General features: G+C 49.2%; 6 protein-coding genes and 1 long non-coding RNA gene across 14 annotated transcripts; 4 read left to right on the forward strand and 3 right to left on the reverse strand.

Annotated features, from left to right (window-relative positions):
• The first annotated feature begins 18383 nt into the window (after positions 1-18383).
• Positions 18384-21769, forward strand: ARSA (arylsulfatase A). 6 transcript variants are annotated; one of them, XM_058740866.1, is made up of 9 exons: positions 18384-18508; positions 19014-19251; positions 19446-19686; positions 19804-20022; positions 20100-20269; positions 20576-20700; positions 20788-20915; positions 21122-21224; positions 21326-21769. In XM_058740866.1, the coding sequence occupies exons 2-9, from the start codon at positions 19034-19036 to the stop codon at positions 21643-21645; spliced, it is 1524 nt and encodes a 507-aa protein (XP_058596849.1). In that variant the 5' UTR covers positions 18384-18508; positions 19014-19033; the 3' UTR covers positions 21646-21769. The 6 variants fall into 6 exon arrangements, with proteins under 6 accessions (XP_058596849.1, XP_058596852.1, XP_058596854.1 ...); XM_058740869.1 differs by having other exon boundaries at positions 18390-18508; positions 18999-19251; XM_058740867.1 differs by having other exon boundaries at positions 18396-18633; positions 18999-19251.
• Positions 21770-31181: 9412 nt separating this feature from the next.
• Positions 31182-40820, reverse strand: MAPK8IP2 (mitogen-activated protein kinase 8 interacting protein 2). The gene is made up of 12 exons (XM_058740872.1): positions 40528-40820; positions 39451-39556; positions 37874-38158; positions 37622-37715; positions 36263-37516; positions 35926-36001; positions 35621-35793; positions 35380-35489; positions 34617-34721; positions 34403-34473; positions 32356-32454; positions 31182-31930 (listed from the first exon to the last, which is right to left on the reverse strand). The coding sequence occupies exons 1-12, from the start codon at positions 40590-40592 to the stop codon at positions 31858-31860; spliced, it is 2511 nt and encodes an 836-aa protein (XP_058596855.1). The 5' UTR covers positions 40593-40820; the 3' UTR covers positions 31182-31857.
• A 3345-nt stretch (positions 40821-44165) lies between these two features.
• On the reverse strand, positions 44166-61081 carry LOC131518635 (uncharacterized). The gene is made up of 2 exons (XR_009265218.1): positions 60982-61081; positions 44166-44758 (listed from the first exon to the last, which is right to left on the reverse strand). It is a non-coding gene; the product is annotated as an uncharacterized LOC131518635 (long non-coding RNA).
• Positions 61082-61253: 172 nt separating this feature from the next.
• Positions 61254-64651, forward strand: CHKB (choline kinase beta). 2 transcript variants are annotated; one of them, XM_058740875.1, is made up of 11 exons: positions 61254-61591; positions 61809-61917; positions 62137-62250; positions 62456-62589; positions 62877-62972; positions 63142-63200; positions 63287-63368; positions 63496-63604; positions 63743-63846; positions 64130-64211; positions 64363-64651. In XM_058740875.1, exons 1-11 carry the CDS (start codon positions 61254-61256, stop codon positions 64435-64437), a joined length of 1302 nt encoding a protein of 433 aa, XP_058596858.1. In that variant the 3' UTR covers positions 64438-64651. The 2 variants fall into 2 exon arrangements, with proteins under 2 accessions (XP_058596858.1, XP_058596859.1); XM_058740876.1 differs by lacking the exon at positions 62877-62972.
• Positions 64652-64902: 251 nt separating this feature from the next.
• CPT1B (carnitine palmitoyltransferase 1B) lies at positions 64903-73269 on the forward strand. 2 transcript variants are annotated; one of them, XM_058740874.1, is made up of 19 exons: positions 64903-65538; positions 65706-65865; positions 66239-66378; positions 66676-66853; positions 67078-67179; positions 67366-67503; positions 67602-67679; positions 68498-68605; positions 68679-68763; positions 69310-69505; positions 69839-70024; positions 70111-70216; positions 70305-70421; positions 70786-70950; positions 71030-71164; positions 71264-71416; positions 71988-72101; positions 72695-72787; positions 72934-73269. In XM_058740874.1, exons 2-19 carry the CDS (start codon positions 65725-65727, stop codon positions 73015-73017), a joined length of 2319 nt encoding a protein of 772 aa, XP_058596857.1. In that variant the 5' UTR covers positions 64903-65538; positions 65706-65724; the 3' UTR covers positions 73018-73269. The 2 variants fall into 2 exon arrangements, with proteins under 2 accessions (XP_058596857.1, XP_058596856.1); XM_058740873.1 differs by having other exon boundaries at positions 64903-65288.
• A 5114-nt stretch (positions 73270-78383) lies between these two features.
• Positions 78384-107435, forward strand: SYCE3 (synaptonemal complex central element protein 3). The gene is made up of 3 exons (XM_058740877.1): positions 78384-78518; positions 89735-89843; positions 107123-107435. The coding sequence occupies exons 2-3, from the start codon at positions 89735-89737 to the stop codon at positions 107278-107280; spliced, it is 267 nt and encodes an 88-aa protein (XP_058596860.1). The 5' UTR covers positions 78384-78518; the 3' UTR covers positions 107281-107435.
• A 1278-nt stretch (positions 107436-108713) lies between these two features.
• On the reverse strand, positions 108714-112311 carry KLHDC7B (kelch domain containing 7B). The gene has a single exon (XM_058740878.1). The coding sequence runs from the start codon at positions 112282-112284 to the stop codon at positions 108745-108747; it is 3540 nt and encodes a 1179-aa protein (XP_058596861.1). The 5' UTR covers positions 112285-112311; the 3' UTR covers positions 108714-108744.
• Between the last annotated feature and the right edge of the window lie 3678 nt (positions 112312-115989).

Genomic DNA, 115989 nt, shown 5'->3' on the forward strand with positions numbered 1-115989 from the left:
TGCTCACTTACATTTTCTTTTTTTTACTGTTTATTTATTTATTTTGAGAAAGAGAGAGACGGAGGGAGGGGCAGAGAAAGGGTAAGAGAATCCCAAGCAGGCTCTGCACTGTCAGCACAGAGGCTCAAACCCACAAACTGTGGTATCATAACCTGAGCTGAAATCGAGAGCTGGATGCTCAACCAACTGAGCCACCCAGGCACCCCAAGATTTTTTTTACTTTTTAAGTAATCTCTGCACCCAACATGGGGCTTGGACTCACAACTCTGAGATGAAGAGTTGCATGCTCCACTGATCCGAGCCAGCTAGATGCCCCCCAGTTTTTATTTTATTTATTTATTTACTTACTTACTTACTTACTTACTTAAAATTGCATTTTTATTGATTTTAAAGAGAAAGATCATAAATTGGGGAAGAACAGGAAGAAAGAGAGAATCCCAAGCAGGAGCCACCCTATCAGTGCAGAGCCCAACTTGGGGCTAAAACTTATGAACCCTAGATCATGACCTGAGCTGAAATCAAGAGTCAGACACTTCACCCAGGCGCCCCTACATTTTCAAATGTATACTAGGTTTTTTGGAGGGAAGACTAAACTTTGGTTGCTGATTTCTTATTTTATTGCATTATGGTGGGAGAAGGAGGAGGTCTGCATAATACCGATCTTTGGGGATTTTGTGAAGACTTTCTTTATAGTGGTATACATGCCCTGAAAGTTTCCTGTTTAATAGGAATTGTTGGATGCATGGGGACATATAATCTCCATTATATCAAGCTTGTTAATTGCATTATTACAGTAGTCTATGCCTTTTCTAATTTTGCATCTACTTGATTTATAAATTACCAAGAGAAGTGGGTTAAAATCTCACTGCTATGATAGTGGTTTTAGCGGTCTCTCCGTGAAATTTGCCAGTTTGGGTTTTAAATGTTTTGAGACTATTTTTAACTGTTAACAGCTTTAGAGTTGTTATAGCCTCCTGATAAATTATTCTTTTTGTCATTATACAGTACCCCTCATTATCCCTAATCACGCTTTTGGCCTTAATTTTGTTTTTTCCACCAATTAGTATACTACAGTCCTTTTTGTGTGTGAGTGTTGACCTCATATATCTTTTTCCATTATGTTCCTTATATCTTAGGCATGAATTTGATGTACAGTCTGTGTAGCTAGATTTTTTAAATCAATTTTACCGTTTTAAACCTTTAATGGTGTGTTTATTATGTTTGATGATATGCTTTAATTCATTTTTACCGTCTTACTTTGTATTGTCTACCTTTTCTCTCTATGCTTCTTTTTTCTCCCTTTCTGTCCTGAATTGGATGGATCGAGTATTCTATAATTCCCTTTCCCTCAACTTCCATTGGTTTGGAAATTATGCATTGCCTATCACTTTCATAAATACACTTAAATTTTCAACATGCATAATTAACAAGTTCTAAAGTCATTTACTGTCTCTGTCTCTTTTCTGTGTAATGATAAGACTAGAACGCTTTAGCTGCAATCATTTCTCTCATCCTCTAGGTTCCCGTCCCTGCCATTTCACCTCCAAATTAATGTTTTTCATTGTTATTCTCACTGTGGAGCTGTCAGCACTGGTTTAGATTTGGCCATATGTGAACCTGTTTCTTCACTCACTCTTCCTTCTAGGTTGAAGTTTCTTTTTCCTGAAAGCACACACTTCAGATATTTTTAATGAATGTCTGGTAGTGATAAATTCTTTCAGTCTCTGAAATGTCTTATTTTGCCCTCTTTCTTGAATGAAAATTTAGCAATGTAGAAGTTGAAATTGACAATTATTTTCCTCTCAGTACTTTTTTTCCTCTGTGTGTGCTATATTCTGGATAATTTCCCAATTCTGACTTCCACCTCATTAATATTCTCTTTGACTGTGTTTAATCTGCTGTTAATTCTATCCATATAATTGGGGGTTTTTTCCATATAGTTTTCTATTTCAATGACTATTGATTTTATTTCTAGAAGTTCAGTTTGGTACATTATCAAATCTGCTTTCTCTTTCTTTATATGGGCTTTTCTTTTTTATTTAATGCAACTTAAAAATGTCTTCTCTTGTCTTTAATCATTTAAAAATATTTATTTTTAAATTTCTAGGCAATAGTTCCATTGTATGACTTTTTTGGGGGGGTCTAATCTTGCTCTTTGTCGTGTCTACTGACTGTCACTCATGGTAGATTATTTCTGTGACAATTTTGTAATTTGGGGCCATGAACTCAATTGGGCCTGTATTTATGTGGGAATCCTAAGCCGCCTAAATGTGTCCCTTCAGAGAAGTGCCACTGTCCCAGGACTCCTTTTTTTTTTTAACTTTTTTCTTTTATTGAGAGAGAGGGAGCATGTGCACGTGTGCATGCTTGAGTGGGGAAAAGGGGGAGAAGGGGAGAGAGAGAATCCCAAGCAAGCTCAAGGATCAGTGCGGAGCCCAGAGCAGGGCTTGACCTTATGACTGTGAGACCATGACCTGAGCTAAAATCAAAAGTCAGACACCCAACTGACTGAGCCATCCAGGTGCCCCTATCCCAGGACTACTTTTACTTTTTTTTTAACTTATTTTTTTAAATGTTTATTTATTTTTACAGGAGGGAGAGACAGAGCATGAGTGGGGGAGGGGCAGAGAGAGCAAGGGAGACACAGAATCTGGAGCAGGCTCCAGCTCTGAGCTGTCAGCACAGAGCCCAACACGGGGCTCGAACTCACAGACAGCGAGATCATGACCTGTGCCGAAGTCAGACGCTCAACTGACTGAGCCACCCAGGTGCCCCTTTTTTTAATTTTTTTTATTATTATTTTTTTAATGTTCCAGGACTACTTTCATGGTAATTTCTTAGCTTGGTGGTCCTGGGGACTACAAAGAATGAAATAACCCAAACTCCAAAGCTTATGGGGTCAGGCAATAGTTACAACTTCACAGTGAGACTTTTCTACAGAGAGACCACCACAAGGCTTTATGAAAATTGCTTAAATAAAAAGGAAATATGTAACAAGAATTATGAAAATAAATGACTTACTAAGGTGTTTGAGCACTACATGTGCTTCACTAGCAAGCCCCTATTATTGTTCTCATTTAGCAGATGAGGAAACAAAAGCCATCAAGACTAAGTAACTTAACTTGTCCAAAGTCATGTATGGCTAGACAGTAGAAAGCAGGACCTGAACCATGGCAGTGTACTTGTGATCCACCAGGGCAAGTGACAATCCTGCCCTGGGATTTTACCTCTTATAACTGTTTCTCCACTCTTGAGATACATAAGAGAGATCTGAACTCAGTAGCTACCGGTGACCAAGATTCCAGCCTTGAGAAGACAACAACACTGACAGAAATATAGATATGGGAGACAAGGAAGGCTCTGAAGGGTAAGTCCCTAAACAGTGCCTGAAATCTGAAAGCACTTCTGCTTCTCTTGAAGACCCAATACACTTCCCTTCTGGGTTGAGAGTCCACATAATGGACGGGTTGAAGGGCTGTCCTTATAGCAGGTGCCTGGATTAAAGTCCCAGTTCTGCCTCCAAACACCTGGGTGGCCTAGCTGGGTAGGCCTAGCTTTCCTATGTCTTTCCTATGTCTCCAGAGCACAGCTCCATGCTCTGGTAAGTTGAGGACAATGGTAGGAATTATTTCATTCCTTCATTCATTCTGACTACATGCCAGGTCCTGTTTCAAGTTGCTGAGTGTGAGGCAAGGGTCACAGGTTGGCTTCTGGCCTCCTGGGCCATTGTGTGGACTAGATGGGATAAAAGGACGTGAAATGCTGACCATGGGCGTGGTGCAACATAAACACTCGAGTTTTTATTAACATCATAAAGCTAGTTCAGATCTGGTTTCTGTCATTTCAACCCAAGGAATGCATCCTTGAACATTTTCACACATAGTGGCAAAACAGAGTGATGTGTGGGGATGACTGACCTTTGTTGTATAATCTTAGAAACAGCATTAGATTTTAAATATTCTTTTAATAGTGAAATTAAAAGTTAGAAATATCTGCCTATATAATTTTACAATTAGGGTTCCAATGACATTTTCTTACAAGACTGACTTTTGCTCACATGTTGACCCATTCCCCCTAACCAAAGATCACTGACAAATCAAGAACTATGTAGGTTTTTTTTATTATTATGGTGAAAAATACATAACATCAAAGTTACCATCTTAATCATTTTTAGGTATACAATACAGTAGTGTTAAAAAGAACGATGTATATTTTTAAATTATAAATCCATCCCAGTATTGGAAGACAGGCACATGAATTGTAAATGGAATAGTAGTTTAAAGGAGTCTCTAGGGGTCCCTGGGTAGCTCAGTCGGTTAAGCATCTGAATTCAGCTCAGGTCATGATCTCACGATTTGTGGGAGTGAACCACGTCAGGCTTCGTGCTGACAGCTCAGAGCCTGGAGCCTGCTTCAGATTCTGTGTCTCCCTCTTTCTCTGCCCCTCTCCTGCTCATTCTCTCTCTCTCTCTCTCTCTCTCTCTCTCTCTCTCTCTCTCTCTCTTAAAAATAAAATAAACATTAAAAATTTTTAATTAATTTTTTAATTAACAGAAATTAATTTTAATTTAATTTAATTTAATTTAATTTAATTTAATTTAATTTAAAAAGTGATTCCCAGCCCCCCCTTCTGGATTTCCTCAATGACAGGGCAGCCCTGGCCTACTTTCTGCCAGAGTAGCCTTCCACCTGCTCATCCCTGCCCTCTGTCCTGAAGGGAAGCCCTTCTAGGGATGAACTTCACTCAGGTCATCCTTTTCTATGGAATATTCCATTTTATGAAAATACCACATTTTGTTTGTCAATTCATCTGTTGAAATGTATATTTGGGTTGTTTCCAGTTTGGGACGATTATGAATAAAACTGCTGTGAACATTTGTGTAGAAGTTTTTGTGTGGACTTTTGCTTTCATTTCTCTTGGGTAAATATGTAGGGTTAGAATGGCCATGTCTTATGGTAGATGTATGTATGCTAACTTTTTAAGACATTGGCAAGCCGTTTTTCCAGAATGGTAGTATCGTTTTAAATTCCAACTTTTTCCTTTCCTCCACATCCTTGCCAATACTTGGCATTGACTTTTTTTTTTTAATCCTACCCATTTTAATAGATGTGCAGCGGTATCTCCTTGTGTGTTTAAATATACATTTCCCTGATGATACTGACCCTCTTTTCATATGCTTATAGACCATTCATGTGTCTTCTTTTGTGACATGCCTGTTCAAGTCTATTGCTCATTTTTTTAAAACTGGGTAGTTAGAATTACTGAAATTTAGTATCTTTTCATATATCCTGGACACAAAAATATTCTTTTGTCCTAAGAAATCTTTGCCTACCACAAGATCACAAAAATTTTCCTGTTTCTTTCTTTTTAATTTTTTAAAATATTTATTTATTTTTGAGAGAGAGTACAAGTGGGGGAGGGGCAAAGAGCGAGGGAGACACAGAATCCGAAGCAGGCTCCAGGCTCCTCTGCACTGTCAGCACAGAGCCTGACATGGGGCTCGAACTCCTGAACTGTGAGATCATGACCTGAGCTAAGTTCAGATGCTTAAGGGACTGAGCCACCCAGGTGCCCCCCACCTCTATGTTTTCATCTAGAAGTTTTAGTTGTAACGTTTAGGTCTACGATTAATTTCAAGTTAGATTTTGTTTGTGTTTTCCATTTTGGGATGTCCAATTGCTTCGGACCACTTTTTTTTTCTTTTTTATATTTATTTATTTTTGAGAGAGAGAGTGAGACAGAGCACAAGCAGGGGAGGGGCAGAGAGAGAAGGAGACACCGAATCCAAAGCAGGCTCCAGGCTCTGAGCAAGCGTTCAGCACAGAGCCTGACGCGGGCTCAAACCCATGAACCTTGAGATCATGACCTAAGCCGAAGTCAGTCACTTAACCGGCTGAGCCACCCAGGTACCCCTCGGGCCACGTTTTAAATTATTTCAAAGAGCGCCTACATGGCTCAGTCAGTTAAGCCTCCAACTCTTGACTTCAGCTCAAGTCATGATCTCACGGTTCATGAGTTCCAGCCCCACATTGTGCTCTGTGCTGGCAGTATGGAGCCAACTTGGGATTCTGTCTTCATTTCTCTCTGTCCCTTCCCCGCTTGCTCTCTATCTCTCTCTCAAAATAAATAAAAATAAGCTTTAAAAAATTTTTCCAAATATTTTTATTGTGGTAAAAAAAAAAAAAAAAATATATATATATATATATATATATATATATATATATATATATAATAAAACTTACCATTTTAACCATTTTTAAGTGTGCAGTTCAGTGGCATTAAGTACATTTGCAGTGTTGTGCACTCATCACCACTATTTATCTCCAGAACTTTTTTCATTATCCCGCATGGAAACTGTGCCTTTACACATTAACTCTCCATTCCTCTCTCCCCAGCCCCACTATTGTCTTCTGCCTCTGTAGATTTTGCTGCTTTAGAGGCATCCCAGCACCATTTTGAAAAGGCTTTCCTTTTCCACTGAATTGTCTTTACACCTTTGTTGAAAATTAGTTGATCACATATATGCATATCTATTCCTGATTTTCTGTTCTTTTCCTTCCATCTATATTTATACTTTCTTCAATACCAGATTGTCTTAATTTCTATAAAGTCTTGAAATCAAGTAGTATAAACCCTACAACTTTGTTCTGTTTTAATCTTGTTGGCTATTCCAGGTCATTTTCATTTCTATATAAATTTTAGAATCAACTTGTCAATGTCTACAAAAATTTTTTTAAAACCTGATAGGAATTTGACTGATATTGCATTACATCTATAAATATATCTAGAAAAGGGGCACCCAGGTGGCTCAATCAGTTAGGCGTCTGATTTCAGCTCAGGTCATGATCTCATGGTTCATGAGTTGGAACCCCACTTCAGGCTCTCTCTGCTGTCAGCACAGAGCCCGCTTCAGATCTTCTCTCTGCCCCCTCTTCAAAAATAAATAAACATTTAAAATATATATCTAGAAAGAATGGATTCTTAACAATATTGAATATTCCAATGTTTAAGCACAGTAAATCCCCTCATTTATTTTGGTCTTCCTTAATTTATCTCAGCAATTCTCAGCAAAGCTTTGTAGTTTTCAGTGTAAAGTTCTTACACATTTTTGTCACATTTATTCCTAAGAATTTTGTTATTTCACATTATTGCAAATGAAAATTTAATTTCACTTCTTTATTTTTAGAATTCATTATTATTATTTTTAGCATGTAGTGTTATATTAATTTCATGTGTATAATATAGTGATTCACTAATTCTATACATTACTCAGTGCTCATTGTGATAAGTGTACTCTTAATCCCTGTCACCTATTTCACCCATCCCCCTACAGTCTTCCCTTCTGGTATCCATCAATTTGCTCTCTATAGTTAGGACTCTTGTTTTTTGTTGGTCTCTTTTTTCCTTTGTTTATTTGCTTTGTTTCTAGTTTTATTTTATAATTGTTTATTGCTAGTATACACAAATACAACTGATTTTTTTATATAAACTTTGTAGTTTGTAAAATTGTTAAATTCACTTAGTTCTAATAGCATCTTTATTTTTTTTAATATTTATTTATTTATTTATTTATTTATTTATTTATTTATTTATTTATTTTTGAGAGAGAGAGGCGGGGAGGGGCAGAGAGAGAGGGAGACAGAGAATCTGAAGCTGTCTCTAAGCTATTAGTGCAAAGCCCGACATGGGGCTCAGACTCACAAACTGTGAGATCATGACCTGAACCGAAGCTGGATACTTAACCAACTGAGCCACCCGGTTTCTCCTAATAGCATTTTTATGGGTTCCTTAGGATTTTCTACATAAAGAATCAGGTCAACAGCAAATAGCAAAATATTTTCTCCTTTTGAGTTGTCAGGCCTTTTATTTCTTTTTCTTGCCTTGTTGCAATGGCTAGGACCACCAGTACAGTGTTATATAAAAGTGGTAAGAGCAAGCACCCTGGCTTTTCTCTCAATCATAGGAGGAAAATGTTTGATATTTCACCATTAAGTACGATGTTACCTGAACGTTTTTTTGGAGGTGGCCTTTATCAGATTTAGAAGGTCCTCTTCTAGCCATCATTTGCAGAGTTTTCACCATGAACAGATGTCTGACCTTGTTAAGGAACTTTTTTGAAATCTTGCTTGATGATGCTGCTTCATCTCATTGGCTAGAACTAAGTCTGGCTGCAAGTGAGCCTAGGAAATGAAGTTCTTTCTTAGGTGAACACATTGTTGATCCCCTACAAAATCAGGGCTCTGTTAATAAGGAAGAAAACATGATGGATATTAGAATAGGCAGCTAGCAATCTGTCACCCTGCGTATACAATTCTAGGTTAACAGTTATGTACACTCCGCGTTTTAAACTTACTATGCTGTTGTCATCTGGGTTCTATGTTGACATTGAAATATATGCTGTTTTAAGTTATTTATTCTGTAGATTATTCTTTCTGGATGCTTTTAAGAACCTATTGTCTTTAATATTATTCAATTTCAATATATGTGTAGGTGTTATTTTAGTTTTAGTTGTCCTATTTGGGATTTGTTATGATTCCCGAATTTAGGGGTTATATCTTTCATCAAATCTGGAAATTCACTACTTTTATCTTTTCTAATGTTGTGTCTCCTCGGTATCCTCTATTAAAAATATGTTAGATCTCATGGATGAACCTTGAAAACATGAAGTGAAATAAGCCATTCATAAAAGGACAACGATTATATGATCACTTGTATGAGGTATCTCAAATAGGAAAATTCATAGAAACAGATGGCAGACTAGAGGTTACCAGTGGCTGGGGAAGGAGAGACTAGGTTGTTGTTATTTAAAGAGTACAGAGTTTCTGTTTTGTATGATAAAAAAGTTCTGGAAATGGACAATGGTAATGATTCCCACAAGATTGTGAATATATCTAATGAAACTGTAAAGTGTGAAATTTTTTTAAAGATTAAAAATTTTTAAATATGTTAGACCCTCTTGTTCTGAAATATTCTCATCTCCTAATCTATTTTGCATTCTGGGTAATTTCTGTAGGCCCATCTTCTAGTTCAATAATTCTCAGCTGTGTCTAGTTTGCTATTTAATCTGCCCACTGAAATTTCAATTATATTTTTCTTTTCTAAAGTTATATTCTGTTCATTTTCAGATCTATCAGATTCTTTCCCTTTCCCTGTTTTTTTCTGATCTTTTCTGATTGTTTCTCATCTCTTACTTAGGTTTTCAACTGCTTTTTCTCTGTGAACATTTTTAGCATACTTATATGGTTTGTGATTTTAGATTGTGATCTCATGTTTGGCTAATCCAACCTGTGGGAAGCTGGAGAAATTGAGTTCAGACTGATGATTTGCATTTGCTCCTGCTAGGTGCCCCAATGCTGCCAAACTATAACCACTTCAACTCAATCCCAAACCACCCAGGTAGTCTAGATTTAAAACGCACACTCATTTGTTTTTTTCAACTTTTTTTTTTTTTTTTTTTTTTTTTTTTGGGACAGAGAGAGACCTAGCATGAACGGGGGAGGGGCAGAGAGAGAGGGAGACACAGAACCGGAAACAGGCTCCAGGCTCCGAGCCATCAACCCAGAGCCTGACGCGGGGCTCGAACTCACGGACCGCGAGATCGTGACCTGGCTGAAGTCGGACGCTTAACCGACTGCGCCACCCAGGCGCCCCAAAACGCACACTCATTTGAAGGTAGTCTATACTTCATGAATTCTGAGGAAAGATTTTATTTCCATCCTGTGGTAAAATTGTTACAAAATCTTTTATTTCTCTTTTTTGAAAAGTAGCCTTTCACTTAAGTTACCTCTCATCTCACTGACTGTAAAAGCTAGAGTTTGGATGTAGATTATAGACTTGTGTACAGCTAATTAGAGCAGAGAAGGGTTTAATACTGGAATTAGTGCCTACAAAGTCATTGGAAGGACTGAAAGAGAAGCATCTAGTCTGAACTTCTAGAGATATACTCTCCCCCAGCAGCACCATAGAACTGGTCTCCTAAGGAGTTACTCTTTTTTTTGCCACAGTTGGCAAACTGAGGTGTCAGAAAGCTGGTGCCCCAACACCAATAGTCCACACCTCTCGGCCTCTTTTGTATCTAGGTCGGGCCACGTCACAGAGTTCTGGAACTGATCTGGGTAGAAATGATATGTGCTGCTCTAGGCCTGACATGTAAATACCTCCTGCTCAAGCCTGCATGCTTTCTCTTCACCCTTCTGCTTGCTGGGTGTAGGCATCCAGGATCCAGGCATTAAAGATGACCTTAAGGGGCGCCTGGGTGGCTTGGTCGGTTATGCGTCCAACTTCAGCCCAGGTCATGATCTCACGGTCCGTGAGTTCGAGCCCCACGTCGGGCTCTGTGCTGACAGCTCAGAGCCTGGAGCCTGTTTCAGATTCTGTGTCTCCCTCTCTCTCTGCCCCTCCCCTGTTCATGCTCTGTCTCTCTCTGTCTCAAAAATAAATAAACGTTAAAAAAATTAAAAAAAAAAAAAGATGACCTTAAATCCACATTTTGAGAATGGCAGCCTTTCATTTGCCCTGGTCCCTAAATGACTGTATGGAGCAGAGACTCCCCAGTCCCTGCCAATATTGTAAACTTGACTTTCTGTGAACAAGAAATAAACATCTGTTGCATTAAGTCTCTGAGATTTGGAGATTTAGTTATCAATGTGGCTGGTGTTTCCTCAACTAATATAAGAGGGGAGCTCTAGAGGCCTCCCAATGGCCCATATGGGCTTCCTGCCTTGGAAGTCCTTGCCTGGACCAGCAAATAGTGTTACATTGGCTGCTCAATATATTTTGAGAACTGAGGAAATTAATACAAGATAAAGTCACATATTCACTGTGTCCATTGTGAGAAGGACTGGTCCAGAATGCATATCTCACCTGACCTCCAAAGCACCTGGCTGATCAGTAGACTTGGGAGGCATCAGAGTGTCTGGGAAGTGGCATTAGCTCAGAATCAGTACCTAACAATCCCTGAAAACCTCAAGTGTCCCTCCCCAGCCCACCCCCTGCCCCACTCACCAGTGCATGGCAATCTGGGCAAAAGTTTGCACCTCCCTGCAGGGGAGGCCACAGGGAAGACTTTGCATGGCCTCGGGTGTTTCCGCCAGGTCTTTCCCTCTGGCAGAAGGCTCAAGGTCTCTGAATGAGTCATGTCCAGGAATTGGAAGAGGAGCTGGAGGGACTTTCCTGCATTGTGAGTCAATACAGGCCAGTTCCTGAGACCCAGGGTCTTTCCACCACCGCCCAAGCCTCCACTGGCACTGCCCTCTGTTTGTGTCCTGGAGGGTGACTCCAAGGCAATGAGGCAATGGTCTCTGAGTCCACACCATTTTGTTTGATCATCATGATAACCACATCTGCCTGGCCATGTAGCCTCTGTCACCCCAATATCTCTTCACCTTGTTCCTTTTCCTCCCTACAGCAGCCGACTTTCCCAGTACCTTTCAAGGGTGTTGCTGTTCCCCTGTCTACTCCAAACTATACTCCTTAATGTCTTGTTGACAGGGTGTCCTCCAGGCCCCCTCAGAGGACACTTAGGGGACAACTGAGCAATTCAAGCACAATACCTTCCTGTCTCAGTCTTTGGATGCCTTTTTCTCCATTGCTCAAAAGAAACAGCAGGCCCCAAGATGGAGTCACTTTTGCTAAGCCCCAGCAAGACTTATCACCTAACCTAAAGGCAGTTTCAGCCTCTCCCAGGAGTGGAATTTCAAACCAATGAATCTGCAATTTCCTAGTCAGCACAGTGAGGTCATCTGCATAAGACCCCTTGCCTTCCCTAAGGAAAGGTAACCTTACCTAAAGCATTCCACTCTTTTAACTTCCTTGTCCCCCTTCCTTCTGCCTATAAAATCCTTCCATTTTGTACAGTTCCTTGGAGCTCCTTTCTACTTACTGGATGGGATACTGCCCCATCCAAGAATCACTGAATAAGATCATTAGATCTTTAAATTTATTCTGTTGAATTTTGTTTTTCAACACCATTAAACCAAGGAGTTGGCAGCATCTCAACTCCATCACATGGGCTGGTGTGAGGCCTGGTTTTAATTACTAGTTCATAGTCAACACCATCCCAGCCCCTCAGATCTAGAACCGATGCTCACTGTCAGTCCCACCGGATTTAGGGTCATCTTCCTCCAATATCCATCCATCAGAACTTTGCAGAAGATATGCAAAATGGTGCAATTATCTTGGTGCCTAAGTCTTCTGTTCCTGTATTTACATTAAATTGCCCCTGTCTTGCTCTGAAAGGCTACACTATGACCAACTGAGAAGTTCACACCTCAACCTTATCCCCCTCAAGCCCTTGGACCCGTGCAGGAGCAGCTGCCTCCCAGCCCCACAGCCAGACCTGCACCAGGCAGTGGGTGTCCCGGCTGCCATACACGTGGGGTCTAGGGTCTGCTGCTAAGTATTGGATCTGCTCTGGAAGATGTTCATTCTGAGCTTCATCTAGTTCCTCGGAAGCACTGGCAAGGAAAAGTTGTCCCCCACCTGGTCTGTGCAGAACTTCCTTCTGGGAAGAAATTATCATTCCTGATGAAATATGCACATGCAATGATCTGATGAACTTTACTGATGGCATAATTTGTTCTGAAACCAGTCACTAGCCCAGCTGAGTGTCATTCACGGATAAGTGATCTGTAACCAGAGGTTGTTTTGTATCTAGTGTGACTAGTGTATCTAGTGATTCTCCTTCCTGCCCTGAGTGGATCTTTGAAGTGGTCTCAGGCATTAAGGATGCAAGGGTTTTCCCTTGCACGCAAGATTGAATAAAACTTGACCAACTTGACCCCTGTTTGTAACTCAACTGACAAGTTGTCTTCGTCTCTCCACCTTGTTGTCACCCAGATAAGCCTTATCTTCCCTAGCCCCCTGTGGCCCCTGTGAAAGACCCTCCCTGCCAAAGTCCTCATGGTCCTGGCCAGGCACCACTGCATAAGGACAATAATGGTAAGAATAATAATACAGATTTGCTACATGCCAGCTGAGGCTAAGCCTTGCCTGTGTCAATTAGCTTATTCCCCCACCAACAGAGGCCAAGGGCAGCAGCTCACAACTAGACAGAGGGGTGGGAGAGGGAGCTCAGACACCAGGGAAAGCCTCACTGAAAGAGACATCCCAATGGACCTGAAGGACGTGGGAGCCAGCCATGCTGATACAAGGTCAAGAATTTCAGATAGGGAGGAGCAAGGTCAGAGGTGCAAGACTAGAAGATGCCAAGGGCAGGGGGCCGAGGGACAGCGCCATCCAAAGCTATACAACTTCATGCCAGCCACAGTACTCCTGGGCACCCCTCACCTATCTGCTCAGAACAGCACCCCCTTCCTGGGAGCCCTCCTGCCTCCCGCTCCATTCCAGTGGATGCCATGAGAACCTCTCAGTCAGCACCTTGTTAGAGAATTATTTGGGGGCACCTGGATGGCGCAGTTGGTTAAACATCCAACTTCAGCTCAAGTCATGATCTCATGGTTCGTGGGTTCAGGCCCTGTGTCGGGCTCTGTGCTGACAGCTCAGAGCCTGGAGCCTGCTTCAGATTCTGTGTCTCCCTGTCTCTCTCTGCCCCTCCCCTGCTCACACTCTGTCTCTCTGTCCCTCTCAAAAATAAATAAAAACAGTGAAAAAAAGAAAGAATTATTCATGACACTTGTTAAAATGGTAAGCAGTTGGTGGGTAAGCAGTTGGTGGGGTGCAGCCACCATGGAAAATAGGATGAGGTTCCTCGAAAAGTTAAAAGTAGAAACACCATATGATCCAGTAATTCCCCTACTCAAAGAATAAGAAAACACCAATTCAAAAAGATATATGTACATTTTTGTTTATGGCAACATTATTCACAATGCCAAATTATGGAAGTAACCTATGTCCACTGACAGATAAAGAAGATGTGGGATATATATACATATAGATATAGATATTTAGATATTATATATTATATAGTTGGTGGGATATATATAATGGAATATTACTCAGCCATAAAAAAAGAATGAAATCGGGGCGCCTGGGTGGCGCAGTCGGTTAAGCGTCCGACTTCAGCCAGGTCACGATCTCGCGGTCCGTGAGTTCGAGCCCCGCGTCGGGCTCTGGGCTGATGGCTCGGAGCCTGGAGCCTGTTTCCGATTCTGTGTCTCCCTCTCTCTCTGCCCCTCCCCCGTTCATGCTCTGTCTCTCTCTGTCCCAAAAATAAATTTAAAACGTTGAAAAAAAAATTAAAAAAAAAAAAGAATGAAATCTTGCTTTTTGCAACAACATGGACGGAGCTAGAGGGTATAATGCTGAGTGAAATGAGTCAGTCAGAGGGGCGCCTGGGTGGCTCAGTCTGTTGAGCATCCAACTTTGCCTCAGGTCATGATCTCGTGGTTTGTAAGTTTGAGCCCCACATCGGGCTCACTGCTGTCAGTGCAGAGCCTGCTTTGGATCCTCTGTCCTCCCCTCTCTGCCCCTGCCCGCCCCCTCATAAATAAAGAAAGAAAAACAAAAAAAGAAATGAGTCAGACAAAGACAAATACCATATGATGTCACTCAGGTGTAGAATTTAAGAAACAAAACAAATAAAAAAGAGACAAACCAAGAAATAGTCTTTTAACTATAGAAAACACACTGATAGTTACCAGAGGGGAGGTAGGTGGGATGGGTGGAATTAAGAATGCACTTATAATGATGAGCACTGGGTGATGTATAGATTTGTTGGGTCACTGGGGTGCCAGGGTGGCTCGGTCAGTTAAGCATCTGACTCTTGATTTCAGCTCAGGTCATAATCCCAAGGTTGTGAGATTGAGCCCCACATCAGGCTCCACACTCAGCATAGAGATTCTCTCTCTCTCTCTCTCTCTCTCTCTCTCTCTCTCTCTCTCTGCCCTTCTCCCCTGCTCACACTCTGTCTCTCTAAAATTAAAAAAAAAATTAAGCTTATTCATTTATGTTGAGAGAGGGGAGGGGCAGAGAGAGAGAGAGAAGGAATCCCAAGCAGACTCCACACTGTCAGCACAGAGCCCGATGTGGGACTCGAACCCACAAAATGTGAGATCATGACCTGAGCCTAAATCAAGAGTCAGACGCTCAACTGACTGAGCCACCAGGACGTCCCTAAAAACATTTTTTAAAGAATTGTTAGGGGTTCTGGGTGTCTCAGTCGCTTAAGCAACCAACTCTTGATTTAGCCTCAGGTCATGATGAGCCCGAGTCAGGCTCTGTGCTGACAGCGTGAAGCCTGCTTGGGATTCTGTCTCCCTCTCTCTCTGCCCCTCCCCTGCTCACACTTTCTCTTCCTGTCTAAATACATAAATAAACAAAAAAAAATAAAAAATAAAAATAAATACATAAATAAACACTAAAAAAAGAATTGTTAGATCACTATCTTGTATATCTGAGGCTAATATAACACTGTATGGTAACTAACTACAGTTTGTTTGTGTTTTTTTTAAAGAATACATTTAACCAATTAAAGAAAGTGGCAAAGCAGACTTCATTTATTCAGGACCATCTCAGTAGGTACCCAGACCACTGTGATAAAATTATGTGGTAGGGGCTCAACTCTAATTACAGCATGGGCAAGTGGGACCTGATAGTGATGGGGTTCAGAACATGCTACCCCAAAGTACGACACTTTAGCATACTGAATATTTGAAGCTGAAGGTATTTGAGAAAACAGCAGAACTGAGACGGTCACTCTGACCTCTCTCTCCCTTCCCCCCTGAAACAGGCCATCAAACCTTCCTGTGAGAGGTACCCTCCCTATGCCAGGAGAAAAGGAGCATCCTTATGCCACATACAAAGGAAAGAATCCCAACAAACTGGCCTTGCTGAGTTTCCTCAGTTTACTATACTAACCTCATACTCCTTAACCTGTCATATTCCTCCACAGCTGTCCAGTCTTCATCAAACGTAGCAGAAAATACTCAAGTTTAACTGTTTCTTTGGATCGTTTCCGTATGAAGTCTCCCATGTCAGGTAAAACTTATAAAATTAAACAAATGTGTGGGCTTCTCCAGTTAATCTGTCTTTGTCAGTTTAATTTTCAGACCCAGCCAGGGACCCTATGAGGGTCAAGGAAAATTTGGCCTACAATAGCCAAAGGGTAGGAGGGGGCCAGTAGACAGAAAGTCACTAAGAAGAAACAATCAGGGGTGAGAGGGGTTCTGGCTAAACCAATCTACCAGGATTCTTGCCAGACAGGCCAGGTGATCAGACATCAGCTGGGGGTGGTGGGGGAGGGTTCTTGCTAAAACTGGGTTTAGCAGATGGGCCTAGGAGAAGGTCCAGGAGCCTGACTAAAGTCTGGTCAAGCAAACCAAAGCTCAGTCCCTTGGTTGAGACATGCACCTACCAGCAGTGCCCTTCTGGAACTAGGACCAATCACACTACCTCAGGGTGGCTGGGGCAAGGAGGAAGCAAACAGGGGAAGCAAACAGGAACGGCGATAGCTGAGGGCAAGGAGCCTGCACAGATGGCCTCCGGTGTCCGGGGCCCGACAGTCAGCCAGTCCCAGAAACCACCACAAAATTCCTTCATACAAGCTTGGGTGTTCGCACTTGAAGCCGCTCCCCCACCCCACCCACCCCACGCAGGCCCAGGAGACGGAGGCCTCTTATCCCTAGGTACAGAAAGACGAGACCAGCACCACTCACTGCAAGGCCCCTCTCCTAACTGTGGGCGTCAGTTCCAAATTAGCAATGTCCCAGGCGTCCAGAGCCACTTCCTGCGCGCTGGCAGGCTGCCCCCCATCAGGGCTCTATCCCAAGCTGACCCTCCTGCCAGCTCCTGCAGCAATGCCAAAAAAGAACTCACATCTCCAAAAGACTCAGACGCCTGCAGAGGCTTGGCTTTGAACAAACATAGCTGGTAGCACACAGACCTTCCCCCTACCTAGAGGTCAGGGCTGGGCTGGCTCAGCGGTCCCGTGTGCGCACACCTGAGCAGCCTCCGGAAACCACAGGGAAAGTGCCAGTCATTTGCATAACATTACAACCACAGGCAGGCTCTTCCCAAGAATAAGGGCAGGTCCTCAGCTGCCTGGGGTAGTTCCCAGCTTGCAGTTAAAAGGGAAGAAAGTGCTTTTGGTCGACTCCTTTTAAACTCCAATTCACAGCGCCGACCAGCTGTGATAGCTCCAATTACAGGTTCAAAGATTTCTGGGCCATGGAAAAACTTTCTGTCCTGGCCACCCGACCCCATACCGCTCCCACGCAAAGGCCCAGAAACCACCCTGGAATGTGCCACCAAGGGGATGGGTGGCCAGAGACTGGCCCCTTCCTTTCCCCACAACGTCAGCAGAGCCATGACCCCAACCCAGTGTCCAGCTGCATCTCTGAGAGTTCTTACCCTTTCAGTTTTGCTCCCCCACACCCTCCCCGGTCTTGAGCTTTCATGTTTCATGGCGGCTGGGCTCCAGTGGAAGCTGTGTCCTGGTCCCCCACCCCAGTCCCCAGAGGCCGAGCCAGGGCCCTATCCACTGTCCCGCTGGCTCCAGGGTCAGGAAGCACAGAAAGCCTCCCCAACCAGAAACCCAGGTCCTAGTCTTCCTTAGGCCAGAGGTCCCACAAGGATGACATGAGTTTGTGGGGGAACCTGAGGCTGGAAGGCTGCCCTTGGCAGTCGGGGGGCAACTGCTGGCTGGGGGCCCCCCATTACTACACCCAGTGACACCCGCCTAGCCTTCTTCGGACGCTCCCTCTCACTGAGACAGCTAAACCAACTGGGGAGCAAAAAGGTGAAGTCATCTGTCCAAGGTGATCCAGTGATGGAGCTTAGTCATCTCCGCAGGCAGGTTCTTCCCAGTGTGTAAGCCGGAGGCAGGCCAGACCCGACACCCAGACATGCACACACACCACACGGGGTGCACAACAGTACACACACACCACACACATGCCGCACACACACATACACACACACACACACACACACTGACACGCAGACACATGCACGGAGGGGAAAGGGTCTGAAAGAATTTGCAATCTCGTGTTTCGAAAAAGCACCAAAAGTAACGTTGAAGGAAAAGTCAGCAGCAGACGGTTGACTCCGCGACTTTCATTTCGCTTTGCTCATCCAGCGATGCCCACAACACCCAGGTGCTCAGGTCCTTTCAAAAAGGACCCCGAGTCTCCCAGTCCCGGAGTTTGGGGGCCTCGCCCCGCCCGTACCCGCGCGCCGCCCCAGACTGACCCGCGCCAACCCCGCCAACGGCCTCGGGGTGCAGAGGGGGACCGAGTACGCGCCCCACGCCCCAGACGCGGACCCCGACCCCGACCCGAAGCCGAACCCGGAGCGCGTCTTAGCGTGAACAGGCCCCGCCCCGCCCCGCCCCGCCCCGCCCCCGCGAAGCCCCGCCCCGTCCCCGCCCCGCGAGGTCCCCGGACGCCGCACGCAGAGGGTCACGGGACGCGGGGCGGGGGGCGGGGGGCGGGGACCGGGGGCGGGGCGGGGCCGAGGCGGAAGCGCCCGCGGAGGGCACTGCTGCCAGCTGTCCCGACCCGCCCCTCCTCCGCCGGGTACTGCCTTCGTCCAGCCGCGCCAGATCCCGCGGGTCAGTGTCATGTGACTTCTGTCTCTGACCACGAGCCTGAGCCTGCGACCTCTGGTGAAGAGGGTCAGGTCGCCTGAGAATCAGGTGTCCTGGTCCCCGAGGGTCTCCAGGGAGTTATATCCCAGGTTACGGTCTCCTGGGTTCTGTTGGGGTCACGGGTCTCCGGAAAGTCCGGAAGTCCTCTGGGACTTCAGGAAGGGAGTTATCTGGGTCCGGGAGTATTTGGGTCTGGGGTCTCAAGAGGGGGATAGTGCCTGGGTCTGGAGTCTCAGGGGAGAGGTAGTGCCTGGGGTCTCAGAGGAGCATAGTACCTGTATCTGAGGTCTCAGGGGAAAGATAGCGCCTGGATTTGGGGTCTCAGGAGAGACATAGTGCCTGGAGTCTCAGGGGAGGTTAGTACCGAGATCTGGGTTCTCAGGGGAAGATAGTCCTTGGATCTAGGGGTCACTGGGTTAGAGCTCTCTGGAGCCAGTTTGCTTTCCTTCCCAAGGGTCTCTTGTGATAGGCCCATCTGTGCTGTGTGCCATGGTGGTACTGTGGGCCCTCGCTCTGGCCTTCGCCATAGGCCTGGCCACTGCCGGCCCACCTAACATCATGCTGATCTTTGCTGATGACCTGGGATATGGGGACCTGGGCTCCTACGGGCATCCTAGCTCCACCACCCCCAACCTGGACCAGCTGGCCGCGGGGGGGCTGCGCTTCACCGACTTCTATGTGCCCGTATCTCTATGCACACCCTCCCGGTAAGTGAGGGGGCCAGGGGAGCCCATACGGCATCTCCCAAATTCACTCTGGGCTCCTGTGGGGGAGGCAAAAAGCTCTGTCTCTTTGGAGAAGCTCACGTTTCTCGATCTTTCTCCCCTATCTTTCCTCCTCCACATGTCCACTTCAGCCTTAGTTTCTCTCTGTCTCACGGACTCTGTGACTTGTCCTATAGGGCTGCCCTCCTGACCGGCCGACTCCCAGTTCGGATGGGCCTGTACCCTGGAGTTCTGGAGCCCAGCTCCCGAGGGGGTCTGCCCCTGGAGGAGGTGACCCTGGCTGAGGTCCTGGCTGCCCGGGGCTACCTCACAGGGATAGCTGGCAAGTGGCACCTTGGGGTGGGGCCTGAGGGGGCCTTTCTGCCCCCCCACCAGGGCTTCCATCGATTCCTGGGCATCCCATACTCCCATGATCAGGTAGGAACCTCCAGGGCCCTCAGACACCCTCCTACCTACCTCCTAACAATCCCCTTCCCCTTGACCCCTTGAGCCCCACCCCACAGCCCAGACTCCTCAATGGAACTGCTCCGCCAGGGCCCTTGCCAGAACCTGACCTGCTTTCCGCCATCCACCCCCTGTGATGGCAGCTGTGACCAGGGCCTGGTCCCTATCCCGCTGTTGGCCAACCTGTCCGTAGAGGCACAGCCCCCCTGGCTGCCTGGACTTGAGGCCCGCTATGTGGCTTTCGCCCGTGACCTCATGGCTGATGCCCAGCGCCAGGGCCGGCCATTTTTCCTGTACTACGCCTCTCACGTGAGTGACCTTGACCCACCCCCCCCCGGGGCTGCCCCTGACTCCTACCCAGTGCTAACTCCTGTCTCTGCCCACAGCACACCCACTACCCCCAGTTCAGCGGGCAGAGCTTCTCGGGGCGCTCAGGCCGAGGGCCGTTCGGGGACTCCCTGATGGAACTGGATGCAGCGGTGGGGGCTCTGATGACAGCGGTGGGAGACCTGGGGCTGCTCGGAGAGACACTGGTCATCTTCACTGCAGACAATGGGTTTGCTGACAGGGGGCAGGGGGTGGGGAAATGCTGGTTGGTCCCTCACCGCGGGTCACTGGGGTCTTCCCATCCTGACTACTGGCTGAGGACGTGGTAGGATAAGGGTGTCTGGGGAGATGCTGGCTGTATCGCGGTGACCTACAGGGCACGTGGGAGGCTAGGGGCCACGTGCTGGTCTTGGCAGGACACAGAGGGGACGGGCACATGCTGGCCGTTTTTATGCATAGCATGTAACTCTGGGGCTGGGGTCACCAGGGGTCACCCTGAGCTCCCCATCACTGACGACCTCCTTGTGTGTCCCAGGCCTGAGACCATGAGAATGTCCCATGGCGGCTGCTCTGGCCTTCTTCGCTGCGGGAAGGGGACCACCTTTGAGGGGGGTGTCCGAGAGCCTGCCTTGGCCTTCTGGCCAGGCCACATCGCTCCCGGTCAGTCTTAGGCACCCCCCCTCACGAACCCCTGGCCCCACTTCCCCCACCCTGGTGGCACATGGAGTGGTCGTCCTCTGCCTCCAGGTGTGACCCATGAGCTGGCCAGCTCCTTGGACCTGCTACCAACCCTGGCAGCCCTGACCGGGGCCCCTCTGCCCAACGTCACCTTGGACGGTGTTGACCTCAGCCCCCTGCTGCTGGGTACAGGCAAGGTAGGGCCAGCAAGGCTGAGACCCCGGCCCCCCCGCTCCGCCCCGCAGACCCTCTGGCGAGTGGCCTCCAAGTGGTGCTGCCAGTGGTGTCCCCGGGTGGGCCAGGGGGCAGCAACGCATCCGGGGCCCAGGCTGATGGCTCTGGGTACGTGCACACCAGTGCTGGAGGGCCCTGCCCACCCTGTGATCCCTGACTTTGCCCCCAGAGCCCCCGGCAGTCTCTCTTCTTCTACTCGGCCTACCCAGACGAGGTCCACGGGGTCTTTGCTGTGCGGAGTGGGAAGTACAAAGCGCACTTCTTCACCCAGGGTAATTTCCTCTCCCCCAACCCTGCCAACCCTGTTGTTGCCCCACAGCCTGGTCCCTCCTCTCGCCCTTGCCCTTTGCACAGACACGTCCCCCCTCCCCAGGCTCTGCCCACAGTGACACCACTGCGGACCCTGCCTGCCACGCCTCTAGTCCTCTGACTGCCCACGAGCCCCCGCTGCTCTTCGACCTGTCTGAGGACCCTGGTGAGAACTACAACCTTCTGGGAGGCGTGGCTGAGGTCACGCCCGAGGCGCTGCAGGCACTAAAGCAGCTTCAGCTGCTTAAGGCCCAGTTTGATGCTGCCTTGACCTTCAGCCCCAGCCAGATGGCCCGGGGCGAGGACCCTGCCCTGCAGATCTGCTGTCAGCCCAGCTGCACCCCCCGGCCATCCTGCTGCCACTGCCCAGAGCCCCAGCCCTGACAGCACTGGTGCAGGCCAGCCGGGGGCCCTCGCCTGACCCGGGCACGTGATGGTTCACTGCTGTGGTGCGGGTGTGTGGAGGCAGTTTGTACCTGATAATGCTAATAACACCAGCTGGTACTTACAGGTGTGATAATTCCTCTAATCCTCGTGATAACCCCGAGGTAGGTGCTGTTGTGCCCGTGTTACAAATGAGGAAACTGAGGCATGGAGCGATCCAGCGACTTGTCTGAGGTCACCCAGCCAGCAAGAGGTTGCGCTGGGATCTGAACCCAAACATCCTGGCTCCGGGAGCTGCCCCACAACCTTTGTGATTGTATGTGTCAGTGCATGCAAGCTTGGGTCCTGAGTGTGAGCATATCCCTTCATGCAGAGCTGTGCTGAGTGCTTTTGTGTGCCAGGAACAGGGTGGGGTGGGTGTGAGGTGTGGTGGGCAGAAGACCCTGAAGTTGCCAAGCCCCTGTGAGCACGAGGTGTCCCCTGGAGGAAGCATACCTGGAGGCTCAATAACCGGACTGTGGGCTCTTAGGAGAAGCCTGTCTGAAGGCAGGTGATGAGGTGCACATTCCAGGTGCAGATCAGGGGAGATAAGCTCTTGAGATGGACCCCGGGCCCTGCCTCTGCCCCTTCCAGAGCTCTGCATTTTCCGCTTTCCCACACACTTCCTGTCTCCCTCCTCCTCCTTTGACTTCAGACAAGCGTTCTCCACCCAGAAAAGACAGACATCAGGTTTGGTTCCTGCTCAAAACTCTGCAGACTTCCCATCGTGCTCAGAATTAAATTCAAACTCACTCCCTTAGAGTGGTCCTGTCCCCTCTGAGGTCTGCCCTTCTCCCCACCCAGTACCCCTCATCCCTCGGGCCTGGCATGCTGGCCTGGCTGTGCCCCTGTGAGGCCAGGAGAGAGGACTCACACAGCAGCGTGGGGCCCGTGCAGAATCACCCTGTGTGTTGCCGACGTCAGGTCCCGTGTGCCTCCAGAGCCGCACCGTAGCCTATATGCTCCCTCAGTGTTGCCTCAAAGAGAAGAGCGTTGTCTGGGTGGCCAAGGCCCAGAAGACAGCCGTCCCCTTCCCTAACAGACCCCCACCGTTCCAGTGGTGGTCAGAGGCCCATTGAGTAGGAGGTACGTACGGGCTCTCCCTGACCCAGTCTGAGCCAGTCACAATCCAATGCAGTGAGTGGTCCAGGAATGGCATGTAACTAAGAGTCCTGGTCGGTGAAAGGTCAGGGCCAGTCTGTCAGGATCCTTGGGTCCCCTCCGGCATTCTCACTCTGGGGCAGTGAGGGTGGAGCAGTGCTATCGCTGCCCCTGACCAGACATCATGCAGCTGCCAAACCAGTGTCCCCAGCCACCTACCTGCTAGAGCTCACAGTATAATAAACCCTACCTGTTAAAGCCAGTGCTTGTGGGTCATGTTACTTTCAGCCAAAAGAGGTCCTGCTGGAATGAGACGAGTGAGTGGGATGTATGGCAGCCACGTGTATGAGTGCACGTGACCTGGAGAGTGAGCCTGTTGTGTCAGCTGGAGAGTGCTGAGGCCCACTCTGTGTTCTCCATGTGGCCCTCCCATCACTTCTGGTCTGGTTTGGTGCTGCACTGACCGTGCCCCAGATCCCACGGTGTCTTAGGGCGGCCCCCTCAGGGCAATGGTTTCCTTGGGGGCCCTTGCAGCCGCTGACGCCGGCATAAGGAGGGCCCAGGTGCACGTGTGGTCGGAGTGGAAGCACTGGCCCCAGATGGGCGAGGCGTGCCGCACCCCTGCAGCCTGCAGCTTCTCCTCCAGCGGGACACACGGTCACCTCCAGGTGCCTTGGTTTCAGAGTGAGGACTGAGAACTGAAGCAGGCACCGTCTGTGCGTGGCATCCGAAGACCAAACACTCAACAAGAACCACAGAAATGCTAATACCCAGGCACGACACCAGGCCTGCCGCCCACCTGGGTGAGGAGCACACTTTGTAGTTTATCCGCCACCCAGTGCTGTGCATAGTGCTGGGGTGCAGATTGCCAGAGGGGACCCACCCCTCTTCCCAAGGGACATGAGTATCGACCCTGAGATCTCAGGCTGGATTTCCAGCATGAGAGGATCCCTCCTCCTGTGGGGAGGGTGGGTATGTGGGTTACCGCCTGGGAAAGGACACTAGGGAAATTTCAGGAGCTACGGGTGTTCTCTAACTTGAGGGTGGAAACATGGTGCACACTTACGTTGTCACATGTTTTTTATACTTTGAGAGAAATGAGAATTTAGCTGGTAAATAGCACAGTGGAAGAGTACTTGGTCCTATAAGAGCATAATCATGAGAGGATGCAAAGATAATTGAATACATCAGGGACGCTTCTCTGTTGGCGGAGATCTGAGGAGGGTGCTGAAACCCACCCTCCGCACCCAAGTCTCGAGAGAGAAGCAGATTCACTCACTTGGTCACTACTTGTGATTTTGCTCTGATGCTTTTGCAGAAATGCTTGTTTGGCATCGTTTCCGCTGCCTTAGTGGGAGGCACCCTCCTCATACAGTCTTTGTGCACACACATGCCCATGTTTGTACACACACTTGCAAACATGCACACATGCACAGAGATGCACACATACTAGCACATACATGTGAGCACACAGCACACACAGGCACGCACACATATTTGTGCACACACCTGTCGTGGCCCCAAATGCTGTCTGCAACATCCCTGCATTTCCCATTCTTCTCTGCTATTGTTAATTAAAAAAACAGCTCCTTTTCCTGTGAGCTGAAGATTCATCCGTTCACCAGGCTGGCGGCTTTCCATTCCCACAGAGTGACTTCCTCAGGCAACCCAGTCTCTTCTGGAAGGAGCTGTGTGTGTTTGGAACCAACAGAACAAACACATTGGTGCTGCAGTTTCCCGTCAGGTGCGTTAGGAAGGAAGAGGAGGTGTCTGGAGCAGAGGAGCGCCTTCAGGGAGACCACCCCTCCCCTCCATCACCCACTCCTTACTCACCTGTCCCCCAAGTGACCGGAAGGGGGAGCAAAAGTGACAGTTCGTGGACTAATATTTAAATTTGCCTCTTCCCTGAATGTTTTTAATCACAAAAGGACTGTGCACTGGTTAGAGCTCCCCAGGCAATGCCTGCAGCCACAGTCCAAGGTAAGAAACGCTATCAGGCTCTCTGTGCTCACACAAATCATGTTCTAACCATAACACTAAGTGTAACCTCACTTTGCTGCACCCTGACAGTGCCTGTCCACTGTCCAGTGTGTCCTGTCCTTGACCCCAGGGCTGGTTAGCAATAACAGAGGGAGGGGTGCATTTATTGATGCCTCCCCTCAGCCTCCTTGGTTCCTCCTCTGAGTGGTCACAGCCACAGGGGTGAGGTCTGACCTCTCCCTGCCCCAGCACAACACACCCCACAGCAAGGAGGGAGGACGGAGTCTCTCTCCTCAGGTGGTCTCAGAAGAAAGGGACCCAAGGTAGAAAGAGGGGTCTAGGGTGCCATCTGAGCTGACAGGCAACCAGGGCCCTGGAGGGAACAGGTGGGGGGTGGCCTGGCCCAGGATTCCACAGCAAGAATGGAAAGACTTTCTCATCACTTTGCAAACCCTGTAACGTGATGCCCAGAGTCTGCCCTCCCCAGGGAATACCCAATGCCCTACTGGGACTGCAGCCCCCTCTAACCCCAAGGGAAGGACAGTCAGTCCAATGACCCTGCCCCACTCAGACATGGGTCTCCAGGTGGGGGGAACCCACAGAACACGAGAAAGGGGTCGGTCCATCTGCCCACAGCAGAGCCGCTGCCCATCCATTCCCGAGGTAGCCCCTGACCCTCTGGGGCACCCCTTGTCTTGCCTTCCTTTCTCCCCTGGGAGTCTCCAGCACCCCCCCCAATAAATTTCCTTTTGGTTAAGTTATCAAGAGTCAGTTTTTATAGTTTGGTTGTGACCACAAAATGCTAACTGATACAGAAGGAAATTAAATACTAACCCCCATTCCCATAATCCCAGCCAATGTGGGCTGGCGGAGAGAGGACTGGTCCCTGCCATCCAGGTCCCTGCCAGAGATTCAGTATAATGTGCTGTGTTTGAGGTAGCAGATGGGGCACTGCTTCCTGGAGACATGAGGCACAGCCCTGGGGGCCCACCTGTGCCCACCCTGCCACCCCTGGGTGGGGGGCCTGCCTGGGAGACGAGCTGTGTCTGAACAGCATGACCTCCTCTGTCTCCTTTGCCACCCTGACTGGACAGGTCACCTCCCCTGAGATGCCACCCCCCATGTGGGCTGCACAGTCCAGTCCCTACCTGGAGGTCCCTGGGGAAGAACGGGGCACATCCTGGTGGCTGGTGGTGCTGAGCCCGCTCAGGCTGGCCCCCTTCCCAGGAGCTTCCTCCATGCCCCTCTGCTGCCCACAAGTGCAGGGTGGTCAGCCTCCTCTGCGTGTAAGCCTCATGCAGGATGCCCCAAAGGAGCGCAGGTCGTGCCCTCCAGGGTCAGCATGTTCTGTCTAGATGAAGGCGAGGAGTCCTGGGCCCACCGGGTGGTGAGTGGGGTTCTGCAGGGGTGGGGCCTTGCACAGGGCAGGGGCCAGGAGCCAGCTGCTCCTGTCTGCTCCAAATCTCATGAAGAAATAAAAAATAAAATCAAAGTTCTCCTTTTTGCCACCAACTCAAACGAAGGCTGAGACAGCTTTGGGTAGACCGTTTTATCCTCCTCGCTGCAAAGTTCTGCGCATAAAAGGACTTCATTCACAGGTGTGAGGGAGCAGTAGCAGTGCAGCTGACCTTGGATTTGGTGGGTGTGACCTCGGGAGTGGAAGTTAGACATGTGCCAGGTCCTGTCTTCTGGGTTATGTGCCAGTCCCACAGGACATGATCCATGCAGGGTGGGGGGCATGTTCGGGGAGAGATTCCATGCTATGCGCCAATTCCCACCCCCACACACCTCACACTCGTGCAGGTCCCGCCACACCTGTGTCCACACCTGCAAGCCAGGCAAGGCCAGCTCACGGCAGCGGTTTTGGGGATAAGGAGCCCGGTGCCCTGGCTCTGCTCAGCACCAAGGCGGTGTTCCTTAACATCACCTCTGCAGAGAGAGTGCCATTCACGTCCCATCACCCTCATCCTCGGGGGTGGTCTTGGATCCCCACTTGGCACTTGGAGGAGGGTCTTCCGCCAGGCTCCCTGGTCATGGGGTTTGCCCTCTGTGCCTCTTTTGAGGAACTCAGAAACACTGCTCAGCTTGAGAGGCTCAGAAGTTGGGGGCAGGCCTTCTGACCTCAGCTGTGGCTGGCTGGGCCATCCTAAAAGGACTTGCTTCTTCACTCTGCTCTCAGCCTGCCTGTGGGCTGCACACTCCTGGGGCAGCTCTCAACTGGTGGGGGCCAGGAGCCAGCAGGTAAATGTTCCTGTTCCCCATCCTTCAGGTGATGGCTCAGGGAGGCCTGGAGTTTGGGTCTCCACCAGCTTCTCCTCCCCCCAGTGCCTCTCCCCTTCCCACTCCTCACCAGGGCACTCAGTGGGGCTCTTGCAAGACCAGCTGCCTGCCCCTTTGTCCATGCTCTTCTTCTGGCATGAAATTGAGCACAGTGCCAGGAGGTACAGCAGCCTTCAGGCAGTCATGAGGACAAAGACCAAGCACCCAAGACCAGGACCAAGGGAAGGAGCCTGCTATGTTCCAAGTAGCCTTCTTCTAGTAGCCAAGCCAGCCTCCACACCTCGTACCCTAATTGATCAGATCGGTCTCCCTGGTGTTTTCTCTTAGAGCTGAATGCTTTGCATCACACCTATTATATGATCTATTGTTGAAATATTTTCATTGACATCCCAAAATAACTGTGTTCTCTATATGCAGAATGTAAAATCCAGGGTGGATGTATGTTTGTTGTACTTCATTAATTATATATATATAAATCTATATATATATATATATATAGAGAGAGAGAGAGAGAGAGAGAGAGAAAGGAGACTAGAAAAAATACACCAGAATATTAGCAATAGTTGTCTTTGAGTTGATATGAGAATTTTTTTTTATCTTCCTTCTATTTTCTGCAGTGTCCAAAATTCCCATAATGACCGTGTGCTCTTTATAATGGAAAAATAACACTTTAAAAAATAGACAAATTCTATTTTGAATAGTGTTTATAAAAATGATAATGAGCACTATGTGATGAAGTGCTGTTCTTGGCCTTGTCTGCAGGGCAAGTTCATGGAAGCCTCATCAACATCCAGAGATGCGTACTTTTATTGTGGTCCAATAACCTTTTTTGTTTGCGTTTAATTAATATACCTTTACTTTTGTATTTTTAGTTTTTCTGTGGATGTTTCTATTGCACTTGGGAGTCTCTAATAAGCACATATAATACTTGAAACAATTAAGTTCATACAGGAAAAAAGGAAGAGAAGCAGTGAAACCGCCCTTCTTCACGTTCACTCTTTTTTCTAACACAGGTTCTGCACACTTTTTGTCCTACCATAGCATAACAAATGTTTTCTGGGTTATTACTTTTTTCATACCTGTCCGATATTTCAATTAGGTAAGTATACCTTAAATTTAGCTGGTCAAAATTTAGATTTTTATGCTTTCAACATTTTAAACAAGAATGAATACAAAGCTTTTCGTTTAGAATCTTATCCTTAGCCTGGTTTCCAGAAGTCAGAGCCATGGCATTAGAGTCTTACTCAGCACACAGGGCTCCAAGGACTTCAGCATGTGTGCACTGGGCTCCCAGAGGACAGGGGGCATCAGCCACACCCCTGCTCTCTTGGACTCATATTCCACAGCCTCTGCCAGGGGAGCAAGCAGGAGAGACCCCTAATCCAACTCCAAGGCTCAGGGTCCCCCAGCACCCAGGAGGACAGGTCACCCAGCAACATACAGAGGACAACAGATGACCACAGGAAGCTCAGAGGTTCCAAGGGCAGAAATGGGGTGGAGGGACTGGGGCCGCGAGAGGGGCAGGAACAGGGCAGTTTTGATAGGGAGCCACTGCAGTTTAGGAGGGATAGTGGTCTGCTGAGGTTTCTGTTTAAAAGCGTGGGGTTAAAAGTGCCAGTGGATTCACAGATGCCGGTTGAGGCAGGAAGCCCGGAGGAGGCCTTTGACGCACAGAGATACATAGGTGGACGTCAAGGTGGCTTGATCCAGGCAGAGGTGGGGGGATGAAGGGGCAGACTTAGGGGTGACGGGGTGGAGGTGAAGGCAGCTGCAATGGGGTCTCTAGGGCAACTCTAGTTCAGGTGCCCGAGAAAAAGCGTAAAACCCAGAACACAGTTAAACAAGAGCAGGTGGGGAGATGCTTATGTGAGTTCTAAGTGTCCACAGCCCCTACTGAGCTGTCTGGGCCCTCTGCGCCTCAGTGCTCTCATTGGGGTCATTGCATTTACGGTACTCTGCAAAGCCCCAGCCCACTGACCCGCTGAAGGAGTGGCTTCCAGTGTCAGCTGGGATTGGGGAGTTAATGTGTAGCACACGACTGAGCCAAGTGGTCTGCTCAGAGGCAGAATGTTGGAGCTCTGTACAGGGAAGGCATTGAGTCCAAGGGAAGAAGCCAGTGAGAGAACCCAGGACGCAGCCAGGGATGGGGTCTGCAGCACAGCTGAACTAGAGGAAACCCTGAGATTCAAGGAGCAGCTGGAAAGGGGAAGAAAGACAGGCAGGTGCAGGAAAGGAGGTCAAAGAGACGGAAGAAAGATGGGCAGGTATGGGAAGGGTCCTGCTAAGAGGGAGCCGTTCCAGATAAAGGACACCCAAACGTGGCCAAGCTGGAGGGAAAGGTTAATGCTACAGAAAAATGGGGAGATGATTTGGAGGAACTGAGGTGGAGGTGTGGGTGGGCATGTGGTGCCTTTCCTGAGATGAATGAGGACAGTGAGCACAGGTGGGCAGTGAGGACAAGAGGGCAGTGAGGACAGGAGGGCAGTGAGGACAGGAGGGCAGGAGGACAGAAGGGCAGGAGGGCAGGAAGACAGAGGGCAGTGAGGACAGAAGGGCAGGAGGACAGGAGGGCAGCGAGGGCAGGAGGACAGTGAGAGCAGTGAGGACAGGAGGGCAGGAGGGCAGTGAGGACAGTGAAGACAGTGAGGGCAGTGAGGGCAGTACGACAGAAGGGCAGGAGGGCAGGAAGACAGGAGGGCAGTGAGGGCAGTGAGGACAGAAGGGCAGGAGGACAGAAGGGCAGGAGGACAGGAGGGCAGGAGGACAGGAGGGCAGGAGGACAGGAGGGCAGTGAGGGCAGGAGGACAGTGAGGACAGTGAAGACAGAAAGGCAGTGAGGACAGGAGGGCAGGGCATGGAGAATTCCCACCTGAGTGAAGGAAGAGCAGAGTGCAGGTGGGTTGGCGGGGGGGGGGGGGGGGTCCTTTTGGTGATGCAGCCAGAGGATCTGTGGGTCATGCTTCCGTGCCCAGGTACATTAGGGTGCAAGTTTCAAACATACACAGCCAGGGCTCTCTGCCTCATCACAACTTAGTGGGAAAGTCTCCTCACAGACATTCTACTTGAACTCTCGACAGTAGAGCTGGAACGTTCCCGTGTCCTGGTTTGTAAGCTGCGTGTCCACTGCGCAGCTAGTCCCTGCTCTGTTGGTGGGGCTGTCTACATACCAAAGGTCCGGACCATTTATTAACTCTTATTTTGAGTAGAGGCATGTGATTTTTTTAAGTTTGTTTATTTATTTACTTATTTATTTACAGCACGCGAGTGGGGAGAGAGAGAATCACAAGCAGGCTCTGCACCGTCAGCACAGAGCCCCATGCAGGGCTCAAACTCATGACCGTGAGATCATGACCTGAGCCAAAATCGAGTCAGATGCTCAACCAGCTGAGCCATCCGGGCATCCCCACAGCGTGTGGTTTTCATAGACACTAGTTTTAAATTTATATGCAGTGAATCTGTCTAACCCTCCCATCACTCACTCTCATTTCATAACTTGCCCTGTAATCTTCCTAGTGTTGGTTGCACTGGTCTGGCTCTGGGGGAAGGACCCAGACCCACCCTCATGAAGGCCCTGCCTGTCACGCTGACCTCAGCACCCAAGATCTGGGGCTCACCTGGGGACCGGGGACAGGAAACCCATTCTCCGGCAGATAGTATCTGCAACCAGCTAGAGGCCTAGTGACAAATAGCCACATTTCTTCTTCTGGATTTCTGTGAAAAATTTTTCAACACCAATTTTAAGATTGAAACAGACTGACCCCCTGCTCTCCCTCTCACACAGTCACAAGCGTGCATATACACCCATGGGCGCACGCGCGCGCGCGCACACACACACACACACACACACACACACTGATCTGAGCCATACCAGCTCCCCCATGTGACCACCACCCCCAGCCTGGAGCTCTGGTGTGGACAGAGGAACACACAGGTGTGACCAGTGCCCCCTCTCTTTCTCTGGGCCCAGCTTCCTCCCTGGCCAATCCAGCACATTTGGGGAGAATCCCCAGGAAGGTCCACGGCATGATTTTGGAGAGTACTTCTCACGACTCCATCAACGTGGAGTCTTGGTCCCCACTGCCAGGGGCAGCTCCCAGTCCCTTATCTGTGCCACCGTCCCCCAGAAACAGCCAGTGTCACACCAAGCAGAGAGTTTATTGAGGCGCTAGACTGCGGGGAGTGTGCAGCGGCGAAGCGGACGCTGGTGCGACCAGGGCCAGGGCGGGCGCCCTCCTTCTAGCGTCTGGGGGCTTGGGGTAAGCGTCCAGAGCTACTCCTAATCTCCCCCAAGCCCCTTCTGGGGAACCCCTCCCTGCTTCCCCCTGAGCTCCACGGAGGGCAGTATGGGGGTCCCTCTCTTTGTCCCTGTGGTCAAGGATGGGATAATCCCTTGAGATTCACTATAAAAATTAAAATTCCTTTATAAATCACAGGGGAGGGGCAGGAGGGGATCACCTGGGAGCTTGGTGCCACTGGCCACCTAGAGCCTCTCCTTCCTCTACAACCCTCCCAGTTCTGACCCCAAGTAAAGAGCAGAGGGTGAGGGTTTGCAGGCACAGAGAGGGGCAGAGACAGAAACAAGGAGATAGGAGGAGGTCAAGGGGCAGGTGAGGGCGACACAGAGAGAAAGAACGGATCGGAGGGAAAGTGGAGAGGTGCGGACTCCTCTCTCCCGAAGCCCCTGGGGAGCACGGAGGAAACTCCCTGGACGCCAGTTCCCACGTGCCCCCAGTCCAGTTCTTGCCAAAGCCGCAGTGGCTTCTTGAGACACGCCCAGCCCCAGCTGCACCCGCAGCAGGAGACCGGGGGCGGCTACTCCAGGTAGATGTCCTCTGTGGGGCAGGCGTACTCCAGGTGCTCCTGGTAGTACTCCAGGAAGGCGCGGCTGGGGGGGAGAGCGTCATCTACCAGCCACTCGGGGCCACCTGAGTCACCCGCACCCCCACGCCCCACCTTCTCCCTCCTCACCCAGCTGGGCCTGCCCACGTCACCCCTGGACCCCATTCCTCAGCTCTCCAGGCCCGTGGGGCAACATGCCCCTTCCACCCCCAGCACCCTCCCCCTAGGCTCCTGCCCCACGTCTGCAAACTTGCTTTCCATCAACTTCTTCCAACTCTCCAGCTCTATGGCTCCTCATCTGGCCTTCCCCTCCCTCCCGTACAAACTCCCCACCCCATGCCAGGCCTTCCCCACAAACCTCACCTCCCTGCCTGTCTTCCCAGCCCTACTCTCCCCACCCCCCGCCGGGCACTCACGCACCAGTTCTGCGTCCCACACGCCCCCCAGCCAACCCTCCCCACCCCAGCTCACCCCACGCTCTGGGCCACGGGCCTCATGGACTCCTGGGACACAAAGACGTGGCAGGCAAAACGGCTCAGCAGAGGGTGTTTGGTGATGAAGCCGAAATAGCTGAAGGGGAGTTGGTGCAGAAGAACGTGAGAGCACACACACCTCAGGCCCCCCTTAAGATCTGCAGAGGAGTCAGGGACAGAGGGCTCCGGAAGAGAGTAAGGGGGGGGGGGGGGGACAGTGTGTGGGTCACAGGACTTCCAGATTTCAAGGTGACTTTTTGGGCTCTAGCGCAAGCACAGTGCTCGGCACCTAAGAGGAGTGAGTGGCCCGTGTTACTTTCTCCACGACAGGGGTGCCCCGCCGGGGCCACCCGCCTCCGTGGCTCCCCACCCAGAGCACACAGCAGGGCCTCCCTCCTGCCCTCTAGATGTGAGTCACGTGAGCCTGCTCAGTCCCATCTCTGGTCCTGCCAACCCTTGCAGCTCTTATCTGAGCTCTGATTCGGGGCATGGCGTTGGCCCTCAACCCGCAAAACCCTCTTCATGGAGAGACACCTCCCACTCTGGTTCTGTCACAACCTTTCAGTCACCGCCCCAACTCTTCCCTGAATCTGCCCTGTTCTCTTCACGAAGACATTAACGAAAGTTACCGTCCGGAGGGAGAGCCTGTCAGAGCCCCGCGGCATGAGTCTGGAGTCTCCCCCACTGTGGCCCATCCAACCCACATCACACTGGATTGGGCTCCTGTGGTTCTGCCACATGGGAATCCACATGACAGTGTCACGGCCAAAACAACATGCTCGTGCTGTCGGTGAAGAGCCGCATCTCAAACGCCGCGTTCAGTCACATTTATAGTCACCGGCGCTTCGATGGGGCTACCGAGTCCTGGGCACCGCCCTCAGCCCTTCCTGCTCTCGCCTCACATAAACTTCACGACAGCTCCGTGAGGTCAGTGTCCTGTTTACTGTCTCTAGATGATGGAAAGGAGGCGCCGAGGCAGTCAGAAACCTGCCCGAGGACGCACGGCCAGTCTGTGGCAGCGCAGGAGTACTTGTGGCAATCTGTGACCTAACAAGCCACGTACCCCAGTTTCATCCGGCACATTCCGGACCTGCTGCCTCCTTCACAAGGAAATGAGCTACCCCTTCGCCTAACGCTGTTTCATTAGCGCCTCCTTACCATGAAGGACTGCGCCGAGTTCTAGAGCAATGCATATTAGGAAGGTCTGGGCCAGGAGAGCAGCTCCTGTGTCCCCTCCCCTCCCCCCACCACCTCCACTGCTTGAATCCTAAACCACTGGTCTGACCATCCTTCTCTCATGCGCTTGCGCTTGGGTCGTGTTTAGGTGTCCAGACCTGAGCTTGTGGCACATGCAGTTTCCCTCCCGGTAACTCAGCCCCCCCTCAGCCCGCCGCCCGTGCAGGTGTGGCCTCCATGCAGACCAGTCCTGTGGTGCCCGAGCGCCCTGCTGTTTGGTCTGAGCCCTGGCACTCTACTCCAGCTCTGCATCCTGACAAGCCAGCTGGTCAACCCGACTGAGTCACACTCAGTGACACCGCTGCAGATGGGATGAAATACAAGCTCTTTGACAGAGCCAAAGGCCACCGGTACTCCTAGTGTCCCTCCAGCCTCATTCCAGCTGTTCCCCAAGACACCTAGTACCCCCCACCCACAGCCTTGGCTCACCTGGCTCCCTACCAAGACCTGCCCCGTTACTTACTTGTCTTCCAAGGCTCACAGAATGCCTTCCAGTCCCCACCCGAGTCCCAAGAGAACTCACCCACCTCTCTACAGGTCTGCTCACTGGAGCCCCACAGCGACATCTGCCAGGCCCCGACAGATGCTTCTAGTGCTGACTTGTCTATGTGTCTGTCTCCCCACCCGGACCAGATGGGAGCTTGTTTTATCCGTGTCTCCTGAGCCCAGCGCAGAGCGGGCGCCATGTAAGGGCTCAACTCACAGAGCCCCGTGGCTGCAGGCGGGGCAGTCAGGGCGGTGGAGGACGGGAATCATAGAGGGGCGGCCCTGGGGTTTTATGGGGGCTCTGAGGAAGAGAAGGCTCTCACCAGCTGTTGCGGGGATGGCAGCCACAGAAGGAGATGTTCTTCATCTGGAAGAAGTGGCTGCAATGCTGGAACTAGAGCAGAGGCGGCAGGTGTCTGCCAAGTTAGACGGAGGGCCTGGAGCCACTCCTGGCACCCCTGCCACCCTGCCTCCGTCGGACCCTCTTGCCTTAGCCTGTCCCCGCCTCCCCTGTGCCCCAGACCCCTACACCCCCACCTCAGGTCCTCCGCTTAGACTCAGCTTGACCCCCCGAAGGGAAATCTCAAGGTCACAGGAGGCAGGAGGACGCAGGTGGACCGTCAGCTTCCGGGCAGTAGCAATCTGGGGAAGAAGTTAGGGGAGAGAGGGTCTCAAGGGCCTACAAGGGTGTCTTCGTCTCCCCTTGGTGCAACATTTGCATTATGGATGAACGCTCTTGGCACTGACTCTCGAACGTGTGAGCCAGGGGTCTTGGCCACTCCTTAGGCTCAGGACCACCTGGTCACCTCTCTGCACAAAGCCTGCCATTTCCTTCTGTTCCTCCAGACAGGACCACAGCTCCCACCACCCCCGGCCTCCTCACTGCCCACCCCACGAGCTGGATGGGAGTTCTCAGGCACAGGGCCGTCCTGCTCTTCCGCTGCTTTTCTACTCAGTCACAGGACCAGTAGAGGGCAGGTGCTCATTAAATGTTGACTAAGAACAAATGAGGGAGCAAATGACGGAGGAAAGGACGTATGAGAGTTGGTCTTGATTTGCAGGCAAAAAGAAGATGGACTGCAGGAAAGTAGAGGTCCCACTGAGCCCGCCAAGAGACCCCGAGGTGCTGGGAGGCAGCTGCCAAGCTCTGCCCTCTGACCAGGCCTCTGAATCAGAGCTGGGATCCCTGCCCCCTGAGGCTCCCAAGGCCCCACCTGAACCCTCTGTGGTCAGAGGCCTGGGGCCTCCAGAGGCTGTGCAAGCCTACCGGACTGAGGTGGAGCCCTGCCTCCAGACTGACCTTCTGCATGGCTGCACACAGGATGCCATTGCCCTGGTGACAGGGCACCTCTACAGAGCCCAGGAACTGCACGTCGAACCGCTCCACCCAGCAGGGACTCCGCTTGCTCCCTGGAGGGGTGGAGAGGGGAGGGGAGTATCATAGGGGGTCTAGATCAGGCCAGTGGCGGGGGGTGGGGGGGGTGGGGGGAGGGGAGGAAGGCGGCTGGGTAGCAAACTACACCTCGGGGATGGGACCTCACCCAGCAGGTCCTTGGCAGGGCCGGGCACCGCGTGGGCGTAGAAGGCAGGGAAGACCCCACGCTCCCCCGTGCGCATGTTGAAGCCACGGAACCAGAAGTCGTCCTCCTCGGCCTCCACCAGCACCGGGTCATCCACATCCAGCTCCAGTTCATCCGGATGGCGGGGGATGAACCTGAGATGAGGTCAGAGGTGGGAAATCACTGGAGGAGGGGCAGCACTGGCTGGGATGCGTCCCCCCCCTCGGGCCCAACGATGTCTGCAGACCAAGGTTGGGGATCACTGCCGGCACGTGAGGAGGCAGTACCTGAAGACGGCCCGATGGGTTTGCTCTCGCTCCTCCCCGTTGACCAAGCAGGAAAAAAGGCCAAAGGACTCGGTGCCTGAGAGACAGAGGCAGGGAAAGACAGACTCAGAGGTGGGAAAGGAAAGTACTTGAAGGCCTGGCCAACTTCCTCCCCCCAACAGTCTGCTGTAGGTCGTCCTGAGTCAGGGAGGGAAAGGGAACCAGCCCATCGGGGCGAGGAGGAGCACCGATCCCTGCAGGCGTCCCCGCCCCGTGAGGGACCTCAGGCTGCCCTGGGCGCACTCTGGGGACCTGCCTGCTCCCCGGGACCATCCCCCTTCCCCCACTTCCCACTCACTGGAAGAACGAGATGTGCTGTTGACAAAGACATTGAGGAACTTCTTGGAGAAGGTGAGGTCAGGGCTGTCTGGGGAGGCGTCCTCCGGGCCCTGACCGCCACTCAGAAGTGCAGCCGCTGTCTCTTCCTCGCTGGCCTCCCCGCCGCTGTCCTCCTCGCTGGCCTCCCCGCCGCTGTCCTCCTCGCTGGCCTCCCCGAGGCCAGCGCAGCGCCGAAGGCTCACCAGCTCTAGCTGCGTGTGCTCGTCCACCACCAGCGTGTACTTGACCGCATCGTACACCAGCGAGGCGTCCAGCGGCGCCGCGGGGCCCGCGCTCCGGCCCCCAGGGGGCCCCGCCTTGTCTTCAGTGTCATCCTCTTCCTCTTCCTCCTCGTCGTCCTCCTCCTCCGAGCAGGCGGCGGAGCAGGCGCGGCCGGGACGGGCGCCGCGGCCCGGAGCGGCCCACAGCGGCGTGATCGTGTCGCGTGTGGGGTTGCTGAGGAAGAGGCAGGGCCCGGGCTGCGCAGGGCCAGGCCGGGGTGCCGAGGGCACGGGCGGCGGCGGCCCGCACAGCGTCTCTATGTCCACCAGCTCCACGCCGCCCGGCCCCGCAGCCGCCTCAGGGGCCTGTGTGGCCCCGCCAGCCGGCGATACGGGCTCCCCCGAGGGACGCGACGCGGGGGACAGACACTGGCCAGGACAGCGGATGGGCGAGGAGCCCTCGGAGATCATGCGGCTCACGAGGTTGCTGAGCAGCCAGGGCGAGTCGGCGTCCTCGCTGAGGTCTGGCTCGGACTCGGACCCTGACTCGTACTCGCTGTTGGTGTCGTCGTGGCCCACCGGCAGGAAGGCGGGGCGGCGCGGGGGCTCGCACGGGGCCTCGGGCTCGGGCTCGGGCTCGGAGGCAGGCGACGAGGCCTCCTCGATGGAGTTGGTGAGGTGCGAGGAGCGGCCGCTGCTGCTACTGCCGCCGTCGCTGCTCAGCTCCAGCTCCGTCTCGGAGATGGAGGAAATCATGCGCCCCAGGCGTGCGGCCCCAGCGTCCTCCGAGTCGGAGCCTGGCGACGACAGCTCCTGGCTGCTGCGCCGGCCTCCGCGGCCCCCGCTGGAGCGGCTGCCCAGGTCGGCCTCGATGCCAGGATCTGACGAGGGCGAGGCCCCACAGGGCGCGGGGGGGTCCGCCGGCCGGTTCCCTTCGCAATCGCAGCCTGGGCGCACAGGCGACTGTGCCCTGCAGGGGCTCGCGTCTGTGGGCTGGAGGGGGGCGGGTGACTCTGCCGAGCAGGGGTATATGTCAGCAAGCCCACCAGGTTCCCTTCCTCCCTTCCTCCCCCCCTCACCTCCTGTGACCCCACCACCAGCACCACCACCCTGCTAACCTCTGAGGGGCTCCTGGGGAGGTGAGCACAGGACTGTTTCCTGCCAGGAAGCTGGAGGCGCTGGGGCAAAGCCTCCATTGTTGTTCAGAGAGTCCTGGGGGGGGGGGGGAGGGGGGAACAGCAGTAAGACAGTGGTGCCGAGGAGGGTCTCCAGCTCTCAGGGGTAGGACAGGCTGTCGTGGGGAGCAGAGTTCCAGATGGTGGAAACCCAGGTTTAGTTCCAGGGTGCTGTAGGTGGGTCTGGGTGCTCACCTGGGCTCCCAGTGTAGTCAGGTGGAGCGTGGTGGGCCGATTCTTGTGGGGCTCCTCCATGGAGGGGGAGGGGATCAGGGCCCCCTCTGGGGCAGGGGCCTCTAAGCCAGGGCCTCCTCCCTCCTTGCCCTCCCCTTCTCCTTCCTCCTCTTCTTCCTCCTCCTCCTCCTCCTCTTCTTCCTCCTCCTCCTCTTCATTGTCATCGATCATCTCAAACTCCTGGAAGTCATCCTGGAAGGAGCAGATGGGGTGCGGCTGCTCCGAACGTCCCAGGGAGAGACTGTCCTGCAAGAAGGAGGGACAGGCGGAGCTGGGCCAGAGCTCAATAGTGACTGGGGGTTCCAGGTGTCAGGAAAGGGGAAAGCAGGAAACTGTAAGTTAAGGGAGAGAAGACTCCAGTTCACTCTGCTCCCCATCAACTGATCAGTTGTTTATTTGTTTGTTTTTCAACCCGCATAAGATACAAAAGGATCCCTTCAGTTCTTGCTAAGAGCCCAGACTCTTAAGCTTAAGTGACAGAAATTCTCAGAGCGGCCGCAACCCACCTGCCACCCTCAAGTTGCTCCCAAACCTCGTCACATTTGACACCAACACTCCTGCCTTCATAGCACTTTGACACAACTCACAATTACTCTACACCCCCAGCAAGCTGCAAGCCTCACCAGAGCAGGGCCATGTCCATATTGTGTACCCTACACCGAAAACAAGACTTAGCCTGTGGATGCTAAGTGGAATGCATGAAGACAGCCCAGGATAAGCCAAGCTTGCACCCACCTCAGGGCCTTTGACACAGTTAATCACTTTCCTCCACTCCCTACTTCCCTCACCTGCCCAACCCCAGCTAGTTGTCCCTAAGGGCAAGGTTGTGTGCCATTTCCACCAGAAAGTCTCCCTAATGGCTTCAGTCTCTGTTGAGTTCCCTTCCCCCTCAGTGCACCTAGGAGCCCAGTCCTTGATACTCAGGCAGCCAGCCATTGCCTCTTATGACTTTCTCCCCTACTGAGTTAGAAGCTCCCAAGGGCAAGGGCCACACTGGTCCCATTCTCCTTCCACACACCTGGAAGCCCCCAGCACTTGCCACATGGCAGTTCCTCAGAAATGTTCTAGAGTGAGTAAAAACAAAAACGTGGGGAAAGGGAGGGAGAAGAGAAGAAGGAGATGGGGAGGAGAAAAGATTAGGGGTGGAGACGTAGGGCAGAGAGATGGAAGCTTGAGAGATGGGGATAGGGTTAGGAAGGAGATGGCAGCTGGAAGGGGTTAGATCTTCCTAGAAAGTAGTCTGAAGACAGAAGGCACCCAAACCATAGGCACACCTCCCCTCCCCCAAGCTAGCCCAGTGACAGGGCCAGGGGAGGAATGCTAGGGACAGCCCTCTGTGGAGGGCATAGAGTCTGAGAAAAGAGAGGTTTGATAACAAGGAAGACCCTGGACCAGGAGGCCAAAAGGGAGGGGGGAGTCAAAGGATTTCTATTTCAAGGCTGAGCGCAGACCCACCCTAAAACTCCAAGTGAGCATTAAACAGATCCGAAGTGACGTTCTCCCTTAACAGGGTTCCATGACCCCAGCCCATTTCCCACCTTCTCGCAGTGGTCCGAGTCATAGCTGAGGCCCAGGCCACAGTCATCGGTGATCTCAGACAGGTCCTCGTCGTCAAATTCTTCCAGGCTTATGTCCTGGGGGGGCCTGGGGAGGGGACCAGGGTCAGAGAGCAAGGACAGGGCTCCTGAGGGGGCCGCCACCCCTGGACTCCCTCCCTGTCTGGAGGCTGGTCCTAAGGAGGAACCCCCAGCTGCTGGGCCCCATGGTCTCCAGAAACCCCAATTCTCAGATCCACATCCTGCCATCACCTTGAACCCCAAGCTCTGCTCTTCAGTGGATCCCCCACAATCTGAGCGATGGCCAGTCCAGAAGAGCCATCTGTCCCCCCAATCCTCCCCACCCCCTCCTCCTCTCTCCTCCAGGCTACAGGCCCCTCTGGGTCACAGCTTCAGCCCCAGGGGAGTCAGTCTGAGCAGAGTGGGGGAAGGGGGGGAAGGGGGAGCTGAAGCTGCAGCAGCAGAAGGGGGGGTGCGTTCAGGTGGGCCTGCTCTGAGAGCAGAGTCTAGCCACTTTGTCTCGCATTCTGTCTAAGGCAGGTCTACACCCAAAGGTCCAACCTTCTCCCCACCTCAGTCCCTTCCCCCAGGGCTCCAGGCTTGATTTCAACTCTCTCCCTCCCGGAGCTTTACAGGCCAAGACAGGCCTTCAGCAAAGAGAAAAGGCCCAGCAAGGCCAAAAGGACACTGCCAAGCACAGAGGGCGGCTCAGCATCCTGCCCAGACAGGCTGCCCCTCAAAGGCTCAACCCAGGTCCTCCACCCTTGAGGGGTCAGCTGCCCCAGCTGGGTGCGGCACAGGGTCCTAGCGGGATATGGGGGTAGGGGCATTAGGCCTGGAGAAGGGGGAGAAGGGGAGGACAAAAATAGACCCTGAAGGGAAGGAGGAGGATGTACAGGAGTCAGAGGCCTTAGGACCAGACAGGGGACTGGGGCTTGGGTCCCCAAAGGCGATGGGGGTGGGGTGGCAGGCCCGGGTCGGAGGAGGCTGGGGATGGGTCGGGGCGGGGGCTGTAGGAAGATAAGGGCCTGCCGAGGCCCGGGGCGCCAGAGTGCGTACCTGCAGCCTGGCGGCGACAGCGAGTGAAAGGTGGAAAGAGAAAACATCTCCGCCCGATCCGCCATCTTCTCCGGGGAAAGGCCTGCCGACTGCGGCGGGGGGAGGGGTGCGCGGAGCGACGGCCCCGCACGCCCTTCGTCGCTCCCTCCCTCGGTCCTCAGCCCTCCCCGAGTCACCTCGTGACACGCCCTGCGACACCCCGCCCGCCGACACACCTCGACACCCTGCCAGGACACCGCGGCAGGCGAGCGGCAACGCCGCAGGGGGAGGGGAGGAGGGGAGGGAGGATCCGGGAGAGGAGGGAGGGGACAGGGGAGGGAGGGAGGGGGACGGCGGGGAAGCTGGTTGGAGGAGAGAAGATGGTTTGACTGAGAGGCTCTGGTTCGGGAGCGATCGGGTTTGGGGGTTTTTTCGGGGTGGGGGGAGCAGGTGAGAAGCGGATTGGCGGGGATGAGGGTTAGGTATATGTACAGGAGGGTCTGCGGGTGGGGAGAGACAGAGTGAGACCCTTAAATGAGAACCCTACGGTGGGAAAGTGGAGGAAGGCAGCTGTCTAGGTCCACAGACCTCTGGTTAACCGTGGGATTGGATTGTGGGGGCTCGTGGAGGGGCGGGTGCCGCCCCGGAGCTGAGCTGACGTCCCGAGGAATCAGAAGAGTTGGGGTCCCAAGCCTGGGTCTGAGGGGATGGAGACCGAGGCTGGGCTGGCTGCGGGTCCTAAGGGGCTGAGGGAGCTGTCCGCCTCTGGGTGCTGATCAGGGCTGGTTGGAGCTGTCCCACAAAGGGTGCTGATTGGGCCGCCGGAGATTTCTCCCTAAAACGTGCTGACTGGGCTGGAGGAGCTATTTCCCTGACGGGAGCTGATCACAGCTGAAGGAGCTGCTCTCCCAAATCTTGCTGATCGGTGCTGGACAGATACATCTAACCCGGGGATGCTGAGCTGGCTGGATTGGAAGTTAATCACACAGGATGCTTGATTGAGACTAACACGGAACTTTCAGGACACAGTACAGACTACGCAGACTGGACCGAGGTACTGTTGGGAATTGGGTGATAACCCTGATGCTATGTTCATTCAACTAGAAAAACTATTTCTTGAGAGCACCAACTATGTGATTGGCATTGTTCAGGATACTGACGTGTTCTGGCTTGTTACGGAGCTGTGTGGGGAGAGCGATGGTTGAAATGGAGCTCAAAGAGTTAGATTAGGTCAGTGTCAGCAGGTATTGGGGCAGGGGGAGGGCAGATCAGTGTGTTATGAGTACAGGTGACACAGACAGGTTGGAGGGGCAGTTTAGGGAGACATTGTGGAGAAGACTTGGCTAAAGAAGGAAGCTGGAGTTTCAACAAGAGTGCCATGAAAGTATCCTTTTCCCCCCTTGATGGAAATTATGTGCGCTGACATTTCTTTGTCTAAATTATTTCTGTGGGAAGGATGTGGCTCTTGAATGATTAATGCCTGGAAACCACAAGGCAGAAGGAGCTCTTGCAAGTTGGGAAGGGCAACATCATTCTTTGGGAAAGAAGACCTATAGCCAAGGGCAGACTGTGCCTGCTTTTGTGCCTAATCACAATTTACATTTCATCTCAATTATGGTATTTTTCTAAGAATGGTACTTAATAGTTTATGTTATCCTCCCTAATGAATGAGAACTACAGGAGAGCAGAGACACTATCTTATCTCTCTTTGAACCTCCAAAGAGGTTCTTCTTTGAACCTCCAGTGCCTGGAACACAGCACATGCTCAGGAAATGTGTGAGTAAGCAAATGAATGAATGAGAGGGCTTATGGACTTCACCAGTCCATAAATGGGGCATTAAGTCCTTGTCTCCATGCTGTCTTTTCAATTTTAGGAGCACTAAGTACATTCCTTATTTCTGAGGTTCAAGGAGTCTGGACATATTAACAACTCCATGACTTTCCCTCACAAAACTCCAGATCACTCCCTATAATTCACAGTTTTTACCCCAACTTCCCAGACTTCCTTTCAATCCTGTCTTGTCGTGAAACTAGACATCCACATAAATGGTCCATCCAACAACACCATGGTAAGACAGTTCCTTGACTTCTGATCAGTCAACAGTCTTCAACTCTTTCAACTCTAGCAACCTCTCCCATAAAGAGCCTCAGGATTTACTTCTGCCTGGAATTGCACCAACTTTGAATCCTTATATGTCTAAATTCCATCTCAAATTATCACTCCTACAATCCTCTTCAAGCCTCTCCACTTACTTCCCTCCCTCTTATCAGATGATACACCTGCGGATTCCAGGAGTATAAAGGTCACGAAGTTGGGGCTCCCACTCCTAATTTTACCTGTGAAGTCTTCCATTTGCCCCCAGAGCACAAATGGAAGGTCACCAGCCTTAGAGTCTGAGAGATTGTGGTACTAATCTTTATCTTGCCATCAATTCTCTGAACATGGGAAAGTTACTCAATCCTACGGACCCCAGTTTCTTCATCTATACACTGATGCTATGAGGATCATGTGAGATAACACATGTAAAGCTCTAGACATGGACCCAGATCCCAATCATGATCATTCAATATTCCTTCTCTCCCTGCTCCTCACCCTGGGACCCGTTTCCTCCCAAACCCTCAGGACTCTGCTCTTTCCATCTCAGAGATACATTGATATGAAAAGGCAAAGTCTCCTGAAGGGGTTTATGCTCCTTACATCGCCTACATTTCTTCAAATCTACACGTCACCTCATGTGATCCTCATAGCATCCTTGTATGGATGAAATAACAGATCCAGAGAGAGAGCTGATCAATCCCTCCTTGAAGTTCTTTCTTCCCTCAGCCTGTGGGCCCCATGCACTATTGGTTTTCCTCTTGCCTTCCTAACCACCCATTGTCAGTGTCCTTCCAGACTCCTTTTCCTTCCTTTAAACAACTCCACCACTTTAATAATTTGGTTTGCTCTATGGTCCACTAATGGTATGGACAGTTACTACAAAACACAAAATTGACTGGACTTATGTGGGAAAATTGAAATAGCAACACAGTTTCAGCAATCCTCAGCACAGATCAATTCTAAAAAATCAGAGGATGTTTTCTGACAATTTTCTCATAGATTAGAAAATAAGTGCAAACTAATCTGCTTTTATTCTGTTCATATACCATAGAAGTCCCACACACAAAAAAAGCAAAAATGCCAATGGCTGAAACTATGAACAGAAATCTATAAAAAGGATGAAAAGCTTAAGAGCCACACTTTATGGGGAATGCTGTCATAACCAATAACTTCACCACCTCCTGAATTTTTTTAATGTTTATTTATTTTTGAGAGAGAGAGAGAGACAGAGTGTGAGTGGGGGAGGGGCAGAGAGAGAGGGAGACACAGAATCCAAAGCAGGCTGCAGGCTCTGAGCTGTCAGCACAGAGCCCAGCGTGGGGCCCGAACCCACAGACCGTGAGATCATGACCTGAGCCGAAGTCAGACGCTTAACCGACTGAGCCACCAGGCGCCCCACCACCTCCTGAATTTTGATTTTAGGCATCCAGTTCTCTGACCAACACCTCCTACTTTTCTTGCTTTCTTACTATTATCACAATGACACCCACAATTCTTTGACCCAATAAGAAGCCTGTTCCAATTACTATTGCTGTGTAGAAAATTATCACTAAGTTTAGTGGATTTTTTAAAAAGCATTTTATTCTGCTTACAGTTTTGCAGTCATAAATTTGGGATTTAAAAGTCCTTGTCTGGGGCTTTTGGTGTGGTGTGGTTACTGTCAGAGATCAGCTGGCCTGGATGTCCAAGATGGCTCACTCACAAGGCTGGCAGTTGATACTGACTATTGACTGAGAGCTCAGCTGGGGCTGTCAACCAGCACCTACACCTGGCCTCTCTGGCATGGTATAGTCTCAGGGTAACTGGACTTTTTACAAGATGGCTGGCTTCCTCCAGAGTGAGTATCCTAGGAGGGCCAGGCAGAAGCTGCATGGCCTTTTATGATATAGCTTTGAAAGTCATATGGCATCACTTCTGCTATATGACCTTCATACCTATTGGTCAAAGTAGTCCCAAGACCCTCCAGATTCAAGAGAGAGGTCATAGACCCACCTCTCAGTAGGAGTGTCAAGGAATTGGGGGCCATGTTCTAAAGCCACAGATCTCCAGTATGGTGACCCTCTCATTGTTCTCATTGCCATTCAAGTTCTTCTCTCTTGCATCATCAATGTCTCCTTCTCTTCTGGATCATTGCCATCAGCAAACAAGCGAAATCTAGGAATAAACAAGGAATCCAAAGTCATGGGGTTTACAGATATTGTTATGCCTTCAAGAAAAAGACAGTAAAAGAATATCCTTTATGGTTTAAGAAAGGAATCTCACAAACAGTTATGGCTTTCAGAAAACAGATTTCTACCAATAAGGAAAATGGTTATGACAATAAATCAGAGTTGAAGTTTTGTGTTTTTTTTTTAATTTATTTTTGGGACAGAGACAGAGCATGAACGGGGGAGGGGCAGAGAGAGAGGGAGACACAGAATCGGAAACAGGCTCCAGGCTCCAAGCCATCAGCCCAGAGCCTGACGCGGGGCTCGAACTCACGGACCGCGAGATCGTGACCTGGCTGAAGTCGGACGCTTAACCGACTGCGCCACCCAGGCGCCCCAGAGTTGAAGTTTTTTAAGGGATTGTTACTCTTAGGAAATAGCAACAATCTCTGAAATCTCAATGTCTTAAAACATTTCTTCATACAGAGTAGGACACCCAAAGACAGTTACATAAAAATTGAATACAGAAGAGGACTGTACGTTTTCACGAGTCTTCACACTTGACCAGTATCATTGTCCCACATGGGACTATACTGGAGCCTTGACAACATGAATCTCAGAGACCTTCCCATTTGTTGTGATGAGTGCAAAGGGACTACCCCAGCAAAGCACTCCAGGAAATATCAGGCTGGGGAATATTTGGTGAGAATGGCTTCTCAAGTTTCCCCTGTCCTTCCCAAAGACACACTAGACAGTGGTCAGCCTGACCAGGGAGAGGTCCTGAAAGGTTGTGGGAGGCCCAGAGTGGAGATGTACAAGGCCTCTTCCACTCACAAACTTGCTACCCTAGAAATTCCAGCATAATTACCTTATTTGGTTGACAAAAATTGCCTTTATCAATCTTGCAGCACAGACTACAGGTTAGATAACAAGGACCAGGCCACTGGCATGATGCCCCTTTTTCTCTTCCCTGCCTCCTCCTCCCACCCTGTCACCTTCATTTCCTGTACCTCCAAATAAGCTACACGCCCCTGAACCCTTGTCCCAGCCCCTATTTTTGAAAGAATCTGATCTAAGGCACCCTTTTACTTATGACACCCAGTTTACTCTTAACAAAGCCTAAAGCTAATGGATGTTTCTATCCTCTTCCTGAATAGCATCAAGATCCTAGAAGACTCTAACTGGATTCACTGCAGTCCCAATTAAATTTCATTGTACATTTTAATTTTCCTTTTAGAGACACACAAGGAATTGTTATTTTTGCTTTAAAAAGGTTTTTTTTTTTCTTTTTAGTGTTTTTACTTATTTTTGAGACAGAGAAAAACAGAGCATGAGCAGGGGAGGGGCAGATAGAGAGGGAGACACAGAATCCGAAGCAGGCTCCAGGCTCTGAACTGTCAGCACAGAGCCCGACACGGGGCTGGAACTCACAGACCATGAGATCATGACCTGAGCCGAAGTCGGACGCTTAACAGACTGAGCCACCCAGGTACCCCTAAAAAGTTTTTTTAATGTTTATTTATTTTTGAGAAAGACAGAGACAGAGACAGAGCACAAGCAGGGGAGAGGCAGAGAGAGAGGGAGACACAGATCTGAAGCAGACTCCAGGCTCTGAGCTGTCAGCACAGAGCCTGATGAGGGTCTCAAACCCACAAGCTGTGAGGTCATGACCTGAGCCGAAGTCAGATGCTTAACTGACTGAGCCACCCACGTGCCCTGGAATTGTTATTTTTGCTTTAAAGAGTCAATGTTTACTTAGATTTACCCAAATGTTTAACTCTTTATGTATTCTTCCTTACTTGCACCTCAGACCTTCCTGTGATACCCTTTCCTTTTGCCTGACATACAATATTTAGCATTTTTTTAATTGGGAGCTCTGTGCAGTAAACTCTCCATTTGTCTAGGAAATTCTTTATTTTGCCCTAACTCCCCAAAAATCATTTTACTGGATACAGAAATCTAGGTCAGGTAATTTGTTGCCACCAACATCTCAAAGGTATCATTCTGCTGTCTTCTGAATTGCCTTGTTGCTGCAAGAAGTCATTTCTCAGTCCCCCATTCTCTTGAAGACCATTTCTCTTTCCTCTCCAGCTTCATTTAGGACTTTCTCCTTTGTCTTTGGGTTTCTGAAGTTTCAATACAGTGGATCTAGGTGTCCATTTGTTTTTCTGTTTTTTTCTGCCTGAGGTTTACTAACCTTTTTTTTTTTATGTTTATTTATTTTTGAGAGAGAGAGAGAGAGAGAAGCAGAGAGAGTTAGAGGGGGAGGGGCAGAGAGAGGGAGACAGAGAATCCTAAGCAGGCTCCAGGCTGTCAGCTCAGAGCCCAACATGGGGCTCGAACTCATGAACCGTGAGATCATCACCTGAGCCAAGATCAACAGTCGGACGCTTAACCAACTGAGCCACCCAGGCTCCCACTGAGCCTCTTAACCATATGGATTTCTCCATATAGTTTCCTCAGTTTAGAAATTTCACAGCCAATGTGTCCTTGAATATCGCCTCCCCCATTTCCTCTTTCTCACGGGGGGCCCCACTCAGACCCCATGGACCTACTTCTCATTCTAGCCTCTGTGGCTCTTAATGCCTGTACATCTTCCAGGCAATATCCAGGATAATTGATTCTCATTTATCTCTTAGTTCATGCGTTCACTCTTCAGTTGTTTATTATTTGCTGTTATTCAAGCTGCGCACTGAGTTTTACATTTATTTGAAATTAAAATTCAAGTGAAACATAAACTAAATTAAAACTTTCATTTTAGAACTTCCGTCTGGAACTTCTTTTCAGAAAGTTTGATTATTCTTCATAGTTTCTCAGTTTCCACACATATTTTCAGCCTTACCATTTATTACTTAAATGATATTGAACATAGGCCTTTTGTAACACATTTGATAATTCCATTACCTGAAGCGTACTGTCTGTGGTTACTGCTGGTTTGTTCTCATGATCCCTCATTATCATTCATCACCTTTTTTTTTTTTTTAACTTAGGGATGCCCATTAGCCTTGGGATTGCATTCGTGGGAAACTCTGTGGCCTAGAAGGAGGTAGAAACCACCAGGGAGAGTTTGTATTTTGTCTACCAGGCACCTATAAGCATTAGCAACCTGAGGTCACTCTATATTCAACGTCCCATCGAAGGGTTCTTGGAGCACCCTGACCATATGAACTTGAACTGCCAACCTACATGAGGGCCAGCTTCCTCTTCTAAGTTTTCAGCATCTCTGTCTCTCTCTTGCACACACACACACACACACACACTCACGCACACACACACACACACACACTTCACCCCAAATTTGAAATAATTTTCTTTGCACTCCCCGAAGGACAGAGTATTTCTCTAATTCACCCTAATACTGAGGGTTTAACTCTTTGAAGTCCAAGGTTTGCAGAGGATTGGTTTCTTATTAAATTCTCCTCCTTAACAGACTCTGATTTGTCTCTGTCTTCTGCGTTTCAAAGGGTACATATTCATTTTCTAGGGCTGCCATTAAAAAGTATCACAAAGTTGGTGGCTTCAACAACAAAAATTTGTTCTCTCGTATTTCTGGAGGCTAGAAGCCCCAAGTCAACATGTCAGCAGGGCGATACTCTCTCCAAAGGCTCTAGGAAAGGGTTCTCCCTTGCCTCTTCCCAGCTTCTGGTGGTTTCCAGCTCCTTGGTTCATAAATGCATCCCTCCAGTCTCTGCCTACATTGTCCCATGAGCTTCTCTCCTAGGTTTTTGTGTCTGTGTCCAAATATCCCTATTTTTAAAATTAGTCTCTATTTAAAAAAAAAAATTGTTGATTGAGGGGGGGGACACAAGTGAGCATGGACAGAGAGACAGAGGGAGAGAAAGAGAGAGAGAAACAGGGCTCACCAGAAGTGCAGCCCGAACTCACCTGAAGCAGAGCACGAGCTCACAAACTGTGAGATCATGACCTGAGCCAAAGTCAGATACCTAATGACTTGAGCCACCCAGGTGCCCAAAATTCTCTCTTATTATAAGGATACCAGTAATCTGATTAGGACCCACCCTAATCCAGTGTGACTTTATTTTAACTAATTTTATCTGCAAAGACACTATTTCTAAATAAGGGCACTTTTTTTTTAGGTAGGCTCCATGCCCAAGGTGAGGCTTGAACTCATGACCTTAAGATCAAGAGTTGCACACTCCACTGACTGAGCCAACCAGGTACCCCAATACGGTCACATTCTGAGGTTCTGGGTGGGTATGCACTGTGGGGGAGGACACTATTTAACTATTTATTCATAGCATAGGCTATAAAACCCCAATCCAAGTTCTCTCTGTTCATCAAATGGCTCTGATCAAACACAGTATGCTGTGCTTCACTGCCCCTCTGGCCTCCCTTCTTACTTCGTCCCTTATTTTCTTATTAGATCATCAATGACTTTTGAAAACACTTTTTAAGAAAACAGTTTGTCCTACATTCTTTTTTTTTTTTTTTTTTAACGTTTATTTATTTTTGAGACAGAGAGAGAGAGACAGAGCATGAACGGGGGAGGAGCAGAGAGAGAGGGAGACACAGAATCGGAAGCAGGCTCCAGGCTCTGGGCCATCAGCCCAGAGCCCGACGCGGGGCTCGAACTCACGGACCGCGAGATCGTGACCTGGCTGAAGTCGGACGCTTAACCGACTGCGCCACCCAGGCGCCCCTGTCCTACATTCTTTTACTGAAGTATAGTTGACACATAATGTTACATTAGTTTCAGGTGTACAACATAGAGATTGGACAAGTCTATGCATTATGCTGTGCTCACCATCTGTCATCACACGATGCTGTTACAAGACCACTGACTGTATTCCCTATGCTCTACCTTGTATTCCCTTACATTCCCATTTATCCCATAACTGGAAGCCTGTGTCTCTCACTCCCCTTCACCCATTCTGCCCACCCCCCACCCCATCAGTTTGTTCTCTGTATTTATGGGTCTGTTTCTGCTTTTTGTTTGTTTTGTTTTTTAGATTCCACATATAAGTGAAATCATATGGTATGTGTCTTTCTCTGTTTGACTTACTTGACTTAGAGTAATACCCTCTAAAGTCCATCCATGTAGTCGCAAATGGCAAGATCTCATTCTTTTTCATTGCTGAGTAATAATCCATTATATGTGTATGTGTATGTGTGTATATATATTTTACATGTATGTGTGTATAAAATATATGTGTGTATATATCCATTCTTCTATCATTGGGCATTGGCTGCTTCCATATCTTGGCTATTCTAGATAATGCTGCAATAAACATATGGGTGCATATATCTTTTTGAAATGGTGTTTTTGTTTTCTTTGGGTAAATACCCAGTATTAATTACTGGATCATACGGTATTTCTATTTTTAATTTTTTGAGGAACCTCCATACTGTTTTCACAGTGGCTGTACCAGTTTGCATTCTTACCAATAATGCATGAGGATTCCTTTTTCTCCACATCCTTGCCGACACTTGTTATTTTTCGGTTTGTCCTTCATTTTATGGGGCACCTGGGTGGCTCAGTTGGTTAAGTATCTGACTCTTGATTTCAGGTCCAGTCACAATCTCATGGTTGTGAAACTGAGCCCTGCGTTGGGCTCCACACTGGGCATGGAGGCTGCTTAAGATTCTCTCTTTGTCTCCCTCTGCCCCTCTCCTGTTTTCGCATGCTCTCTCTTTCTCTCTATATCTCAAAAAAAAAAAAAAAAAAAAAAAAAAAAAAAAAAAAAGCCCAAAACATTTTCATCAGGAAGTTCTATTTAGGAATCTAGCTTGCCATATTACATTTGCATTCATTTTATGAAAAGAAACTATAGGGGTGCCTGAGTGGCTCAGTTGGTTGAGCGTCTGACTTTGGCTCAGGTCATGATCTCACAGCTCGTGAGTTCAAGACCCACGTTGGGCTCTGTGCTGACAGCTCGGAGCCTGGAGCCTGCTTCGGATTCTGTGCCTCCCTCTCTCTCTGCCCCAACCCACTCGCATTCTGTCTCTGTCTCTCTCAAAAATAAAAAAACATTAAAAAAAAATTTTTTTTAGGGGCGCCTGGGTGGCTCAGTTGGTTAAGCGGCCGACTTCGGCCCAGGTCATGATCTTGCAGTCCGTGATTTCGAGCCCCACGTCGGGCTCTGTGCTGACAGCTCAGAGCCTGGAGCCTGTTTCAGATTCTGTGTCTCCCTCTCTCTGACCCTCCCCCGTTCATGCTTTGTCTCTCTCTGTCTCAAAAATAAATAAACGTTAAAAAAATTTTTTTTAATTTTTTTTAAAGAAAAGAAACTACAACATGTAAGACTAGCTCAAGAAAATTAATGAATTATATGTCTATTTCACTTACAAACATATATACAAAATTCCCAATAAAATACTAGATAATGAAACTCAACAGTTTATATTTGTAAATGCATTCTGATCCCAGAAATCCAAGGATGGTTCAATATCTCACTTTCACTTCCAGTGGTAACCCACCACATTCGTGGACTAAGAGGAAATTTGCATAAGCATCTCAATAGATGTGAATTTTATAACATTCAACAATTATTTATGATTTTTAAAGAATCATTTATTATTTTTTAAATGGCTTCCAGCCATTATGGAATAACTGCTATCAGACTTTCCTTCCTTCCAAAGGGGGTGTGTAGGAAACCCCAGAAAACTGAACAAAATATAGGGAGCAACGACTTTCAGACATTGGACAAAGGACAGCACAGGACTGTGTTCCCTAAGGGAATCAATGACATAAAGCCTATGATTGCCCTAATTTTCCACATAGAGGAACTTCTGGACTGCAGGAACTTCCAGAAATCAGAGTGTGGCAGTCATGATGAGTTTAAAAGACAGAGTTAGAGCTTGCAGAGGCCAAGGTATTTGCAATTTTCAGACAGAGAGAGGATCAACTCAGAGAAAGAGTTCCAGAAATCTTCGATAGGGTCCCTCCCCCAAGTTATTCTACACAAGCAGCCTGCTGTGTAGTATACAAGAGAATACTCTTCAGTGCCCTCTCCAGATGTGAACATGAAGCATAAAACAAGGAAGAACCCCAAAGGACAGAGCTGGGAGCTTTCAAAACAAGTAACTTTCTCTTCTTCCAGGGTAGAGGTCTTCATTATTCATGCTTAATAGGATTTGGAAATTGCCACGGACCATAGACTGATATATTTCCCATGTTGCCTTTTCTAAATAGAGGTTTTATCCTTTTATCCTATTCTTACTCTCTCATTGCATATTTGGGACACACAAAATATTTTTCAGTTTATAAATCACTAAATTTATAAACTACTGTACAGTGATTATGTTGGGAGAACAAATAACATATCATTTCATTTTTAAATCACTGGACCACAAGAATCTACATCAGACCCTTTTGAACAAACAGTACATAACTCAGAGAACCTAAACTGTGAGCTGGATGCTGCAACTGTTGGAACTGTTACAAATGGTCTCCCTTAGGGATGAAGTGAGCTTGTTCCAGATACAGGAGAGTGCACAGATAACAAGAACGGCCAAAAGAGAGTACTGCAGCCGAAACTGCCAATTGTCCCCCAATATCTCTTCTCCTGTTCCTCTATGATTTTAGAATCCCTGATTTTCAGTCAGCCATTTAGCCTTCCAAAATAAATATGTATTTCAGTCCCCCTTGCACTAGTGGCACAGGGCAGCATCCAGGTACTTCCCTTAGGAGATCACTGGCATGAGGCATTTGTGCCCATCCTTATCCTTGCTGGCTAAAAATGGAAGCACTTGTTGGAGCAGTCATCTTGGATCATGAAGTAACCTTGGGAATGGAGGACATAAAGGCAGAAGAAAATAAAAGAAACCTAGATCTTTACAGACTTCATGGAATAGAGCCACCATTCAAGCCCAGGGATGGCTACCTCTAAACTCTTACATGAGATAAATAAAATTATCTTATGTAAACTGCATAAAATTGTACATGTTGTGTACTGTGTGATTCCAGGGACCCCACTTAGTGTATTCTGTGTGTTCAACCACACACAGCAACACTAAAATTTCCCTTTTACTTAAGACACTGTTATCCTGGGTCTTTGTGATTCATGGCCAAACAGTCTTTTAATTGCTAAAGAGCATAAAGTGGGATAATCAATTTGGGGAGAAGTTTAGCAATACTTAGTAAAACTGAAAATACACATATCCTATGGTCCCTATGATATACTATTACAGTGCTTCTCAAAATACGGTCCGTGGACCCTGGAGTTTCTAAAGGTCAACAAGGCCCAAATTATCTTTGTAACACTAAGACGTGACGTGTCTTTCCACTGTGCTGGCATTCGCATTTATTATGCAAAAGCAATGGTTAAGTAGCATAAATCAAAGCTGGGGTACCAAACTGTAACAGTAATCATTGAATTCTTCACTATGGTCAGAGGTCGAAGGGAGAAAAAGCAGTTTCATTTAGGAATTTTGTTGATTAATGGGGCACCTGGGTGGCTCAGTCGGTTAAGCGTCTGACTCTTGGTTTTGGCTCGGGTCATGATCTCATGGTTCCTGAGTTCGAGCCCCACAGTGTGGAGCCTGCTTGGGATTTTCTGTCTCCTTCTCTCTCTCCGCTCCTCCCCCACTCACTCTCTCAAAATTAATAAACTTCAAAAAAAAATTGTTGATTAAGCAATAAAAATTTTTAATTTTATTGTCTTGACACTTACCAATTCTTAATATTCAGGGTGATGGCATAAAGGACTACATACTAAAGTACAATCGTGTCATAGCTACTTTACATCATTGTTTATCTGGGCTGCTGAACGCATCACGTTTTTCATGAAACACCATTTTTACTTAAAAGAAAATGGACAAATGGGGCACCTGGATGGCCCAGTTGGTTAAGCATCTGACGCTTCATCTCACTCAGCTCAGGTCATGATCTCATGGTTGTGAGTTCGAGCCCCACATCGTGTCGAGCCCCTAAACTGTGTTTATTCTCACTTGGGTATCTGGAAGACACTTTCTCACAAATGAATAATGTAGCATGTCACTTCAAGGAAAAGAACTGATAGTATTTGATAAAATTTGAGTTTTTATGGGGCACCTGGCTGGTTCGGTACATTAAGCATCTGATCTCAATTTTGGCTCAGGTCATGATCTCACAGTTTGTGACATACAGAGACACATTAGCATCTGCACTGACAGTGCAGAACCTGCTTGGGATTCTCTCTCTCTCTCTCTCTCTCTCTCTCTCTCTCTCTCTCTCTCCCCCATCCCTGCTCACACATGTTCTCTCCCTCTCTCAGAATAAATAAATAAACTTAAAAAATTTTTGAGCTTTTAAGCACAAATTAGAATTTTGGAAAACCTGTGTCTGTCACCATGAGCTTACAGTTTCCCAATGCTTAAATATTTTTTGATAATATATAATAAAATGTGTCCAAATTTGGAAGATCTATGTAGCTTAGTGAGCCAATATTTTCCAAATAACCAATGGATGAATGATGTTTCAAAAGTATACGTAAGTAAAAGATCCATTCAGCGTGAACATAACATACTTCAAGTACACAGGCAAAAAAGAAAAATGAAACCGTGTTCAAGGGAGAAAAACTATTGCCCTTTTCAACTGTAATAGCACGAAGCAAAGAGCTGGGAGCTCTGAGGGAAAGTACTGTGGGGGCCGAGAAAACCATGTCCCAATGGACATCCACACCCTAACCCAGAACCTGTCAATGTGACCTTATTTGGAAAAGGGATCTTCACAGAAGTGATCAAATTAAAGACTTTGAGATGAGGCGATGACCCCGAACTACCCAGTTGGCCCTAATGTGATCGTAAGTTTCCTTATAAGAAAAACAGAAGGAGATCACGTAGTCAGAAGAGGAGGAAGCGATGTTGACCCTGGAGGCAGAGCCTGGAGTGGGGCAGCCACACGCTGAGGAACATCTGTGGCCACCAGAGGCCACCAGAGGCCAGAAGAGGCAAGGAATGGACTCTCCCTCAGAGCAGCCCTGCTGCCACCTTGATCTCAGTCCAGTGACCCTGATTTCAAACTTCTGGCCTCCAGGACTGTGAGAGAGTACAGTTCTGTTGTTTTAAATCGCCAAGGTTGTGGCAATTTGTTACAGTGGCAATAGGAAACTAACGGTGACCCGAGAAGATTAAGCTGAGGCCAGCTGCTATTGAAGCACAAGCATATAGATGCCAATTGAGTCGTGGGCACAAATGAGACCAGTCAGGGTTCACAGACCCAACAGACCCGACACATATCAAGTATTTTACAGCCCTTCACCATCTTGAAAAGAAATTCATGACATAATCTAACATATTTTCAAATCAACATAATGGATTAATGAAGAGAAACAGAGACGGGAGACTGGCGGCCATTAGATACATAACGAGTCTGTTCCAGCACATTCTCACCTTCTCACAGTGCAGGCTGCCAATGAGTCCAGGCTCCATTCAGCCAACTAAGCACAGCTACAACTTATCCCAGGGCTTTAGCCCAAACACTGAATCCAGAATCTGTTTGGAGTAAGTACACCCATGTCGATAAATTTGAACTAATCTACAATTCGTTCTTGGCTTTGTATCCTTGTAATCCATTCCCACACACATTCTCCAGTATTTTTTTGTGGATATAAATTGGCAAAAATCTCTGTTCTTTTATTGTGTGTCTTTGTTTGGGTTCTTCCGAAAGCAGAGCCTAAGGCGGAGACTTGGGTATAAGTGGTTTGCTCAGGAAGTGATGCCATGAAATGAAAGTGAGGGAGGGGGTGAGTGAGACAGGAAAGGAGGAATCAAAACATAGTGTTCCTGAGGTCACTGCTCTGGCTAACAACCTTGGCTTCACCAGGACCTCCTGAGAAGTGTCCAGAATGTCTCCTAGGATTCTCCAATTATTCACCCACTGCCTTCTGTCCCCAGTCCTTGGGGTTACCTCTAGAGACTGGGCTGTGCTGCTAAGCAGGTCAGGTGGGCTCCTGTGGTGTCAGAGAAGGGCTCGGGCAGAAAGTGTAGATATACAGCAGGTGCCAGGGAGGCATCTCTGTAAACCCACTGTAATTAAAGGTGTGCTGAGGGCATTAGTCAAGACACCAGCCCTTACAGCCCTCAGATCTACTCACACGCCACATTAAGTCCAATCTGTCATGATTCTTTGAGGTGAAGGCTGGTCGCAACCTCTACAAAAGCCTTAACAGAACAAAAATAGTCCACACTATTGCAGCTGCTCCTGAGGCTGTAACTCATACTCATTATTATCTCCCTTCTCTGCCTATTCTAGACTTCCCTCACCCTCAGCCAGCATTTGATGAAGTTACCCAGTCGTTCATTCCTGGGGGTTCTGAGCCTTTGGTTCCCTTGCCCTTGGCAGGCTGAGGCTGCTGAAAATGTCTTTTCACTGTTATCACTTGGCATGGAAGCAACCAGACCCCAAAGTAAATCCTCAAAGTACCAGACAAACTCTTGAAGGCCCCCTAAAGTAGCAGTAACCCTATCTCCTCATAATCATCAGGATCAATTATCCACTCCTTCTTTGCCTGCTGGTTCACAAGCATGAGGAGCTCAAAATGACCCTATAGGATTTTCAGACTGAGGCTCTGTGTGGGTGTCCTTCCCTGGAACCAATGGAGTCCCCTCATGGAAATAACTGTTCTCTACCTGGGAACAGCAGAGTTTAATTTTGCAGAGACAGAATGTGCAAATTCTACAAACTGAGCTTTGGATGATGAAAGGATCATCTTTGGATGATGAAAGGATCCCGATGCTCTGGATCACTGAGCATGATGATGAAAGATATCCCAACCCATGGGTTCTTAGACCTGTGTCTTTGTTCCTGGATCCCTATATTGCATCTACTGGGGGATAGCACCATATACTAGGCTGTGCTTCAGTGTATGTATCTGAACTCCTTAAGGTACTGTCCTAGAGCTAGGACCTTTGCTAGAAAGATGTCATTCTATCTCTCTATTAGATGGGCTGCTTGTGGACAATGCAGGATATTAGAGAAACAGTGGCTCCCATGGCCATTCATACATCATTGTATCTCTTTCACTGCAAAATGAGTTTCTTGGCCCAAGATAATGTTATACATGACCCTATGTTAGTAAATCCAGTATTCTCTAAGCTCCTGGATAGAGACGTTACTCTGAGATACTGTGGATGTGTGGATGTGTGGGTGTGTGGATATGCGGATACATGGCTGTGTGGCTATGTGGCTACGTGGATATGTGGATATGTGGATATGTGGATATGTGGATATAGGGAAGCAAACCCACAGCCAGAGCAGGTGTCAGTTCCAATAAGGATGAATCAATGCCGTCTCCTGGGTGGCAAGGATCTGCCAAAACCAATTTGTCACTGAGTCATCTAGGGATGGTGCCATATTGGGGCTCAGCACTGATACTGGCTGCTAAGAGGTCAGAAATTCAGTGACCATTAGTAATAATAATTCAGTAATAATTAAATAAGCCTCGATAAGAGAGAGCCCATGTTAGTGGACATAACTTGCACTCCTGCCAACATAGCAACTTCATTCACAGGCCCACCATTTAAGCACAAGGGTAGCCAAGAACACAGGCTGGATGACATCTATCCATCCACTTTGTCATTCAGTGACCCCTCTGCAGTGAGTATTAATATGAGGCACAAAGATGCACACATTTGTGACAACTTCATAGGCTCGTCTTCTTTTCCAGAATTCCTTGTCTCCAACATTCCCCTCTTGCTCTTTCCAACCAGCAAGACATCTGTCACCACTCAGAACTTCATGTGCATTCTTTCTTTAGGCCACTACTCTGTCCACCCCACTCCCTCCCTACAAAGTAGATATCCAAGTGTACTGCTCGAAGCTCTGCCCTCTAGAGGATTTCCCCCCATTACTTTCCTTTAGAGCCACTTTGAATGGGGCCGTAGTGCAGCAGTGATTCAGATCTGAATTTTTCTTCCTGTCTTCTAAGATAGAGGCATCAGTGCCACAGAGACATGGGGGCCACGGCCATCTCTTCCTGTAAATGACTGGTGCTCTCTGAACAAGCTTGGATCCAATTCTTTTTGTGCAATGAATTGCTGCTGAACCTACCCAACCCATTGGCTTCACGGATCTGTCAAGATCTAGCTCAGGACAGGCAGTTTTGGTCACATGGTCATTTGGTGCCCCACAATCAGGCGCTAAGTCTCTACTTGGGTCCAGCAGTGTGCCAGAAGCTTCTTTCAAGTGGTGAGTAGTTCTCTACTGCAGCAGGCACGGTGCGTATGCACTACAAATCTGTGGGAGCGTGCCAAAGGTGCCATATAGGGTCGCTACTCACCACAAATAAGCCCAACACTAACGCACTGGTTCTGCTAAGTGGCAGGGGAACCCATCCTCCAATCTGGATCAGCAGAGCCCTCCTTTGTTCTGGACTCCACTCTAAACTGACAGTTTTTCAAGTCACCCAACAAATGGGTCAGAATAGTATTCCCAGGTATGGTACACGCCAGCTCCAAAACCCAGAGGTGCACCAAGTACTATGCGTCCTTCTTTGTGACAGGGTTGCAAGATACAACTTCTCCTCATCTTAGAGGTGATACCCTGGCTCGCCCTACAACAGTGCACCCTGAAAACTTCACTGACGACAGGCTCCACAACTTCTTTTAAGTTTTTATTTATTTATTTACTTCAGAGACACAGAGAGTGAGTGGGGGGAGGGGCGGAGAGAGGGGGAAAGAGAGAATCCCAAGCAGGCTCTGTGCTGTCAGCACAGGAGACCGAGGCGGGGCTCGAACTCACAAATCTGTCAGATCATGACCTGAGCCGAAACCTAGAGTCAGATGCTTAACAAACTGAGCCACCCAGGCGCCCCAGCCTCACAACTTCTGAGGGTTTCTCTCTCATCCTCTGCCATGCATTGTTTTATCAAGGACAGAATACTTGTCACCTCCTTCTTCACCGTGTCCACTTAGCACGATGTCACCAGTGTTATGTGGAATGTCTGGATGATCGAGAGCTCAATGGATTAATTGTGACGGAGAGCAGGAAAGTTAAAACCAGCTTGAAGTAAGACAATGAATATGTTCAGCTGTTCCTCCTATAAAAACATGAGATGCTTTTGGGAATCTACTCTTTACTACTGGAAATTGAAAAGAATGTTCACCAAATTGAGAATTGCATCACTAAGTGCCAGCGGTGCATGAATTGGTTCCAGTAAAAATATCTCACCTGACACAGCTGCTGTGATTGGGGATACTACTTGGTTAAGTTTGTGGTGGCTCACCACCATTTCCTTGAATCCACCTGGATTCTGCAGGGGCCATTCAGGTGAACTTAAGATGTAACGGGCAGGGGCGCCTGGGTGGCGCAGTCGGTTAAGCGTCCGACTTCAGCCAGGTCACGATCTCGCGGTCCGTGAGTTCGAGCCCCGCGTCGGGCTCTGGGCTGATGGCTCGGAGCCTGGAGCCTGTTTCCGATTCTGTGTCTCCCTCTCTCTCTGCCCCTCCCCCGTTCATGCTCTGTCTCTCTCTGTCCCAAAAATAAAAATAAAATTTATAAAAAAAAAAAAAAAAAAAAAAAAAAAGATGTAACGGGCATTACCACTTTATGTCTTTGAGAGTGACCAATCTCTGCAGTCCCACCAGGAATGCAGCACGTTTCTGCTTTAGTACTGTGGTAGGGTCCCCTCCCTAAGGAAAGAAAAAAAACCTCAAGGCAACCTGGCTATACGCATACGTGACAACATCCGTTGTGATCTTGTAACATGAGACCACTTAATCAGACTACACGTTTGTGTGTTACCATATACGGGACACCAAGAGGTAAAAAATATATATATTTAAAAAACTACACCACGAGGCATTCAGGGCTCAGTTCTTTGGGTACGAACCCAACTGAGCGGTGCCAGCAGGAATAAAGTTGCTTCCTGGAAAGAAAAGCCTCGGTGTCACGACTCTTCGTGCAAGAATCTTGCTACAGTGTTCTAGAGGACGTGAGAGTCAGTGTGGGGGGTAGTTTCAGGGGCTTCGCTTTGCTCATCCTCCCACGATTCTGATTCCACAGGTCAGGGATCAATGTATAGGCTCTGCCCACTGCTAGGTATAATTATCCCAAGATGTACTGGGACCAAAAAAGTAACCACAGGACTTGGGTCAGGATTCCATTTATTATGTGGCTTCCACAGTCCCTACTCTAACCAATGTTTCATGATGCTTCAGGTACCTTGGCACAAGTGTCTCAGATCCTGTATCTAACAGCTCTTGAAAGGTCTGGATAGTCCCTTTCCCAAAGTAAATTATTTGTTAAGTGGCTCTAGGTTCCTCTGGGGAAGGATTAGAGGACTTTTTTTTTTTTTTTTTTCATATGCTTTCAGTGGCATCACAGGATCCTTCCTTGAAGGACCAAGCCTCCCTTTCAACCAGTGGACTCCAGGTCTCAGAACTGGCTCAGATTTAAACGGAGTGAGGGATCGTGATTTCCACAGCAGCAACTGACATCTGCCTTCTGGTCACAAATTCTTTGTTTCTTTCTGGTTATTCAAATCAATTAACACTCTAGTCAGCTGCCTATCTATTTTATCCCAAAGAACACTATGGTCCAACATGCATGGCCACAGATCCCTAGGGTCAAGTCATTCTGGTTGCCACTCCAGTCTGCAGCAGAAGCAGAAATGCAGGAGGTTGCGTATTTTAGGTGGGACCCCACCAAGGTGGGGTGAGTCTGATCGGTCCTCAAACTGCCAAGGTGGGCCAAGGAGACGTTATACAGCACCAGGTGTTTGCTCCAAGGTGTGCCTTCTCCTGGATTTGATGTTCTAACTGGCCTAGGTCTGGAGGCAAGGGTAGTGGAGTCGGGCATGAAGACATTGGTTTCAAGCACGACAACAAGAGCTTCCTCTCAGAGGTGCGCTTCAACTTACAGGACAGCCTTAGCGGTGATTAGGGATGGAAGGCACCTGGAGTCATCAGAATTGTCCCAAGGGTCCCAAACTCTCACTCAACAAATGTTTATTCGGCACCTACCACGTGCCCCACACTCTCTGCTCCATGGAGGGGAGTCACACACACCGTCTCCTCCTCCAGGTGGGACCCACACTCAGGATCTGGCGCTCAGTGGCTGTCCTGCTTGCTCGCTTCCCCGGGGGAGGGGTTGGGGCGCAAACCTATCCAGCGAGTGGCCGCCGCCGCCTGCGCTGCCCCGTCCGCTCCCCGAGGCTGGCGAAGGCACATCTCCGTTCACCGGCACCTCCCTGGGTACACCTGCCCTTTAGCACCCGGCCCACCCCGCTCCCGCCAGCGGAATAGCTCGCGCGCTGCCTGAGGACACACCGCCCCGCCCACGTGACCCACCTTCGCGACGCGCCACAGGGCAGCGCACCCAGCTGCTCAAGACACTTCTGGTCGGCCCACGTCGTTTCCTCGGCTCCGGCCGCAGGCCAAACAGCTGCCTGTCTTTTCAGCGGCCCCGCCCAGCGAGCGAGGTCATTGGTCTTCGCCCGGAGCAGGGGCGGGACGCTCCCTGAGCACGCAGGATTTGGCTTTCGGAATAGGTACGCGACCAGGGTCACGGAGAGAGCCGAGCGCCGCCGCAGAGAGCCGAAAAGGGCCGGAGAGACCCGAGTATGACCGGAGAAGAACAGGCTAGCCGGAAGCAGACCCGAGCGCAGCCGGAAGGAGCCGAGTCTGCCCGAAGGGGGCTGAGCGCGACTGGACTTTGGGCTTGGCCCAGGCGCGCCATGGCTGCCGAGGGGACAGCTGTGGTCGGAGGCGGGGCTGTCGGCGGCAGCCTGGCCAAGGACGGCTTGCTGCAGTCTCAGTGCCTGGACGCGGCCCCGAACCGGCGGCGCAGCTCGTCGCTATCGCGTGACGCCGAGCGCCGAGCCTACCAGTGCTGCCGGGAGTACTTGGGCGGGGCCTGGCGCCTAGTGCGGCCCGAACAGCTGAGGGTTGACCCTGTGAGGTGGGAGGTCAGGGGTCGAGCTCGGGCCCTCAGGACACCGCGTTTCGGAGGCCTCGCGCGCGCGGGGACGGGGGCGGGGCCGGCCTGGCCGGGGGGCGGACGCGGGGGGAAGCCCGTCTGGAGGGGGGAGGGGGGAGGGGGGAGAGGGTGGGGGGGTGGGGGCCCGGGACGGGGGCGGCCGACCGCGGGCTGAGCGCACCCCGGTGTGGGTCTGCAGCGGAGGCCTCAGTAACCTGCTCTTCCGCTGCTCGCTGCCGGACCACCTGCCCAGCGTCGGCAAGGAGCCCCGCGAGGTGCTGCTGCGACTGTACGGGGCCATCCTGCAGGTGAGGAGGGAGTGTGGGCCGCAGTGGCCAGTGGCATTAGGACCTCCCACCAAGCGGGGGAGGGGGGGGGGGGGCTAAGCAGCTTGTAAATTACCGTAGCGACGCCGGGCTCTGGAGCCTGCGGGCTGTAGAGCGTAAAGTGAAGCGGTGATGGGAGGGGAAAGCAGACCCTCCGGTGTTAGCACCGCTCTGCCCCCTTTGTTGTCCGTCTTCCTTCAGGGCGTGGATTCCTTGGTCCTTGAAAGTGTGATGTTCGCCATCCTGGCGGAGCGGTCGCTGGGGCCCCAGCTCTATGGAGTCTTTCCAGAGGGCCGGCTGGAACAGTACATCCCAGTATGAGCCCAGCCCGGCCCTGACCTCCCTGAGGCACCTCCTTACCCCCAGCCCCTGTTCCCCTTTCCAGTGCGTGCCTTCACACCCCTTACCCCAGGTAGGGCATTTTCCCCAAGACCCTGACTTCCCCCCCCCCACCCATTCCCCTACCCCTTCCCCCTCCTGCCCCAGCCCCCTCACCACCCTGATAGGTTCCTGGGTGCAGAGCCGGCCACTGAAAACGTGTGAGCTTCGAGAGCCCGTGTTGTCAGCAGAAATAGCCACGAAGATGGCCCGGTTCCATGGCATGGAGATGCCGTTCACTAAGGAGCCCCACTGGCTGTTTGGGACCATGGAACGGTGAGTCAGGAGCCTCCTCGGGGCTCCTGCACACCTGGTCTGAACCCTACTGCTGGCAGGTACTACCCCGGGCTGCAACTGAATGTGTCCATGACTGTCCAGTCCTCCAGCTGAGCGGATTACGCATCCCAGTGTCATCTAGTATGGTCTCTCCCAGAACAGGCTTCCAAATAATGCAGACAAGTCAGAAAAATCCATCAGACAAGTCATACAGTGACAGGAAAAAGGTAGATAGGAGGGAGGTAGGGAGGGATCACAGCGAGCATATCTTATTCTTTGGGCTTCAGGTACCTAAAGCAGATCCAGGACCTGCCCCACACTGGCCTCCCACAGGTGAACCTGCTGGAGATGTACAGCCTGAAGGATGAGATGGGTAACCTCAGGTGAGGGAAGGCAGGGCAGGAGAACAGAATAGCACAGGAGGCAGTTCCAGGTACCGAATGGGGTCCTTCCCAGGATTTACTGAGGGCTGGGTCAGGGCCTGGCCCACGAGGGTGACTCACCCTCCTCTGGCCACTCCTACTCAGGACCCATGCCCCTGTTTCCCTGCAGGAAATTGCTAGACTCTACCCCATCACCAGTGGTCTTCTGTCACAATGACATCCAGGAAGGTAGGAGAAAGCATCGGAGTCTCCTAACCTAAGGTGAGGGGGGCCAGAGGACCCTGGAATGACCGGAACTGCACCCCTTCTCCCAGGGAACATCTTGTTGCTCTCAGAGCCGGAAGACAGCGACAGACTGATGCTGGTCGACTTTGAGTACAGTAGTTACAACTACAGGTGAGGGTTAAGAGAATGGTCTCCATGGGTCTGCTTCCAGGCACTCTGGAAAACAGACTAGCCCTTCCTCTCTGTATCCCAGCCACCCAGGGTACTCGGGGACTGAGTGTCTACCTTATTCCCCCAGGGGCTTTGACATTGGGAACCATTTTTGTGAGTGGGTTTATGATTATACTCACGACGAGTGGCCTTTCTACAAAGCACGGCCTGCAGACTACCCCACCCGGGGGCAGCAGGTATGTGGACCAGAGGCTGGGGAGCGGGACCTGGCCTATGAGGGACGAGGAAGGTGATGTCTGAAAAGAATATCAAGAAAGGATGTTCGCTGGGAAATGCTCCAGTCTCACTTCCTGACTCCTGTCTGTTGATCTCAGCTCCATTTTATTCGCCATTACCTAGCAGAGGTCAAGAAAGGTGAGACCATCTCCCAAGAGGAGCAGAGGAAACTGGAAGAAGATTTGCTGGTGGAGGCTAATCGGTGAGGAAGGATGGGTGGGGGCAGGGGTAGAGCAGGGTGCAGGGGAAGGGGGGCTGAGGAAGGAGGCAGGCAGGCCGACTCACAGGATTGCACGTAAGGGGCCAGTGCCTGGTGGGGGCAGAGAGCGCGGGTGAGGCTGATGGAGAGTGGTGACAGTCAGGACAGGGTTGGGGTTAGGGCAGTGGGGGAGAAGTTGGAGTTCTGGGGCTTGACCAACCTCAGGGACAGGATCCAGGTAATACCAAGTATGCTCTGAACCCCTGTTTCTCCTGCCCCCCCTTAGGTATGCTCTGGCATCCCATTTCTTTTGGGGTCTCTGGTCTATCCTCCAGGCATCTATGTCCACCATAGCATTTGGTTACCTGGTGAGTAAGCCGGGTGGGCAGGTTAGGAGTGACGGGAGGTGGGGTGCGTCAGGGGCCATGTGCTCTCCGGGAAGTCTGTGGGCAGACTTGGTGGGGGCTGGGTGTGCCTGACCCACCCTGTCACAAGTCTGTGGGGTGGGTTCTCCCCCAGGAGTACGCCCAGTCTCGGTTCCAGTTCTACTTCCAGCAGAAGGGACAGCTGAGCAGCTTCCAGCCCTCATCCTGACTCTCCACAGCCCCCAACCGCCAGATTGCTCCTGGAGTCTCCAGGGCAGGACCTTGGAGGGAGGGGCAGAGGTGGGGGAGGGGCTCTGGGAACTGGGCTGAGCCCTGGAGTGAGATTGGGGCTGAGGAGGCTGACCTCTCCCCACGGCCCGAAGATGGTGGGAGGGAACCCCTGGGCTGTGCACCTTAAGACAATAAACAAGCTTCTTCCTTCACACCCCGTCCCGGCTCTGCAGCACCCAGTACCAACCAAGGAGTGCACACAGGGTGACAAAGTGACCGTGGCTCTGAACCTCACTTTCCCTTTCTGAAAAGCATGGCTGTTCGGTGCTCTGGGCTTGAGCGTAGTTAAGGGTCCACTCTGCCAAATGGAGCCCCTGGCCCTGTGTCTCCCTGGCTCCAGCTTAGAAGTGATGCACACTAGAGGGACTGGGGCGGGGGACTGGGGAGCAATGGGGGTACAAAGAGGGCCCTGGGGTGGGGCTGCCCAACCCTGAGCGCTGGAGAGCAGGGGACCGGCAGCACAGCTGACACACGGATGACCTTTTCCCCACATTCAGCTATTTTTAGCTCTAATGCCACCACCCTCACGTGAGACCCTTTAGGCCCCCCCAGGTTCCCAGACCTCTGAGCAATCTCAGCTTGCAGAAACCGGGACCGCCCCCACTCCTGATTCCCACCACAGAGGGAAGGGGACTCTGGTTGCCGCCCCACATCTGTTTTCTCAACCCAAATTTGGGAGTGGGTGTCAGGTTCCCGGTGAGGGCGGGGCGGGGATGGCCAGGCCTGAAGGACGTGGGGACACGGGCCAGAGCTACTGGCCCCACACGCTGACAGGAGCGAACCCAACCCGTGAGTGGAGTGGGGGGCGACACAGGGCCACCGGTCCGGCTCAGAGTCCTAGACCAGAGCAGGGGACCGGGACGGCGCCGGGGTCCCTCCCAGGCGGGGCTGGGAGTGCCCAGACCCGGCCTTGCCCCAGACCAACTCTGCGTCTCGCCCCCACCCCGAGGCAGCCATTCTGCAGATTTTACGGCTCGACCCCTGCACCACCGTGACGGACCCTGCCCGGAACGCGGGCGCGAGGGTTCCGCGGCCGTTGGTCCGGCTGCGCGGCCGTGCGAAGCGGGAGGGCGGGGGACGGCCGCTGGCGCGGTGCGGGCGGGGGCGCGGCCCGGCCGGGGGCGGAGGGAGGGGGCCTCCGCGCGGAGGGCGGCCGGGGGCGGGGTCAGCCTGAGCCCGCCCGCGGACCCTCCTGCCCCCTCCCAGGTGACGGCCAACCTCCAGGATGGCGGAAGCGCACCAGGCCGTGGCCTTCCAGTTCACGGTGACCCCAGATGGGGTCGACTTCCGGCTCAGTCGGGAGGCCCTGAAACACGTCTACTTGTCTGGGATCAACTCCTGGAAGAAACGCCTGATTCGCATCAAGGTGGGCGCAGGTGGTTCTCGCTTCTTCCAGCAAGTGCAGAATAGAGTCCTCCCGGAGACAGAGGCCAGGTGTCAGCTGCTGCCCCTTTGTTAAGATCCTCCACCCCCACCTTGGCTGGCAGTCCTGCTGGGTGACAGGCTCTAGCAGCGCAGAAACCAGAGCGGCGCTCAAGGTGTGGCGGGGAGATGGGCATACAAGGAGTGGCAGAGGGACACAGTGAGCAATCGGGTGCTGCAGGTGTGGGAGTGTGGAGAAGGGGAAGACCAGACATGAGAGAGGAAGAAGAACACAACAGGTGAGAGACCCGGGACCCCACAGGTGCCTGCTCACCGCCCTCACTCCTGCTGTAAGTGTGCTTGTTTCTGCCCCACAGAATGGTATCCTTAGGGGTGTGTACCCTGGCAGCCCCACCAGCTGGCTGGTCGTCGTCATGGCAACCGTGGGTTCTTCCTACTGCAAAGTGGACATCTCCATGGGACTCATCTGCTGTATCCAGAGATGCCTCCCTGAGGGGTGAGAAGCAGGGCTATGAGAGAGGGCCGGGCAGGCTCTAAGGCCAGGGTTCCTGAGCTGGGCAGATGCAGGACAGTAGCCATTGGAGGTCCTAGGGCAGCCCTCCCTGGGGGCTGCCATCACCAGAGTCCCACATTCGTAAGTTTGTATGTTATGCATTCAGACACGAGTGTGCCCAGGAATGTTATTCTTCAGCACCTCCCCCAAGATGGTTTGTACCATCAAAACTTCAGAGTCAGAATTTCCCCAAGGCTGGCCTCAAGTGGACCCTCTGCAGCCCTCTCCCTTCTCTGACAGATGTGGCCCCTACCGGACCCCACAGACCCGGGCACTTCTCAGCATGGCTATCTTCTCCACGGGGGTCTGGATGATGGGCATCTTCTTCTTCCGCCAAACCCTGAAAATGCTTCTTTCCTACCATGGCTGGATGTTTGAGATGCACGGCCAGACCAGCCACTTCACCAAAGTCTGGGCTGTGAGCAGAAGCCAGGGGAGGGGTTCAGGCATCTGGTTTGAGACCGTGGGGGCCTCATTTGGGGTTCTAACTTGGAGGGGAGAGGCAGACAGGGCACTGGTGCCTGGTGCATAGGTTTGTCCTGGTTCTGAGGGTCGGGAGCCCAAGTCCTCAAGTGTTTGCTAGTTTGTTTCCGTTATTTCCCCTGGTTCTCACCAGAAACACTCTGTGCTCTGTACGCCCAGTTCTGTGTCCGCCTTCTGTCCAGCCGGCGGCCCATGCTCTACAGCTTCCAGACATCCCTGCCCAAGCTTCCTGTGCCCAGTGTGCCAGCCACAATTCACCGGGTGAGGGCCTGAATCAGACATCCCAATGTGCAGGCTAGGCTGGACCCAGAGGACTTCTGCAAACATAAGGAACTGTCCCCCTGCAAACAGCGCGGTTTAGAGCAATGGGGCTGGGTTGGAAGAGGGTCGGGACAGAGGTGGTTGTTGCTGTTTGGCCCCCACACTGACAACAACTTGGCTGGACAGTACCTGGAGTCTGTGCGGCCCTTGCTGGATGATGAGGAATATTACCGAATGGAGACGCTGGCCAAAGAATTCCAGGACAAGACTGCTCCCAGGCTGCAGAAGTACCTGGTCCTCAAGTCATGGTGGGCAACTAACTATGTGAGTCCCCTCCTGGGCTTACCCTCACCTCCGCTTGTGTCAGGGGGATCTGTCCCCTGCCCTCTGCCCCAGCCCTCACTGCTCCCTCCCTCCCGCAGGTGAGTGACTGGTGGGAAGAGTACGTGTATCTGCGCAGCAGGGCCCCCCTCGTGGTGAACAGCAACTACTATGTCATGGTGCGAGAGAATTCGGGGACAGGGAAGATGAGGGAGGTCCTGGAGGAACAGTCAGGAAGCAGCTTCAGGGCCGCAGAGATACCGAGGATCTAGAGAATTGGATAGCCACACAGCCTGACGCTGTCAGTCTCAGAGTCCCCAGGCTCCGTCACTTCCTGCCTTGGTTCCCTTGCTGGCCTCCCAGCCACATGTTCCCAGCTCTCCTAACACCATCCCCAGGGAATCTCCTTCATCATGCCTCCCTTTTGTGTCACGATGTGGACCCAGAGCAGCTTCTCTGAGAGCTCAGAAGGTCACTGTTGGTCTCTAACCCTCCCATGACCAGCCCCCCACCCCCAGCACGTGCTTGTGCTGCAGCCACCAGGATCCCCCCACCAGCACATGCAGCCACCAGGGTCCCCCCACCGCCCAGCCACAGGTCCATGCAGCATGCCTCTCTCTCCTCTCCCACTGTCCAAAACACACTGTGAATCCTGTGCTGAATTCCCCTCCTCCACAAAACTGTCCTCCTCACAGCTTATATATGGCTTGTCCACACCAGAGGTTTTAAACTGTTTTTTAGTGGTGGGAACTTCTTTTTCAATGCAAAATAAACAAAATACGAACAAAAATAGATTATGGAAAAGCAGATCAAAGATTCAGGCTGGGCAGAGGGGTTACGTGATCAGTTACGCATTTCATCTCTGGCAGTGCACCCTGACCGAATGTGCAGGATGGACCGGGGGAAGGGGTCAAGACACCCTGTCCTTAGGCAGGGAGACCCAGGTGACCTGTGCACATTTGTCACACCACCTGCAAGCTCTGTCCTCTCTCTGTAGGACTTTGTGCTCATCAAGAACACAGATATACAGGCAGCCCGCCTGGGAAACATCGTCCACGCTATGATCATGTATCGCCGTAAACTGGACCGTGAAGAGATCAAGCCTGTGAGTTGTGTTGGGTTGAGGGCATGACAGGGAAAGGAGGCCTGAGTCTGACCATGCTGGGCCTTCCTCCCAGGTGATGGCACTGGGCATCGTGCCCATGTGCTCCTACCAGATGGAGAGGATGTTCAACACCACCCGGATCCCAGGCAAGGAGACAGGTACTGGCCACAACCAGGAGCCCGTGGTGGCACCATCCAGACGGAGTTCCCGCCCGCCCAGCTCTGGGCCTGCCATGGCTGGTCACCCTACCACCTGCTCATCCATCACCAAGCATCCTGGGTGTCTCAGGGTCATGTAATTGTGACCCTACTGTTCACAGGCACGACGCTAGTGCTGGGACCCTGCGGGCCCAAAACAGAGCCCCTCCTGTCCTGTCTGGGCTTCACAGGCCGGGGGAAGGTAGTCTGAGGAAGGAGCAGCAGGGGCGCGGAGCTTTCCGTGAGCCCTTCATGGAGCCTGTAGGACCAGAAGGCTGCTCGCAGACCCTGGGGCAGTGTGTGGGCTTCCTGCCCTGTGAAGTGCTTCACAGGGTGTTGGCCTTAAACAAGGTGTGGAGGCAACCAGCACAGGGCCTGGTTCAGTGCAGGCCCCCTGCACCCCAGCCCCCCCCCCCCAGGGAAGCTGGCAGCCTACAGAGCAGGTGAAGTGGGAGCAAGGCACGCCATGCCACACTGCCTCAGCCTTCCTGCCCGCTTCCGCTGCAGACCTGCTGCAGCACCTCTCCGACAGCAGGCACGTGGCCGTCTACCACAAGGGCCGCTTCTTCAAGGTGTGGCTCTACGAGGGCTCGCACCTGCTCAAGCCTCGCGACCTGGAGATGCAGTTCCAGAGGATCCTGGATGACCCCTCCCCGCCTCAGCCTGGGGAGGAGAAGCTGGCAGCCCTCACTGCGGGGGGAAGGTATCAGGGCCCCACGAGGGGAGGGGCTTGGCCCCGAGTGCCGCCCTGGAACGCGGGGCCAGAGGCATGACTGAGGGAGGGAAGTGCTGGCATGGCATCCTCTGTCCACAGCAGGACCCTCTGTGGCGAGGGGCACTGCTGGTCAGTGGCTGTAACCCACTGCATCTCCAGCCACATCCAGCTCGGTGATGGCCAGGTGGGAGTGTGTGGAGGACAAGGACACCTTCCAGGAGAGGCTGGTACCCCCAGCTCTGGGCCCTGCTGGGTCCTGGGAGGTGCCCTTCTCTGCCACCCACAGTGTCTCCAGCTCTCACCCTGCCCTTATGCCCCCAGAGTGGAGTGGGCACAGGCACGCCAGGCTTTCTTCAGCTCCGGCAAGAACAAGACTGCTCTAGACGCCATCGAGCGCGCTGCTTTCTTTGTGGCCCTGGACGAGGAGTCTCCCCACTACGACCCTGAAGATGAGGCCAGCCTCAGCCTCTATGGCAAGGCCCTACTTCATGGCAACTGCTACAACAGGTGCGGCACCCCAGCCCCGGTGCAGGCCCCCCGCCTCTCCGTCCATCTCGGTGTGCTCCGCTCATCGCCTGCCTCCTTTCCTGCAGGTGGTTCGACAAGTCTTTTACTCTCATTGCCTTCAAGAATGGCCAGCTGGGCCTCAACACGGAACACGCGTGGGCAGACGCCCCTATCATAGGGCACCTCTGGGAGGTAACGGGCCCTGACAGGCAGGCATCCTGCAGGGCAGGCTGGGTGCGGGACACGTGGGTGGTCTCTCAGCCTGACCTTCTCCCTGCAGTTTGTCCTGGGCACTGACACCTTCCACCTGGGCTACACGGAGACTGGGCACTGCCTGGGCAAACCGAACCCCATGCTTGCAGCTCCCCAGCGGCTGCAGTGGGACATTCCTGAGCAGGTGTGCCGTCTGCGAAGGAACAGGGATGGGCTTGTGAGAGTGACAAGTATGACAAGTACCGGGGATGCTCTCGGGGGAGGGACAGGAGCTTCTCAGAGTCCATTTGGTGGTTAGAGAAAGATGTGAGGTGTGAGAGTCATCCATGGGGCACCTGTTAGTGCCTCCCTCTTCCCACAAAGCCCTACCTGACCTCTGGTGGCTGCTGCCCCCAGGTTGCCCTTTGTGTCTGAAGATGGAGAAGGTGCACCGAGACCTGCCCAGCCCCGCTTTTCATCTATCACCTAAACTTCAGGCCTCCCAGATGTGACCCTGGAGTCCTGCTTGGAGAGCTCTGCCCCCAGCTGACCCTTCCATGTCTTGGCAGTGCCAGGCGGTCATCGAGAGCTCCTACCAGGTGGCCACAGCGCTGGCAGACGACGTGGAGCTGTACTGCTTCCAGTTCTTGCCATTTGGCAAAGGCCTCATCAAGAAGTGTCGGACCAGCCCTGACGCCTTTGTGCAGATTGCCCTGCAGCTGGCCCACTTCCGGGTAGGAGCCCCGCAGGGCCGCTGAGGGGGCAGGGTGGCACCAGACTCACCTGCCAGATTCACCCCTCTCTGCTCCTCAGGACAGGGGCAAGTTCTGCCTGACCTATGAAGCCTCCATGACTAGAATGTTCCGGGAGGGACGGACCGAGACTGTACGTTCCTGTACCAGCGAGTCCACAGCCTTTGTTCAGGCTATGGTGAAGGGGTCCCACATGGTGAGCCTCCCCGACCAGCCACACTGTGAGGTGACCCCTCTACCTTCTGCCCACCTTGGGGTCAGGGCTACTCTTCACTGCTCCACTTCTGCTCCCCAGAAAGCAGACCTCCAAGATCTCTTCCGGAAAGCTTCCAAGAAACACCAGAATATGTACCGCCTGGCCATGACAGGGGCTGGGATAGACAGGCACCTCTTCTGCCTTTACGTGGTCTCCAAGTACCTGGGGGTCAGCTCCCCTTTCCTGGCTGAGGTCAGCATTGTTGGTGGGTGTGTCCTCTGTCCCCATGCCCTCTCCTGGGGGGGGCTTGGCCTGTTTTCTTTCTGGCCAGCTCCCCAGAAGCTGCCCTCGAGGGCTGGGGCCGGCTTTCCCACTCTACAGCCCATCCAGGCTCGTGGTCCTGGCTCTGAGTGGGAACCTCCCCTCACGGAGCTGGTGTTCTCATGAGAGTGTCAGGTGGTGACAGCACTTGTGAGGAAAGCGTAGAGGCTGCAGTATCAGGGTGGGCAGAATACCCAGGCAGGGGAACCTCCGGTGCCCAGACACTGAGGCAGGGGTGTGGGTGCGCAAGGAACAGCAGGAGGGGAGGGAGCAGAACCAAGGAAGGGATAGGCTGGTAGGAGAGGAGGCCCAGGGGACAGTTAGGTCACATGGGGCCTTGAGGGTTTTGTGCAGTTGCTGACATGGCTGAGAACACACTGGCAGGGCGGGCGAGGGGCAGCGTCACTCGTACTGGTGCTGAGGCACCACCTGTCAGCAGGTGCATGCTCGGTGCATGGCGCTCCGTGCATGGTGTCTCACTGCTGGGGCCCCCTTGTTGCAGGTGCTCTCAGAACCCTGGCGCCTCTCCACCAGCCAGATCGCTCAATTCCAGATCCGTATGTTTGACCCAGAGCAGTACCCGAATCACTTGGGCGCCGGTGGTGGCTTTGGCCCTGTAAGTGCCCTTGAAAGGGGACAGATGAGCAGGACTGGGCCCCAGGGGTTTCAGTGGAGAGTGCAGTCTTGAAGTCAGACCAGAGGTGGGAGCATGGCCCCGGGGCTTGCCCTGCGTGGAAACAGCATGAGTAGCTATGGGCCTGACCTGAAGACAGAAGACAGAAGACGGGTGCCTGGGGCCCACCCAGGCCAACACTCCTCAATACTCCCAGCTGCAGCATGACCACACCCAGGGCTGGTTTCCTCCTCTGAAGTGTGTGCTTCCCAGAGACAGCCCAGGCCTCCCACTGAGAAGTTCAAGTGGGCTAGTTTGTCACCCCCCCACCCCCACCCTGGAGAGAAGCAGTGATATTGAGCCTCCTGAAAGAAACACAAGGTCCTGGCTTCCTGGTAGCGTCTGGAGCTGCATCGGGCAGAACCCCTCGGTTTTCACGCTGTTTCCTGGGGGTGTTCCTGACCTCAGGAAAAACGCAGCATCTGGGGTGGGGCCCCTTCCTGGGAATATTGTGGGGAGAACAAGCATGAAGTCAGCTTGGCTTTCAGATCCACAAAGTTTGGTTTACTTGTTCTTCACTCTCGTGCTGCCCTCAGGTGGCAGATGACGGCTATGGGGTTTCCTACATGATTGCGGGTGAAAACACCATCTTCTTCCACATCTCCAGCAAGTTTTCAAGCTCAGAGACAGTGAGTCTCCCCTGTTCCTGCACAGGCCTGAGGAGGGGATGCCACCTGGGGCCCTGTCTGGGCAGGGTGGGGGAAGAGTCCTCAGTTTTAGGGGCAATGGGACAGGGGTTCACCTGAAGGTTGGTCTGAGCTCTTGGCTCCCACAGAATGCCCAGCGCTTTGGGAACCACATCCGCCAGGCTCTGCTGGACATCGCTGATCTTTTCCAAGTTCCCAAGGCTGACAGCTGAGAGCTGGAGAAATGCCAGCTGCCCTTTCATCCCCACGTTGTGGAGGGAGGGGCCTGTGGTCGGCTCACAGGCACAGGGTGGCCTTGCACAGGTGTCCAGGCTCCAAGGACAGCTCTGGCAGCCGGCACTTTCCAGGCAGATAGATGCTGCTGGCTGAGGGCCCAGGTGGTGGAGGTGGGGTTGGAGCAGGGAGGGGATTTCGATTTTCTTTTTCTTGCTAGATACTAATAAAGATAAGGCTGTGTAATTTTCTCTTGGCTCTCAGGTACCTTTGTTTTGCTGGGGACTATGAGGCCCTCCCCTGCCCAAGTCCAGACCAGAGAAGTGGCAGGGTGGGGAGCTGGGGCTGGGAGACTGAGAGGCATATGACCTACTTTGAAATGCGTATCTCGGGGCGCCTGGGTGGCGCAGTCGGTTAAGCGTCCGACTTCAGCCAGGTCACGATCTCGCGGTCCGTGAGTTCGAGCCCCGCGTCAGGCTCTGGGCTGATGGCTCGGAGCCTGGAGCCTGTTTCCGATTCTGTGTCTCCCTCTCTCTCTGCCCCTCCCCCGTTCATGCTCTGTCTCTGTCCCAAAAATTAAAAAAAAAAAAAAAAAAAAACAAAAACAAAAACAAAAATAAATAAAAAACGTTGAAAAAAAAAAATTAAAAAAAAAAAAAAAAAAAAAGAAATGCGTATCTCTCCCGGGGTCACCGCTGTCCACACTCACATGTGCACTTGGAATAAATTCTTGCTTTAGAACCTTCACCTGGTCCCTGGGGCCACTTCTGTTTGTCAGCCAGAGAGTGGGGCCCACCTGCCTCCTCCATGAATAGTCATGCCCTCTGCACCCCTGCACAGCCCTGTGGAGACCCTTGGCCTCCTCCTGGCCAAAGGGAGGGGCTGTAACCTCAGGCCCGAGGTCAAGGTGCCAAGTGGCCATGTCTGTGAGACGGCACACACTATAATCTGGAGCAACACACGCTCCTCCCCTCAGGTTGGCTTTTACATTAAATTAACATCAGGAGTAAACAAAAAATAATTTGTTTGGAAAGTATAAGTAGACAGCACTATCACTGCATGCTAGAATGAATCTGGATCTCAGCCCTATGCTTGGTGCTAAGAACCCAGAAACGAAGGGGCGCCTGGGAGGCTCAGTTGGTTAAGCATCCGACTTTGGCTCAGGTCACGACCTCACGGTTCGTGGGTTTGAGCCCCACGTCGGGCTCTGTGCTGACGGCTCAGAGCCTGGAGCCTGCTTTGGATTTTGTGTCTCCCTCTCTCTGCCCCTCCCCTGCTCATGCTCTGTCTGTCTCTGTCTCAAAAAAATAAATAAATAAACATTTTAAAAAATGTTAAAAAAAAAAAAAAAAAAGAGAGCCCAGAAATGAATTAGACATAATCCTGGGCCTTCTCTCATGAAGCTCTGTTTGTCAAGCTCTGTGCTGGAGGTTCAGTGGTGAACAAGGCACCGACCTATGTGGAATTCACTATTAGGTGAAACAGGCATGGATCAGGGGACGGAGTGGCTGGCAGGGAAACCAGGAGGCTTTTGGAATAATTCACTTAGTAAGTACTTATTGAGTGCTACTGTGAGCTAGGCACTGGGATACAGCTGTGAATAAAACTGGCCAAAAGAGTCCCTCCCTCTGGGGCTTAGAGTCTAGTGGGGAGGCAGGCATTAACGAAGAAGAATGAGTAAATTATATAGTAAGTCAGATAGTAATAAGTGCTAAGGAGAAAAGTAAGGGGAGGGAGCGCGGAGGGGTGGGTGGCAATTTCAGATGGGGTTGCGCAGGCAGGCCTTCCGGAGCGGGGCCATTGGACTCAGACCTGGAGGAAATGAGCATGCAAGGCCAGCAGATACCTGGCACAGTGGACAGCAAGAGCCAAAGCTTCAAGGTGGAAGCATTGCCTGCTGCAATGCAGGAACAGTACTGGACGGTCTGTGGCTGGCACAGAATTAGTGGGGGGCATGGAGCCGGGGGGGGGGGGGAACAGGTGGACTGTGCCAGACTCTGGTTTCCCTGAATGATGGGGGAGACATTGAGGTTTGAGCAGAGGGTGATATAACCTGCCCTAAATTTTAACGGGATCATCATGGCCAACCTAAATGACATTAGAACCAACGGCGGGGGGCGGGGGGCGGGGGGTTGTGCACCTGACTCTGGTCAGTTGAGCATCTGACTCTTGATTTCAACTCAGATCATGATCTCATGGTTCATGGGTTCGAGCCACATGTCAGGTTCTGTGCTGACAGCATGGAGTCAGCTTGGGATTCCCTCTCTGCCCCTCCCATACTCATGCTCTGTCTTTCAAAATAAATAAATATGGGTGCCTGGGTGGCTCAGTCAGTTAAGCATTTAACTATTGGTTTCAGCTCAGGTCATGATCTCATGGTTTGTGAGCTTGAGCCCCACATCGGGCTCCTTGCTGACACTGTGGAGACTGCTTGGGATTCTCTCTCTCTCTCTCTCTCTCTCTCTCTCTCTCTCCCTCCCTCCCTCCCTCGCTCTCTCTCTGCCCCTCTCCCCGCCTCTCTCAAAAATAAATAAATAAACAAATTCAATAAATAAACTTTTTTTTTAATTCTTAAAAAAAAATAACAAAGTAGGGGCTGGTAAGGACAGAAAAGAGACCTGTCATTACTGCTCTTGGTGGGGGTGGGGGGGGGGGGGAGGTTGGGAGAAATGGCAGGACTTAGACTAAGAAAGGGAGTCTCAGGAAACTGAGAATGTTGAAGGTCTGAAAAACCTGATAGGGAGGCACCAAAGATATTCATATTTTCTGCTTTGGGTGATTGGGATATTGGATGAGAATTTTAAATGTTGAGTTTGATGTGCCTATAGGGAGTATTCGTGAAAATGTCTCAGACTCTTCAAAATATAACTTGAAAGCTAAGGAGATGTAGGCTCCTGAGAACCACTTTGAAGATCATTAAAGCCCTAAGAGCACATGAGAGGATTCCCAGGGCAGAGACTCCTAACCTCCTTTGAGTCTCAGTGAGAAGCTTATAAAACTAAATCTAAGCTCACAAAATGTTACGTTCCATTTCAGAGCTTTCTTGGTCTTCCAAAAATATCTTCACAGACCTCTGCCACTCTGGGTGTCTGTGTAACCTACCTTGGGTAGGTGTCTGGGTTTTGGTAGGTGTCTGGGCTCATCAGTTCACCCAGCTCTGGGAGATCAGTAAGCAGGGTCTCCAAAAAGCTGGCTTTTAATTAATGTTGAAATCCAAAGTTTTTTTTTATCTGATTTGCTCTTGGTTAAAATAAGTAAGAGGAGAAACCATAGTGCTAAACCAAGATATAAACCTCTGGTGACAACCCATCAAACCTGAACAAGCTACTTGTCTCTCATAGGTTTACAGATCTGCACTAGTAAAGGCTAGCAGCCATAACAGATAAATCCTGACATCTTCATGGTTTAACCCAAGGGAAATTTAGTTCTTGTTCAGTTGGCTGAGATGGAGACTCAGCTCCATACCATTATTCAAAGGCATGTTGACAGAAGCCCTGCCTTCCTCAAGTAGGTCCCAAGTTGCCTTGGACATCAACATCCAGCAGGTACATGGGGAAGAGAGAGAAAGTATCACTCGTGGGAAGCTTTTACGGATCTGGCCTGGTAATGATACAGGGCACTTACTGCCACATTCACTGGCCAGGGCTCATAATGCAAGGAAGGCTGGAAAATACAGTCTGGCTATATGACAAGGATATAAAGAAAACATTTGGTGAATAGTTAGCTGGTTTTGGATGCACAGGGGCATGGGAAGACCAGACTGACATCTCTGGGCTTACCGAGAGCCCATCCTTCTTGGCCTGAGCTCTGCAGGGTTCTTCAGATAGCCCACCTCATCCACTAGGCAGGGTACCCAAGGCCCTCACATTCCAGCCCAAAGGATCTTCTGCCTCAACTCAAGAATGCTGAGCCCCAACCAGACTCTCTATTCCCTAAATGAAGAAAGCTTTTTCACATCCTTGCCTTTGCCTTTGATAGAACTTTTGCCTGAAATCCTGTGTTGTTCTCATCTTGGTAAACTCCTACTCTTTCCTGAAGCTGTCTTCATCACCCATCAGAGTTATTGCTGATTAGTATTTTTCTGAGATGCTGTAACAGGAATCAGCTCTGGGAAGTCTAAGCAAAGGTGGAAGGAATAGAAGTATGCAGGGTGGCTCACAGGTGGGAAGGGACAGCAAGGGAACCAGGTTCCGAAGGGGCAGGAACCTGCCAGCTTGGGGAGGGGGTATGGCCTCAATAGATGGGCAAATACTCTGTGCCCAGAACTGTCTGGCTCAGTTATAGCTCTGTCTCCTATTCTGCAATCAGTCCACTAAAAATCAGAATCCTTGAAAGAAAATTCAGTGGGTCCCAGGTTTATCTGGAATCTCAAAGTGTTCAAAACCGGTTAACAGCCTTCCAAGTCAGCTTCTCCCCCACTACTCCCCAACTCAGCCAGTGATCACCCTCCAGACAGCCACCAACCCATTCCTTCTTTCTTCTTCACTTCCCACATTACCGAGCCCTGTCAAGTCTACCTTCTAAAAGGCTTCTACTCTGTGTACTTCCCTCCACCCCGTCCACATCTCCAACATCATTCACCCACACAGCAACAGTCTGCTTCATCTCTCCCTCCAGCAGCCAGAGAGACCGCTTCACCATGTCACTCCTCTGCCTCCCACCCTTCCGAAGTGCCCTCTAAGTAAAGACTGAGCTCCTTAGACTGGCCTGTTGAGGTGTGAGCATCTCTCCGGCCTCCTCTGGACCACAGCTTAACGTGCAGCCCCACAGCTTAACGTGCAGAACCGTGAGCGGTTCTCTTGCCTGTCCTGACTTGGGGCTATGTGCTTCCACCGCCTGGAGGCCAGTGATGCCTGGCAGGCCTGGACTGGAGCCAGAGCTCACACTCTCCCCAGTTGCATGTACTTTTTCTGCTTCCTGCTCTGTAAGACAGATGCAACAATGTCCGCCAGCACTGTAGTTGTCAAGACTGAATATATTTGGGCGTCGAACTAATTGAACCAATATTTACTAGCACCTGCTGTGCCAAGTGCTGTCCTGAACATTGGGGGCACAGTGGTCAAGCAGACAGGGCCCTGAGTGCATACCTTACACTCATGAGCCACAGACAGGAACACAATGATCAGGACCACCAGTGGACCCTCGCTGCAATTCTGCTCTCCCGAGATCTCGGCCGGTCCTCAGTCTGGGAACTCGGCCCATCTGCGACCCAGAGCCCCACGTGCGAGACCAGCCGGAGACGACTCCGCCCCTTCCGCTCTACAGAGTAGCCAATGAGACCTGGAGGCTGACACTTGGGACCAGCCAGAAGTGGGCGCATTCACGTGTTTGTGACCCCGCCCCTTCCGCTCCGGGAGACTGGCCAATGAGGGCGAGAAGCCACTTCTGGGGGCGGATCTGGTAACGGAAAGGGGCGGGGTGCCTTTCCGAGCTTGGACCTCGTGCCCCAGGCTGCGTAGGTGGACGGCGGATCCTGACGCGAGCGCAGGCGGTGCGGGAGGTGAGCCACGCCCTCGCTGCGCGCCCTGACCGCAGCGTCCCCACTCCTTCTCACGACGTAACCCGTGACCTCGCCCCAGTCTCCTCGCCCCCACACCCCCACCCTTCACGTGTCTTCTCCCCCCACAAACCCCCACCCCTCACGTGTCTTCTCCCCCCACCCCCACGTGTCCCCTCACCCTGCACCCCCCCCACCTCAGTCTCCTCCCCCCACCCCCCCACGTGTCCCCTCCCCCCACACACACCCCACGCCCACGGGTCTCCTCACCTCGCACCTCCCTCACCCACCCCCCCACCCCCGTCTCCTCACCCCGACCCCCCACGTGTCTCCTCACTCCGCACCCCCCCTCACCCCAGTCTCGTCGCCCCGCCCCCCCCCCCCGCCTCCTGCAGACGCCACACACTGCACATCCCAGACCCCGGACCTTCCCGCCCAACCTGACCCTCTCACCTGTTGCCGCCACAGCTGGAGCACCTGCGCTCGCTAGACCACACTCTCCAGTTCCTGACGTCCGCTCACCGGGAGCGGCCCCAGAGCCTCTCGCCCCGTCGCTCCGGGACTCCCACCGCGCGCGCGCCCCTCGCCCTCACACAGCCTCCGTGACCCGAGCGCCCCTCTTGTCTCAGCCGAGGGGGGCCCAGACTCCACCGGACTCTTCGGACTCCAGGCCTTGGAGTTCTGCACACCTCTGCGCTCTGCGGCGCCCAGGACCCCTGCGACCCCGAGCCTTTCACGCCCGGAGTGATCCCCAAGCCTCCTGCTCTCCTCCCCCCCCCCTCCCCCACTGCTCGCCCAGCCCCCTTAGTGTCCTGTTCCCCGCGTTCCCTTGGCTTTGGCACCGCTCTGGCCCTCCGTTCCGCCCTAGGCTTGCTCACCCCCTTTCCCCGTCTAGCCATCCCTCCCCTGAGATCCAGCATCACCCTGGCCCCAGCCCCCAGCCCCAGGCCACCTGGGCCTCGACCTCATGTCCCCACTGGGCCTCCGCTGGCTCCCCCCGCATCCTCTTACCCCTAAGTCCGCTGCCTTACGTGTGTCCTCACCCTGCCCGTCCGCCCCACACGTTTCAAAATCCCCGGCCAGCCACGTCCATCCCCTCTCTCTGTGCCACCCCGGAGTCCTGCGTTTGCTGTGCAGCCGTGTGGCCTCGGCACGCTACCCCTGCTTCTCTGCTGCACGTCTGGGTGCCTGCAGGGGGCACACAGCTTTAACCCTTATTATTGTCCTCAAACCGAGAATGCCTGTTAGGAGAAGAACCTTTTCATTGCCATTTGCGGGCGAGCTAGAGACCTCAGCTGAGCCTGGACCACCTGGCCCCTTAACCTGCCTTAGCCTTCCCTTCCCTTCTCAGGGTCGTGTGACCACTTTCCTACCGGAAACCAGTCCCTGCGCCTTCGGTTACCCTTTCTCCGCATTCTTCAGCCTTTTCCGTTCAACTAGCTCTTCCCACACAGCCTAAACACAGGCAGGTTTCTGCCTTTGTGAATTAAAAAACAGAAAACGTTCCCTCTCTCACCTTCTTACTCTCTCCTATTTGTCCTGTCTCATGAAATCTGCATGTCCTATCTCTTTTGTCTAATGCTTCATTAATTGTTGATTCGTGGAAATCTTGTTGTTACGGTTACTCACTTAGGCCTGACACCCAAATAAGATGTCCTAAATTCATTTGGTCCTTTCGTAATATTTGGCGTTGGTGTAACATCTCCCAACACAAAAGACACCTGTGACTGCACGTTACATCCCAGCTACTGACCCTTTCTCTGCTTCTCTTTGAACCAGAACACGCAAGTTTCTACTTCTCTTCTTACCCTCTCTGTAAGCACATTGCAATCAGGCTTTTGTCCATGCCACCTCATGAAAACAGCTTCTGTCAAGATTGCCAGTGACCTTCAGATTGTCAAATCCATGGTCACTTTTTATTCCTTATGCTACTTTTTTTTTAATGTTTATTTATTTTGAGAGAGAGAGCATGTGTGAGCCGGAGAGGGAGAGAGGAGAGGAGAGAGAGAGAGAGAGAGAGAGAGAGAGAGAGAGAGAGAGAGAGAGAGAGAGAGAGAATGAATGCCAAGCAGGCTCCATTCATACTCTCTCCACAGAGCACTGGGCTCAATCCCACCAACGGTGAGATCATGATCTGAGCCGAAATCAGGAGTCAGATGCTTAATCGACTGAACCACCCAGGTGCCCCTGCTTATGCTACTTTATATGAGACACAATGGATCACTCTTTGTTTACGTTCTTTGCTGGTTTTTCTTCTACCTTTGCTGGTCCTCTTCTTCCCAGATTCTAAATATTGAAGAGGTCAGACCTCTCTTCCATCTACTCTCACTTCCTAGGAGATCTCAACTAGTCCCATGGCTTTAAGTGTCATCTGTACCCCAGTGACTCCCAAATAAGGATGTTCAGCCAGACTTTTCACCACACTCCAGATTTATATTTCTACTTGGATGCCAGGACGTGCTGTTGGCTCAATGTTTACAACATATTTAGAATCCAGTCACTTCTCACTATTTCCACTATTTTTTTTTTTTTTTGAGAGAGAGAGAGCACGTGCATGTGCACACACGTGAGCGGGGGGAAGGGGTAGAAGGAGAGGGTGAAAGAAATCTTAAGCAGGCTCCACACCCAGCACGGAGCTCTGTCTTGGGACCATGAGATCACGACCCGAGCCAAAGTCAAGAGTCAGGGGTTTAACTGCAACTGAGCCATCCAAGCACCCCTCGCTCCTCCCACTTCTAACACTCTGGTCCAAGCCTTGTCATCCCTTAGCTGGAGTTTTGCGGCAGTTTCCTCCCTGCTCTACCACCTCCACCATTGCAGCCAGAGTGATCCTTTTAAGTCATAACGCAAATCCCATCACCTCTGTCGAATTTTTCTAACGTCTCCTCATATGACTCAGAATAAAAGCCAAAGTCTTATATAAACTGCAGCATCCTCTCCCGTCTTTCAGCCGCATCTAACAGCCTACCCTCCTTCACTCCACTCCAGCATTTCCAGCCTTCTTGACCTTCTTCAACCACACCCAGGCACACGTACCCTCGAGGCTTTTTCTTTCCTGTTCCCTCTGCACAGTACTCTTCCCCAAGGTAGCCACCGGACTCCCGTGCTCACTTTCTTGAGGCTATTTGAAGATTCACCTCAGAGCAGATTTCCATAGTGGTTCCTCCCACGCCCGTTATTTTTTAGCCTACCTTACTTTGCTATATTTTCTTCATAGTGCTTATTTCCACCTGACATTTTATATGTTTATATATTCCTATACATATATATTTTATAGATTTATATATTATGTATTTATACACATAAATTATGTATTTATGTATCTGTCTCCCTTGACTAGAATGTAAACTCCACAAGGGCAAGGATTATTGTCTTTTGTTTGCTAATATACCCCTAGCACCTAAAACAGTTCCTGACATTTAATAAATATTTGTTGACTAAATGAATTAATTGGCCAGTCCCTCCTCTCTTCTGTGGTCTCGACTACACACCCCCCAGTTCTCTACATTTCTGACTGTTTATCAGTACCTTTCATGGGCTTGTTTGCAACCGCTCTTAAGAGCTGGTTTTTAAGGACTTTTCCAAATCCATTTTCCCTTCTCCTTTTATACATTCACCGTGAATGATTTTATCTTTTCCCATAATCTAAACTACCGTCAAACATTTATTTTCAGTTTACCCTCTCTCTTGGGCTCCAATCCTGTATTTCAACTGTTTGTTAAAGAACTTTACCTGGGTACACCATAGGCACCACACACTCAAGCTGCCCCAGATTGAACTCCTAGAGCCTCTTCATTCCATTCCTCTACCCCCATTCTTTCTCCCCCTTTGTTCCATCTGTCAAGCTCAAAACTACCCACTGTATTGTCTGAGGCAATTGTGAGAAAATGTAATGCTAATGAGCTCCATCTCTAGAATCAGGACTGGGTTTGACTCCAGGCCTACTACTATTTAGCTGTGTGTCTTTGGATAGGTCCTTCCACAGTCCTCTGTTTCCTTATCTGTACAACAGGGAGAATAATAGCACTTAATTTTGTCACGTTGTTGTGAAATCAGTCAATGTTTGTTGAGAAGTTACGCAGTTCCTGGCACATATTAAGCATGAAACAAATGTTATCTTTTATATTATTAGATTCACATCTCTTTCTCACCTAATTATAGTAAAATGTTTTCTGAGCAACTACTCTGTGTGTACCTCGTGTTACACATACAGTCACGCCTACTATTTAATTTGTTAATTTGGGTGCCTACTCTATCCATAGCTGTGTACATCTTCACAATAACCTACAAAGGAGCTATCATTTCCATTTTACAGAAGGGGAAACTAAGACTTCAACTTTCCAGTATCTCACAGTCAGTAAATGGCAGAGCCTGGATTCTAGTCCAGGATTTCAGGGTACACAGAAGTTTTTCTTTAGTTGCTTACTACATTTCATTGGTTGTGTTCACTCACATATTTATCAAGAATTTATTGCATACCAGTAGTATAATGTGTGAGCACGCAGACTGCAGCCAGATTGTCAGGACGCAATTCTCAGATCTGTGTCTTTGCTGTCTGACCTTGGGCAATTTAGTTAATTTCTCTGAGCCTTGTTTTCCTCATCTGTAAGTTGGAATAATAATAGTACTTACCTTATATGGTTTTGATAAAGATGCAAATGCTTACAACAATATCTGGCTAGAAGGAGGTGTAGAACTTGCGGGAACATAAGAGAGGTGAAATCTTCAGGGTTGGCTGATTAGAAATGTAAGGAGAGATTTCTAGAAGTGGCCCTTGAACTAAGTCTTTAAAAACAGAGAGAGTGAGGCAAGGGTATTTCAGGCAGTAGCATAATATATATAAACACATAGAGGCAAGAGAGAACATGGTGTTCTCAGAGTCCTCAATGACATGGCTATAAAGGCTATTTAAATGAGCAGGATTTGGTTTGAAACTGAGCAAGGACATTTGGACGACTGGCTATTGCTCTTCAGAGAATCTTGCGGGACAACAGGTCTCTTTTTACCAGACTTATTTCCTTGTTGGCATGACTATGTACCTATTTATTTATTTACTTTAATGTTTACTTTTTTGAGAGAGAGAGAATCTGTGTGTGTGCATGGCGGGGAGGGGCAGAGAGAGGGAAACGGAGGATCCAAAGCACTCCGCTAAGAGTGGAGAGCCCAATGCAGGGCTCGAACTCACAAACCTGTGAGATCATGACTTAAGCCAAAATAAGACATTTAATTGACTGAGCCACCCAGGTGCTCCATACCTATTTATTTTTTAATCTCCAATTTCTGTAGTGGTTGGCATATGGAAGACACCCCAATTTACAAAATCTTTGATATGACTGAAGCTTAGGGTATATATGAGGACATGGCTAGATATTGATAAATATGAGCTTTGGTGCCTTTAAAGGCATTATTTAGACAGAGAAAAGAGTATTTGAATGTTTGATTTTAAAAATTAATATTTTATTAAAGTTACTAATATTAAAAATCCATCTTTCCTTGAGCATTTAAGTTTAGTTTATAAATGTTATTCTAAATCAGATTATTAGATTACTTATCCTCAATATGATTATCTCATTCTAAAGTTTTTTTTTTTAAATGTTTATTTATTTTTGAGAGAGCACAAGTCGGGGAAGGGGCAGAGAGAGGGGGACAGAAGATCCAAAGCGGGCTGTGTGCTGACAGGCTGACAGAAGCAACGGATGTGGGGTTGGAACTCATTAACCACAAGATCATGACCTGAGCTGAAGTCAGACGCTCAGCCCCTCAGCCAACTAAGCCACCCAGGTGCCCTCATTCTAAACTTTTAATCTTGTTGTAGGCTAGCAAATTTAATAATTATTTAAATAACATTATTGTTATGTTTTCTATTTATAAATTTAAACTCATTTAATTATAAACTTAATATATTTCATTTCTTTAAGTATCTCAATTGTCTTAATAAGAAACCTTCCCACTTTTTTTTTAATGTTTATTTTTGAGAAAGAGAGAGAGAGAGAGAGAGCATGAGAGGGGGAGGAGAAGAGAGAGAGGGAGACACAGAATCTGAAGCAGGCTCCAGGCTCTGAGCTGTCAGCACAGAGCCCGACGCGGGGCTCAAACTCATGAACCGTGAGATCATGACCTGAGCCGAAGTCGGACGCTTAACTGACTGAGCCACCCAGGCTCCCCAAAACCTTCCCACTCTCTTAAATAATTCTTATAAATATTGGGGCGCCTGGGTGGCTCAGTCGGTTGAGCGGCCGGCTTCGGCTCAGGTCATGATCTGGCGGTCCGTGAGTTTAAGCCCCGCGTCGGGCTCTGTGCTGACAGCTCAGAGCCTGGAGCCTGTTTCAGATTCTGTGTCTCCCTCTCTCTGACCCTCCCCACTTCATGCTCTGTCTCTCTCTGTCTCAAAAATAAATAAACGTTGAAAAAAATTAAAAAATAAAATAAAATAAATATCATAAGTCAAACTAATAAATATAATGAACCTCAGATTCCCTAAAAATGTCCTAAATCTCTTTATAAACTTAGTAAGATTTTGACTTAAAATTATAAGCCATAATCAATTTCACATCACATTTTAAGCTAGAATGACAAAGTTGACCTGTTACTCTAATAAGCCAAATTCTCTTAAACATAGAAATGCATAAAATACCAAATACTCGCAGTAATTCTAGCTTTTTATGGTCTTGAACATGTCCTATCTTTCTTTGTTCCTTACCTTCTCAACATTGTAAGTTATTCACTCACTAAGGAAGCATCTATTTTATCCCATGCAATTTTTAAAGTTCCCTTCTCTTGTACTTTTCAGAGTTGTCTTCTCAGTTTCCTGAGATGTCATATGATCAGAGGACACTGGCTGGGGTCCAGGGATTCTCTGAGAGTCTGGACTTTACTTAAGACTCCGACTGGTTCTCCTTCTACCTCTCTGGCCCCTCTTCTTCAGTTGCTTTGGCTAGATTCTTCACATCTCCCCAAACTTGATGATGGACTCATCTCCCTTGATCTCACCCATTGTCATGTCTTTAAATAGCATCTATATGGTGATGACTCCCAAGTTGCTATCTTTAGCCTACTCTCTCTGAATTCCTTTATCCAGTTGCCTACTCATCATACCCACTCAGATGCCTTATAGGCATCTTAATATGTTCAAAACTGAGTTCTTTCTTCTCCCCACACAACCCAGTGTCTTCCAGTTTCCCCCCATCTCAGTTAATGGTATCTCCATTTCTGGTTACCCTGTCAAAAATTTTAGTGTCCTCCCTGACTCCACACTGACTCATCAGCAAATCCTGTTGGCCCTGCCCTCAAAATATACCCTGAACTATTCTATTCTCCTTCATACTACTTACATCATTCCTATGTTGATTCAAGCTATTATCTCTTGCCTGCATTATTCCAGTGGCCTCCTAGTCACCCCGCTTCTGCCCATGTCCAGACAAGCTACTCTCAATCCAGTGATTTATTAACACATAAATCAGCTTATCATCCTCCCAGCTCCCATCTCACTCAAAGAAAAAGCCAGAGTCTTTTTGTGGACTACAAGGCCCACCATAATTCTGCACCCCGCAATTTTGACATCATCTTCTACTGCTCCCCCCTTCACTCTCTCTGTACCAACTATATTGCCTTTGCTGCTCTTCCTTCAGCTCATCCAGCTGACTCCTAGCTCAGGGCCTTTGTTCTTACTCTCTTCTCTGCCTGGGATGCACTTTTCCCAGATATCTGCATGGCTCATTCTCTCACTTCCTGCAAGTCTCTAGTGAAAATCTAGTCAAAAGACCTTCCCTGTACACTTATTTATGTTTAAGTTTTTATTTAAATTATACTTAATTGGGTACCTGGGTGGCTTAGTCATTAAGCATCTAACTTCGGCTCAGGTCATAATCTCACGATTCATGAGATCAAGCCCCACATTTGGTGAGCATGAGCCCAGCTTAGGGTAAAACATGAGCCCCTGCTTCGGATGAGCCCTGCTTCTCTCTCAAAATATAATATAATATAATATAATATAATATAATATAATATAATATAATATAATATAATATAATATAATATAATAAATATTCCATTTTGTTAGCATACAGTGCAATATTAATTTCAGGTGTACAATATAGTGAGCAACTCAACACTTTCAATAAGACTTGGTACTCACACAAGTGCACTCCTTAATCCCTATCACCAATTTAACCCATCTCCCCACCCACCTCCCTATTAGTAACCCTCAGTTCTCTATGGTTAAGTCTGTTTCTTGGTTTGCCTCCTTCTTTCTTTTTTTTCCCCCCCTTTACTCCTTTGTTTTGTTTCTTTTTAAGTTTTTATTTAAATTCTATTTAGTTAGCATACAGCATAATATTAATCAGCACTTCCATACATCACCTGGTGCTCATCACAAGACTGTACACTTGTTTAAATTTCAGCCATCACCTTACACACACTTCCTCCCACACTCCATCTCTGGTTGACTTTTTTCCTTGGTACTTATCCCCTCCTTATGTTTATTTCACTTATTAATCTTGTTTATTGTCTCCTCTTACCATGGAGTATGAATTCCATGAAACCAAGGATTTTAACCTGTTTTGTTCACTGCTGTATTTTCAGAATCTAGAGTAGTGCTCAATAAATATGTGTTAAATGTATGGGTAAAAGAATATAACTGCAATCTTATAAATTAGTGAATTGAGCAAGTACCCCACACAACATAGATATGAGTTGTGTATCTACTTTGCCTTCACAGAGATTTTTGCAACCACCTAATGATAGAATTATTTTATTACATTTTTTATTTATTTAGCTCTTTTGTAGGAAAACTGTAGATTGTTTAACCTTACAGAGTTTTGTGGTTTTTTCATGGATATTTTTTATCACATCTCATGGAAATACACAACTCTTACAGACTTTAAATATCTCAATAAATTCTAGATCTCTCTTTTTAAAATTTATTTATTTTGAGAGAGAGAGGGAATGCAAGTGGGGAAGGGGCGAAGAGAGAGAGGGAGAAAGAGAAAATCCCAAGCAAGCTCCACACTGTCAGTGCAGAGCCTGATGCGGGGCTCAGACTCACAAACTGTGAGATCATGACCTGAGCTGAAGTTGGACACAACCAACTGAGCCACCCAGGAGCCCAAATTCTAGATCTCTTAAGGCTTTCTTCAATTATTTGGTCACAACTCAGAACTGGATGAGAATGGGAACAGTCAGGAGCTAGATATTAAGGGATCTTATATCTATAGTAAAGAGATTATATTTTATCCTGAAAGAAGATGGGAGCTATTGAAAGGTTGCAAAGAGAGTGACATGGTCAGATTTGCATGTTAGGTAAGGTCATTCTGGAGGTGAACTGGAAAATGGATTTGACAAGAGGAAGCTAAAAGCAGAAAAATCAGTCAAGAGTTTATGAAAATAGTCCAAATGAAAGGTGAAGAGAGCCTGCACCATCAGTTCCAAACTCTGTATTTTCAACTCCACCCTTTCTCCTGAGCTCCAGGCCTATATATTCGACTGCCTATTTGAATCTCCACTTGGAGGCCTAATAGGCATCTCACATTAACATTCAAAATAGAGCATTTGGTTTCCCTTCTAATCTTCTCCTCTCTTAGTCTTCCCCTTTTTGGCTAATAATACCACCATGTATCAAATTGTTCTCATAAAAATTAGGAATCATTTTGATATCTCTCTCCCTACCATTTACCCCTGCAAATATAGACACATCAGATCCTCTTCCAAATTCTTTTGGCTCATCTTCCAAACTATAGCATGAACCCTTCCACTTTTCACCATTGATATCATTACCTACCACCCTAGTCCAAGCTGCATCCATCTCTAGATCATTCTAATGCTCTCTTAACTAACTGGTTCTCCCACTTTTGCCTCCTCTCAACCTTCTGCTATAGTCCAGTTTCCAAACAGCAGCTGAAGTCATTATCTTTTTTTAATGTTTATTTATTACTTTTTTTGAAAGAGAGAGCATGTGAGCAGGGGAGGGGGAAAGGGGGGCAGTATATAGAGGATCTGAAGCAGGCCCCGCACTGACAGCAGAGAGCCTGATGCAGGGCTCAAACCCATGAACCATGAGATCATGACCTGAGCTGAAGTTGACCACTAACCGACTGAGCCACCCAAGCACCCCTGAAGTCATTATCTTAAAATATATCCCCTGCTCTCAACCTCCAGTGGCTTTCCCTCACACTCAAAATAAAACCAAAATTCTGGAGGCACCTGGGTGGCCCAGTTGGTTGAGCATCAGACTCTTGATTTCGGCTCAGACCATGATCCCAGGGTTGTGAGATCAAGCTCTGCCTTGAGCTCCTTGCTGAGCATGGAGCATGCTTGGGATTCTCCCTCTCGCTCTCTGTCTCTGTCTCTCTCTCCCCTGCTCACATGTGCGTGTGCTTGCTCACTCGCTCTCTCTCAAATTAAAAAAAAAAAAATTCTTGCCTACCTAGCTGATCTTGTCTCATACCACTTTTCTCCCAAACCCCATTCTTTACTTTCTTTTCACGCCTTAAAGCAGAACATATCAGGGCCACTCCCACCTTTTCTTGAGCCGTTCCCTCTATCTAGAACTCTTCCCCTAGCTCTTTATATGCCAACTCCTTTTTATCATTCAAGTGTCAATTCAAATGTCACTTCATTAGAAAGGACTAATAAGCAAAAGCACCCCTCCCCATGAAATATCCTCTTTATTAAACCACCCTGTCTTGTTTTCTTTGTGCAGTGAACCACAAACTGAAGGTATGCTTACCATTCCGTTGTTTATTATTCGTCTCCTCCATGGAATGGAAGCTCTGTGAGAGCATGGGTTTTTCTGTCTGGATCTACAAATACACTGAAATATCCACATCCATAGTAGACATCTGACATATAGTAGATGCTCAGTAAATCTATTCAATGCTGGTTAATGGAATGGACCCGAATTAAAGCTGCAACCTTGGAGAGAGAAAGGAAGGGACTGAGAGATTTTAAAGAGCTGGGCCAGGCTATGAGTTCCAAAAGGCAGTGTTCAGTTCACTGGTGACTCCCAAGCAGCAGACCTTCTTGACCCATAGATGATTAAATATTTATTCCATGAACAAATAAAATTGGTGAGTTTCAGTGACCCATTTGGTCAGGAAAAGAAGATAAGGAGGTAATTAAAGATGGCCTTGGGTTTCTGGCTTGGGCTACCCAGGTATAAGTAATAGAGCTGGAATTGAAACGTCAGTCTGTCTCACTGCATCTTCTTTTTGTGCACTGCCTAGATGGCTGATTCTGATCCTGGAGAAAGAAACTATGACAACATGCTGAAAATGCTGTCAGACCTGAATAAAGACTTGGAAAAGCTACTAGAAGAGATGGAGAAAATCTCAGGTACAATGTCTTCCCCCTTACGTCCAGTAGCTCAGATTCTTCCTACACTGCTGAGCTCAAATCAAGTGCCTTAACAGGCCTTCCCTGACCACTTCTCAGCTTCTATACCATGTAACTACTATGCCACAAAATTTGACAATACCACTAAATATTGCCTTGAATTATTTTCTGATTACTTTATGTGTGTTTCCATGTTACTTCTTCAACTGGACTATTATCCTCCTGTGGGCAGAAATAGTGATTTCTTTTTTGTAACTGGGCACAGTACCAAACCCAAGCTCAAGTATTCAGAAAATGACAATGTTAATATAACACCTATGAACAGAATTGGAACATTCTTCCTGTGAGTCGTTTAAATACAAAGAATTCAGAGTAATAGCGCTAAGACTGATGAGGTGCTGAAATGGGAGGTACAGTTAGTTCAGTGGAATAGAACAAGAATAGAGTTGAACAAATTTCTCCATTTTTGAATAAGAATGTTAGTCTGTTAGTCCACATGTTTCCACTAAGTGATAACCAGCAGTAGTGGAGATACTATTATAATTTCTTTGTTTTTTTAAGACTTTATTTTGGGGACACCTGGGTGGCTCAGTCAGTTAAGCATCCAACTCTTGGGTTTGGCTCAGAACATGATCTCACAGTTCGTTAGATCAAGCCCCCAGTCGGGCTCTGTGATGACAGTGTGGAACCTACTTCAGATTCTCTCTCTTACCTCTCTCTGCCCCTCCCATGTGCTCTTTCTCTCTCTCTCTCTCTAAATAAATAAATAAATAAATAAACCTAAACAAAAAAGGCTTTATTTTTAAGTGATCTCTACACCCAGTGTGGGGTTTGAACTCACAGCCCTGAGATCAAGAGTCACGTGGGCTACTGACTGAGTCAGCCAGGCATCCCCCCACCATTATAATTTCTTTAATTTGTTCTTTACTAATTCAGAATATGTATAATTCTTTAATTTATAAGCCTAAGTTTTATTAGAGAAAATAATAATGTAAAACAAATTTTAGAAAGTGTGCATACTCTACTCAAAATGAGAAACAACCTTTTTTTAGGGACATTTTTAGTTTGCAAACAATCTCCATTTATTACAACAGGCTTTAGAAAATTTCTATTTGAGTGGTGCCTGGGTGGCGTCCGACTTCAGCTCAGGTCATGATCTCACGGTTTGTGAGTTCAAGCCCCACGTCAGGCTCTGTGCTGACAGCTTGGAGCCTGGAGCCTGCTTGGGATTCTGTGTCTCCCCCTCTCTCTGCCCCTCCCCCGCTCATGCTCTGTCTCTCTCTATCTCTCAATAATGAATAAACTTTAAAAAAAAATTAGAAAATTTCTACTTGAAATGTTGGCAATTTTTTTGCCTGTGTACTTGAAAGTTTTTTATATTTTGTAAACTGTTTAAAAATGTTCTAGGGGGCACCTGGATGACTCAGTCAGTTCAGCGTCCAACTCCTGATTTCAGCCCAGGTCATAATCTCATGGTCCATGGGTTCAAGCCCCGCTTGGGGTTCTGTCTCCCTCTCTCTCTGCCCTTCCCCTGCTTATGCAGTCTCTCACTTTCTCTATCTCTCTCAAAATAAATAAACTTTAAAAATAAATAAATAAACAAATGAATAAGTAATTAATTAATTAAAAAGTCCTATAATTTGTTTTCTACCAAAAGTTATATAATTCCTTCAATCTAATAAAATATTCTCCTATCTAACAGTATTCACTTAGTGCCTACTATATGCTATTGTAGGATTAGGATTGAATAGAGATATCAAATAGAGATGCTCCTTCATTAAAAGAAGTAGGTAGGGGGCCAGAAACAGACATCAAGATGACTAATTATAATTTAAATATATAAATTAAAACCTTTTAATTTTCTATTAAAACTGTAATCTAGTAAATGCTGATAATGGTGTATACCAACTACTGGGGAGGGAGCAGAGAAGAAAGAGAGGCTGACTGCTTGGGGAGGCAAGTGAGGCTCTGAACAGCGCATTAGGGAAGGAATTCAGATTGGACAGATGAGGTAGGGATGCTGGAGGTAGAGAGGAGGGGCTGTCCTGTAGAAGAAATAGCCAAATGTGTGTGTGCCAGTGAGGGAAAGCTGGGCATAGGGAGCAAGATTAGCGCATGAGAACCACAAGAGGGCAGGCCAAAGAAGAGGCTGAAAAGGTGAGAAGAAGGGTCTTCAACATCAGCCTAAGGAATTTGACCTTTCTTTTCTTTTCTTTTGTTTCTTTTCTCATTTAGGTAATAGATAGCCATTGGGATTTCAAGGAAGACACTTGTGTTTTAGAAAGATACCTCTGGTAACCAAGGAGGGATGGTTTGGAGAGGGATGACTAGTGGAAGGATCAATTATGAAGCTTTGCAAAACTAAAAGCTAAAAAGGAACTAGCCTTAACTCTGGCTTGGCACTGAGAACAAGACGGAAATAGCAGACTTCTGTGATAGAATCTCTTGGTTTGTAAGAGGTCTTTATTATTAAGACTATAAAGTCTGGGGCACCTGGGTGGCTCAGTTGGTTGAGCCTCTGACTTCAGCTCAGGTCATGATCTCTCAGGTTTGTGACTTCAAGTCCCAAGTTGGCCTACTGCTGTCAGCGCAGAGCCCACTTTTGAATCCTCTGCTCCCCTCTCTCTCTGCCCCTCCCCGCTTTCAGATGCTTGCTCAGTCTCTCAAAATAAATAAATAAACTTTAAAAAAAACTTTAAAAAAAGGATTTAAAAAAAAAAGAAAATCTTTCCCTAATCTGAGATTATGAAATATTTACTTATATTTTCTCCTACTTTTTTGTGTTCCTCTTTTTAAAATTTTTAAAATTTTTATTTATTCATTTTGAGAGAGACAGAGACAGTGTGAGTGGGGGAGGGGCAGAGAGAGAGAGAGAGAGAGAGAGAGAGAGAATCCCAAGCAGACTCTACACTGCCAGCACAGAGCCCAGTGCAGGGCTCGAACCCACAAACCGTGAGATCATGACCTGAGCTGAAACCAAGAATTGGACCGACTGAGCTACCCAGGCACCCCTCTTTGTGTTCCTTTTTAACATTTACTTCCAAACCACCTGGTGTGCCAAAGGAACCAAACAGCATATTGCATTTTTATTTAGATCTGCTAGCGACTCTTTTTCCAGCAACTATTCCAATAATAATTAAGGTAGTAGCTAAGTAAGTTATTAAGTAACAATAGTTAAGTCAGTTAATGTTGCTAAGGTAATAGTGTTATTAAAAATACTCTCTCCTTTCAAGATAAGGTTGACAGGTATTTATATTGAAATAAGTCACATAAAACACTCAGCTTTGACAATTTTTTAAATGTGAGTAAAATTAAAGTTGTCTGATACTTGCAACTATTATATTTAAGCAGCTACACTTCTTGAAAGGCTTGTGCATTTCTTTTCTCACAGGAATGAAAAAGGTTTAGCCTATGTACACTTGGCATAAATGAGGCTTTTATCATGCACAATTCCACACCCTCTCTGCTTGGTGCTTTTTCCACATCACACCCCTTGAATTGATATAAGGTCCATTATTTGTTCTTTAGCTGATTCTTTCCTTAGTTTTAGTTTCACATATTTTCCTCTTTTTTATAATTCTATTTTTATATAAATGTTCTGCACAGTAGTCTGATTTGGGGGTAATATAAGTCTTTGTAGAAATTTCTTGAGGCGCCTGAATGCCTCAGTTGGTTAAGTGTCCAACTTAATTTCAGCTCAGGTCATGATCTTACAATTTGTGGGTTCAAGCCCCGTGTCAGGCTCTGTGCTGACAGAGTGGAGCCTGCTTGGGATTCTCTCTCTCCCTCTTTCTGCCCCTTCCCTGCTTGCATGCATGCTCTCCCCCTCTCTCCGAAAAAAATAAATGTACTTAGTATATAGATCTTAAGTGTTCTCACCACACAAAATAAATAATAACTGTGAGGTGATAGAAATGTTAATTACCTTGTCTGTGGTTATCATTTCATAATGTATACAAATATCAAAACATCACATTGTACGCCTTAAATACATACAATTTTTGTCTCAGTTATACTTTTAAAAAGCTGGAAAAATATAATCTCAGAGCCAAAGAAATATCATGACTTGGGGGCAGGGTTAAAGCACCATTCATTCATTCATTCAACAAGTACTTCCTGAATGAACACATGCCAAGCCCTGCACTTTAATTGCTTATAATCTAATGGGGGAAATAAATGTATAGACATATAAATGCAGTATACAGGGGTGCCTGGATGGCTCAGTCGACTAAGCATCTGATTCTTGATTTCCGGTCAGGTCATGATCTCATAGTCATGATGAGCCCTGTGTCGGGATCTGTGTTGAGCATGGAGCCTGCTTGGGATTCTCTCTCTCTCCTTCTCTCTCTGCCCCTCCCCACCACCCTCTCTCTCTCTCAAAATAAAATAAACATTTAATAAATAAATAAACAATTAAGAAATGCAGTATAGTATGTTAATTGGTATAATAAAAGGATTGTAAAGTTCCAGTGAGATTTGGAATCGATGGCTGAAATCTGTCTGGTAAATTATGGAAATTTTTTTTGAGAGAGAGACAGAGTGTGAGTGGGGGAGGAGCAGAGAGAGAAGGAGACACAGAATCCAAAGCGGGCTCCAGGCTCTGAGCTGTGAGCACAGAGCCCGATGCAGGGCTCGAACTCACAAACCACGAGATCATGACCCGAGCTGAAGTCGGACGCTTACCGACTGAGCCACTCAGGTGCCCCTAAATTATGGAAATTTTTAAGAGGAGGCATGAAGCATTTCTCTGAAGTAGGAGTTGTTGGGAATTTCTCAAATAGACAAGTGATGGGCAAGGCTTTCAAATAGAAAGAACAATTTGTGCCAAGGAACAAAAGTATAAGAAAGTTGGTTGGATTTAATGTTAAACTTCTATAGAATAAACTACAAGTGGAAGTGGTAGAGAATAAATCTAAGTGAATCATTTGGGGTCAAATCATGAAAGACTTTGTGTACCACACTAAGAAGTCATTCTGTAGTCAACAGGGAAATAACTGAAGAAAGCTAAGCAGAGGGAAAACATAAAGATTTATAGAAAGGTTTTAGAAAGATTATATAGTGGTGTGGAAGAGATTGGAAGCTACCTCAGCAGTGACCTCACAGATAAATATTACCAGATACAGCATTGGTGGTATAGTGGCGAGCAAAGCTGCCTTCCAAATACATGAAATGATAAGCCACTGTGAGTGAAAGTCCACAGAAGCAAGAGTCAACATATTTAGATCTCCAAGGACTATAGGTGATGTCAGATGCAGAATGCAAATAGCTGTGTATAAAGTGGTTACAGAAGTAATGGATGCAGTTACAAAGATGAGTATAAAAGAATCTCAAGGATAGACATTTTTGAAAAGAACAAATGGAGCCTCTTAAAAAGAAAAATATAATTGTGAGATAAAAATGAAATCAACAACAGTTGAAGAGATGATTAATTGCAGGCTAATGCATCAAAAAGAGATAATGAAAGTAAAAGTATGAAGAGATTAAGAGACTTGTGATATAGACCAAGAAGTTCTAATATATACCTAATTAGCATCTCAGGAAAAAAAGACATTAGAGACAATGGAATAATGGCAATACCTACTAATATAATGTCTGTGAATTTTCCAGAACTAATGAAAAATTGAATCATAGATCCAAGAAACAAAATACATTAAGTAAAATAAAATTATACCCATACCTAGACACATAATAGTGAAACTTCAGAACACCAAAGACAAAGAGAAAAACTACAGGAAACCAGAGAGAGAGAGATCAAAGGAGTAACAATTGGAGTGAACTTTGATAAATGGACTAAATGCGCCAACCAAAAGACATAGGGTATCAGAATGGAGTGAACTTTGAACAATAATTGTGAGAACCAGAACTTAGTGGAATAATACCTAAATGTCATAAAAACACTATTGACGCAGAATTATGCATCCAACAAAATTATCTTTCAGTAATGAGGAAAAAATAAAGACATTTGCAAATGAATAAAAACTTACAATATTTGTCACAAAGAGACCTGCTTTAAAGGAACTACTAAAAGTTTTGCTTAAGTAAAGGGAATATGATCTCAGAAGGAAGGTCTGAAATGCACAGGGCAATGGAAAACAAATAAAATATTAAACATGAAGGTCAATCCTATGAATAGTTCATTAAGTACATTTTCTCCCTTCCACATTACTTCCTGTGACAGTGTTGCTAAATTTTCTGCCACCACATAGCAAGTATCTCCTCTCCCCTAGTTTCCAATAAGAGTTTCCTCACTTTTCTGTAAATCCTCATTGGCAGCCTCCTCAAACTCCAAATCCTATGAACAGTGTGTTCAAGGTACTTTAATCTTTCACTAATGCTTTCCTCAAAATCCTTACAGCTTTTCCAGCTCCCATCCCCTGAAACACTCCAAAGCCACTCCTACATTTCACAGTTTTGTTACAGGAGCACTTACTCAAGTACCAAAATCTGTATTAGTTATCTATTGCTTCATAACAAGTTAACCCAAATTTAGCAACTGAAAACAAAAAATATTTATTATCACACAGTTTCTGAACATCAGGAATCTAGGAGTAGCTAAGCTGGGCTCTGGATATGTATTTTATGAGTTTGCAGTCAAACTGTTGGCTGTGGTTTCAATCTCCAGATGTTTGACCAGAGGCTGGAGAATCTCCTTCTGAGCTCACATAGCTGTTGGCAGGCCACTTTCTATGTGGCCTCACCAGAAGGCTGTTCATGACATAACTTACCCCAGAGCAATTACATGTAATATAATATAGTGTAATACTACATACACACATGAAAGAGCCAGAGACAGAAGGCACAGTCTTTTATAAGCTCATCCCAGAAGTGACATACCATCACTTCTGTCATATTTTACTTGTCAAATGGATCTACTCTAGTACAGTGTGAGAGAGAACTACATAAAGGTGTGATTACCAGAAGGCCGGGACTACTACAGGGCTCAACTTGGAAGCTGGCTACCACACTTATGCAGAACATCTAAAACACATGTAATTGGAGATAATATGTCACATGAAAGAGAAGTGTACAAAAGTTAATTGCATTTATATATACCAGCAACAAGGAATTAGAACACATTTTTTTTAATTTTTTTTTAATGTTTATTTATTTTTGAGACAGAGAGAGACAGAGCGTGAACAGGGGAGGGTCAGAGAGAGAGGGAGACACAGAATCTGAAACAGGCTCCAGGCTCCGAGCTGTCAGCACAGAGCCCAATGCGGGGCTCGAACCCATGGACCGCGAGATCATGACCTGGGCCGAAGTCGGACGCTCAACCGACTGAGCCACCCAGGTGCCCCTAGAACACATTTTTTAAAGGCATTTACAACAGTAACACACAAACATACACATGCACGTAGACACATCTACGTAGACACATGGACATATCTATTAATTCCCCTGGAAGAAATGTAACAAGAAATGTGCAAGGCCTATATGTAGAAAATTATAAAACTTGACTAACAGATACTAAAGATCAAAATAAATGGAGCTGTAGCTACATTTATGAATAGAAAGACTTAAAGTAATATGTCTGTTCTCCCCAGAGTTCATCATTTGCTTTAAAGTAGTTTTAGTGAAAATCCTAATAGGGTTTATCATGGAACTTGACAAGTTTATTCTAAAACATTTATGAGAGACTTACAACCCAAAAATAGCTAAGATATTTCTGAGAAAGACAAGGACAGAGGATTCACCCTACCATTACCAGGACTTATTATAAAACTATATAGTTAATATAGTGTCATATTCACTTAGAAATAGACAAGTTGAGCAACAGAATGCAACAGAGAGCCCAGAAACAGACACACACACACACACACACACACACACACACACATCACACACACACGCTCACACACTCACACATAAACACACACACATGGATATGTGCACACATAACACACTCTCATACACACACATACACACGTAAACACACACACTCTCACACACATGTACACACATAACATGCTCATATACACAAACATGCACATGTGTACATACATACACACTCACAGGAATTTTTATATATAATAGGTGAAATGACAGATCAGTGAAGGAAAGAATAAACCATTTATTTTTATTTTTTAAAAGAAGGAACTATTTAATAAGTAAGCTGGAGAAATTGGTTATCCATAAGAATAAAAATTACAAATGCATCCCTACCCACACATACACACGATAGCTTCAGAACAATAAGGGCTTAGGTATCAAAAATGTTTAAAACTTGGAAAGAAAATAGGGGAGAATATCTTGTGACTTTGGGGGTGGAGTAGAATTTCCTAAACAAGAGGCAAAAATGCTAAACACAGAATAAAAGATTGATACGTTGAACTACATTAACGTTAAGAACTTCTATTCATCAAAAAGTAATTTAAATGTCACCTTCTTGGGGCACCTGGGTGGCTCAGTCAGTTGAGCATGCAACTTTAGCTCAGATCATGATCTTGAGGTTCGTGGGTTCTTGCCCCATGTTGGGCTTTCTGCTGACAGCCCAGCGCCTGCTTCAGATTCTCTGTCTCCTTCTCTCTCTACCCCTCCCCCACTCACTCTCTCTCAAAAATAAATAAACATTAAAAATTTAATAAATAAATAAATAAAAATGTCACCTTCTCCGTGAAGTGTTTCCCAAGTGCTCTTCTTGAAATTGCAAATCCTTTTTCCCTGGCACTCTCAACCCTCCTTCATGGATTTATTTTTCTCCTCAGCACTTATTACTTTCTTTTTTTTTTTAACGTTTTTATTCATCTTTTGAGAGACAAAGAGAGAGAACAAGCAGGGGAGGAGCAGAGAGAGAGGGCTGAAGCAGGCTCCAAGCTCTGAGCTTTCAGGACAGAGCCCAGTGCAAGGCTCGAACCCACAAACCTCAAGATCATGACCTGAGCCAAAATGAGCTGTTTAACCTACTGAGCCACCCAGGCGCCCCAGCACTTACTACTTTCTAACATACTATATGTTTACTTATTGTTATTTTTTTAATGTTTATTTATTTTGAGAGAGAGAGTGCACATGTGCACAAGCATGAAAGTAGAGGAGGGGCAGAGAGAGAGGGAGAGAGGGAATCCCAGCTCCATGTTGTCAGTGCAGAGCCCGACTGGGGGCTCTGTCTCACGAACTGGGAGATCTTACGACCCGGGAGATCATGATCTGAGCTGATCAAGAGTTGGAAGCTTAATAAACTGAGTCACCCAGCCGCCCCTACTTACTGTTATTTATTATATAATGGTCATGAGGCCAAGACTTTTTGACATTCTTTCTCATTACTCTGTCCCCAGAATAGATGCTGACCCATAATAGATGTTTAATAGATATATTTTTTTTAATTTTTTTAACATTTATTTGTTATTGATAGATACAGAGTGTGAGCAGAGGAGGGGGAGAGACAGGGGAGACACAGAATCCAAAGTAGGCTCCAGGCTCTGGGCTGTCAGCACAGAGCCCAACGCAGGGCTCGAATTCACGAACTCTGAGATCTTGACCTGAGCCGAAGTCGATCGCCTAACCAACTGAGCCACCCAGGAGCCCCTAATAGATATTTTTTAAGTGAATGAATGTGTCTTAGCTCCCTGATTTTTTATGCATTTTAATAAAGCTGTATCTTAAGCTTCCTGACATCATCCTTTCCTAGTACAGTGCTAACAGTGAAATAGATATTGGAATATGATAATTTCCATGGTACCTACTTGCATGGCAAAATGAGGACAGTGTGGTATGTTTTTAATTTGTAATTGATAATAGATAATACCCTTTCTACCATAGTGGGTCCTTCATTTGTTGTTTTCTAATTATTTTGGTTTTGTTGGTTTGTTTTTCTTTAGAGTTCTCTGGCAGAGAGTTGGCATACTTTTCAGCTCACAGCATGTTATCATCATTAATCCATATAAGAATCTTCCCTTTTTTGTTTACATTCTTTTATTCCCATTTCTTTTTTTTTTGTATGTCACTTTTTTTATATTATGTATAAAGTTTCTGCTTTTATTTTTTTAAGTTTATTTATTTTGAGAGAAAGAGAGAGAAGAGGGAGTGGGGGAGGGGCAGAGAGAGAGGGAGAAATTCTCAAGCAGGCTGTGAGTGTCAGCAGGGCTTGAACTCAAGAACCATGAGATTATGACCTGAGCTGAAACCAAGAGTCAGATGCTTAACCAACTGAGCCACCCAGGTGTCCCCCTACATCTTAAATAGAAAAATTTTAGGTGAGGGGCACCTGGGTGGCTCAATCAGTTGACTGACCGGCTCTTGATTTCAAATCAGCTCATGATCCCAGGGTTGTGGGATCGAGCCCCATGTCGGGCTCCACGCTGAGTGTGGAGCCTGCTTCAGATTCTCCTCTCTCTCTCTCCCTTTGCCCCTCTCCCGGACTCATTCTCTCTCTTTTAGAGAAAAGTTTAAATTTGAATATAAAAGATAGAAACATCTTAAATTTAAATAGAAAAGTTTAGGTGAGGGGTTCCTAGGTAGCTCTGTTGGTTAAGCATCCAACTCTTGGTTTAGGCTCAAGTCATGATCTCACAGTTTTGTGAGTTTGAGCCCCGCATGGGGCTCTATTCTGACAGTGCAGAGCCTGCTTGGGATTCTCTCTCTCACCCTCTCTCTCTCTCTCTCTCTCTCTGCCTCTGCCCCACTCACGCTGTCTCTGTGTCTCTCAAAAATAAATAAGCTTTAAAAAAACAACTTAGGTGAAATCCACATACCATATAGTTAACCATTTTAAAGTATACATTCAGTAGCATTTAATGCATTCACAATGTCATACAGCCACCAAATCTATCCAGTTCAAAATGTTTTCATCATTCAAAAAAGACACTATGTGGGGGCGCCTGGGTGGCTCAGTTAGTTAAGTTTCTGACTCTTGGTTTTAGCTCAGGTCATGATCTCAGGTTTCATGAGTTCAAGCCCTGAATCGGGCTCTGCGCTGACAGCATGGAGGCTGGTTGGGATTCTCTCTTTCCCTCTTTCTCTGCCCCTCCCACCTGTGGGCTCATGCTCTCTCTCTCACAAAGTAAATAAGTAAACTTTTTAAAAAAGACACTTTGTACCCCTAAGCAGTCACCCCCATATGCCTCTATCCTCAGCCTTTGGCAACCACCAATCTGTTTTCAGTCTCTATGGATTTACCCATTCTGGATATTTCATATAAATGAATCATATGGTATGTGAATACAATTTGTTTCTGGATTCTTTTACTTAGCATATTTTCAAGGTTCATCAATATTATAGAATATGTTAGTACTTTATTCCTCTCTAGGGTTGAATAATTATCCCATTGTATGGATATATCACATTTTCTTTATTCATTCATCCTTTGATTGATATTTGGGTTGTGTCCACCTTTTAGCTATTGTGAATAGCACTGTTGTGAACATCTATATGCAAGTATGTGCTTGAGTACCTGTTCTCAATTGTTTGGAGAATTACCTAGAAGTGGAATTTATGTCTAGCTTTCTGAAGAAGGCCAGACTGTTTTACACAACGATGCACCATTTTACAATCCTACCAACAGTATACCAGGGTATACTGGTCTCACAGTCTGTGAGTTTGAGCGCTGCGTCGGGCTCTGTGCTGACAGCTCGGAGCCTGGAGCCTGTTTCAGATTCTGTGTCTCCCTCCTTCTGTGACCCTCCCCTGTTCATGCTGTCTCTCTCTCTCTCTGTCTCAAAAATAAATAAACGTTAAAAAAAAATTTTAAATAAAAATGAATAAATAAATAAATAAAAAGGGAATATATACATAGCTTCTCCATTAAGTAAAGTGTTGTAAGTTTTGGCATATCACTTTTAGTAAGCTTAAGATGTCTCCCATTATTTCTAATTTGTTAGAGTTGATTTTTTTTTTTTTTTTATTTTTGGGACAGAGAGAGACAGAGCATGAACGGGGGAGGGGCAGAGAGAGAGGGAGACACAGAATCGGAAACAGGCTCCAGGCTCTGAGCCATCAGCCCAGAGCCTGACGCGGGGCTCGAACTCACGGACCGCGAGATCGTGACCTGGCTGAAGTCGGACGCTTAACCGACTGCGCCACCCAGGCGCCCCAGAGTTGATTTTTTTAAACCACAAATAGGTATTAAATTTTGTTAACTGCCCTTTTTTGGGGCATTAATTGAGCTATTCCTATGATTTCCCCCTTTTTATTTATTTTTATTTTTTTAACGAAGTTGAATGTATTATTATTAAACTATTTATCTTCCTGCAAGGCTTTTGCTTCACCATATTAAAAATAGCACCAGCTATTTTGAAAGCACAGTATATTGCAAAATTAAAGTAGTATTCTTTTTTTTTTTTTTATTTAAATTTTTTTTTTCAACGTTTTTTATTTATTTTTGGGACAGAGAGAGACAGAGCATGAACGGGGGAGGGGCAGAGAGAGAGGGAGACACAGAATCGGAAACAGGCTCCAGGCTCCGAGCCATCAGCCCAGAGCCTGACGCGGGGCTCGAACTCACGGACCGCGAGATCGTGACCTGGCTGAAGTCGGATGCTCAACCGACTGCGCCACCCAGGCGCCCCAAAGTAGTATTCTTTATCTGACACTACAGAACTAACAAACCTTTCTCCACTGCCAGTTATTTCCAATGGATAGATCATTTAAGTATTTTGACTCCAATCCAGGGAGAGATGCAAACAAGTTACGATATTCCCTAAGACTTAAGATGACAGTGTTATCCTTGAATTACATAATTTTTATAACTAGTTTTTAACCACAAATAATTACAGGATTCTGAATATTATAACTAGAGCCTAGCCTAAAAATCATAAGGTATGGCAAAAAGATACATGCTATGTTTATCTGCAATCATTAGAAAGTTAAGGGGTGTTTTCTTTCATTAATGTTGTTGCGAGTGATTTCTTTTTGCACTAGTATTGCTAAAAGTTGCTATTTTATGTATTTATTCATTTTCAATTTTTTAATGTTTATTTATTTTTGAGAGAAAGAGAGAGCATGAGCGGGGGAGGGGCAGAGAGAGAGGAGGACATAGAATCCGAAACAGGCTCCAGGCTCTGAGCTGTCAGCACAGAGCCCAATGCGGGGCTCCAACCCACAAACCGGAGATCATGACCTGAGCCAAAGTCCCAGGCTCAAGGACTGAGCCACCCAGGTGCCCCAAAAGTTGCTATTTTAAATCCTCCATGCACCACTAATTTAAGACAATTATGCTAGATTAAATTGTTTCATACTAGTTTATTTAGGGGTTCCATTTTCACTCAATAGGTTTTATGTATTTCTCATATGCTTCTTCACACATTAATTCATCCAGTTCTGAAGGGTTACTGAGTGTTATCTTGATCAGCCAACCATCTTCATAACAAGATTTGTTGACAAGTCCTGGATTTTCACAAGAGCTTCATTAATTTCAGTTACTTCTCCTGATAGAGGAGACTAGAGTTCACTAGCAGCTTTCACACTTTCTAAAGCACCAAACTCCTCTTGTTTGTTCAATTTTGTCCCAACTTCAGGCAGACTACAGTAAATATCATCTCCCAAAGCTTCCTGTGCAAAATTGCTGATTCCCACTGTTCCAATACCATTTTCTGTTGTTATCCATTCATGTGTGTCTGTGAATTTACGCACAGAGAGCAGAACAGAGCCTGTGCGCAGCATCCTGATGGCACCCGCGCTCAGCCCCCAGGGCTGAATTTCTGTTACAAATTCTACATCATAACATGCTATTTTAACACATTGTTAGGTTTGGTTAGTTCATGTTGTGTTTAGAGTTTTACATCTATATTGATATAAAATAGAACTATATTTTTTCATATAATCTTTGATTTTGGAACAAACTAACTTAGGGAAAATTATGTATTTATTTTTGTTTATCTCTGTTCTCAAATTTTCTATAACATAAATGGAATGCTCCTATATCCATACAGTGAGGATATCACTCTTCTTTTTCTAATTTCTGGAATCGTATTATGTAAGAATTAACTGTTCTTTCAAATTTTGGTAGAATTCATCTGTAAGACCATCTGGGGCCTGAGATTTGGGAGATATAACTTCACCAATTACATTTAAAATGTTGACTGGTCTGTTTTGCCAAAGGTGGGAATTAGCCCGTGGCTATAAAGTCCAGGCCCATCTTTGTCCCTTTATCACATGGCTGAGCCCACCCTTTGTCATCATTCCTGTACTCCCTGTCTACCTTCTAGGCCCTCAAAGCAAATTCACTTACTACATCCCTAAGTGATATCCTCCCCTCTCCTACAACAGAATTTTGGACCCCTTTATCTTCATCCTTTGAACACTGCATTTAAGTGTACAGCTTGACTGGTTATTTATTTACTTATTTACTCATTTATTTTGAGAGAGAGAGAGTGCGTGCATGTATGAACAGGGAAGGGGAGGCGGGGAGGGGATCCCAGGCAGGCTCCACACCAGCATCACAGAGCCCGAAGCAGGGCTCAAACCCATGAACCCTGAGATCATGACCTAAATTGAAATCGAGAGTCAGGCACTTGACCGACTGAGCCACCCAGGTGCCCCACATCTTGGCTGTTTTTTCTTGATTTCTGTATGAGGATTTTAGTCCTACCCGGCAGGTAGTGTATCAGGTGAGCCCTAGTTGGCTTCTTAGAATATCTGCTGTTCGGGCTTTTCCAGAGATTATGACCTTGGCTTTGCTAAAGTGCAGGCCTTAGCAAAAGCTCTCAGAGAGAGCCTGCCCTTACCATCTGGTTTAAAGACTCCTCCTACTCCATTTCTCTGTCCCAACACATGCTGCTTATTGCCGTACAGCACCCTTCCCAACCTGTGATTGTCTTGTGTGTTTATTCTATCTCCCATGGCCCCTACAGACACTTCCTGAAGGTGGGGTGTGTCTATCTTGCATACTGCTATATTGCCAGGACACTGGGAGTGCCTTAGCAAGATGCCAACACAAAGGTGCTCAACAAATATTGAATGAATGAAAAACTCAAGAGACGTGAATTTCTGGAGGATCTTCTGATGATCATGAGTTCTTTCTTTTCTGTGCATTCTGAATTTTCTTCCTTGGATCAAATTAAAAAGGGCTTTGCTCTTGATACAGTGTTTTGGTGTCTCATTGAATTGCCTTTTCTGGACTGTGCTTTGGCAATATGCCAACAGCTTTCTTTTACCAGTGATTACAAAAATAGACATAGAAGAATCACTTTGTATTTCAAGTAGAGATGTTGTCAAGGACATTCTCAACTATATTATATGCTTCTCATAGAATATACCTATAGGAAAATTTTTTCTTAGGATAAAAGCATCTAATGGTTGTTTTTATTTATTTTTGAGAGAGAGAAAAAGCACAAGTGAGGGAGGGGCAGAGAGAGAGGGAGACACAGAAGCAGGCTCCAGGCTCTGAGCTGTCAGCACAGAGCCTGATGTGGGGCTTGAACCCATGAACCACAAGATCATGACCTGAGTGGAAGTCAGACGCTGAGCTGAGTTAACCGACTGAGCCACCCAGGTGCCCGTTTTTGTTGTTGTTGTTTATTTATTTATGAGAGAGAGAGAGAGAGAGAGAGAGAGAGAGAGAGAGAGTGTGTGAGCAAGGGAGGGGCAGAGGGAGAGGGAGACACAGGATCCAAAGCGGGCTCCATGCTGACAGCAGCGAGCCCAATGTGGGGCTTGAACTCAGGAACCGTGAGGTCATGACCTGAGCCGCAGTTGAACGCTCAACTGCTCAACTGACTGAGCCACCCAGGTGTCCTTTATGGGTTTGTTTTTATTTTATGGCCACCGAGTTTCAAACCTGAGCATGTTTCCTCTGCTTTTGCCTTAGGAAATTCAGAGCTAGAATTCCAACTGCTGTGTGGAACCGTATGAGACTCATTTCTGCAAGCTCTTTTTTCCTTCTGAATTTTTATTTCTTACCCACTCTCTTTGCCCTGAATACCTCTTATTTATTTTATGGTAAGAGTTTCTCCTGTCTTGAACACCATAATATGTGCTAGGCATTTTACATATCATCCATTTAATCATAGCCAGCTGTGAGACTGGGATGTTGTCTCTCCTTTACAAATGAGGTTGGTGAACTTAAGTCACTTGTTTGTGGGCACACAGGTAGCAAGTAGAGAGAGAGCCAGAAAGCAAACTGTTCTGACTCCCAGGTACATGCTGCACCTGCTGTCCAGGCAGTCTATAAGGTGGTCTCCTTGTTAAAATTCAGGTTCCTGGGCACCATTCACAACACGTTAGACAAGACCCTCTTTGAGTTGTGGGAGCGGCCAGTGATCTACATTAAAAGGTGTCCCAAGTGACTCTCATACATCCAAAAGTTCAAGAATTCCTGTACACACGCCATATAACTATATGCCCTCTGTTAAGATACTGCACATAGCTTTTCTAACAATTTTTCCTTAACCAAACGTGTTACTTTCTGTAAAATATCAAGTCTGTCATTGCTGCTGACCTTGGTCGTATGTAGATATTCATGTGTTATTGTTATTTGCTTATCTCCTTTTTGGTTAATTTCCTTGAGGACATAGTTCCCCAAAGTGTCCAGTATGTTTTAGCCCAGCAAAGAGCAGTTTTAAGGGGGAGATATATGTACTGTGGTTGGCTGTCATGTGGAAGGGAGATGACCTTTGTTCTCTGTAACTATAGAGGGTAGAACCACACCAGCGCGGTGGGTGCTGCAGAGAGATGAGGTTTCTGCAGACTTCCGCTGAATTTGTATAAGAAGCATGTGTTCACCTATAAGCCCTCGAGTAGCTCTCGATGGGAAACAGCAAGAAAAACTCAGTGCAGTGGTGAGCACCAAAGGACACCTAACATGGGATGCAGCAAACCTTTCCAGAAGGAGGAGTCCCTGGGCTGGCCTTAATGAAAGCACAGAGGTACCCAGACAGAAGTGGGCAGGCATCCCAGGCCACTGTGCGTAAGGTAACATGAGGCTCAGGGCTTTGCAGGAGTAGGAATAATCAGTCCTACTTGAGCATGTGAGCTTGGATGGGTGTTACGACCCCTCAGGGTTCACCCTGCAACCACTAGCTGTAAACTGCAGATAGGTAAGGACACCTGAGTTTGCTCTAAATTGTCCTAATATTTTATATCAGACAGGCCTCCAGTCTTAGCATCACGGGCTGATGTATCCAGAAGTTAAGACCTGTGTGAGACCAGGGAAGTGTCAGTAGTGCTCTGTGTAGGAAGAAGTTTTAATAGTGGCTTTTAGGAACCCTGTAACGTGCAGCCTACCAGCAACTCAGCAGGATCTGGCCCCGGGGATGCTTAGCATGGCTGGAGGCATCTGGCCCTCCCTGGAGTGCTCAGAGCCACAGCCCCATTCTGTAGCCTGACCGGGGCCCATCTGGTTGTTGCAGTGCAAGCCACATGGATGGCCTACGACATGGTGGTGATGCGCACCGACCCCACACTGGCGGAGTCCATGCGCCGGCTGGAGGATGCCTTCCTCAACTGCAAGGAGGAGATGGAGAAGAACTGGCAAGAGCTGCTCACTGAGACCAAGCACAAGCAGTAGGCCCCCCGCCCACCCGTGGCCACCATGCTTCTGCCTGCCAGTGTGGAGAAGCCCCGGGGACACAGGGCCCTCTCTGCTTGGCAGAGTAACAGCAACCGTAACACATAGCTGTATGAACTGTACTTGTTTTTCAATAAACTTATTTTTAAGAACAACCTGAGGACCCCTTTCTGTCCTACCCGGCAGCATAGCGAGCCTTGTGAGCAAAAAATGAGAATCATAAGATGTAGATGCTTTCAATGAATCAAACACATTTAGTGCCAGTAGTACCGAGAATGGAATAAAAAGCAAAAGAAAAAGGGCCAGATGGGCCAAACCCGGGCACACGGTGGGACAGGCAGCAGTGTTCAGTCAGGTTTATTTACCTTCCTGTGATGGATTCCAAAACGAGTAAAGGGGAACATTATCTATTCATCCTGGGCACTGCGCTAGGCGCTCGCATGTGTCCTTATGCCCTCACAGCTCTCCTGAGTAGCGCGTGCATTTTCCCCACTACACAGATGAGAAGAATGGAATCAGATGTCTCGGCTAAGTCCGCAGCTAACAAGGGAAAGAGCTCAGGTGAAACCTGGGTCTCACGTAAGAACAGGGGGGTGGTGGGAAGTGAGGCTGCTTCTGGAGGGGCAAAACGGGGGGGAGAGACCCCACAGGCTGCAGAGGGGCATGAGCCCAAGTGGTTTCAGGCAGGGGCTACAGTCAGCAGAACAGTTTCACAGGCAAGGGTTCCAGGCCTCTGGGAACCAATCGGACAAAGGAGGGCTACAGAGTTTTTCCCAGGAAGACCCAAACCAGGCTCCCAAGGCCTGAGGCAAGAACATTTTTCTGGGGACTCTCTGTTCCTTGTTCCCCTGTCCCATTCCCTTACAGACCTCTTGCCCGGCTTGGAGCCCTAGGGACAGAACGGAGAAGTGTGACTATCTCTCTAGCCACCTCCTTCCTTGGCTCAGCAGTCACTCAGCCCCTCTGCAGGCCAAATCCCGGTCCTCAAGGACACATCGGTCCCTGGCTCTCAGAGCACCAGAGAGACCCCCACACAGATTTTTCCAGGCAGTGCAGTGCTGCAAGAGGGAACCTGGCTCCTGGGAGCCCAGAGAAGGGGAGGAGGGGGAGGAGGAGGAGGAGGAGGAGGGAGAGGAGGAGGAGGAGGAGGAGCCCCCTGGAGGACGGACTGGGCTGTGTGAGCCAGCTGAGGCGTCAGGGCAAGAACTAAGTGGAAAAGGCAGTAAACAGCATGCTGTGGTGGGAAGGTTAGAAGCCGGCTTCTAACCAGATGCAAGGAGCCTGAGCTCCGGGGGGAGAGGGCTCTTTCAGGGAAGGGGGTAGGGAAGGGGGAGATCATGAGCCTTATTAGAACAGAAAAACAAAGCTGTCCCAGAAACAACAGCAGAAGGTTCTGCCAGCCACCTCCTGCGCTCCACTTGCCCTCAGACCCCCAGGCCCAGGGTCGCCCTAGAGAGCAGCAGCTCAGAGGGCTGTTTGCAGCCGGTCGCTGGCAGGCAGAGTCAAGATGAATGGACAGAGGACCCCCTTACTCCCCAGAGGAAAGGGCTGCAACTCCCTGGCCTGGAACTGGGCAGTCCCCTCAGAGACCGTAAAGGTGGCGGTGACCTGGTGGTTGAGGCAGTAAATGGTGTTGCCCAGTGCGGTGCAGTGCAGGGGGGCCGGGTCGGGCAGGGGCAGGGAGGCAGCCCGGCTCCAGGAGCCCGTTACAGTGTTGTAGCGCATCACCGCAGCGCCCACACCCCGCAGCAGGTCGAAGCGGTACAGGAAACCTCCCAATGCCACCATGTCGCTGGGACGCCGGTGGCTGGCACTGTAGGGGCACTCATCCCACGCATCCTTCACAGGGCTGTACCTGAGCAAGCGGTAGAAGAGGTGGCCCCCAGTGACGTAGATGTCCCCACGGCAGGCCACAGCCTCGTGTGCCACAGGGAAGGTGCCCGCAGGGAGGGGCGCGCGCGAGGTCCAGGCATCCGTGCGCGGGTCATAGCGCTCCATGCTGTACAGGCACTCTCCACCGATGGCGTAAAGAAGCCCATCCAGGGCCACCAGCTTGAGCTGGGCACGGGCCTGCTGCATGGGCCGCACCTGGCTCCAGATGTTGGTCAGTGGGTTGTAGCAGAAGACCTCGTTGGAGCAGACAGCCTTGGCTCCGGAGCCGCGGATGCCCCCCGCCAGGAACAGGTAGTTGTGCATGGTGCAGAGTCCACAGCCCCGCAGCGGGGCCTCCTCCGGCACCTGTGTCAGGGGCCGCCATGTGTTTTCTTGGGGGTTGAACACGTGCAGGTGCGTGCGAGGAGGCAGGGGTGCGGGTCCCGCCGTAGGGGCCTCCTCCCCACAAGGGCCCCTTGTGAGCCCCGAGCGGCTCAGCGGGTAGAGGCTGGGCAGCACAAGGACCCCCACCACCGCCTGGCCCCGGCCCGTCCGAAGGCTCAGGATGCGCTCCCGCTCAGCCCCGCTCAGCTGCCGGTAGAGGCCCGGGTCTCCTAGCACGTGCAGCAGATTGTCGCTCATCAACGCATAGGTCTCCTGCACCAGGCCGGGCTGCCCGTGCTGCTGGGCAAAGGCCAGTACATCCAGGCAGCTGCCCAGGTCCAGCCGCTGTCGTCGAGCCGCGGCCAGAGTGGGCTCCCGGGCTAGGGAGCCGGGCTTCCGAGGCCCCTCCGCCACCCCCCGGCTCCCGGGCCTCTGCAGAAGCACCTTGAGTTTTCGGGCCTCCCGCTTTTCCGTGAGGACTGCCCCGCTGCCTGCAGGGCGGGGCCTCTCCCCTGGAGCCTCTCCCTCCTGCCTCAGTGGTACCATCTGGCTGACCTCCCGCTCAGAGCTCTCTGCTATTTCACACATGCTGCGTTTCCGAGGCCGTGGGACAGGCTGTGAGACCCCCCTCGTGGTGGGGGAGGGTACAGGGCCAGGTTGCCTCTGCCCAGGGGACCGTGATGGGGCCCCGGGCATTGCGGCTCCAGGCAGTGGGGAGTCTGGATGTTTCTCATCCACTGCATCTGGCCTTGGGCCTGAGGGAGGGTCTGGAGTAGGAGCCTCCCTGGTATCCAAGCTTCTCTGCTGTTGCGGACACCCAGCCTCAGGCAGGCCCCCTGTGCCAGCTTCTGTGACCATTCCAACGGCGGAGCCATTCCTGACCTCCAGGCTGGTGGCGGCCCCTTCAGGGGGAGAACCAGACTCTCTGTTCTCAGAGGGTGCATCAGTGCTGGGATCTCTAGGGCTCCTGGGAGCTGCCCTTGGGGCTCTCCCTTGGCGTCTCTCTTGCCTGGGGAAAGGGTGACTCCTAAGAACCATCGAAATAAGGTTTTCCCAGCTAGATGAGATCTGCCCTTCCTGGCTGTCCTTGCAGAGAGCCACACTGGGCTCCTGGGACATAGGCCTTGACTCACTACTCGGGGCAGGGGTCGGAACTGGGGCTGGGGCTGGGGCAGGGGCTGGGGAGGAGGACGGAGTTGGAGCAGGGGCAGGGGCAGGGGCTGGGGCTGACACTGCCCTGAGAGTTTCATCCTCGGCAGAACCCTGACTAACTCTGAGGGACAAAGAGTCTGAAGGAGAGGAGGTCGGAAGGGTTGAGCCTGCAGGTAAGAGACCTCCGTGGGGATGTGCTGTGGGCGGGGAAGCCAAGGGTGGGAGGGGCTTAGGGATGCGCGGGGAGAGCGTGGCTGAGCCGGGGGGGTCTGGGGGGCGCCTCCCTGTGTCCAGACTGCCTGCCTCCTGCCCGCTGCTCTGCCCGCGCTGGCCTTGCCAAGATGGTCTCCCTTCTAGAAGGCCATGGCCCCGTTGCTGCTCTGCCCCGCCCGGCCCTGAGCTGAAGAAAGAGCGGTCTCCAGAGCCTTGAGCCCCAGCCTTTACCGCATTGCTGACGTCTGCGGTCCCCCGTCCTTGAGACAAGAGTGGATGTCCGCATTGCGACCCCTCTGGCCGTGGGCCCATGGAGTCTGGGGTCTGGACGAAGCTCCTCTCCCACGGCCAGCCTTCCACAGAGGCTGGGGGTCCTTGAGACTCCCTGGGAGCCTGGGGCCCAGCCTCCCTGCTCTCCAGAGCTAGGACTGAGGCTGGATGGAGGCTGCTCTCCCCGTGCCCCTTCACTGTGCCCTCTGTCAAGGGCCCAGTCTGCGTGGCACGTGGTGGAGGCAGCTCCAAGGGGAGAGGAGGCCTCTGGGAGCCTGTGGAGAGGCTGCTGGCTGCATCCACAGCATCCCACACACTCACCACAGAGCCCAGGCGGAGGGGGTCCAGCTTTGGGAGGCGGCGGTGTCTATCTTCTGGGCCTTGGTCCACCTGCCACCGCCGGCTTCTTCGACCCCTCTCTAGCGAGCCAGGTGGCCCTACACCTTGTTGCCAGGGGCTGGCGTCCTGTTCTGCTGTGTGGACCAGGGCCTGGTGAGCTGGCACCTTGGGTTGAACACCTCCTGCCTCCACTTGCCCTTCAGTCTCTCTGCCAGGACTCCGAGGGGTGAAGTGTATCAGGAGGGGGCCGGATGTCCCCCCTACTTTGCTCCGACCCAGGAAGGCAGTATCTGGCCTGAGAGGCTCCCTTCCTTTACCTCGCAGGGCTTCTGGAGTGGCACTGTCGTGCTGCCGTCCCAAGGCCCCTCCACTGGCCACCTCGCCGGGTGTCTTGAGTGGAGGTGCCGCTGTGGCAGCCAGACCACCTCCCCGGAGCTCCTGATCTTGGGCCCCGGCTGCAGCTGGACTCCCCTGGCCACGTCCTGGAGGGTCTGGCTGCCCCTGCCCTGAGCTGTGTCCCTCGACACCACCACTGACCTTGGGCTGCAGGGGCAGGGCTCGGCTGGCTCCTCCAACCTGAGAAGGCTGGGCCCCGGGGGTTGTGGATGCAGGTCCTGCCGCCTCCTGGTCCTGGCCAGAGCCAAACCAGTGCAAAGCCAGTGCCGTGGCAGCCACCACAGCCAGCGCCAGCAGGGTGAGGACAGCGCTGTCCCAGTCATCCTCCCCATCCCAGCCCCAGCCGGGGCCATCAGGCTCCAAGGCCCCCTGGACCATGGTGCTGGGCTGCAGACTCAGCGTGAGGAGCTGGGTCGCAGGCTGGAAGCTTGGAGTGCTGCCTGCAAGTCTGTCCCACACTCGGGCCTGGACTGCTGTCTGCACAGGCATCAACAATGCGCCCCGCCCACAGGGCTGCCCAGTTAAGGTGGACCTGTGCTGGGGGACAGTCTCTCTGCCTGGCCTGGGGGGGAGGTGTCTCTTCGCCCACACCTGGATTGGGGGTTTGTCTGGGTGGAGCTGTCAGGAGACAACATAATGCACAAGAGCTCCAGGAGCTCAGGGGCCTCTGCAGGCAAACCCACCCCTTCTCCTTTTTCCACAGGTTCCAGTGGCGAGTGACCTTGTTCCTCAAAGCTGTTCCGGTATCCCAGACCCTCACAGACCCTCACAGCCCCCAGATCTCCACCCCATTGTTCCAACTCTCAGCCTGTGTCCAGCCTCAGAGGCTCTGTTAGGGAAGAGCATAGTGAGATGCTATCTGTAGCTTTAGCAACATGATGCAGCCCTGATGAAATTACCAGAAACCCAAGAAGACAATCCCACTGTGGGCCAGTGGGGGAGGGGTGGGCGGGCACATACTCCATGGTGCCAACCCTGCAGGCTGGCCTCTGAGAGAGACCATGAGGGCATGGTGTCCTGACAGGAAGCTCTGCCTTAGAAAGTGCAACCTCCTGTCACCTCAGGTGTGAAGTAGAGATTTGCACTATTGCCTCCCAGGATGTATAGGGGTGCGTGAGAGGGGCCAAGGCTGAAGGCCCCACCTCCCCTCCTCCGGCAGCCTCTGGACCTCCCTTACCCTGAGTTCAGCAGAGATGGAATAGTTTTCCAAAGGAATTTTCTAAGCTGTCAAGAGGGGGGAAAAAATGAACAAAATAAAGAAAATCCAAAAGTTGTATTTTTCTCTTTATTAGCCTGTCTTATTAGAACCCACCTGCCCTTTCTAGAGCCTCCTAGGCCTCCCCCTGCACCCTGTGGGCCATCTTGACTGCTCCAACACCTCTCTCCTGGTGCCCCCACAGAACCCTAAGCTCAGCCTGCTCTTACCCCTGGTACATCATCAGCCAGCCACCAGGATCACTCAGAGACCCTCGTCTGAACGCAGGTACTCTATCCACCTGATTTCTGGGTGTCCCATCTCATTCCTTGGCCTTCCGTCACCTTCGCCAAATGACTCCACCCCAGCCTCTTCACTGAAACTCAGCCCCCTCGGGCATGTGCCTGGCCTCCTTCAGTTCGGTTTCTCAGCTAAGGAGCCATGTCTCCTCCGTCTGCTTCACACTTAAGCTGATCTCAGGAATAAGTCTTGGGACAGGTAGAACCCAGATATGAATAGGAGGCAGGAGCCTCTGGGACAAAGGCAGGGCCCTCATAACATGTACTTGTTCCTTCCTCCAGGACACAGGACTTCTCCCTCACTCAGGCAGTGAGATGGCCAAGGAGCATCCCTGGCACCCAGCCTGCGCTCTGCTAGAACTCAGGTACCTCACCCATCTGATCGCTTCCCAGCTCCCCTGAGCATATTAGATGACAGTAAGAGGGTGGAAGGTGTGCCCGTGCCTTAAGGTGGACCTCAGTTTGGTGTCAGGCTTTATGGACACTGCCCTTATTCCTGTCCCAGTCCTAGGCTCTACCTCTGGGTTGTTTGGGGTCCAGAGACCTAGAAAGAATGGAGATGGAATACCCACCTGAACCTTACAGGCCACAGCACCTCATCAGGCATTTCTGCCTAGCTTCTGAAGACACCCGTTGTTAGTCGGGGCCCCAGGCTGCTGTCGGAGAACAGAAGTGTTCACCAAGTGATACCTTAGGGTGCCGTGGTGGGGAGGAAGCAGCACAGAAAATCAACCCAATCAGTTTCACAAGGTGTCAAGGACCATGATGGGTCTTGGTGGCACACAGGTGACCAAGGAAGGGTCTAGTCCCATCCTCTGCGAAGAGAAACCACCTCCCTTTGTCAAAATCCAGGTGGAAGGCAAAACTCTGTGGCATGGAGAAACTCCCTGTTGGGAAGGTGACTGAGGAAATGTTCCCTCCCTAAGTTGTGGGAGATTTGCCCTCCTAACTTCCCAGAGAGAGTAAAAATGCAGTACCACCGGAAAGGTGACAGAACATGAAGTCACCTACACAAATTGTGAAATGAAAGTAATTGTTATAGTTGTACTATGAGACAGAGTAAGTATCAAAATTACCATCAAGGTAAAAAGCAAACGTGAAGAAAGTGGATCCCTAGCAGGTCTGACCTTTAGTGGCCTCCTGTTGAGGCAGAAATCCTTCTCCAATCTACAAAAGGAATAGAGGCGGCTTCATGCCTGGTACCTGAAGCTTGTTTCCTCAGACAGTACAAATCGGGAATGGAGGGGTCTCCTTCCTATCAGCTGTCACCACCATCCGTACACTGGGCGCCTGGGAGCAGAAAATGCATCCACATATGAGCTGATCCACTGTAGCTGCTCATAGAAAAACCCAGCACTGCCTGGTCACTGAGCCCGAACAAAGCTGGACAGTGCCCTGGCCACCAGGGTGCCCTTTGTAAAACGTTTAGTGGAAGAAAAGCACAGTGACATGATGACAGAATTCCAAATGGAGAATACGTGAGATGGTGGAGACCAGCAAACCTCACCAAATGTAGGGTTTCTCTATCATGGGAATTTTGTAAAAGCAGGAAATATTTGTCATCAGAAATGATATAAAAGAGAATGCAACATTGTATAATATTTATAAGTTAAAAGTACACATGTATTTTTATGTATGTATAAATAAACCTAGAATAAGTTTTAAGGCTTAGAAAATATAAATCCCAGATTTAGGGGTGCCTGGGTAGTTCAGTCGGTTAAGCATCTGACTCTTAATTTCAGCTTGGGTCATGATCTCGCAGTTCGTGGGTTTGAGCCCCACGATGGGCTCCGCGCTGTCAGCATGGAGCCTTCTGGGATTCTCTCTGTCTCTCTCTCTCTCTCCCCCTCCTCTGCTCTCTCTGTCACTCAAAGTAAGTAACTTAAAAAAATGTTTTTAATTAAAAGAATTAAATACTTGGTAATAAATCTAACCAAGGAGGTGACAGACTTGTATGCTGAAAACTACAAACATTTTGCTGAAAGAAATTAAAGACCTAAGTAAATGGAAAGCCATCCCATACTCATGGATTGGAGGACTTACTATTGCTAAGATGTCAGTACTACCAGGGCGCCTGGGTGGCTCAGTCAGCTAAGCATCTGATTCTTGATTTCAGCTTAGGTCATGATCTCACAGTTCATGGGATCAAGCCCAATGTCAGGCCCCACACTTGAGTGTGGGGTCTGCTTGGGATTCTCTGTCTCTCACTCTGCCCCTCTCCCCAACTCATGCATGCACTCTCTAAAATAAAATAATAATAATAATAATAATAATAATGTCGGTACTACCTACAGTGACCTATAGATTCAATGCAACCTCTATCAAAATTCCAATGCTCACTTTTGTAGAAATGGAAAAACCAACCCTCAGATTCATATGGAATTGTAAGAGGCCTCAAATAACCAAAACAATCTTGAAAAGAATAAAATTAAAGACCTCACACTTCTCAACTCCAAACTTAGTACAAATCCACAGTATTCAAAACAGTGTGTGGTATTGGCACAAGGACAGACATATAGACCAATGGAATAGAAGTGAAAGTCCAGAAACAAATCCATGTATCTATGGCCAGTTGATTTTTGGTAAGGG

Source organism: Neofelis nebulosa, chromosome 8 (genome assembly GCF_028018385.1).
Source record: "Neofelis nebulosa isolate mNeoNeb1 chromosome 8, mNeoNeb1.pri, whole genome shotgun sequence".
In the NCBI taxonomy this organism is placed as follows: Eukaryota; Metazoa; Chordata; class Mammalia; order Carnivora; family Felidae; genus Neofelis; species Neofelis nebulosa.

Coding starts and splice junctions, on each gene's coding strand:
- ARSA (XM_058740866.1), top strand. CDS start 19,034: ATGGTGGTACTGTGGGCCCTCGCTCTGGCCTTCGCCATAGGCCTGGCC. Junction 20,270..20,575: donor ATCTTCACTGCAGACAATGG/GTTTGCTGACAG, acceptor TGTGTGTCCCAG/GCCTGAGACCATGAGAATGT. Junction 20,916..21,121: donor TGCTGCTGGGTACAGGCAAG/GTAGGGCCAGCA, acceptor CTTTGCCCCCAG/AGCCCCCGGCAGTCTCTCTT.
- MAPK8IP2 (XM_058740872.1), bottom strand. CDS start 40,592: ATGGCGGATCGGGCGGAGATGTTTTCTCTTTCCACCTTTCACTCGCTG. Junction 34,722..35,379: donor TGTGTGCAGCCATGCAGAAG/GTCAGTCTGGAG, acceptor CTTCTTCCCCAG/ATTGCTACTGCCCGGAAGCT. Junction 31,931..32,355: donor CCCGTGGCCCAGAGCGTGGG/GTGAGCTGGGGT, acceptor TCTCCCCCCCAG/CCGCGCCTTCCTGGAGTACT.
- CHKB (XM_058740875.1), top strand. CDS start 61,254: ATGACCGGAGAAGAACAGGCTAGCCGGAAGCAGACCCGAGCGCAGCCG. Junction 62,590..62,876: donor CTGTTTGGGACCATGGAACG/GTGAGTCAGGAG, acceptor TTTGGGCTTCAG/GTACCTAAAGCAGATCCAGG. Junction 64,212..64,362: donor CCATAGCATTTGGTTACCTG/GTGAGTAAGCCG, acceptor GTTCTCCCCCAG/GAGTACGCCCAGTCTCGGTT.
- CPT1B (XM_058740874.1), top strand. CDS start 65,725: ATGGCGGAAGCGCACCAGGCCGTGGCCTTCCAGTTCACGGTGACCCCA. Junction 66,379..66,675: donor CAGAGATGCCTCCCTGAGGG/GTGAGAAGCAGG, acceptor CTTCTCTGACAG/ATGTGGCCCCTACCGGACCC. Junction 69,506..69,838: donor GCCCTCACTGCGGGGGGAAG/GTATCAGGGCCC, acceptor TTATGCCCCCAG/AGTGGAGTGGGCACAGGCAC.
- SYCE3 (XM_058740877.1), top strand. CDS start 89,735: ATGGCTGATTCTGATCCTGGAGAAAGAAACTATGACAACATGCTGAAA. Junction 89,844..107,122: donor AGAGATGGAGAAAATCTCAG/GTACAATGTCTT, acceptor TGGTTGTTGCAG/TGCAAGCCACATGGATGGCC.
- KLHDC7B (XM_058740878.1), bottom strand. CDS start 112,284: ATGGTCCAGGGGGCCTTGGAGCCTGATGGCCCCGGCTGGGGCTGGGAT.